Genomic DNA, 144,179 nt, shown 5'->3' on the forward strand with positions numbered 1-144,179 from the left:
ATCTGGGGCACAAGTTATATTCTCCTCTGTACTTCGAGTTGAAGGCAACATTAGAAGAAACAGATGGGCTGAATCTATTAATAAATGGCTTCATGGCTGGTGCCACTGCCAGCCTTGTGGGGTTTGTGACAATGCAATGGCCTATGAGCAGCAGGCATGCTGGCATCAGCTGGGACTCGTCCTTCTCCAGGAGGGAGGAGACTCTGCTCAGGAACCAGCAGGGCTCACTGGCAGAGCTTTACACGAGATGTGATGGGGGAGGGGGACAATATCAGGTTTTTCCCTAGAAAACTGTGGGATGAGATGCAAAGGTGAGAGGGACAGAATGCTGCCAAGGGTTCCTCTGCTGCTGACTCTCAACTGTGCTGGCACACTAGAGCACACCTAGAGTATTACGGAGATGACCCAGGGACTCATCCAGTAACAGAAGCCAGCAGGAAAACACCAAGGAAATATGTCAAAGAAATTGAGTCCTCTAGGAAGGATTGAGTCTGCCATGAGACCAGACATGGCAGATTTCTGTATCAGCACTGAACTTCGCTGAAATAAAGCTTTACGAAGATACTTGTGGCACACATCCACAAGAACTGTAAATGTCTCTAGCCAAAGTAAAAAAAAAAAAATCCAAACACTTTTAGCAGTTGCTGTTAGATACAAATTTTGAATCTTAAGACTTAATCATTGTAATAGACCATAATTTTCCCACTATTTAGAAATACTGAGATTAATATGAGACCTCTAATGTACAGCTCTTTAATCATATTAAACCAACAAAACCCAGAACATGAAATAACCAAGAAGAGGCTGAGAAAGGCTGAGACCAGAGCAAATGAATGAGTACTTTGCAAATAATCTGATCACCCTGATCAATGCAATTTTGCAGCATCAAGCCAAAATACTGAAAATCACAAAATACTACAATAAATACAGTCTAACAGTTAAGCAAATGCCAATACAAGAAATATTCATACAGAACTCTAAAAATTGCAATGCATATGTGAAAGGAAATAGGTGTATGTTAGAATAAAAATCTATGCTATCTTCATGAAAATTTTAAACCCAAAATCCTACCTTAGAATCCAAATTACATCTACTTTCAATTTTAGAGAGTACTTTGTTTGGATTCAGATCAGGACAGTCTTGAGCTGTGACAGTTGAAAAGTAACCCCACTTAAATCAGTATGTAAAATTATTTTCCACAACTGAGAAAAAAAATTCTACATGAAGATGTATTTGCAAAAAGGAAGTTTTGAAACTTAAAGGGATATCAATATTCTAAAAAGGCTACAGGAAAAAAGGATTAAAAACACAAAATTGGTACTTTTCGCATGAAAAGTTCTGAGACATTATCAACTCTAGTATTTTTTTTGGGTAACAAGTCCACTATGGAAGCAATGTGGTAGAAACCACAGAATCCATCAAAATTACTAGTCTCTTAATTATGAAAAAAAAATGACACATGAATTAATACTGCTTTTCCACAGGAATGTTCTTGCTTTAATACTACTTTATCCTGAAGGATAAGTGCAGAGTAAACCAGGAAATATGTTCCTTTTAGGTACCTTTCTACAGCAAAAGGACCTCCTGATTCTTCTCTGATCCTTGGTTCCTTCTGATAAAAAGGCAGGTTTCTTCTGAGGGCAGCGAAAGACAATGGATTGAAGCTCTAGAAGAGTTCTGTTATAAACTGAAACATTCTTCTTCCAAAGGCAGGATATGTAACAATAAAAAACAAGTGACACACTCCAGGCATGTCACTTGCACATTTCCTGATTAAACACATTGAATTACAATTTCCTACAAAATTCCTTTAATCATCTTTTTCTGGAAATACACTCGGTATTTCCATTCCATACTTAGACTGAACGCAGGCTTTCTATCAGCTCAAGCTATGCAAAATAAGGTACAAGAGCACTTAGTACAGAGTAATGAATTTCACAGCAGTTTAATGAAACACACACTTAAGTTACCACAGGGATTCCCAAAGTACTTCCTTTGACTTCTGCAGAAAAATCATATATTGCTGAAGCTCCCTACTATACATAACTTTCTTGCTATGTCTGACACAGCCAGTCATGTATGCTAGGCCTTCAGAAGCCCTTAGGTGAGCATTCATAGCACCTGTTGTAATGCTTATTCCATCTCCTGCTTCCCCAGCTGTCAGGAAAAAAATTGATTTTCAGTATGAAATCAATACATTTTCTCAACATGCAACTGGTCTTTCAAATGCTAGTGGTCATTACTTGCCTTTTGATTGGATACAAAAAACCACAGCTCCTTGCAGAAGACAATCCTGATTCAGAGTGCAGTTTCTTACAATTAACGTGTTCCACCCCACGGACCATCCCTCTACTGCCTCTTAAAATGCAGCCTTAATTGAGCCAAAGCAAGAAAAGCAGTCAGGCCTCTGAAGTTAAGGAACAGAAAGCAAAAGCCACGACTGCAGCTCTAAGTGATACACTAAAGAGTGACCTGTGCTGCAGAGCACAATGTGCCTCCAATCTCTGTGAGCTCTTCTGCAGACTGGGAAACAATACAGTCACATATGGTTCAACAGCAGTATTGCCAAAACTTGGGTTTCCATCAACTCACCACTGAACGTCAGCTTAAATAACTTCTACTATTTGTGATATTTTGTTAATTTCCTAGATCTCTCATTGATAAGGCCAGTCAAAACAAGAGTAATTTCAGCTGCTTGCAGATTAAATGCATTAATATCTGTAAGAGTGAAGGTGTCAAGAACATATTTTACCAGAGATGAAATAGAATCTAGCTTTCTGTAGCCCAGTATGCTGGTGAAGTGGGATAAATAGTACTAAGAGTCTTCTTAAAGCTTTGGATTTAAGCTGTGAGATGACAAAATTTGTATTTAATAGAGTCACAATTCCAAACTTTTTAGTATTATAACTAAACAAAGGCTGTTTTGGACAATAATTTAAATGCAAGACATTTAATACCTATATACCACTAAGCTGGAAAAAAGTACTGTGAAATCACTTTGGAACACACTAATAGTGTACAACCAGGTACAACTAGTGTACAATCTGTATACACTTCAGGGAAAAAACCCATACAATCAGCAGAAATTGCACCTTTAAAGCCCATTTTGCCAATATAAAGGAATATTACTGCAACAAAATTATGCAGTAATAAACTCTTCTCCCTCCATGCCCCCAAACACAAGCAATTAATTCGAAGACTCCTGTGAAGTTTATGTTTTCCTCGTGTACTAATTATCGTACTAATTATCAGGACAACCCTGTATTGGTCTCATTTGGTTATTAGTATATAGACATTATTAACATCTTTCCTATACAATCCCTAGGTCATTGTTAAGACTATTAAGAGAACATAGCTTTTTTGTTGTTTGTTTGGTTTTGTGTTTGGGTTTTTTTTTTTTTGTTGTTGTTTATTAGATAATAAAGCCCTTGGTTTTCATATGTTTTCCTCTAGAGAGCTGTATGATAAATGATTGATACATCAATATACATGACAAGACAAGCTGCATGAACATACAAATGTATTTAAAATACACAAGTTATTTTTTTCATCTTCCACACAGTAAGAACTGCATTGTTACTACTCATGTGGAAGTAAAGTGCTTTTGCAACACCTTACAATTTCATGAAACTACATTCTACCAGAAACTAAGACTAGAATGATTTGGGAGTCAGGAGACAAGGATTTTTTTCTTTTTTTACTGTTTTAGGAAAAAGTGATTAAGGCTAGGTCACCAATAAAGTAACATTTAGAGACAAACTGCATAGCTGAAATCAGAAGAGTAATTCTCAACTCTGCCCTAAATGTAGAGTGGAAACACAGCACACCCCATCCATAAGGGACAGAGACATGTCACACAAGAAACAATGCTGCAAATTTATTTTCTTTAGTTTTAAGTTTTTATAACCTCAACTGTGTTTATCCCACATAAGACATTTTCAGTAATATGAGATCATCTAGTTCATCACAATTGCAAGGAAAATGAGGTGCATGTGAAGTACAAAAAAATTGAAAATACTTGCTTACATTTGATTAACTTGAAACACTGCTCAAAACAAAGCAGCTTTTCAGCTTTTTACCTTGGCATTTTGGAAATCTTCTCTGCAGTTCAAAGACAGGCAATGAATGGAGAAAAATGCAACTCCAAAGCAGGTGGAATGAAGAAAGAGGCACATTATTAGAAGAAACAAAAGAAACACAAATCAAGCAAGAAGAGACACTCTTCCCATTACAAAGTCCACAGAAAAACATTTTCCAGGTGTTTCAGAAAGGCATGCTGCTGTCCATCCATCCCAGCTGAGTACATGAATCACACTCCATACTAGTTAGTAGTCTACATTTATACTTGCAAGAGAGAGCACCTCTTTTGTACTGTACATAACTCCTTGCCCCAAAGAGCTTACAATCTAAATTCATAAAAAAGAATGCATCAAGTAGCTGGATCAAGATCAAACAAATGGAGAAGACAGGGAGATAATTTTAAAAGGGATTAAAGTTCGGTTACATTACTAAGTGAGGTAACTTCTGAACATCATTGGCAGTGATGTTCTTAAGACATTAAGTAGTTTTTCAACTAGAAGGTCTTCTGATCATGGAAAACTGGTTTAAAATGCGCAGAATGATGCATTAAAAGTAATCCACAAAAATTCTTAAAAAGAGACTTAAAAAGACACAAAAATGTTGAGATTGCCCAAGTTCTTCACTTGAGACACTAAACTCTCATTCTACTAGAAAGATATGGATGTTAGGAAATTCATATGTACATGTAACATTTGAATGTAAAAAGCTTTTTACATATAAGCTTAGAATGTTAAATTCTGATTCGAGAATCCTGTTGTTATAAACATAGGCTTAATACTTAAATATTAATATGAAAATAGTGCTATTTTAAAAATGTATTTTAAACTTTTAAAATAAACTATGGACAAGATACAGCTGGTTCAAAAGATAAACATTCTTTAACTGCAGTGACTCACTTTTCCCACTTTTTAAAAAAGGGAAAAACTTCTTCCCACTCTACTCCTGCTACTTGTCAGTTATAATAGAACTGATCAGTTGATAAACTGTAAAGTTTTTTACTTTACTTTTGTGGGATGTTTGTTTGTTTTGTTGGGTTTTTCTTCACATTTCCCTATTTATATATTGTTTTTTGAAGTCAAAGCCTTCCACCATATATGTAATTTATATGTCACTTTTGTGCCCATTTAGCTATCATTTCTTAGTCCCTTTACATGCAAATAGAAACTACCATCTTTCATGCAACTATGACATTCTTTCATACCAGGGAATTTTGCTTTGGATTATATACATAAACCATCTGTAACACTTCTATGACATTTGAAAAAATGTTAGAACAGTTATAGTAGTAAAAATTCACCACAATTATCCACTCTGTACACGATAACCAAAAAGAGAAATACTTGTTTTTCACCATAACAGCATAACCAGTGGTAAATCTGACTTGACCTATCCTTTTGGAAGGGAAGCAGATGTTAAGAGAATTTCATTTATGCACAGAAGTGACAGTGAAGTTAAGGACTGCTAACAGGCAATGATTCATCTTTAATTTTTAAAGGAATTCTCAAGAAAAGCAAACCAGGTATTAAGACTTAAGAACTATAAATATATTTGACCCAAGTCAATACTAACATTTACTTTTTAGAAATTACATTTGTATTAAATTTTCTTATAGGAGGATACAAAAGGAGTATAGCCACAGATTACCAAGAGAATCACTTCTGATCAACAGCTAAAAAATGAGAGAAGAAAATGGCAAAAAGATTACGATCAACCACTCCTTGTACATGCCACAAAATCACAAAAAATTCCCTGCAAACCTGTAGTAAAACCCTCCCCATTATTTGAATGAGTTTCAGTTCCCAGGTAAAGATGAATCAACAAAATTAAAATATTGTGCTGTTTTATTGGTGTAAAAATCACACAATTGCTAATTCTGATTCTGCAGAGATACATCCATGCAGTTAAACATCTATGATCCCACAGCCAGAAGAAGCCATTAAATAGAATATCTGCTGTTAGTCAGCAATTAATGCAAATTTACATATGAGATCAAAATGTGTGTATCGTACAATATACAACAAATCCTAATACAGTACATCAACCTGAATAGCAGGATACACTCAAGGAACTCTGTTAATAGTGAAGCCTGTCTATATGCCAGAGAAGTAAGGCCTGGAAACAAGATGACAGAAGGTACCCCAGAATTCCTAAGAAGCAAAACTGTTCATTGTTTGTTTTACTTTTTTTTTTTTGCTGGGAATTAGAAGTTTATAGACGTATTGACACATTACTTGACAATACAATTTGTTATAGTGAAGACTGGTGGATGTGATCTGCTATTAAAAGGTAATGTGTGAGACATGCAATTACAGGTGGTGCTTAGATAATGTGCAATTAATGTTTGGGGTCTACACCCAACTCTCTTCACAAAAGGGAGAATTAAAAAAGACTTGTTTGATAGACTACCAATTGTGCCATAAATGTTTCTATGCATGCGGCTGAATTAGGATCATGAATGCATAAAATGTGAACACCTGGCAATCTGTGGTTACATACTCTAATGTATGCAACAGAAAACACAAAATCCAATCCAGTTGATATGGCAAACAGCCTGCAAGAACTCTCCCAACCTGAGTAAGCTGGTGAATTGCAAAGAAGCAGGCTTTCTAAAATTGTGAACAACTTTCCAATTGTGAAAGGCAGCTTGGGAAGTAACATTGGCTGATGACAGATTAGTAGTTTGTCTCTTTTCTGGCACAAAAAAAAATGCCATAGTTAATGAAGAGTTTATGTGCTTCAAGGTTAAAGTCAACTTATTAGCAACCCTCTTCTCCAAAGATGTTTCAACAGGAAAAAAAAACCACAAAAAAATTCCAGTTGGAAATTTTGGCGACAAACTCTGCAAACTCAAGTCCAACAAAGATCACAGATGCCCACAGAAAAAAGATGTGAGAGGCAGTGTCACATTCAAGGAAAAAGTTGGTGTGTTTGTTTTGTTTTTTTTTCTCTCTGTATTGAAATTAAAATACTTAAAATACAAAAGTGGACAAATTGACAAAACAGAACCACAACATTTAATGTAGAATAGAGTGCACTGAGCTAGATGCATGGATATTTAAATAGGCCTTGAAACCAATACCCCTTTCAAAATTAGTAAATTCACAGTTAACGGCAGTAGGCTTAGAGGTGAGAGAAGGGTCGAAGTTGTTCCAGTTGGACTTCCAGGGAGATTCTCTCTTCAAGAACATCCTACAAAAGAAAGAGTTTCTACTGACTGTTCACAGAGACTGAGTAATAAAATTTCCTTGTGCAATCAAAACTGCTAAGTATCTGCTTCAGTTTTGAGAACTAATTTTCTAGAGTCTTGATAACCCTTCCCATAATTTGAATAGAAGATTGGCTGGCTAGTAATTACTTATAGTTGAAAATCAATACTTTGCTCCAAGGTGATGCCATCTAGTATTTTTTCCTTTCTTTCAAATCACTCAAACTCAAATTTCTAACCAGATGCAAACCCAATCATAGTATCTTCAAATGAAGTCTAAAATGTTAAGGGAGTAAGCTCTCACCTGAGTTAAGAGTATTGGGAACTCACAATTTTTTTCCCCAGTTTTTCCTCTTATGTAAATTTTATGCACTTTGTCTCTCATAAATGGTAACAAGTGAAATTCAGACTTGAGTTTTTAAAATGGCCTAACTTCCATTCTAGATAGTATTTTATTAGTTCATGTTGACATTTATGATATTTTTTAAAATTATCTTGATAGTTAAAATTAGATATCTTAAGTAAGAAACATGGCAGGCGAAAGACATTAAGATGATGCCTACAGATAGCTCCAAAACAATGGCAGCTGACCTAGATAAACAAATGACTATTGTTTCTCTAATTAATAAACGGCATTTTTTGTATTTCAGAGTATTTGTTTAAAAATAATTATAATTTTTAATTTTATTAGGACTTTAAGGCTTGCTTTTTCCTTTAGAGGAACACAAACCACTTCAGGTGCTCTTCTTGGTACTGCTTTTAAAGTATGTGATCACCACAAGAGATAACTTAGTATTAATAATTTGAGGTAAAATTTTAGTGTAGCTAAAAGCAAACCAATACATTGAAAAATGTGCATTTATAGTAGCAAAATTGTCATTTGTAATTGCACAAATATTGTCACAAATAGGTATATTCTATGATGTACAAAAATAGCTAAATATTTCATATCAGTATCCTCTACTACATTTATCATTGTTTTGCAGAGATGCCTGTTGTTACTGTGCATCACTAACATCTTGCTTCCTGAAGCTCTTCTCTTACACAAAGACTAAGGAATTACCTTTAGTTGCTGCTGTAGTTCACTGTTCAATCTGGCCAATACAGTGTTGGTTTCCTTGTTACGTCTGATTGATGCCTGAATTGCCTTCTTGTCTTTCCCCACTGATCTGAGAATATATTAGAAGTACTGTAATAAGTAATTTTGCCACTTAGCTGAACATCTCACTTACAGTCCCCCTTCTTTAAAGTGAGTGGAATCCTCTTTTCAAAATTTTTTAACTTGTTACTCTGGTAAATTTTCCCTCTTCTGTCTGGCTTGATTAACCATGTTTGTTTGCATGGAAACATAGATATATACATTTCACATATGCACACACAGTTGGTTCCAATCAAAGAGAAGCAGCACATCTTAAAAACTCGTCATAATCAACTTTCTGAAGGCCCAACATGGAGTACCACATTCATTTACCTCAAAGTGACTACTGTAATAGACTACTTTCATGCTAGGACACACAGACTGCACATTTTGGACTGTTCATAGCAACAATTTAAAATTAAACGCTTCATCTCAATACCTCCACCACTTATTTCCAACATACTTGCAGAAGTTAAAAAGAGTACACAATCCAAAATTCAAAATCTCTTAAAAGTCTCCCACTAGTAGAGGCTTTGGGATGACCTTCTTTAAACACCAAAAACTTTTAAAATTGTTGAATTAATCTAAATTAAACACACTGAAATTGTTTGCAGCTCCTGGAACAGAAAGTGTGTATACTGTTTAAATGTAAACTTTCCAGTAACAGATGTATTTATATACTTCTTGGGTTACCTAGGAATAGATGGCTGTGAAGCAAGAACAGCAGCTATGACACCTGTTTTCTGTGTATGTTCCTCAGCTTCAGGTCTTAGCTCATCTTCTGATTTTAATCTTCTACGAATAGGCTTCGGTGGTGGAGCAAGTGGGGTTGTGCCTTTACCCTGAACAGGAAAACACAGCCTATTAAATCTCTGAAACGACATTTTATTTGGATTATAACCTGGTAACTTGTTTGTGTTTCATATTCAGTTACTGAGCAAATTGAATTTACAACCCATCAGGTATTTTCTGATGGACATCTAGCTGCATTCTCATATGGTCTGAAAAAAACCTGAAGTTCAAAATCCTACCATGTGGTGAAAGGCCAGTAAGTTGCTACACGCTGACAAAAATGCTGTGCAAGCAGAAACACCATGGTACAACTGAGTACTGTAAACACACAGGAACTCAGAACACACTTTCCCCCCAGTAATTATATGTCTGTAACTGAATAAAAACCTACTCTTAATCAAGTTCTGCACTAAACATTTTGATTTGTCTCAAAAATTTGAAAACTTTTAAGTATCTTAATTTTCTGCTGTCTCAGGAATAAACTGAATCATCATCATCTGCTGCAAAAACTCACCATACACATGCCTATTTCAAGCACATATGGACCTAAGAAAACTGGGTTCAACTGGACATATATAATGCTGCTGTTACAAATCAAAACAGACATTTAATTTCATATACATCAGACAAATGCACTCATCTTCCAAGGGTATTTTGCATACCGCGCTACTGGGGGGGGCATTAGCAGGTGCTTTGTCTTCAACTCTTCCATCTGCCTTGGCAACTCTAAGAGAACTTGCAGAATCAGAGGGCTTTTCAACCTAAAGAAATATAAACTGTATTTAGAAATCTACTTCTTAAATAATATTTCATTTGGCAACAATTGGAAGAAAAACAAGTATGCTGTGTTCTGACACATGAATACAGTTAACACCTAAAATTCCAGTTAAATTCTTACTTAGGAACACAAGTCCCATGTTGAGGCACTGTATAGCACAAAAGAGGCCATGGCCTGATCTCAAAGTGCGACAGCTGTTTCTGCTGTTACAGTACCACCATTATTTATTTGCCACTGCCAAAGGCTAATCCCTCCAATGGAACACAATGTGACTGTTCCCCATCCACCTTAATTAAAAACAATCAGCAAGCTTAACTTAAGCAGTTTTCAGTGGCAGCTTAAGCTCCCATGGCTGGTTTTGCAATGAGGTACATGGAGAGTTCTCTAATGGTTCCACATCATTGACCCTCCTGAACAAGGGAAGCAAGAACACACTGCTGACAGCTGGGAGAACTTTAAAGCACCACAGGGACTTTTTCAAGTGAGGATGCAGAAGTGTCCCAGAGAATTTACAGTCTGTACAAAAAGCTACAAATTATGAAAGGAGAACATGAAGTAATTTCTGCAATAGCAGCTAGCTATTATGACATTAATACTAAGGCTTCCAAACTTTTAAGTCCTACGTCTGTAGTAGGAAACAAGGTTTTGTAAACATCTTTAATGATAGAAAGGTTCTAGAGCTCTATTCACTTTAGCTATTTGTCCAATGACTTTGAAGAAAGACAAATTAATGGAATTTTAGGAGATGTTTACAATACTTGACAGTCATCTCCTTTATCAAGGCACGTCTTTATTAAGATATGATTTAAAAATTATGAGCAAGTCATTTGGAAGGCTGGCAAGAATAAGCAAAAGAATGGTTCTGCCTGTACTAAGTCTCAAATGCCCCAACGCAATTATGTTTGTGCACATATATGGTAATAAGCACAAATATCTTTCAAATTACAATCAAGAACTGAGATGAAAAGAATTCCTTCTGCCTAGGTGTTTGGCAATGACTAAATAAGTGCAGCAGTATGCAATGTAATTGCTTTCTAGCAGTGGATTGAGACATCATAAAATACCAAAACAGAACAAAAAACCCCAACAACACACCAGAAAACAACAGAAACAGGTTTTAACAAAATCTCATAGAACTATTGGTGGTATTAAAGCAATTGACAAGAGCTTCATTTCTACTCACCTGCAAGACTTCTGAGTGCGTTTCAATTTCATCTTCTTCCTCTTTGTTTACACCTGAAACAGCAAATGCCTCAAATTGGCTGAAGTCTGCAAAATTTGGCTGTTCTGGTATTTGTTGAGGTGAGGTACTGGTATGAGCTATTAGGCCTTCAGCATCCACTGGGCGATGCACGTGAGGACCTGTGCCCTGCAATAAAGTAATGAAAATATTTAGTGACAGAATGTTAAAGATTATTTGCTTTTTTAGTGGACAAAGATTTATGTCCTATCAGTAGGACAATGTGCATCTCATGCAAGACATACATGGCGAAATATTTAAGAGAAAAGGAAGCTCAGATATGCTGTTATCCAGGGAATAAGACCAAAGAGGGATGCAACGCAGCACTAGCTAGACTCATTGAACAGTAGATATTTCTGCTGTAACAGAACCAGTTGGTCTCTGGGGGCTTGATACAGACTTTTCGTCTAGTTCTATAGGAAAACATGCTTATGTTATCAAACAATGTGGAGTATGTCTGTCCTTGTACCCTCCCTTCCTTGCTGGTAATTACTGTATCACTGGCTGACTTCAGTTGCTGGTAACTCAGATTCTAACAAGTAGCTGCTGGTGAGAAATGACTGAAAAGCAATTTTATCTGTCTCATGTCAGATGTGCAGAGCAGTTGAAGGGTTCAGCTGGCTAAAACAAAGAAAAAGCTTTTTCAGGATGAGCTTCCTACCAAATCAGATAACTGAAATCACTCAGACTGGGACTGCGAAGATCACCAAGTTTGTGAGAAATGAGGAAGTGGAATCACTCCTTTTGGGAGCAGGCATGCTATGCAAAACTCAACCCTGTACCAGACAAATGGAAGACAAACCCTTATTTTGCAAAACTCTGAAAGATGTTGCAGTCTTTGTTATGGCCTATACACTATACAGGGAGAGCTAATGAAATGTGAAAGGGTAACTTTTCTCTCTTTCCTACAATTCAGAGCTCCAGAGCCACTTATTCCTCCTCAATATCTACTTTAATCCCTACCCATAGGTCCACCAGGAGCATTTTTTAATTCAGTAAATACTAACAATTGGCTATAATCTAGGTTTTGCAATAATTTACATGCTGGTACTTTCAAAAATATATCAAGCAATTATACTTTTTTTAGAGATAAATTAAAATTCAGTTATATAAAAATAGTGCACCAAGTTAGATTATGGTTTTTCAGAACTGACATCACCTGTGAAGGCTGTGGTCTTGGAGGCACTGCAGGGGGATAGGCAACAACTCCAGCCTGTTGCTGTCCTGTAAAAGACACATCACATTTTGCCAAGATTGTTACTTTGTACATTACAGTGCTATTAAATTTTCTTAATTTTCAACATGAAGAAATGCTGCATTTTGCCCACATATTAACCTACAATATTGAGGCCCCAAATTTTAATGTCACTATCTTTCAACTGGCAAACAGACAAAACAAGGATTAATCAGAACATGGATCTTGTCCTTTGTTCCAGGTCGAAGTACAGATGTGGTCATAGTCTTCTGGTCTTAGTATCTTAGTCTTTTTGTTTTTCATTTTACCCTCATTAAAAGCTCTTGATATTTTCTCATACATTGTGATCCTGAATTTAAAAGTACTGACAAGTCAGAAGTCCAATAAAACTCCACACGCAGAGCAGCAGAAGTGACCTTTAATAATTTCCTCTGAAGTCAAATACTAAATATCCACCTCTAATACATCTGATTCAAAAAGGACTCCCCTTGAAAATTTACTGGCAGATGCAATTCATTGGATGTGGGCATACAACCAAAAAATTATTTCCTAAGTTTGCTTCCCACATTCACCCAAAGAACTACAATGCCAGAATTTAGAACTGCCTTCTAAATAAGCTACTAAAGTTCAATATAAATTTTAATACAAACAATACAGTAGGAGTGACAACACTGTCAGCTTTTTTTTATTCAGAAGCAGTGTTTTAAAAACCAACACTCCAAATTGTTCTTCAGAGAAAAAAGCATTGTCTGCTTCAGGAATGCATGTGATGAAAAATAATATACACTAAGAACACAGCATATCTACCTGGGGTAACTGAAAAGGATCTGTTCATATCTAAAGATGACGACCGAGAATGAGAAGCATGAGGCCTTGGAGGGGGTGGTGGTGGTGCAGTGTTATCTGGAGATGTTCCTGAATGCGACCTGCAAAATACATAAGCTTCTGTAGTGATTTTAGGTGGCTACAACAGCATGAAAAATCAAAAGTTCTTCAAAGCATGCAATTAAAAAGAAAAGTTTGACAGAGGTAAAGAAAAACCTGATTGCCATTGATTTTCAAGATTGCAAAATTAGTTTTAAACTTCCAGTATTCTTTGATTTTACAATTCTTTTTCTATTTCCATTTACTTATATATCCCTTATCCAAATTATTCTTATATTAGCACATGTAATTTATCTTTGAGAAACCAACAGCTTGACACACATCCCAAACAATGATAGTTCAGGAACAGAGAATGCTAAATACGGTTGTTGCATCCAGATGGTAGTAGTCATTATAATTTTTAAGATGTAGTCAACATTCTGTTTAGGTTAAATGGGTAAACTCAATTTCATTAAAGAAGAATATTGGGTTTCTGTTGGCCCTGCCTCCATGTATATCAAGCTCAAGAGTATCTGTGTGTATGAGATAGCAATTGAATTCTCTGCCTGAAATTTTCCAAATCTATATACTTGACTGCATCTTCAGAAATTTTGACTCATTCTTAGGTAGGATCACCATCTAGTGGATACCTATTGTAAATTCATGGAGAGCACATGCAGAAAGGATAGAAAGATAAATTACTGCACAAAGTGCCATTTAAGTGGGATTTATTGTATACAGAATTTCTGTACCATTTCCTTTTAAAACCAGTTTGCAATAGCTTCTTAACTAGTCCAGTTCGAACAAGACAGATTTACTGAATCACTGACATGAATACAGGTGCTCTTTTATTCAACTTGTAAGCGATAAAAATCTTTTTTATGACTGACTTCTGCAACATTCTTCTATAACTATCATAAGATGTAAACTAGGAGTGGTCGAAGGTACCCAAGTTTCACAGGAAACCTGGAATTCCTGAATGTTTATGTCCAGACAGAAAACTGAGTTATCACAATCGACAAGTTTATTTTCTTAATATATTCTCTATGGCAATGCTTTTGTAACACTCTGTAACTCGCCAGCTGATGAAAGACACATCTAATTACACCAACTCCTTAGGTCATCCCTATAGCTAGTACAGTAAGAAAGCAACAAGTAGAACTAAAAATGGGAGAAAGTGATTTAAGGACAATCTTGAAGTATCATTATCTGACACAGCTTTGTCAGTTTTTGCTTTTTGAAAATACAAAAAAGTAGTCTGGACTAAGGGTAGGATTAAGGACAATGTCATCTCTACAAAAAATTGCAATTGGTAGAAGAGATGCTAGTGGAAGGAAGTAAAAGAGTAAGTGGAACAACAATTTCCTTTGTGGATACTGCCACAACCACCAGGTCAGGACAGAAGCTCCCTGTCTGCCATAATATGGGAACTCATCAGAAAGCTTCACTCATCTACACAAGTTCAGCAGGAGAACCCAACCCAAAGTCAAAGAGGAAAAAAACATGTTGAAACCATCATGTTGATACTGCAAAAACATACATAGAAGCATGATAGAATCACATTTTCCATTAAGTAATAACAGAGGAAAAATTTTCAGGCTGCTTGACTGACAGGCAATTGGAAATCTTTCTTTGTTATTGAAGTCACTCTAATTATTTTTGTTTTGAAACTTACCTCTGAAACTGATTATAAGATGGTTAATGGCGTAGCTGGTTTTAATCCTATTCAGGCAGATTTAATGGGAACAGTTAGCACCAGCTAGTACAGGCACATTCTCTTATGAGAAATGATGCAGTTGTTGGTTTTGTGCCTGCATAGCTTTCTCCAATCCCTTAATTTACACTGGGCCTATGACTGCCCTTTATTTTATAGAAGAGATTATTATCTCTTCTATATTATTTATATTATTATATTATTCTATATTATTTTTATTATTGATATATTATTATCAAAAGAGATTGAGTTGCTGCCATGGTATTCCTAATTTGTGTTTAATTCTTCTTCTAGGCTACAGTGTCATAAGGTCCTTCTACAATAATGCCTAATGGATACTTTTAAAAATACAAAAATTTGGTTTCAAGTAACAGCATTGTCTAATGTGCTTATATTCCCTTGTGTTTAAGGGGAAAGTCTTTACTAAGATTTACGACTGAATGTGGAGCTTTACGTGGAGCATTTGTTTGGCCCATCTCAAACAAATTTTTAGACTTTTTAAAAATTTTCACTTTAAACACTAATTAAAGCAAAATACATTGTTAATGCATTAGAAAACAGACTGTCTCCAGACTCCTGAGTGTTGAAGTTAGGAATCTACTTTGCCATCATTTTACAAGCTAGTTGTCAAACACCCAGAAGCTGAGAACAGCCTTCTTTAAACACTTTTAAATTATTTTTTTCAGTTGCTACTCTACTGACCGTTGCCGTGTTACAGCATTTCCCATTTGCTCTGCATCTGAATTGTAAGAGTCCGAACTGCTGTAACCATCTGCTGGGAAAAGAAAGTACAGTTTCACATTTGCTTTGCATCATTAGCATATCCTAACTTATAGAAGTAACAAATAATTTCAAACATCCAATTTGTATTTTTAAAAAAAAGGTCTGTGTCCTTGTATTGCTTCCCTGTAAGGTATCATCTGGTCAGGATTCAAAATCCTTGAGTTTGATTAATCAAAGGATGCAATACAAACCAACTCCTCTCACCCAATACTATCAGTTGTTGGTTACTACTGGCATGTACTGAAGAATAAATTATGACAAAAATGTTGTATTTAAAATACAAAATACAAGTTTTATAAACAATAATTTTTAAACACTTGACATTCCATCACTTCAGCAATCTAGTGAACAAGAGTAAGGGGCATCCAAAGGAAAAAAAGCAAGGGGCAGGACATGCCTGATTTCAGAAGGGCTGAAGGATTGTCAACAACCTTAGAAATCAGAGTGAGAAAAGGGTATGTACAGTTCACAGTTTAACTCAGTGGCTTTGCTACTACTGTAACTTCTGTACCTCCAAGGCTGGTGGTTGACCTTGTGTTGGACTAAACCTTTCTAAACACTTTCAGCTTTTGGTTAAGGCAACCCACAAAAATGAAAGATGCTATTGAAGCATTACATAGATTATTTAAGAATAAATAATAATTAACCTTAACCTTAATAATTAACCTTATAATTATAAATAATAATTAACCTTAACCTTAGAAGCTCTGCCAAGCTTCAGGTTTTTTTTCCCAGAAATGAGGAGCCTCACAAAAATCACACAATTTATATGGAATGAATGTAGATAGGAAAATTGACCTCTATCACAAGGGATCATTCTACAGCACCAGGTAAATCAAAATTCAAGGAGGAAAGTCACTGGAGCAAATGGAGTCAGTTGATTTGTTATCAGTGAAGAGGAAAATTCTACTCAAAAACATCAAGATTTTTCTGAAGTACCCACTCTCAAAGGATTATTTTAACCTCCTAGTACACTGAAGTTTTCAAAAGTGTTAAGACACATCAACCAGGCACCAGAAATGAGAATCCTACAGAGATGCCTTTCCTGATCAGCAAGGCACGTTCTTGCTGTTACTTTTTTTGTAATTTTTCTCCTTAACACTGCAGGTACTACAGGCTGCTTACATGTTACACTACAATGTGGTTTGTTTTAATTCACTACATTCTTCCTAGGAGGGAAGAACACTTTATCAAAGTAAGTATAAAGTATCTGAGTGTATAAGCTACACCCAGATAAGGAAAAGGGAGCACCAAAAGGTTCTCTGGACTTAGATCCTGCATACAGTAGTAGTTCCACATTTAACCACCACATTTGCTCATTCTTTTGCATCAGAAAACTACTGATAAAAACAGAACTCTGCTTGAAAAGTAAAACTTAGACATGGTCGGGACACTGGTCAGAATAAAGAGTGCCACTGAAACACAATTTATGAGGAAAGCAAAACACATTGCAAGAAGAACTTTCTAAATTCCTCCTGTATTACAAACCAATCAAAATACTTTTGATCTTAATAATGCAAAGGACTTAACATAATGAGTTCTTCAAACCTTTTTTTTACTGAAGAAAGTTCCCAGCTTGAAGAAAACAACAACAAAAAAAATCTTAGAAAGACTCCAGAGATTGATTAAGGCTACATGTAATCTTGAACCTTTCTCAATATTAGACAAGTGGACTAATCAAATCAAAATAATGCAACATACTTTGGACACAGGAGATACTGAAAATTAGAAAGGCTATTAGAAGGAAATAAGCAGTTGGAAAGATGCTAAAAATGGAATGTAGAAGTCTATTACATTTTCTTAGTAGCTAAGCCAGATGAGAATTGCCTGAAAATTTAGTGGTCAACACATTTTCACTCTCTAGAAAACATGTTGTTACATGGCTCTGAGGAAGAACAATCAAATGCTACTTAGTCAATTCCTCTTTACTTACATTAAATTTTTCTAGAATCTCGAGGTACATTAAATTAATTCTAGGATTAAACGAGAAAACAGGAAGATGGAAAAGAGCTGACAAAAATGAACTTTCTTGAGCACACAGGGTAGGAAAGCAACTCCAGTGACATCAGTAGAACTTTCTTAATTACTACTTCTAATACATACTTTAAATCAGAAATGTTCTTATTCTTAGCTAAGTTGATCTCATTTTAGTGCTGCTACTATCCAGTGAGTTTCATTCACTGAGGAATATTTCAGACCTACATTTTGTGTAATGTAAGAAATGAGACGAGAAGCACTTTGATACTTACTAACTGTATTTCCAGCTGTAAATTTTACAGATGAACTCATTTTATTTTCTTCTGGGAGATCTGATGGTTTCACAAGTAGTGGGCTAGTAGGGTTAGCATGATCTAGATGGCAAAACAAATACAAATAAATGAACTTATTCAAACTAGCTTTTATTTCTTATGCCAAAGCTTTTCATTGTTTTCTGCCCCTATCTAAGTGCTGTACTTAAGACTAAATTTGGTGTATTTTAACTCAGAAATAACACTATTACAAGGTAAAACTTCAATTTTTCAGCATTAAGAGCAGTGAATCTTCACCTATTTACAAGGCCAAAAAAATTTTAAAATAAATGTGTTGTTGATACTATTCTCTTATGCTGAAGACTCAATATGAGTTCCATGACTTTAGGAAATACTGGGACACAACTGCAAATTAAGATCCCACTATTCCTCAAGAAAATTTATTAAATCACCTTGCTTATTATGGACCACCATATTAAAAAAAGGCCTGCCAAGACTCCCAAATGCTGTCAAGTTTCAAAAAAAAAACCCCAAAAAACCCTAGTTTTTCTCACCACAGCAGAACAAGCTTTATGAATGCAGGCTGTCATCTCCATCTTAAGTTTCCTTTGGTACTTAACAAGGACACCTAGACATTCTCCTGGAGGCCCAAATCCAATCCTTATCATGATGTTCTCGAACTACTCTCCAAGAAATGATCTCATAGAGGTGGAAAAATCCTCATTGTAGCAAATGGCTGATTCAAACTCTGCACTTATCTGAACAGCACTCTAATTCTTAACTCAGAGCATCTCAGTAATTACACTCATTACAACTCCCAATATATTAATCTTTGGTGAAGAAAAAAAGTAAGTATGTTCAAGGAAGTAATGCCAACTCTAATTGTGCAAAACTTCCCAGATTAGCAAGGGAAAATATCTTACCACTTCCAGTTCTTTTAAGCTCCATTTCCTGCATGTGGATTTTGCTTGGAGTCATTCTTATGGGAACTGGGTGCACAATTGCAGTGTCCTGTGGGAGAGATCACAGTTATGTTAACCTGGTGTAAATCATTCTATTAAGATGACACGGTGTGAAATGTCAAATCTCAACAAAATTTCATAGATTCAGTTTATTTGCACAGTTCCAGGGAATTGAAAATATCCATAAAGCTTAAGTGCTCTAAGCTATAGTCTGTCATGATAACTTAGCTACTTTAAAATGGCACTAGAATATGTTTCTATAAATAACTGCAAATAGGACCTGAATTTTACCAGCTTTCTACCATTTTTGACATATCAGACATCTGGTACTTTGAGCACATTTAAAAAAAAAATAAAAATTGCAACTTAAACCCTGATGCCTCAGCTTTACTTACGATGCCTCAGAAAGTTATGGCTTCTCTAAATAGAATGAGTAATGCTCAATGAAATAGGTACTTTGTAGTAATTTCAGATATTTTCTTGAGTGTTTAAAATAGCAAAAATCTTCTGAACTTCAGTATAATAAGCCCTATGGAATATACCTCTAGATAGGCATTGACCTTACACTTATGCATTTGTCATTCAGACAAGTGCCTCCATTTAAAGTACTTTATAGACAGTCTTTTCAATTTGGTTTAGAGACTGAGCACAGACAGCTTAGAAAAAAATAACTTCAAAAATTAGAAGCAGCCTAAAAATATGGACATAGCTGTCTGAGGTTTTTTTACTGTCTTCTATATTCAGAATACATGAATGGGTGGGCCAGTGACAGCACAAGAACACGTCCACATTACATTCCCTCCTAGAAATAACAAGGAGCTTCAAAACTACACTTGTATCAGTAATTTAATCTGTTCTGACTACTCAAGTTAATCAATTTCACCAGGTGTAATACATCTACATCAGTATTTTCTGAAACTGTTTCAACAACTTTCACTACTCTTGTTGCTCTTGTACGCCAATCTTAAAACCACTTTCTAGTCACAGGTCAAACATTCTTGTTTGCAGGAGGCTTTTAGGAATAGTTACCACTTAAAAATATTTTTTTCCTCTCTGTAATGAGATTATCATGCAAAGATCACTTTTCCTGTGGCTACTCCAGACCTCTGCTGTACTCTAATGTGCAGCTGTTGCAAAAGTCATGCCTCAAATAGTTAAATGGATTTTATATAATGCATTAATTTACATAACTAATCTAATTTTACATAAAACAACGTTATGAACTTTGAGTTAATAAAGGCATATTATGCTCCCATACTAAGGGTACTGTTTTATTCTTTCCACTTTTCTTTTACTTCCAAAGCAGCTGCTTTTCCAACTGAAAAAATAACTGGTCTGTGAACTTACTCTCTGGATAGTTATTAACAACCGCTTGAGAAAGCTGATTTTCTGTCCTCTGGGGAAGCAGTTGTTCCATAAATCAGTCCTATGTATCACTACTGAGACTGCTAAAACACAAAGTCTGCCTTCAGCCACTGAAAATTTGTCATCATTTGTTCTTCTTTTAATATGGAAAACAAGGACTCTTACCCCAAAGTCTGTTACCTTAGCAAGTATCAAAGATGCTCACCATTCTTTTCTAAACTATAAGTATTTCAAGAAAGGGACTCAAGAATGTGATTACCCAGAAAAAAAATTTTGCATTTCCAGTGAATTTTTCATTATACATACACACAAACATATACTCTATGTAAGACTTTTTCATCACTGCTGTACTTTTTAGATTATCAACATATGAAAAAATTTAATCTCCAGATTTCTATCACTTGCTAATTATGTGTAAAGATAAATTACTATCATTGCAGAAACAAGACAGTGATAGCTTTTTACTGTCAAGCAATCATACACAGTAAGTAACAACTATAAACTGATTTACATCATGTTTACCTCATTAAAACATAAAAATATGGTATACTTAAGAACAATCTCAGATGAAAGAGGGCTGGTTTTTGCTTTAAGTAGGACATTTTCACACGTTTTGAATGTTTACTAAAGGTTAATTCTAAACATGGGAACAGTGCAGCTTAAATTCTAGCTTTCAGTGTCTAGAAATGCTATTTCTACATAAACATCAATGTTAACTTTGAGACTGAAGCTCTGATCTATTTAAAAATATATGTATATTTATGTATTATATATTTTCAGAAGTGACAGCTTTGTTACTAAAAGCAGTTAAATGTGTATTATGCACACCTATTATATTTTGTTACAGAATCAAATGGACACCAACACTGTAATTAATTAAATTAAAATGGACACTCAGTGGTAATTAAATCTGTAAAAAAAGCAGGATGAAAGCAGCAGTTAAATACTGCATTTCTAATGCATTTCAGAACTGCTTTAATGTCACATGCTGTAGAGCTTAAAACCAGCAGAACTTGAAACGCTGTAGTGTATTTCTGGCTCCCAAACTTGGCAAGATATTTAACTACATAATCTTTCAGAGCACTCCTCACTGAGTAAAGCCTTAGAACACCACAAGTTTAGCCGAAGAAATACTAAAAGCCTTATTAAAAAGTAACTTGGTAAAAACATTTGGAATATGAAATACCACACCCATTAAAGCCCAGTAGCTTTTTTTCACAGAAGTTGGCACTGTCTTTGTGAAAATCAGGCTCTGCAACTTGAAAAAACCAAAACAACAACGAAGACAAAATCTACAACAGAATTGGTTTATCACTGGGAGTGGCCCTTGCACTGACTTACACATCTTTTCAAAAACCATTATGTTAAACTACTTTGTTTATGACAGATTTTGACAGCAGTATTGTATTAGGTCAAAATCAACAGGAAAAAAGCATTCTTTGCAATCAGAGATTAAACATGAGCAGTACTGGAAAATCTGTATTCCGAAAATAAGCGAACAAGCTAAGAAGCCTGCTACCATTCCCCAAAAAGCAGTCCATGGATTCATGCATAACAGCTAAATACAATGAATGGAAATTCAGTGTTAATAAAATTAATTTCAAACAAGCAAGCTAAGTGATTGACTTACAGGATCAGCTGGTGCAATGTTAGAATCAAATTGGGTCAGAGTTTGTGAGCTTGAAGAGCGTTCGCTAAACGTCTCCCACTGCTGAACAGACAGAGGAGAGAAGTCAGCATGATGAAGAAGATGAGAGAAAAAGATCACTGAGGAGATTTAGCATAGTAGTTCAGGGGTTGCACTGGAAAGTACTATATTTGCACGGGACAGTACTTCACTTGGGAAGCACACTAATATATATATTAAGTATTTCTATTTCAGTCTGAGATTGCTGTGGAACCAAGTTTGTTATCTGTCAATATTACTTTTTACAATCACATTTTATAACGAAGATACAGGTACACAAGCAACTCGGAAGTACCTTCGGAGTTCATGCTTGCCAATGAAAATCATTCAAGTAAAAAAACTGGTTAAGCTATTCATATATTTGAAAGATAAAAATCAGAGACATGTTGTGTGCATTTGTAGTCATAAAATCCACAGAAAGGTTCCTCAGCTTTGTAGCTGCCAAGTTTCAAGCATATTTAGTAAATGTGGATTTTCTTACAAAATCCCAGACAAATGAACACTGAGCAGAGTACTCCAATCACACCAGTTTAGCTTGCCAGTGCAACCCCCGAGAAGTGATTCTACACTGTAAAAGAGCATTTTCACAAGTCTAAATCACTGACAAGGCAAAGAATTAAATTCAAACATACTGTTGATTGCTAAAAGCAAATAAGTCAATCTCTGAACAATTTTATAAGATATGGGCATGCTGCATCAATACATGGCTGTCAAGAGTCCTCATGCAAAGTGAGTCAAGTTACAGCCACAACTGGATCAGCAAAGCACTGAAGTAAATGAAATTAGTCTGTGATCTGGAATCCAGATTAAAAAAATCACAACAGGAATGCTAAACCTGTTATATTTCGGTTAAATAACAAGTAAATATTAATCATGTTTCAAACACTGCAAATACAAGTTTCAAAAATTACAAATACAAAATCTTTAGTGTTCAGAAATTTTGACAAAAACTATGTTACTTAGAGTTGTGGAAAGAACTTGGGAGTTGGACTCAATGACCATTGTGAGTCCTTTCCAACTCAGAATATTGTGTGATTCTGTGTGTGATATTCTTGTTCCATCTCTACAGGTAAATCAATCTAAATGATTCCAGAAGATACAGGACAAACTATATGGTGTCAGTCAACCTAATATCATGTTCTCCTCTACACCAAATTATATTCAGTGAACAGCCTGTATGTGAACCATATCTAAAGCAGTTATTTCAGAAATAAATTCTTAAGGAAATTCCTAAATAACTGTTTACAATCAGATGAAATGAAATTAGAAAAATATTAACTAAATTTGAATTGCTGTCATGTGTGGTTAAACTTCCTGTGGATAAAGAGCCTTATCTCCTCATTTCAAACTTTACATTAGAGCAAAGATAACAGAATTCTATTCATATGGGGGGTGGGTATTTTTTCTGATCTTTTTTTGTTGTTGTGGTCTTTTGTTGGTTTGAGGTTTTTGTTTGTTTGTATTGGTTTTTAACACAGAAAACTACCTTCTTCATGGATAGAATGTAATAAAACTTTTTAGGAAGGATTCCCAACTGCTCAGTTCTCCTTTTTAATACTCCCTGTATTAAACAGTTCATCTGTGTGTCACTTCACTCCTTCATGAAGAGGCAGCATTGCAAGTAGTTTGGAGCTATACAAACCTGTTGAGTGAGCCAGTTTTCACTAAGTCAGAAATTTAATGGCCAACTTCTGCCAGTCTTTCTCCTGATTTGGCCTCTTGCATTTGCACAGCTGCTCATTTCCATGAAATATAGTAATACTTATTTTAGGTCTACCACTAACCTTTTAAACTTGATTTGGCCAGCAGCTTGAAAGTTACTAGTGAGACTGGCAAACAGACTATTTGATTATAGAAATATTGTTTTTCAATTTTTCAAAAATTCCATAGGGCATACAGCACTTCTGTTATATTTAAGATAAATGGTAAAATATTATTTGTTACAGATGGATGCTCCATTTATCTTACTATACTACTCTGAAGCCAAACTGAAGGTACCTTTATTACTTGTCCTTGGGCTCCCTAGCTGGACAAAGACAAATGAACATCAACACCTTCTAACTGCTCTGGAAATATGCTGGCGTGCTCCACCCTGAAATACTACCAGAAGCCAGCTACTGCTAATTCCCTAGTTAACAGAAAGCTGAATAGATTAAGAATCTACTGGACTGCACCTTTAACTCTTCAAAAGGTAAAAGCATTGACAGGGTAAAACTCATGCTAGCTAAAACTAGAGTATTTGTCTTCTAAAATTGCAAAAATTATTTAAAATTACTCTTTAAGGGTTGATTACTAGAAACTAAAACTCACAGCAACGTGAACCATTACTAATAGCACACCAAAACATTTGAAACAAGGTGTAACAGTTGTAAACTTTAAAGCAAATCTCCATATTGGTGTTAAAACTAACATGACTGCATGTCACTACACAGTTTTCATCAAAAAATTAGTAGGTTTTTCAATTATTTTAAGCTTCCAGAATTAAGTGCTCAGCCTTGAGACTTGGCTGGAAAAGATGTCTGAAGTGATAAAGAAGTGATGAGTAAAGAGATGAGAATGTGAAGCATGTGGTATCCAAAGCTAGGCAGATTTTCATGGTGCTCTTTATTCTGAAGTTTTAAACTGATGCTTTGGTCTATACTTGGGAGCCTCCAGTAAATGAGCCTGGCAACTGCATTCTATAAATCAACTGTGAGGTAGAAAGAATGGAGTAACCAACAGTTTTGAGACTAATAGGATGAGACTGCTTGGAATGACAGATAATCTGAAGATGCAGACCTTTTACAAGCAATTCATTTGTTGATAACATTGGTAAGAGATTGAAAGAGGCAAAAATTAGACTGGTGCCTGCAGCAATACCAGAAATTTTTTCATGGAATTAAAACCTTGAGGACTTTGACCTGACTCATGCTGAAAAGAAAATGCTAAGGAGAAAGAAACATGCACAGCACCACATCTGAAAAATCAGAAATTCATTTGTGTTAGGACAAAAAAACTCTAAACATTTAGTTCAACTCTTATTTTAGTATAGTTAGTATCCAGTAGTATAGCTACTGTGAGAACTTTTCTAAACCTCTTCAGTTTTAGCAGACTTTCAGAAAGAAAATACCACCTTATCTATGTGAACGGATAGTCAGTAAGACAAGATTCTGGCTGACAGAATTATAATTCACTTTGTTCCACTAGTGGAATTACCCTATTCAATTGATGTGAGTTGCATTACACACTGAAGGAATCAGCTCAATTATGATGCAGGTTACCAAATGATTAGCTTATTAAATCCTTATTGAAAACACAAGGGAATGTATCTATGCTAATTTTAATACAGATGCAAACATTTACAGCTTTTTAGCAACAACTGAATGAATATCTGCTCCACCTCCCTCTTAAAACATAGCTTTCTACCAGCAGTCTGAGTCACTGTCTAACAGAACAACTAAGAATCACTAAAATTTCCAGTATTTTTTTATTTATTAAGGATTTGACTATGAGGCTGGCATTTGCCCTTATGAGGAGCAGCAGATTTATATAAAGTCCTTCCCTCCTGAGAAATGAAGGAAGCTTCCTCTGCTCCTGATGTTAATCCTAAAAATGTGCTTATTTTCTGCTTCATGCTGACTTTCCTTTGTTTTGTCTAAATCTTTTACTACCAATTTTCTATTCACTTGAAGTCTAATGAAGAAAGAAAAAAAGCCATGAAAAACTCTTTTAATAGAAGAAGGTAATAGCTATTGACAGAACTATCTTACATGTTGAAACAAGTTTTCAGTTATTATCAAGTCTCAGATAATAAAAAATAGTTTTCAAAAAATAATTTAATTTTTTTTTCCCCTCTTTTTCCTCCCTCATAACAGAAGTAAGCCTACAACATCTCTGTATATAGCTGCAGACAGAAACTCATTTGAGAACCTGAAGCAGCTCTTAGAATAAACCAATGTTTTATTCTAAGTCAGAGACAAAAATGTTAAAATAGAGCAACAAGAAAAACCTAGAAATTAATCCCTTACAGGCCTTTTAAGCAATGAACATTTGTGGGGAAAAATAATATAAAAAATCCTGTTTGCCAACTTCACATTCAAATTCTGACAAAATACAGCTCTACTACAGAAGACTGCTTATATAGCAAATATGTATGGTTAAGGATGATGAAGCCGAAGCACATAACAGTAAAAATTTAAGATTTAAATAAATTTAGTCAATGGCTGGCTTCAGATTCAACTCTGAGTCTCTGTTTCTGAAACAAGCCCAGGGCTATGACTTGTCTATGTTACTGGTGATACTTCAGGCTAAAATAATCTCCAGAAATAAGTCTCAATGTCCAGATCTGTCAGAAACTTATTCTGTAGTTTAGCAAAAGTGTTTGCAAAAAAGGTCTTCAGAGGTAACAAAAAACCCCAACCAAAAACATGCCCTAAATGAAAAAGATCGGAAATTAATTCAATTTTTCCAAAACACACAATGAGAAAATTTCATGATTAATATAAAGCTTAATTACCATTAATGGCATTTTAAATAGCTGCTCATCTCACAATGAGACAGAAATATCACAATGAAAACATTATTTTTTTTATAATTTAACACAGAACCTTCCTGTGTCTATTATCCTAACTTCTTTATAATTTGTGATCAACAATCCACTTATGACAAATTAGAGATGCGTACTCTATTTAGTTATTGACTGGCAATGAAGTAACTCTTAGATAAAAGTGCTAACCTCACTGCTCTGATTCAATTCTGGCCAGGTCTGGTTTAGGGATGGCATTGATGGAGACTTGCTTGGAGGTGCTTCTGCTGGAGAGCTGGAGTAACCTACCTCACCAGTCTGTTCCCCAACTTCTGAAACGACAGGAATCACTATAAACAAAAACCATAAATTGCATTCAGTTTATTTTTAGAATCGTTCCATCTCATGGAAAGTGCAAAGTACCCTTTGTTTTCCTATTTTTCGAGTAAATACTTAGCAGTAGACAAAACCCAAAAAACCCAACAACTCTCATTAAGTTAAAGACGCTGTTTATTAGGTACTAGTCTTATTTTAAGGATGTTTCTGAAAATTAGACTTTGAAGATTACTCTGTACCATGCTATCTCCCAGTACTTCAGCCTTTAAGTAGCTTTTTCAGATTTTGATTACATATAGAATTAAACAGTTTGTCTTACAGTATGAGGAAATAACTTCACACTAAAATTTACTACATTATATCCTGCACTAAGCATTTTATCTTGCAGACTAAAACATTTCCTTGTATGAAAGGTCAAAGCAAAACTAGTATCTCAATGTAAAACAAAAAAATTTGAAAACAGACTAAGAAAACCATTCCCTCAGATTAGTCCCCAAACAAGATTAGTTTCAAGCCTCCTTACTAAACCAATGGTGTTTCTATTCACATTCTGCAAATTGAGTAGGTCTAGTAGTTGTCACATTGCAACTGTCTTTTGGCACTGTTTAGTTTTCTTCCAAAGGAAATCTGAACAGCAGATTAAGAATTCTGCCTAACAAAATCCTGCTTACAATGTCTCTTATTTTGGTATCACAATGCAAGCTCAAACGAGGCATTGAGAGGCTCAAAAAACCTGAAAGTTCAGATTACAACTGTACAGTGCGTAAGTAACAGGAACAGTTGAAAGAGTCACTGACAAGTAGCTAGACATATTAACATGATGTCAGAATTAAAAGTCTGAACAAGACAAAATACTAAACAAGTTTTAATTAAATTACCATTAAAAAAAGGACTGCTTGATGGGTATGTGATGGAAGATGACAGCCACAAGAATAAGTTGTATCAAAACTTGATCAAAAGTTTTGATTTGATGGTTTTGGGTGCCTAAAGAGCTGAACTCTGCAGCCTGCTCTTCTGCTAAGACAATTCAATATTCTGCCTAATTTTCATTCAGAAGAAGCTAATAATAAATCTAACATAAAGCTGAACTGAAACCACTTGAATATTTGAATAGTCAATGGTGACCAACTATACCTCTGGAAAGTAACAACCCATTATTGTCTCCAAAGAGCTGCTGGGGACAGCAAGAGGCAGAGCCCAAAAAGCACAGCCAAAATACTGAAGTTCAAAAAAAATTAATTGTGCCTTGACCCTGAGGTCAGGGGCAACTGAGGTGCTATTAACATGAAAAAAAGTCACACACAGAAACCAGTAAGTCATCAGAATTTGAAAGGTCATGTAAACTTCCTTTAAATAGCCAGACATGAAGCTGTTTCCATAATGTTTCCAAAGTTGCCCAGCACCAAGCATCTTGTATTGCTTTCCTTTAAGGGAAAGCAATAAAAATAGGTTACATTGAGGTGTCATAATGCCACCAAGTAGTCAAGCTGACATATTGTGGTCATTGTACACAAAATAATATATTAAGTCCAAAATATGCCGGTGGCAATATTTTGGAAAAACAAATTGCATGTTAATTGTTCTGAAGTGTAATAAGAATAAAAATTTTCTATTATACTAAAAAACTCAAAATTCTCATTTCACTGTAGATAACTGACCTAACTTCCAGTGTTAAACACAAAGTCAAAAGGTAAGGCTGAAAATTGCTGTGGATAGACTACACAGTTACCAGTAATTCAAGGAATTCTGTGAACACCTACATGAACATGCTTAAGACCTTCCATGGAAACCTTTAAAGTAATTTTCTAAGACATAAGACATGGCAGATTCTTTTTCTTACAAAGAAATGGCATTGTGGCAGCGACCCAAACAAACATTCACAGAAAAGCAAAACCTGCTTTTCAACGTTTGTAAAGGTTGGTAGTTTTTACTAACAGAGATAAAATTGAGCTTGAAGGAATTACAATTCTGTAGAGATGTACTGCTGTACTAGGAAAAGTGACCAACTATACAAATGCTTAATTATACAGTAAGTCTGTGCCGTGTGAGAGAAATACATATCTCTAGTCATGAAACCAGATGTAAAGCAAGACCATATCTCAAACAGGTTTGGAACACCTGCAGCTGGTCACATATTGGATTCACAGGGGCCAATGAGAGACAGGCTGCCACAGAGGCTCATGAGACTTCTTTTCTGCCTGAACACTGCCAGAGGGTGCAGGGAGCCCTCTGTTACTCCTCCTTCTGCTGGCCACTAGTTCAAAAGTCAAAATGGAAAAAAGCAGCACTTTTCAAGTGTAGAAGATCAATGGAAAACTTTGTAACAAAAGAAGAGAATTAATTAAGGTGCTGTTAACACCTTAGAAATTAAGTTTGCCATCTTGCACATTGGTTTAAAAGACATTCAAGCAATTAACCTTATTCAACAGTTAGACTGTACATTATTCACAGTGAGACATCTCAGCAGAAGATCATTAACCATTTCTTTCTTTGAGAAAGTTTTATTCCATGCAAAAAGTACACTCAGAAAGACACTCTGGTGTCATACTTTATAGTTTGTATTTCTAAGACAACTGTGGGAAGAAGGCTTTATTGAAATACAACTTGTACGGGATCTGAAAAGTTATAACCAAAATTTAACTGGTTCATCTTTCCAGGCTGATTTACAGTCCTTAAGATGAACTCATGTAATTCAGCATGTTCATTAGCCTGCACACTGACCTACCACTAACTTTTAAATTAGTAAATATATGCTGGAGATTTGGACGGTTGTAACTAAACATAAAACTACAGCCACATCAGTAACTTGGTCTGAAGTATTTTATTCAACATAGAAGTTTTGGTGATAAATCGTGTTAGGTACTAGATAAGATTAGCTATTTCCAATGCTGCCGACCCAAATAAATAAATATATAAATAAAATAAAGCTAATTGGATAAAACCCCGCAAGTTTGCAAGAACTTTAATTTTTCATTGTAGCCCTTAATAACTGCAGAATAAAGTATCAAACAGATTTTTGTATTTTTTATGCACAACTTAGGTAGCAAGGTAACCTTTTAACATTCACTAGAACAGGATAATTTCCCTTTAATACCAGAGAGAAAAATAAAAAGCATTTTATTTTAAAAGCAGTTTTCCCTCAAATTTGAAAAGCCTACTTTGTACCTAATGCAAGTAAGTTTTATATTAATGAAGTTGCCTGTAAAATGAGAACAATAAACATACATGTAACATTACTGGTTTAGTGTCTGATGTATAAAGTTTCAAGACAATTTCACCTGAAATCTACAACCAATAAAAGCAATAGAAGATCAAGTACAAATATAGTAGTTGGGTGTGGAGTTTTTGGGGTTTTTTTGTGGGTTTTTTTAGTAAAAATGGTTTATACAAATAAATTTTATTGCATTTCCTACAAAGATTTTTGCTTGATCGCTACCTTAACACAAAAAGAGAGAGAATGGGAAGGTTTTAGACATTTGCTAGGTATTAGCCCAATTAACTGCAGATACTTCTTATGAATGTCTTCATCACAGCAAAATGCTTACTCATACTGAAAACACTTCAGTGGCAGCTCTTTGAAAAGCCAATCTACTTCCACAAAAAATGGGTTCATTATTAAAGCAGAAATAGTAAGAAACACAGTATCTAGTTTAAGAACTCATCAATAATTTTGAGATTAAAGGCTTTGACAACCTACAAACACAGTACGAGGAGACTCCCTTTGAAGTATTAAATAAGAAGAAATAAAATTCTAGCAAATCATAGTACCTGTGGACTCACAATATAACATGAGTTTCCAAGCAAAGACTCTTTGTTAAAAAGTAATCTAAAGCAGCTTTAAAATATTCAGTTTCCTTTATTTTAAAATAGGAAAAGTAAGACAGCCACAAACATCCTGTTTTAAACACCACTTTGACATGGCACAGTAGTTTGTTTTTCGGTTATGGGACTGAGTTTTTGACACATATTAACAAGCAGAACTCATACATTCAGTGTTTTTTCTGGGAGTATCCAAAGGTAAAGGACAATGCACAGAATAATTAGGTGCCAACACAATGAAGGATAAATCTGCTTTCAAGTCAGGAGTTGAATTTTAAAATAAAAAGCCTATGATTCTGATCCTGCACTTTTAAACACCTATCCTGCCCTTAGCATTGAGTCTGGGAATATTTTCTAAGTACCTTCGATACTTAGAAACTCATGCCATACTTTCACAAATGAGGGTGAACAAAAAGCATATTCATTTGAAAGCAAGTCTGAAGTATAGCTGGATTGGGAAACTGGAATACAGTAACTGGTCATGAATAAAATCCATATAGTGACAATTTTGTTTTCCTTAACCTTTAAAGGACACAGACAGTATTTCCAAATGTAATAGTGTAAGTGTGCTATTCCTAAATAACTACCCTCTATAGAAATATGTACATGCTCCAATTAGCTTTGAGCACTGATTAAGACTTCTAAAAATTGCACAATGCTTTACTTCATATTGACAAATGCTTTCTGCTCATACAAACAAGCATCTATTGATATATTGCAAAAATTAGACCATAATTTTAAAATAGTGACATTTGTGTTGAACCCATATCTTACCTGTTGAGTCTTCCAAATCAATCAGTTTGGGCATTAAACTTTCAGGTAACTTTTCTGGCAAGTCATACCCATTTTTCCTAGCAACTACCAGATGAAAAGCAGCACAGAACTCGTCCAATGTCAGCGCACCATCTTTATCAAAATCTGACAGTTCCCTAAGAAGGAAAATTTGGTATAAATAAAATTTCTAAAGGTTATTTTATCTCCAAAAGACAGGCTTCTGTTTTGCTACTTGGATGAGCAAAGTTTATTGTTCACTTCATCCTACTAAACATTTCATATTAGTGCTACATACTTTACTCTTCAAAGATGATGAGCCTTCATTAACAACAGCTTCCACATCATTCACAAATTGTATTTAAAAATACATGAATATGTATATTCAATGTACATTTACTTAGACATAAATGAATAAATAAATCTATATAAGAATTATTTATATTTGAATGCATTTTTAACAATAAAAACCTCAAATTGCTTACAACTCTGAAGAGTTGGAAATTTTCTCCAAGTGCCTTGTAAATAGTGCCAGCCTAGACCCACTAAAGCCCACTGAAGTAATACTGGCATAAATATGAGGACTGAACATACTAGTGTAGTAGTGAAATTTGACTTAATAACACTTTCTAGTAAGTAGTTATTAGATGTCTACCAGATAGCTGTCATCTTTCTGAACAGTTGTCATTAATAATTATTTTAAATAATTATCACACTTACCAAATATGAGAAAGTTCAAGAATAGGTAGTTTTGACTTAGTGAAAAATTCTTTAGCTGCAGATCCTGAAAAATGGCAACAATAATTTTTACTATTTAAGACAAGTGAAATCATTAGAACACTCACACTCACTGTAAAGGTGATGAGTTATTTAGCAACAGTTGTGGGGAAAATTGCACTAATTACTAGGGTTAAATGAAGAAAAAAGACAAATTAGTTTCTAGTCTTTCTTGAATTATGCTGAACTATACTAGAATATTATCAGCAAAATGCAGAACTTCCTTTGAAATAGTATGCAAGCCTAAGTACAAAACAGTCTTTGTAACTGATGCACCCACAATTATATTTTGTAAAGAGTAACTTACCTGGTATAAATCCATTTAGATCAGGTTGAATGGTTTTAAACTGATTAACATAATACTGCCTTTGTTCATCAGTTATTTTCCAGGGGTCATCATAACTACTTGATTGCCTACGAATTTCATTTGCTGTTGTAGCTGATGCTACAGTTCGTACTGTTGTCTGGTCCTGAAATGAAATATTTTTCCTCAGTATTATCTACCTAAAATGCTTCTACGAATTCTCAACTTCTTGCCTTCAAAATATAAAACATAGTTAAATCTCACAGTAGTTTAAAAACTGCAGGAAACCATCAGCAGATTGCATCTCCAGGATAATGACAGGGTGTTTTTGCACACTGATACACATGGAATGACTGCAGGTATGTAAGCAGAAAAAAAAAGTATGGCACATATGCATAAAAAGCTAAATACAAATGTTTTAAAGTCATAATTGTTGACACTTTAAAAATTAGTAGCTTTCATTTAATCATTCCAAATTAAGGCAACTCAATGAAACAAGTATCTGTTGCAGCAAATAGCACTGAATAGACTACAGCACAGATACACAGTAAACATCTGCAATGAAAATTATGAAGGAAAAAAAAAAACCCAAGAATTGCAACATCAATCTGAATGAAGCAAATCAAATACCAATAAAGTGTCACACCTGGACAGAAGCAGGATGCATGGCTAAAAGAGCACTGGTTGGTGGGGTATCTGCAAAACTGACCCAATTTTCTTGATGGGGTGGTGGTGAATGGCCAGACCATATGGGATCACTAGAAGTAGATGAGCCTGAAAGTAGAAGAAACATTTCCTTTTCAAAAGACAACCTTGAAAACTGAGAAAGAACTATGGATATGGAAATATCTCCTGTCAGAGAGATATACTCTAGAACTGTGAGAAAAATGAAAACCAAATTGCATCAAGGTGACAAAGTTCATCGCCTGACATGTCACTCCTGTAGCTTTTTACATTAAGTCACCTTCAAGCTGCACTAAAAAGACAGAACTGAGGAACAAGCTTATTGCAACACATGTAAAATATAAATTGGATTTTACCCATTTAATGGGTTTTGAATCAGTTAATAAACACTCCACCTTTTCATTTATTGAAATAAGCAACACTTGTATGAACAAATACTATTTAAGAGTGGCATATGATATTAGCATTCAACTTCATTATCATTATTAAACTTTTTTCTTCCTTACGTTGTAGTTTGCCATTTAAAGAACAAAGTCTTGGATATTCCTTTTAAGAACTGGGGGTTTTGGCACAGATAATCCTTTTCCTTTACATCGTTTCTACACTATCTTAACTCAGTTGCTTAAAAACAGACCAAGAATAAGAAAAGGCATCCATACAGAATGCTGATATCTGCTATGTATTAACTACCTGGAACACAACAATTGAGATTCACCCAGTGCCTTGCTATAGTCTACTTCTGAAGTACTGCCAATGTTCAATGTCTTAATATTAAAATAACAGTGAAGCAACTACAGAAAGATATGGCCATCTACTGCTCTATGTACAAAAACATTAATATTCTTTTAAACTGCAGTTGCAAATTAAAAATTTAAGGAACTCAGATCAGAGAGAAAAAAAACCACTTAGAACAAGTCTAGAAGAAGCTCAGAACTCCATTCTACTCCTTGATTCCTAAAAGAAATGCTAAACTCCTTAAATCTAAACAACAGTTATGAAACAGATGAATCTACTCTTCTTGCACAATCAAATGCTTTCTCTTGAAATATGTCAAATAAAATCATACTTAGATAAGAATTTCTGCTTTGTGTGTAGAAACAGACTTCCTTTTAAAAGACAGGTCAGCTTCTTGTGAGTTTTTTTAAGCCCTCCACACAACAAGAAATAGGACACGGATGTCATAAATTTAATCCTGCTAGTAAGATTTAATTTCAAGCAATAAACACCAAGAATTTCTTGTCATGATGCTGACTAAAAAAAAACCTGCTATGACAAGTCCATTTATATAGAGGTAATCAGTTTATGAAGCTGACAAACATCAACAATTTCAGGTTCTTGAAGGCTTTATGACAACTACACTGCAGTAAACAGAACTAAGGAAATCTGAGAATCTGTGAGGCACACTGAGGACTAACATCTTAAGTGACAGTAAAACGGTTAGTATACAATACTGTTATTTAATACCTAGCAATATGCAATTGCTCTTTCACTCCATAAATGAAAAGTAGTAAGAAAAATGCTAAGAATTGGTTTATCTTTGCTCTTTTCCTACATACAAAAATCATAATTATGCAGAACACACTATAATCTTGCATTATACTGAGTAAAAAGTAGTATTTGCAGGAGAATTTAATAAAATTATTTTTTGTGGTTTTTTTTTTTTTTTAAAGTTAGCTTTAATATGATAAAAAGGTACTATTAAGTACTCCTTTTGTCCCAAATTCATCCTCCACTTTTGAAAGCCCCTGATGTGGCCTTGAGCTTCTACTGACTTTATCCAAAAGTGCTGAGAATAAAAGTAATGTGTCTGACAGTCCTTTATTTGCTTTGAGGCTCTTCTTCAGTAGCTCACCTAATCCTCAAACACTAGAAAGAAACTTAAGAGGAAAGCTGAGTCTCTTTCCACCTTGTCTCTTTCAGGACTAACAGTCATATGCAGACAACCTTCCCATCTGTCCTATCGATATGCAACACTCAGATCTTATTTTTGATACACTGACTTTCCCCTTCTCTGCCTCTCAAACACTGACATTATTACCACTAATCTTATATATGTTTACGCCTCCTTTACTGCTCCCAACAACTGGTCTTGTTACAGTTCAATTCATACACTGCTTAACACAGTATCTGTTCCAAAGCAGTACTTGGACAGCAATGGAGATGCCAGTAGCACTGAACTGTGATACCTTCTGAGTACCAGTATTACAAGAACTGTTTCCTTTCTCCTCTGTTCATATAATACCAGCAAGAACATTCTTACTTTACTGTTCCTGTTATTCACTCTCCAATACAGTGTGTTTGGACACAGGATGGGATGGCTGGAGAACACTGGAAAAAGATTACTAGTATCCATGAACACCTGGACCTACACACATGCTCATGGACTGTCACCAGCCAGTAACTCCATTTGACAAAACCAAACTGGAAACAGAGAAGTGGAAGAGAAATGGAAGAAAACTTGGTCACAGAGAAGACTCAAAACCATCAGTCTCTTTTTATTTTACAATTTGAAACCCAATGAAGAAACAACCTTCAATGGTCTCTGTGCATCTTCATCAGTGAAAACACCATTAACACCACTTTCAATGGAGAATAGGCCTAAGACCAATTATGAGATTTGAACAAGTTCATGAATTCTAATTCTCTATGTTTAGTACGAAGACCTAACAACTTCCTGTAGTTGCTCTGTATCTTTCTCTAGCTTGCATATCTTACCAACACATTGCTAACTTGTGGAAAATTACCTCATTTCCCGTGGAATAAAAGTTACCCCCTTTAAGATATAAATAGACGTGTAAGGAATATTCTATCTAGTTAACATGTACTTTTCAGTAACTAGACAAATACTGGTTTACTAGAACTAAATTTTCAATAAACTCTATAAACTAACAAGAGCTCTCCTTATCATCAATCTGTGGTGAAACAAAACCGGAAGCTGAATACAATTCTGACAATAAGATAAAATGCTGTAAAGCTCTCCTGCCCAGGTAAGATTAATCCGTACCTTTTAAGAAGGTCAATTATCAGTTATTGAAGCATTAACTAGAAGACAAAGGACTATTCAGTCCCCTACAAGCCCAGTATCTACGGGCCATAAAGATGCAAGGGAACTGTCAGCACAGTAGACATGTTCCACTTTTGTCCCTGAAGTGTTAATGAACTGGTACAAAATCCCTCCCCAAAGAGAAAAGAAAGAAGTGTGGCTTAGGGCTGCAACTTCTCATACATATTCACACATCAACACAGAACTCTGATGTCATGCCAAAGAAAGCTAACAAATGTCCTAGGACAGAACAGAAGACCTCAGATTTATTTACTTGTTTTAGATCATTAGTTGGATACTACCAACATAAAAGTTCTGCTTTGCTTCCAGTCCCAAAAGACTACAAGGTAATAAAAAATAATTTCTAGCCCCTATGCCACTCAACTATCATCTGAAGTAGAGAGAGTCCCTTTCTTCCAAGTATGTCAACATCAGCAACATTCTAGCAGCTGGAGCTGTAGCGCAAAATGAGATGAAAAGGTAGAAGTATGGACTATTTTAGTTTTTGCTCTCTTGTAACTGTAGGATCAGGAAGCTCACATCTCATATACAGTTTTGCTTCCTACAAGATGTTCAGTCATCCACTGGATTATTCTGTGAAGACTTTTCCAGACTGGAGATGCAAGCCAGAGCAGGGACACAAAGCTGTTTAAAAATCATGTTATCTTAAATTGTTAAAGGTGCCTGAAAGACTTAAGAGACTCAGGTTTTGAGAGAATTGGCTCTGACATTTCAGGATGAGACCTGAGCTAACTATAAATATTCTATAAAGGTGATCAATGCATGTCACTGAACTTTTAATTCCCAACATTAAAGTAAAATAGATGCACCCGTTGGGGCTCTTTTTACAAAAATTGTTGAATAAAGATGGTAACAAGCCTTGGCTTTTGATTTCATATAAGCACACTGAGCTAGTTGTGACAGTGCCTCAGAAACCAGTAACATAAAAAGCATCCTAACAATTACTGGACAACACAGTGACAAAAAATTGTAATATCTGAATTCTTTTGCTCTGCTGAGATGAGAACAGGCTTTCTTCTTGAGAGATTGATAACTAGAGCTGTAAGTTATGCTTTAGATTTCTAATGCAAGACAAGTTGTAAGATTTTTAAAAAACCAACAATTGAGTTGTTATCTAATAACTAATTATAACTAATAATTATTCTACAGCCCAATTCAGTAGAGAAAGCACTGTTTAACTTCGTTCATAGTGGGAGTATGAGGATGCAAGGGAACCTTTATAATGCATAAGTCAGAATCTTCCTGTTTAAATACATCTTTCTCCAACAAAAAAAATTAGATTTGATTTTTGCCCTTCTGGTTTAAGGCAACATGCTGTTTATTATCTGACCCACTAGAAACATTTTCACACTTGAAGTTCCATGATTACACTTGACAACCTCATTATATGAAATAATGTTTGAAAATAAAGTGAAATACAAGCAGAGAGACCTGGATTCTCATTTTTCTTGGATCACAAGTGAAATGGCACAGTCCTACTGAAACTATAACACTTCACCTGGCTTCTCAAAAACATCTTGCACTGGAATCAAGATGAGCTTGTGGCACTGATTTTAAGGAAACTAACCAACAGTCTATCCGGTTCTATCTAAATGTCGCGAGAACATAATTTTTCTATAAACACTGTCCTTAAAAAGTAGGAACAAGAGAGGGGGGAAAAACTAGGAGCTGCCTACAACAGCTGAAATTCAAATCAATAGTTAATCATCTGAAGTGCAAAAGGATCATCCACAGTAAATTACGTTGACAATTTTTCTTAAACTAATGCATGAAAAACAACTCTATTTTTAGCATTGCCAGAACAGACAATCCTTTGATAATAGCATCTTTGAATTACTTTAAATAAACTATGAATGTGTTCCAGTTTGGAATATAAAAATCAGGGAATACTGAGCTAGTTCAAAAATATGCTCAGACTACTTCTGAAATATTTACCCATTAAACATCACAGGGAAAGCATTACCAAACTGAAATATTAATATGCTACTACAACTTTATTTTTAAGGTAACAATATTGAACTCTTCAACACTAGGAAGAGTTTGCATACTCTCCTGGAGTCCTTGACTTTTTACGTTAGAAAAACTTCACAAGTTAGAAATCAGCCATCAGACATACTTGTATTTCAGCTTCAGGGAAACACAGATCAACTATGGGAGAAAAAATGTTGAGAAACTGAGTGCTGATAGTGCTTGGACTGAACTCTTAGAAGGCTTTATATATGCAATGAGCAGACTAATAATCTTATATTTTTTAATTATAAATTGACTGGCACTTACTAGCAAACAACATTCAGGACACTGGCATGAACCTCTGCATACAACCCACTTCACTTCTGAAGTTTTCTTTTCTTAGCTAACCAATTCTAATAGAATCCCTGTTCCTCCACAGATGCTTAGAACTAGAGAGTGACAATAATTGAAAGGTAACAGACCGATTTTGGAATATCATAACTGAAATAAACCAAGCAATCACAGTTCAGTCTCAAACTACAGCCTACAAAATGCAACATTTTATTTAGCAGTATCATCAAAAATCCAAATCTCAATCACAGCTGCTCCCACATTTATTAAGACTACCAGGATATCAGAAAAGAAAACAGAATTTTTAAAAATATGAGATATTAAGGGAGAAAGCTTTAAAATCTGAATACAGTGATACAACAACACGGAGGGTCTTCATATTAAATGAAGAACATTAAAGGATGAAAGGCTTCACTGAAACAAGTGGTTCTACCTTGACAGATTGGAAATGCAGAAGCTTCAGTTATGTTTACATAAACTTTAAAGAAATCAAATTAAATGTTTTGGCAATTCACCTAATCTACCAGAAATATAATTCAAACAAACAATATATTATCTCCTGCTTTCCCTTGAGGTCCCCACATTTTCAGGTATACTGACAGCTCCTGCACAATTTCAACAGGATTATCAGATTTGTTTTTAAAAACTTTCCACTGGAAAACTTACACACTCTCTTTCCCTCCTTCCAAACCCTTAGCATTTCCCACATGACACTAACAGATCTGCTGTGTGCAAGACCACAGATCTACAGTGCTGCTGTCAACACAGACACTTGAATCTGTGAGAAAATTTCCAGGGCTGGAAAACACAAAGATAAACTGCCCTAAGCTCATATACTTATTTGAGAATTCCACAACTTCGGGTTACAGCTGAAGCATAACAAGACATTTATACCTGGTTGCACTTCACTAAATGGAGCCCAAAAAGGCCCAGGTCCAGCAAGAGGTCGCTCATTATTCCCTCCGCTGGGATGGCGGTTGTGCTTCCTCCATGTATGTGGAGAGGTTGGTGGGGATTGCTGTGGTGAAACAACTGGAGATGTGGACTCCTAATAAAACAAAGGAATCTTTTAAGTTTTTTACTACATAACTAAATACATAAAAGCCTATCTAAAACCAATATTGCTAGAAACAACCATCACTGCAGTTAAACTCTCATTTTAGAGAGTGAAAATTTTAGTACTTTTTAAAATGAGGGAACAGGAGAAGTCAGGTACAGTATGACTAGGACTGGACACATTGACATCAAACAACATCATCTAATATGTTTTTAACTTAGCATTAAGACAACAGCAATGCCAAGTTAAATGACTTAGCTACAAAGGAAACTAGATTATAAAACTTACTTTCACTTGTGATAAAAGTTACATTTGAAACCAGGTCTCAAATAAAAATACTTACTGTACAATTTATAATCATACCAAATGTTCATCAAATGAGTCACAATCAATTACTCTTATTTAAAACAAACCAGAATTAAGGATTGAGGGGAAAAATTCACTAGATAGGACACTTGTTTTTTTAATATGCAAAAACATAGATGCAATTTTTTAAAAAGAATGATGCTATTTAGGATATACTTCTGTGCTGTGCAAGGTAATATTGCCCAGATACTAAGGCTTACGCTTCTATTTAATCCCATATTGTACTATATTCTTCCTGCACAGGTGGGAAGAAAGAGAACCGCATGTGCAATTTCTACATGGAATCAGTTCTCATGAGACATTCAGATTATCAGTTTATTTCATTTCAAATAAAATACAAATGAAAAATAATTTCTATTGTAGAAAGTATTTATGTAAAAGAAAGTAATTTCTTCCCTATATCTTTATCTTTTGAAATTCTTGTTTGCCAGTTCTCCTGATTTGAACTAAATTGTATTGGTGAAAACAAGGACAAGAAAGCAAATATTGAGCTCCAAACATCCTGAAAAATAATAACAAAGCAAAAAATCTCAAAATCTGTTTCAGCAGTACACAGAAATTTTGGTACTCTACGTTAACAGTTGTTAATGTACTATCAAGTACCAACAGACAGACTGACTGACAACTGACAGGCTTCCCCAAAATTACCCAAACTGATTTACTTTGCCTAATATTCAAAAACCATTAAGCTTTTTACACAATATTACACCTAAGTCTAAAAGTTTATTAAAAAGTAAGAAAGTGCCATAAAAATGCTTTTCTCAAAGCAAGATATATATCAAATGTGCATGCATCCTAACAAAAAAGCTTTAGAGCCACAATGACTGGTTAATTTCCAGTGTGTTGATGTAACCTTTTGTCTTTTTTTGGTCCTCTGATTTTCCTATTTCCTGTGAAGCAAAGCCACCTTGGTTGATTCTGCAATTGAAATATTTTCTGGAAGTTCTGACCATCAAGTCAGATTTCCTCAACTAAATTTCTAGGCCATGAGATTTCAAACTTTTCATCCCAAGTATTTAAATGATGCTTATACATACTGGCAAGGAGTTTTACCTCTTTGCCAGTGGCTGAGAGTAATACTAGTTCACTTCAGCTTCTAGCAGAGGGATCAGCTGACTGCACAGTCTGAGTTACTGTTCTTCCACAGTACCTCCCATGAATTCAAGATATTTTTTTTTTGCTGCAGCTGTATGCCTTTCTGAAATTTGCCTGAAGATTTCTCCTTGTTGCGTTTACTTGACAAATTTATTTTCAATGGCAGAATGTTCTTATCCTTACAGGTACAGGGGGGCAAGAGAGGAAGGAGTCAGGATATCCAGAGTGCTACTTGCAGGTTGGAAGATGGAACTGTGGTTGAATGGCTACTGTGCTCTAGCATTGTGCAACAGGTGACAGGAAAACCATGACACTGCATCACTCAAATCAATGAAAAGCTTCCTCTTCCATTGGCTCTTGTATAAGCCATCTTTTATCAAACAAGATTTGAAGGATGTTTGAATTTTTTAGACAAAACATCATGGAGTAAACCTAGAGAAAGCTATGCTTGGACACAGATGCCATTCATTTAGTCAAGTACTCTTACAAATCAGATGGTCCAGAAAGACACAAGAAAACCTGAGGCAGATAAATGTACGATAGTCTACCTAAAGAAAACTACTCACTATTTCTAGTAACTGCATGTGAACATTAAAACTTGACACACAGTCCTCATGAAGCAGCCCTGCCCTACGCTGAGAACTGTGACTCTTCAGTAAGCCTCTGGCTAACAGCTGGTCTTATGCTGCTGGCATAGGAAGAAATTTTAAATACAATCCTCAACTTCAGTTCCTCTAAATCTTTACTTCACATGTGGTTCATGTGATTCTGTAAAGCATGTAATAACAGTAATCAGATCATTGTAAGTACAAACATAGGAAGTAATTAACTTTGTTCTCACTGTGCAAGACATTGTACCAGAATTCCAAACATTTACAGATTTCCCACAATTGATTTGGAGCTTACATATTCCAAAATTATTAAACAGCCAAAACATGTCACCAGCTCTGATGTCAAAAAACTTCTGGAAGGGGGACAAGCCACATCTTCAGCTTTACTGTCATTACAAGACACACATTCCCAAACCAATTTACATGGCATTACTGTGACACCATCTTTTCCTTTTGAAATCCTAGTCACTCACAAATACCACTCATGACATTCACTCAGCCAGCTCACTAGAACCCTAAAAGACCTAAAACTTTAGTTGTTTTTTTTTTAGTATATGTACATTTATATATACACACACAAATATGTGCATACACATAAAATGTCTTGGCCAAAACACTGATGGCTTGATGCAAATGTAAAGAAGGAAGATGAAATCCAAAAAAGACTGGGGAAGAGGCAGGACAGTAGAAACACTGACTCACATTCAAAAGCAGTCATGGTAAAACACAGTGAGTAGAGATCTACTGAAACTGCACTTACATACAGGTTCATTCACTCCTTGTATATAGGTTGTTAACTATGTATCTGCCTTTGCAGCGGATAAAAAGTTGTCATTTTCACACACTCATTCCTAGAAAACATGGTTTGTTGCAGTTTCTGCTTCAGTCTTGTCTGGAGTTTCACACCTCAGTAAACAGAGGCAGTAGTTTCATCAGAACCAACTCCGATCCTCACCTGCAACACACATTCTCAGAGTGTTTTGAGAGTTTGAGCATGTATGTTGCAACTGAGCAACTAGGGTTGTTTGCTTTCACCTGTCTGATCTATTAATAAAAGAAATTAATTTTCAAAGCCTGATATGTCCAGAATCAGATATTTAAAAGATAAATAAGATACAAAACCTAACTTATCTGCTCTTCCAAATCATAGCATGGAAAAACAGTTTGCATTACTTACTGGTAGCTCATTTATTTGAAGATATGCACCTAATTTCTTTGGGAACTTTGAAAATTTTTCTCAGTGTCTGCACACTGTGGTAGATGCTTATTAGATCACCTACTATTAAAACTTCATTTTTATAACTTTTTTAGTATTTTCAATGCAATTATATTTAGATCCCTACCTTTTCTCTCCAGACAAATCTCAAAAAATATCAAAGCAATTACAACATTCTGTATTTTACTGTGTTAAGTCATTTATTTTATCTCTTTAAATGATTCCAGAAAATATCTAAATAAACACATGTTGACACAAATGGTTAACATTTTCATGTTAAATCAAACTAATGAAAACATCTTTGTCAATAACTAATCAAAAAATAAGGTTATAGCTACCAGGTAAAAATTAAGTAGTACATCTTAATTAAGAAAAAAAAAATCATATTTAAAAACATTATAAGAAAGAATTATTTTTGTCAGACTGGAATTACAAAACCAAGACACTATGAAGTACTCATAACTAGGATACCTTTGAACTGACAAGAAGTTACTAAAAATAGCATGTTAATTAATAACTCTAAACGAAGAGCCTTAGTGAAGACAAGTCAAACAAACTGTTAAGTTAACACAATAATGTTCTAAAGGAAAAATACTGTCCAGAGGGATCTCAGCCTCACAAGGGTATTAAAAGTACACAAGACAAATGAGATTATAAACCTTTTCCTGGGTCTCACACCTCAGGCCAGAAGAAAATCTCCTAAGGAGAATTCCAGAGATGATGAAGCCAGATATGATATCCAGCAAGTAGGTTTAAGGTGTTGTCATCCAGGCCCTGAAACTACCCAGCCTGCTTATGATTTAGTCAACAGATCCATAATGAAAAAAGATTTATGCTAGAGATGGTAATTGCATTGCAGAACCCAGGTTTTTGTAATCAATTAGCTTTCATACCGAAGAACAAAACAGCCCAAGGTTCAATGAGAACTTCTTTACTTGCAGCACTACACATTTTTGAAGAGGGGATGTGTGGTTCAGCCAATTACAAACTGACTGATCTGACCTCAGCAGTTTGAAAGGTTTTAAAGGATTAGATTTTTGAGGAAAATAATAATTAAACCAGAGACAAATGAAAAAGGGACCAATCACAGCATGAGAAATGATACTCAAATTGGCTGGTATTTTTGTGATTTCCTCAACAAAGGAACTGCATTACATTTAACCTGAAGCTGAGCACACCTCAGCAGGGTGTCATACAAGATAGTTCCAACAACATGGAGATTAATACAAGGATCTAAAGTGTAAAAGAACTGGTTGTAGAAGGGGCAAAGCTGGATTGTATTAGAATGGGAATTATGAGATTGAAGGGAAGTGTCTAATAATGCTCCTCAATGACTGATTTGGGCATTAACCTAATTTGATACTTTAGGTAACTGATTATGCACACTACATAGCATGCTTACAAATTGTGACAACAAATGTGAGGCAGCAGATGGATGGATCCCTTTCAGGACATAGGCAATATTCAGCTATCAATTTTTAAAATGTACAATACAGTTTTTCTTGCATAATGAAAGTTAATACTGAAAGTCATAATGAGCAGACTGGATGCATGGGTCATCTATCAGACCCCTACAATATGTCAAGTATGACAGATTTCCTTTATTCACAGCAGCCGAAGTATACGAGGTGAGATATACCAAGCAGAAGCAGGGAAGAACCATACAAAACAGTACTAATACTGGTGAAATATAATTTTGAACAAGAAATACAAATGTAGCAAAAGATTTTCAATAAGTGTGAATTCAAATTGGATCACAAGCAGAGAAGGATTAAGGATTACTGATAACTACTTTATGAGATGAAACTGAGACTACGGATTGTTTTGTCAAGCAAAATGGAGCTAAAGTGGAATGCAATAGTTTTCCAGTAAATACTAGTAGTGCCCTGCAGCAAATACTAATGACAAAGTTGTTAAAAGAACAGGTTGAACTAAATGGGAATTCCCACCATATTCCCATGAATCTTCCACAATATTCTTACAAAGGCTCTGGAATGGTTTTCCCCAACATAGCCAGTGTGGAACAAAAGCCTTTGCGGTTTCGAGAGAGAATCCCAACCTTTTTAAAAACTTGTTATCCAATACATTTTCTCATAATAATAAAGAGTTAGATGCAAATGAGATACGAGACCTTTACCAGTTCTGTGCTTGTAAACAATTTATTTAATACCAGGTATATTGTATCTGGAACTACCTGTTCAATCTACAAAACAGAAGTACATAGATATGAACTACTGGCAAAACCCTAAAATAAAGTCACACTACTTTTCATATAGTTGAAAGAACTGAAATGATCAAATTCTGTCTGCTACAGGTACCAAATTTGAGCTGCCTCTTCCTAAGGCTGCACTGACATAGCAATAAATCAATATGACCTGGAGTGACAGTAATATGCTTAATGCACCCAGAGGCAGAGAAGTACCTTCACCTTTACCTCTTATTTTCATCTGGATATAGCAAGGTTCAGCCTGTGAGTGTTTGTCAGATACATGTTTTCAGATGTTAAGAGTCCAAATATCTATTGAAGCTAGAGATCCTCCTTTACTGGAAAAGAGGTAAAAGTATCCTAAAGCAGTACCTGATCAAAATCAGGTTTGTACTTAACAAAACTGGAAAAAGAATTTGCATTTTGGCTTTAAAAGCAAAACACAAAACATCCCCAACATTGAGAACATTTAGTCACTTGTGAGCTACTTTCAGAAGACACAAAATTCTTCCTAATCTCAACACTGCAGCTTCTTCTAAGAAAGTTTACAGTACACTAACATTTTTAGTAGCATAGCTACTACTATCAAGGTATAGAGATACATATACACACACTGTGGTAGCATACCTATGTCACCAAAGTGCTTATACAGATATCACATTGCCAGCAGAAGTGCTCAAATCTACTTAGCCTCTGTTTTTTGCAGAAAGAGAAATTCTGTCAGAAGAAAAAAAATATTTTCACCCAGTGTTTCATCTCCACTAAGATGTGCAATTAACATGCTATCCAGTGAGTGAAGGCATCTTTCATTATTCAGCTTGACTCCTAAAATCAGTTCTCCAGCTTCTGTGACAGTTGGGCATGACTTCAGTCACCTTCTAACAACATTAAAAAGATATAAACTTCTGTCCAGGGCTATATTTACAAACTAAAAAAACTACAACAAAATCATTTATAGCTACTCTTTGGAAACACAGCTTGACTGCGATTTCCTGATGCCCTGCCTGCAATTAAAGTTCATTGAGGGAGCTGCCAAAATAATGCATTGATAAAGAAACAGCTTCATCTAAGACATTTCAGCAGACAATATACTAAGTGAAGTTCTTCTCCATATATTATTTGTGATTCTGAGCTATTATACTGTGCATGACAAATCTCACTAATATGAAAAGCTGCACATAAATGAACCCAGTTTTTAAAGATGACAATTAAGACACCTTATGATTACATATAAATAATATTTCAGCCATAATGTTTTAAGAAATCAATGTATTTTCAAGTGGTGGGCATATTCTCAAAGCCACAAACAGTTTAAGAAAAAACAAACCCCAAATTTGCTAATGGACTATCTAGCAACTACATGATAAGCTCCATGAGTGAAATATCCAAGTTTAACTGACATATTCCTCCAGAAAAAAGTGTGATCCCTAAGAAGATGACACATTGTGATTTACTTCTCAGACATTGTCTCTTCTCATACTTATCACTCAAAAAGGTGGCATGAGAATTCAGAATCTGAAACTTTCTAGATTTCATAAATTTGAAAGGTATCTCCAGGTGAAGACCACTAAGTCAGTAATTTCCATGAAAACAGGAATAAAAGCTGTACACATATTTTGGAAAATAATCCAATTAGAGTATTTATGTGGTTACGTGAGAAACCTGGGCTTTCTCAGCTTATTTCTAACCTGATATCTCAATCAGTAAGTATTAGATTGGGACAAGAAGGCAGCTTGAATGGGTTCATTGTACAGTCAGAAATATAGCATCAGCCACAGAATGTTCAGTTTTACAACAGGGTGCAAACTGAGACACTACTTCTCTGATGTTTTAGATCGTGAATACAACTTGAAACTCCCGGACTCAATGCTGTGCTGTTACACTTGTTTTAAGCCTGTTTTCTGGGCCAGATCTCTCAAAGGACTTAGATACAGAGTTTCTTTTTTCTGATGATCCTGCGCAGAGTTGCCTGAAAGAGAGATACTAAGTTGCTTCTATCAGCCAAGACAGAGAAATGAAATTTAGCTGCACGTACACCTTTGGAAATATGTGGCTTCTTTATCCTGAACTTGAAGATCTCAAACACCAGATTTATTTTTCTTTTTGTAATTTTAACATTATGCCACTACAGATTTCAGTATTAAATTACAGCTGCCCACTAAATAAACACAACATCATGATGGAAGCATATAAATTACAGTTTCAACCCAAGTAAAACCCCACCATCAGATCTAGCAAATCTGTGATGTGCAAAGTGCTTGGCAGCTCTCTGAAACACACCTACCCAAAACTAGACAGCTAAAAGGTATCCTGAGACCTACTGCTAGCTCTCTTTTCATGACATTCTCCATTTTCTCTTTGAAAGAAAGGAAGTGCCAGCCAAATGCTGATTACAGATTTCCTCTATTAATTTATTTTTTCTTTATATTGGATCAGTCTGGGCTATTTCCATAGAGACTAATTAATGTTTGTGAGTGATTCCTTGATTCCCAGAGTGACTATGGGACATTCACAAGTTCCTCAATTCTTTATAAAATAAGCTCAGAAAAAAAGTATACCATGGGGAAGAAAACAAATCATTCAATACACACACCCAGAAAATTTTAGCATTTGCACTCAGCTCTTGCTTGTAGAAAAGACAATCAGAAAGGATTTCCCCATGGAAAAAGAGCATAAAGACTGTAAACCCAAGGAATTATGTATGAGAAGGCACCAAGTTGTAAGCCTTTACAGTTTTCATTTATTCAGACATCTTGTCACCGAAGATGAAAGAACCAGTGAACAAAAAGAAATCAGATTTCTCATTATTAAAACACAAGAAAAAGCTATGCAAAAACTTCTGGTTTTCTGGTTCTCATTGTCTCTCCTTAACAGTTAAACAGCTGAACAATAAAATGTGAGGTAGCGAAAAGCAACTGTGAAAATACACAGAATTTTTTCTAAATATAGTATTTCAGATTTGCATGTACTGGAGCATGTTGAAGGACTAGAAATTCAGTCTTCCATGGCACTCAGTACCGCTGTTCCAATGACCAGGAAACTGATGGGAACTATTTAATAAATGAGCTATCAATATCATAATGACTACAACTTTATATTTGCCATCCTAGCTTACATATTGAATTTCTTTTCTGTCTCAATTCTTTGTCCATTACTGGCAATATTTTAAACAGAGATTTTATGACTTCATAAAAATGTCTCCTACATGCAAGTATTTCAGAGGCACATATGGTCTTTGTGTATAGTATGTATCAGTACAATGTTTTTAAAAGAAACTATATTGAAAGTAACAAAGCTTAGAAGCCCTATCAAATTGACATGTACACAGCAAAGTAGTGGTTAAGAGTGTGTCCCATTTAATCTTTTAAATTAATTTACCTGTTGGTCAGTTGATGTACGTTGCTGAACTGCATCATGGCTCACAGAGCCTTTTTTGACTTGTATCCTGCCAGGTGGAGGAGGAGGAATCACACCTGAATATGAAGCTGAGTTATCAGCATCTGAAGAATACAAGGCTGTGTGTTTTGACTCCTGTTCATTCTTTGACACAACAAATCTGGGAAGAGGGAGATCCTTTACTGTAAAAAAAAAAATAAAGCAGGACATTTACATAAACATGACAATTAAGAAAAAAATACAGTTCTATTTTGAAGTTAAAATTTCACATGCGAATCAATTTCTTACACACTGAGATGGCTGCTACAGTCAAGACAACACCTGGCAGCTGGGAAAAACAAATACATATTCTGCATTAGACTTCACAATTCTGCTACCCAAGTTCTGACTTTGGTACACAAAGATGACTTCACATTACTCCATTACAGCTTTGCACTACAACTGTGCAATACATGCAGCAACAATCAGATAACCTGGATTTACCTCATTTTTTGTTAGTTTTGTCAACATTTCATTACTGAAGTGTGGTTTTCAATATTTATCTACCATTTCTAGCACATATATAGAATTAAAGTCTTCATATAGAATGGTTCATCAGCAAAACAAATGCTGAAATACTGCAGTGTATTCAGCATCACCTTCTGGCGAACTAATGTCACATTCGTATTTACAACAGATAATATAACCTAGTTGTATCACAAATACTGTGACTATTGCTTAAAGACATATGCGCATACTTTTCTACAACAAAAGCTAATTTAGCTAATTGGGATACAACTGGAAACATTCCAATGTCACCTCATTGATATGAACAACTAAAATGCAAAGTTTCTACAAAATGCTAGGAAGGTATTAGCTTTATGTACCATGGCTCAGAGTAGCCCAAGAAAAATGAGGCTACGTAAACATTCAATTTCCCACAGCAAGATTTCTACCCTTTTTCTCCCAACTGCAACACTTGGAAAAAAAAAATTGTGAATTTGCTGCACAGCTTACTTGGAAATTACGTTTCCAACACAAAACAAAATTACAAGCATGGCAGAAATTTAATTTCTCTTGCTGAGTGCTTATGTAAATTATTTTTGGTACTGAGAATGAGTCAGTGGTACTACAACTATATTAAAATATGAGATGAAATTGCATACTGTTTATTACATGAGCATTGTACTCCCTGTTGCAGCAGGAAAGTAACATAACTAAACAGTGAACCAGAGCCAGCCAAAAAGTGAAAAAGTCATTGCATGCAAGTGAAAATGTGTATGTTTGCAAAACCAGGAAAACACAGACACCAGATGATCCAACTGACACAGGGGAAGTCTATACAATTGGCTGTGCCAGCACGAGACTTTGGTATGAGTTCTCTGGCATGATTTCACAAGATAACAGAGGACTCAAGAGAAACACAAAATACTCTATTGTCTCCTTTAAAAGAAAGAGTAGATAAATATAGGCTTGTTTAGCTGTACTAAGTTCCTACATGACTAACCTGCTATTTTTACCTCTCTCCTGACTTTTCCCCATAACAGCAGGAAAATCTCATTTCAACATTACAATATTTGTTACCATTCGGAAATCCCTCAATAATAAATGTGATAGCTGTCATGAATGGAACTAATCCTTGATATTGAATATATTAAAGGATTCTCTGTACTTTTTATCCCCACGTCCCTCCTAACATTTTCTTCCACCAAAACCTGCATTCCATACTTAGGAAATAAATATTACTTTGAAACAGACACTGTTCATTCATGTCTCAATTTTTAGCTTCCTGGAAATAAAATTTTCTGGGACAAAGTACCAACGAGTTTAGAGACTTGTAGTATAATAACTAATGCCAGCATTCTTACTCTACTGCACATCTGAATAATCAAAAACGTACTCACTTAAGAATCAATTGGACCACACTTATGTTAGACTTACTATTCAAAATTCGACTGAGATTCCACTCAGCAACTCGGATAAAGCAAGTTTCCTGTCTACTGACAAGACACACACCAAAGAGCAAAAGAAACAAGTAGGAAGGTGAAAAAAAATCCCAAGATAAAAGAATGAAGAAAATTAAGAAAAATCAATGAACCATGCATAAAATGGAGAGCTGAAAAGCAGATGTCCAAAAATATAAGCTTTAAATAACTTAAAATATTTGAAGTGAGAAAGAGTATATAGCTTAGTTTGGGATGGCTCTAACAGTTCCTCTTCAAGACATCTTGGAGGTGGACTGTGGGCAGAACCCAGTTTGCAAAGGAAGGCAACCCAAGCCCAGAATCATTTTATGAATCTTCAGCCTGCTGTATTTTAGCTGTTGAGTTAGCTGTTACAACAACACTTGAATCATTCTAGAAGCAGGAAATTCATAGATAGGACTGGAACCACTGCAACCAAGGCAACAGACCATAGCTAAAAACAGTCAGGGTAAAAATAAATGTTCTCTCCATTGAACTTCATGTATTTCGTAGGCTTGGAACCTGTTACAGAAAATTATTCCTAGAAGTCCAGAAATCATTACAAGTATTTCTAATATTGTCATGAATCAAGGAAATTATCAATGTGAAATTATGAAAGTTCCAATTGCTGTTAACTTTATAGCTACATATTTTATATTTTGGAATTAACTCTGCACCTTCATTCAATTATTTCCTTCCAATTTCTTCTGACTTCTCTCTCTCTCTCTCTTTTTTTTTTTTTTTTTAATAGATAAGTTCCTTTTGGTTAAGGTATCTCACATTAAAATAAAACCAAGCTTATAGAATCCCTGGAAAAAACCTACATACAGATTTGTCTTTCCCTTCTTCAATAGGCATTTGATGAAAAATTCCACAATTGTTTGGACAGGGTCCAGTTTTATCAGTATTAAGAGTCAAAGGTTCTTTATCCAACTCTCCGATTTTAGGGCATTCTGCTACAACTTGCTAAAGCTTTAGATTCAGGAACACTCATCAGGAAAACTAGGGAAATGGTTTATAAACACAGAGTGGCTTATAAGCAGAAAGGAACTTGAATACTAGCAAAATGTTGACTAAAACAATGCACTTTTCCAAAAAGCTACAAAACCCCATGAAAGCAGTATAAACAGTTTGTACGAGCCTAGAATAAACATAAACTGTGAGAGTATACACAGTGATTCTTTTCCTTTTTAGAGCTTTGTCAAATACTTCAGTCATATCAAATTGTTTTTAACAGTCTCCTTAACTGCCATTTGATCTATATAATTTAGACACGAAAACTTCTCAAGACTTCTTTTATTAAACAGCATATAAAAATCATAACATTATTCTACAGACATAAAATCTACTAGAAAAGTCACTATAAGGCAAAACTGTGCTCAAAAGATGTTTTTAACTTGTGGGTTGTGTACTACAATGCAAGGGCTACAGTGACTTAAAACTCATTACATCTTCCTAAGTCTCTTTTCATCTTACAGAGCAAGGACATGGATCCACTTATCTCATTCAAAAGGCTACAAGAGAGCTTCACTTCAAAGCTCTTCCTGCTGCTCTAAATCATCTTCCTAGAGTAAGTCTTTCTCCTGCTCCTGTTTCACCACCCACACCACAGTGACCTTTGAAAAGTAGAGTAATGGGATTTGGCTGATAACTGACTTCTAAGATCTTTTACAGGCCAGGTTTTTCACAAGGAAAAAAACCTTCAACTAATCTTCATATCTGCACTAAGATGTGAAAAAACTGTCAAAGTGCAAAGAAATGTAACATTAGAAAAGATAACCTTCTGTTTGTCACAATCAAGGCTTTGGAAAACCCAGCAACTACAAAAGCCTGCGATGCTGCATTCTTCTTTTCCTTCCAGTTTACATTACTCCTCTTAGTACTTTATTCAGAGGATACAGCACTTTCTCACACCAGTAATCCACAGAATTAACTTGCTCCTACATAGTAGGTACAAGTTGTTCATTCATCCTATGGTGAACACAACACTTATTCAATGAGTAAGGTATTTAAACTCATTTACTGCGTGGTAAGAAAACACTCTCAGTCTCTCCACATTTTTAAATTTGTAGCATGTATAAAAAGACATATCACACCAATTGACAAGGTTACTCTATTAGAATCCGTGAGCCAACTACCAATAATCAGCATCTCAATCCCCACGCCTCTGGTCCTGTGATTTACCTGTATTTAAGCTTTCCACTCTTAGAGGGAGACCAGACTGGGCCACAGCAACAAGTTTCAAAGCAATGTAAAACTGACTTCTTCCAAAATAGCCAAGTCTTGTTGCACCACAGAGCTCCATAATCTGAAATGAAACACAGTTACTTAGAAAAAGAAATTTTAAACGCAACTGCTACACAGATTTCATACATTTCAGAGTAGCATTCCATGTTTTCAAACATATTGACCTCATCCTCCTTCACAATGATGACTTGCAATCTTTTTGAAGGGCATTTCTGCTTGTGCTGGGTCACTGATAAAATACTAAGCATGACACATCCCAAACTGGACCCTCTGATCTAAATGATCCAGACTGCCTTTTTATCTAACTAGCAGTCTCATCTAGACTGCAATGTTCCAAATGAGACATCAGGATTCTCTTGAACACCACAGTGAAACACTTGTTGAAGCCAATGTAGATGGCACCACTGCTTCTCTCTCCTCAACCTCGGTTCCAGACAATCTGGTGGAAAAGCACTCTTGGTAGTCTTAATTACTGCTTTCACCTTTATATGCCTAGAAAGGGCTTCTAAGCAGACAGGCTCCACAATTCCTCAGGGACCAAACTGCAGCTGACCAGCATGCAGTTCCACAAATTAATCTTCCTTTACATTCCTGAAAACGATGGCAATATCTTTCTTCAGTCATTGAGACCCAACCCTGATCTCCACAACTATTAGAAGAGAAAAGTGACTTGCAACAACATTAGCTAGCTCTCTCAACACACTCAGAAAGATCCCATCTAATCCCATGGGCCCGATATTTCTCTAGAGACCCATCACCTTTTTGCAATACTTCTAGTTTCTCTCCTTCAATCTTATTTCAGGCACAAAAGTCCATGAGACTTTGCCTGTGAACATCAATGCAGAGAATCCCAGACTAATTTACATCCATGGGCATTCATTTCTGTCCTCACGCTTCCCACCTGACCTCAGTCATGCTCTCTTGTTGGCAAATCTGGTCTCATCACATCTACTCATTTTCCTAACTACTGGGATGTACTATTACTGGACTTAGAGAAAGAGATCCTGAAAGGTTTCCCATCTTCTAGAAGACCCAGTTCTGAGGGCAGAGGAGCCCTGCTGGCAGGCAAGTTCCTGCTGAAGAAATGAGCTCCATTTTCACACAGCAATAACTGAGCCACCTGATGCCCAAGCTGTTAGCCTGTGTACTTCAGCACCACTGGAATTGAAAACAGACTTCAGTAACTCCATACAATGAATCAGATGAGTTTACCAACTAAACTGAGCTACATACAGCTTAACAAGAATTTTGGGTATCTCCTTGCCATACACCAGCATTCTGGAACATCATGCAAATAAGCTGCTGTAAAACCTGTCACAGGAAGGTGTGGGAACTTGACAAACACTTAGCTCCAAAGAAGTCCCAAAAGGATGAGCAGGTCTAGGACTGTATATGTAGCTCAAATCCTGCTGGAGAAAAACTTCTGCATTAAATCACTTGGCTGTGTCTGCATCACACTTAACATACTGTCCCACAGCTCTTGTGTTATTTTTATTTCCCCATTGTAGTATTTCTGCTGCATGATGTCTGGCGAGAAGTCAGGGGATAACGGGGCATTTTCCAAAATTCATTAAATAAAAGAAAATAATTCAATACAGTTCAATAGAAGACACTAGTTTCAACAGGTTGGCTGGACTACAAAAAGTGCTACCAGGAAAGAAGTGACAATGTAAATTGACAGATGACAATTCAAATAAAAACGGAGCCACCAACATCTAAACCTTTACTTAACCCAATGCCAAAAATAATTATACTGAGTTTAAATAACTAGCAGAGCTAAAGGAGTGGAGATTCAAGAGACAGCTAGCAATCAAAACCAGTGTGATAGCAAGAGCAATTACTTTTTTTAAAACACTGCATGCTGGAAGACCGAAGGAACATCCACATACTTGAGTACACCCAAAATAGAAAAAGCTTGTGGATCCAATGGCCTAGCACCAACAGATGAGTTAATCAGACTCTCATAAGTCTTACAAAAAGAAGTAATGATACAGGTATTTTGAGCTTATGGAATCATTAGGTAGCAATGGCTTTGTAAAATTGCAAAGCCAATGCTGAACTACAAATTACCTTCTTTTGGAGCTTGTCAGTATGGCCAGATAGAAAAAAACCTTCAGTCAAAACCTGAATTAATAATTAAGCAACTGTGACAGGCAAGCATGACAAAGGAAAGGCAAGCATGGATTTGAGGTAAATATACACACAAATACACCAGATATAAGTATCAAGAAAAGGAAAAAGCTAAGGATACAAAACAATCCTAACCCTCCACCCTCCCCCCACAAAATACTCTTCTGCTGCTGAACAAGTAGGCATCAAATCCACTCACAGCTAGCTAAAGGAATGCTCTGTTTCAAATACAGAATATAACCTAATTAGAAACATGACTGAAGGTTGAGTAAAATCATTAGCTGCAAACACCTAGTGGAGACTCCTCTGCTGAATGACAGCATGCTTAAACATACTCAAAACAGTGTACCTGGAATCTCCTTGAAGCAGGATTTAAACATGCAACAGGTAATAAGCTATAGTGAACGGGGGGTGGGGAATAATAAGAATAAAAAACTATCAAAGGATTGCTTCTCTGAGATTTAGGTTTAGGGCTTTCATCTGCTTAAGAAGAGAGAGGATAAGGAATTTCCCTAAACTCTTCAAGGAATGTAGAGCCATTTTCAAGACAAAATGCTTCAAAATGGTTTTAATCTCCTTAGATATGAAGATCCTGAGGTCACACTACTGCAATTAACCAGAGTAAGGCCAACAACTCTGTGAGGCTCCAGAATTGGAAGCCATTGATACAAAAACCACCAAAAACCCTCCAAACAAACAGACAAAACCCCCACAAAAACATATATATGTAGAAGGTATAAATTATAAAACTGCACGCTTGGTCATCCTACTGCAAAGATCTAACAACAGCATCAGCAATACGAGGAGTTGGCACAAACCAGACATTGTTACAATGAGTATGTTATTAAAGGGCACTGTTTCAAGTAGATACCTTCTGGAACCCTTACAGGTTTCAAATAAGAGGCCCTCGAACTTTGAGAGGTTTGTGAACCTTTACAAATTCCACGTGAAGTGGAAAAAATCATACATCTATCAAATGTACTGAAACACACTTTCCAAAACACAGAAAATCTCTCTGGGAGAGTCTTCCAGAATACCACAGTCTCCCTGCCCCCAGGTTCTTCTACAAGGCAAATCAAACCCATTATCTGTAAACATTATTCATGCAAAAGTACAACAATACTTAAACAGGGATGACTTCAATGCTAAAACAATAAATGAAGTAACATGCATGCCACCTACACAGTAAAGATAAAAATATTTCATCTGCTTGGAGAGAACTACTAAAGTACCTACTGTTCCATAGCAGAGGGTGGCAAGAGGCAAGACCTGAACAGCTTTTGCAGGCTGGAAGTTAAAACACACATGATGTGCGCTACTGGGAGGCAGAGTGAACAAACTGAGAGGAGGACCTTTTGCATCACCTCATCCAAATTAGGACATGGTTTATTAAAAGAAGATTCTTACACCAAGAATACAAACATGAAAATTGTTAAACACAAAGAAACCCCACATAGAATCACACAATAGTTGAACTTGGAAAGGTCCTCTCGAGATTATTTGCTCCCCTCCCCCTGCTCAAAGCAGGCTCAGCTACAGTAGTTGCTTTGGACTGTGTTCAATTGGGATTTTGAGTATATCCCAGTAGGGAGACTCTACAACCTCTCTAGACAACCTCTTTAAGTGTGTGATCACCTTTACAGTAAGAAAGTTTTCTCTTATGTTTAAACAATCACCATGAGCAATACCATGTAAACCATGCACCAGAAATACAAAACAAGTTTTCACATTCATGATACAGTGTTTGATACAAACTTGAGTTAAACCAAACCATATGATATACTTGTGCTTCAATATTCAGGAAATGATTGAGTTTTACAGTGTATATTAACAATAACCTCCAAATTAAAAACAAGCAATACATTAAAAAAGTTTGCTTCAGATAAAAAAAAAATATAATTAACTATCTTGCTTCAGTTTTGTTAGTTAATAAAAATGTAACTGACTATGGATTGATTTTAATTCACAGTTTAAAATGAAAAAAATCATCACATCAACAATGTTATTTTTGTATCTCATATGCAGCAGTTCATTTGTGAGAATTCTAAAGCTCTCTGCAGACTTAAAACATATGACAGAATGTTTTCCAATTTAAAAATTTATTGAAATACAACTTCAAATTGGGTACTAGAAAACACTGTCCTACAACAGTGCTCTCCTGAAGTCACATAATCCACTCACCTCAGCTACAACAAAAATTAACCACATCTCTAGAGTGGAATGTAATTCAGGGATGTATAACGTTAGTTGAAAAAATGTTTCCTAGCCATTGCTATTGTAGTAGAAAAAAACCCTGACCTACCGAAGAACTACGAAAATCTCCTTCACTCGTTGTTTTCCTAGCTTGAACACATTTCTTTCCTCACAAATCGTTATCTTCTAATCATGTTATTCTGCAACTGCTGTTAGATCAATTCCTGTCAGTTCATTTATCTCAATCGACCTCACTAATTGCTGACCACAGCCTGGCAGTTTTCCAACTACAGTCTCTCATCTATTGTCAACTGGACAAAGCAATACTGATTAGCCTGCTAATATTAGTTAGAATTTTTAACTTCTCTTCAAAAATCTCACTTGACCAGTAGCTTCTCAGATGCAACAGTTGTTGACAGCACTGTGCAACAGGAACAGGACAGAGAACTGACAAAGATCCTTCTTTTGATGAGTTATTTTTAACCAAGTCAAGTCTCTGACCCAGTTCTCCGCATGGCTCCACAAAGCTTTGCACAACGTGGGACACAAATAAAAAAAACAATTGTAGACAGGACAAAAAAAGAACGCCGCTAAAAGAAACAGTCCAAGTACCGCTCTGAATTCTGTTTCAGCACATTGCAAACATTTAAATAGTCTTACACCTATCCAAAATGCATCTACGAAGGATAACAAATACTGCTTTATTTAATATTCAGTCAATGTAAAGCAGAAAATGTTCATGTGCTGAACAGCAAGTGGAGAATTATCTCTAATATATACATTTATCTTATTAGGCACTTAGGAATTGTAGTAAATATAGTTAATCAGTTGATACTAAGAATTCCAAGACACAGAGTATATTTAGGATGTTACTGTACTTTGTTGCATAACAAATAGCAAGGTTTTACTGATTGTTCCATGAAGATGCATCTCAGTCAATGCCACAAACCTGGCTTCAGAACACAGGCTTTGAAAGAAGTAAAACCAATAGTTCTGGAGGATTTCCAAGGAAACACAGACTCTCTGACAATGAGCTATTTAGAGTCTCCTACTGTCTGAGCTTCTCCTAATACTTCTCCACCCTTGATTTTCACACTGCACACATCCACAGTAGAAGCAGACTGCTAAAATGCCATCAGGAAGAAAAGATACTCATCAGCTTGGACAATTAATTCTCTATAGATATTAGAACTAAAATTTCCCATTCCACAGGTCATTTCAGTGTCAAACATACATCTGTTTCAGTTAAATGAAATTTCAGAATTAATCACATCAGAAACAATTAGCTGCTCAAAAATGACCCAGTATTTTAAGGCTCAGAGGAATTATTCTGCCCCTGTACTTTGGGATCTGTTTTACAAGCATGTTCACTCCCTTAGTAAGGGTTGGCAGATTTGGAGTCATGCTTTCATTTTGTTAATAGAAAAGCACTAAAATTCACTGGAAATTTAAAACTCTGATTTATGACAGATAGTAAATTCTTAACAAGTGAATATGCTGACCACCACACACAAAAACCGCACAGAACTTTTACTATTGGTGGTGCTTTTTGAACCAGTTATACCTCAGGTAATTCCTGACCCTGACCCATTCCAGAAGTGGTCTGCAACATCTCTTCTTGTCCCTGGTAGCACACAGATTCAGGGTGGATTAGCATAATTTATTAAAGACACTTCCTAATGCAGTAGCAGCTTTTTTGATTTTTCCATTTGCAATCAAAGTTTGTGGTCTTACTAACAGCTCCTGCCAAAGCTGTTACAAGCCCTACACATGAATCTTAACCTGCAGAGTGTCTCATGCAGAGCTCCATGGCTCTCCAGAGGTCAGCAATTCCCTTCTGATTTGGTAGTAGATGGCAACACCATCCATCAATCCACAAGGATGAATCAGATGCACCCTGCCTACAACTCTAAGATCCTGACTTAAGAGGGGCTACTTTTCCAAATATCTAGACTAATAGCCTGTCCTACTTAACTACAACTCAAAGAAAACACTGTCAAACACCCTCAAAAAGAGAGCAGGATAAAGATTTGTAGACCCTTCTGATATGTTCAATAGCACCAACATTGGAAAATACAGCCAAACGAACACTCACTTAGAAAGCAACTACCACCCTCCCAGGCAAAAAGTCACACCGGGAAGTCCTCAAGGCAGAGTTGATCTTCACTTGTATTAAGACTTTCTCTACTGCTGTTTTTCTGGCAGAGTAGTGTTCATGAGAAAGACACTTTACAAACAGAAATTGTAATAAAGCAGCCAGAAGAACTGGAAATTAAAAACAAAAAAAACAAAAAAAAACCAAAAAAACCAAAAACCATCTGAAGCAGCAAAAGACAGCCTGGGGAACTACAAGAACCATTTCTAATTTTTCATGCATAACAAGAGGCTCTTTTACAGTGAGATACTCCACATACCTGTGTTCTCTTACTATGTAATTTTACATTACTGCTTAACCTAAATAGCTCCTCCCTCCTCTGCTCTCAGCAGCAGTTGCCCATTCCTAAGCACTAACTGCTGCTCATTTATCTGGTCACATAATACGATTACTCCACTCAGGAAGCCAAGAAGTTACTGTGTTAGTTATTTTCTCTTTTATTAAACTGAATCTGTCTACTGTACAACCAACAAACACCTCAGCAGAGCTTCAGAAGTTATTTACTCACAGGCTTTATTCACAAAAGTACAAATTTTTAGGAATAAACTGCAATGGATCTTATAGCATACATCTCTCACTGGCCAACATCAGGTATCTAGTACTTGTTTTTAAGTCTGCGGTTTATGTTTTTGACAAGCAAACCCTGAAGCAGAAATGGCAAACAAGTCCCAGCTGGCACACAAGGAATGACATTCTTTGTCTGTAATCTTTTGAGGCACTTGGTCTTATTCTTGCAATAATTAAAAGACCAGCTGAATACTTATGAAGACTAACCAAGTTTGTCCTCACTTTGTGTTGTTTGCTTTATCTTATGGTTGAAGTTTACATGAGTAAATAACTTCTGAAGCTCTGCTGATCTTCAAAGTGTAATTTATCTCTCATAGCATAAACAAATGAATGGAACTACTTGCATATAATTACCAAGAAAGCATCTACCTTCAGCAGGCACTGGAGAGATATTTCACAGATATTCTAATTGTGGATACTCCTGCCATACAGCATTAAGCTGATTATTTTTCCTGTCATACTAAATGCTGAAGAGAGGCACCTCTGTATTTTCTTTCTTTTCAGACCTTCTTTATAATTTAAGTATTCCAGTGATTGATATTCCTTGCTAATAATTATTTTCTTTTTCAGTTTTTAACATTTTCCCCACACATCACCTTCCATTACTATGCTAGAACAATTCCAACAGAGAAAAACCCCGAAGAACGAACACAAGCTTCTGGTTTTTTTGTTAATATGAAATGAAGATCAAGGCATTCTCTGATCCCAGAATTAGTGGTCATGCTGTGCCTTGACAAATACGACTGTTCTGGTCTGTTTCTGTTATTCCTGAGCACCTCCATGTAAGTTTACCTGACGCTACTGTGTCCATTACTTTACACTCCTTTCCCATTTCTATCTTTTATCGTCTGAGCATCAACCTGAGCAGCGTTAATTAGTTACTTAGCTTTGCACTGCTCTCCTCCTCCCACTGAGGCCTACAAGCCCTAAGGACGTGTCTATCAAAGTGTAAACAAACCTTGGTTAAAGTTCTAAAAACTTTACATTTACAGAGCTACACTTGAGACTCCATTGTTAACACTAGGTCTTAAATTATTTAAGATGCTTCAAATCAGAAAAAACAAGTAATTCACACTATTGTAATACTAATAGACTTTTCTAAAAAATTCTCAACTACTAATCTGCAGCAGGAATCAGTCAGCATCTAATGCTAAAATTTTACACAGCTCAGGCCCGGTCACTCTTTTCTGAGACTACTGAAATTGAAAGATATATTCAAAACTGAGCCTACTCATTGCTCTGTTACCATTCTTCAAAAGCAGTTTAGACATCAGAAGTCAATCATTCCAGAAATTCAGGTCAGACTGTCATCTTTTCCAAGTCTTTTAACCTATCAAAACACAGTTCCTATACACAGTCAGACATGCCTAAGTTATGTTGTACTTTTTGTATAACAAGTGTAGGGATAATTTAACTCTTCAGACACTAACCCCACGTGAAGAAACAAGCAAGTCATGAATATGATCACCAACTTGGTACATTAATTTAGAAACAATTACACTGCTGGCTTAAGAATACCCTTATGGTCAACAGAAATGCTAAAGGAAAGAGAGTAAGAGGGAAATATATTCTTACATTAATCATTACTGGAACTTCAGTGAGAAAACTTTGATAGTCAACATATTTCTCCCACATTCACTTCAGTCTTCAAACTCTTGTTTTAAAAGAAGAGCTGAACTCCAATTTGACATCTAGGAATTCTACAAGGAGGACTAATCTTAACAGCAAGTATTTATGACCTAATAGGTAGGAAACTTGTCTGCAAGGACTAATATTTTGAAAGTTAGTAAATATAGCTGAAAAGTCATAGAGACTGCCAGCAAAGTCCTATAATTTCACAGTATCTGCAGTAACATTTACTGAAGATTAGACTAAGATGAAAGTATGTTTGCCGTTTTTCACAGTCAGTGAAGTACTTAAAACTCCTATTACAAAAGAATCATTTTTACCAGTAAAAGATCAAATTGACAATCCATAATTCTGTACAGACAACTTGATTCTAAGACAGTTGCATTTGCCAATGGCCCTGATATTTCTGATTCTAGAATTCTATCCAGTCATGTCAGAAAGGATATTAATCACCCCTGCTGTAATCTGACAACATGTTTAAAAAGAAAAGAATAAACTGTTTTCAAACAAAGCTGAGCTGTGATACTTGAAATTATCTGAGTGCTGTGTTGGCATACAGAATTATGAAGGAATTATTTATTAAGTGACTGTACAGTATGAATACTAGTCAATTTCAAAGGCTCAAAACCAATTACACCAAGAAGTCCACTAAAAACAAATATAAGTCTGACTTAATCTACAGTCCTAAAGTTTTGCCATTAACTTCGTGTCTTTTGTTTCAAAAACAATGACTGTTCTCTTCCTAAATGCTGCTGAGATATAGACCACTCCATCTAATTAACTGTAAAAAGAAATTAATTTTCAGCCCACTATAGTCTCTGTAAAAGTAACATCACTAAAACATTTTTACCAGAATTCTGCAGAAACTCAAAGTACAATTCACAGGATAAACAGCAAACTAAAAGTAATTCCCAGCACTAACAGAAAGTACACTGCTTAAGTATCTCATCAATACAGAGAATCAAAGCTAACCTACTGCTAAACTGAAAGGAGAATACTCTATTATAGAGACATTTGAAGGGAAAAATAGGTACTTCACAAATCAGATATTTTTAACTGCAGATCCAGGCACTGTTTCTATTTACAACAGGTTTTTAACAACTCTTGTTTACTAAATGAGAATGGGGATACAGTGTACCAAAAATATGTACAAACATATTTTATAAGAAAATATATAAATATATAAAAATTATATGTAAATTATGTAAGATTATAATCAAAAGTCCACAGATTCATCACTTTTATGGTGCTCAGCCTAAAAAAATACTACAGATTAGTAAGAAAATTGCTATAGTTAGAGGTATCTACACTGGAAGAATACCTTGATAATGACCAGTTGTGAATATTGCCTCAGAAGAAATCTAAACTAACATTAAATCCTTCCTATGAGACATTTTAATATAAGATTTAAAATAATAATAATAAAAAACCCCAAACAAAATGCATGAGCTGGATTAAATAAAGTGACTTGTTTTAATTTGGGCTTGTTGCAGTCTAGTTATAGGTCAGTATTAGGAGAAAAAAGCTTTTTACACATTGTACATTTTTTAAAGATCTAAAAGTGCTATTATTTTTAAATATACTCCAAATTTCTATAACTGAAAGGAAGGCATGAAATTTGCCATTTGTAAGGAATTCTAATTTCTAACCCCATTAATTCTGAAAGAATAATAAATTCAGCAAATTAACCAGAATGAATTTGAGTCTTCTGCATGTCTCTACCACACAGGCAACCCTAAGCATGCCCTGGCTCAGCTTCCATTCAAAGCTGGTATTTAGCAGACTGCACTGATTTGACAAACAGGTAGTCTTTCTGTAGGAAAATTCACCCAAACAGTAACTGCAACAATGACAATTGTGAACAAGCTGTTATTTTCTTAGATCCCTTTCTCTCTACATTCATTTTCCAACACAGAAGCCATATTTTTAAATCAAGAACCTGCAATTTCATTTTTCCATGTTCTGCATATGGATTGTAATCCCATTTATAATTGTGCTGCCTGTCAGATGAGCTCTGGCATTTGCCAAAAGCTACCACCTCAAGAACAACAGAAGCCAGCACATGCATGCACCTTTGTTGTTTTCCTGCACAGTGCAGAAACTATAGCTGATGAATGAGGCTCTAAGCTCAGTCTGGGCTTCTCAATGAAGCAGCTGCATCATGGGTGGGTACACACTTTCTTACAGCTTTTGATGTGAAGGAAGCAAACTCTGACAGAGAATTGAGGTAGACAACCAAAAAGTGGTTTTTTTCAATCAATGAAAGAAGAACAAGGAAAACTGATCTGTCTGTAAAGACTCTTTAAAAACAAACAAAAAGCTTGAAAGTGGCTAACAAGAGCCAAAAATAGCTTTACACTAAGTTTTTACTGGACTAATGGAAGCCTACTGTAGTTTACATAACTGGACATAATTGTTCGATTGAAAGTCATTTCAAAGACTTTCTAACACTACATCAGAAGTCAGGTAACAGTGTTGCACAATGCCAGCACTGAAGATGACAGTTCATTCAATTTAGAGAAAATACATGCCAATACTCATATATTTGTAGTTTTATAATAATGTTGTATTTTAAAGCAAGATGCTTTGACTCTAATTTCAGATGAGTATCATCTGCACCATTGACTTGCTTCTTGTCTGGTGAAATTTCTGTGATTCATAACCAGGAGTACAAATTCAGAAAAAGTGAAAATTAACTTTGATAAAACCTCCTAACTTTTGACCCAACAAGCTCCTTGGACCAGCTCACTGTCTGTTCAAAGGAAAGCCAGAGCAAGCTCCATCTACCAGTGGTTTATCACAAACTCCATGCCAGGTCACAACTAAAACACCCAATTGCTCTAGAACAAAGAAAATTCTCTACTTCCCCTCTGTCAAAGAGTTTTCCTGTCTCTTTTCTTGTGCTAGCACTGACATTCATTCAACCTCACTTGATACAGAGTTATAAACAAAAATGTGTGAATAATTTTCTGCCTACACAGCCCCTGATGCCAGTGTACAACAGGACCGGACAGGCACTAGAGTCTTTGCAACGAGAAGGATCACATGGCTGAGGGAAGACAGAACCACCTCCTTCAGTGGCAACTCACCATTACATTTTTGTCAGCTGCAATGTGAAACCACACCCTGAGAGCGATCTGAAGACTCGTGTAACTGTTGTAAAGTAGCTGGACTTCTTACCGCAACACAAGTACTTTTATTCACTCTTTTACACAAGTCTTCTACCTTAATGCTCATTTCAGGGATGTGCATAAAAAGAAATGTGAGCTAACAGAGAGTGGTGTTCTTGTGTGAACGTCTTTGGTGTGGTATTTTTTATTCTGATAATAAAACTATCCTTTTGTGGATGTGTACAAAATGAACACCTAGCTTTTCTTCTCCAGGACGCTGTAGCTTTGTATACAACACCCATAACTGTTTCAGTCTTCTATATGTTCATTTATCCCCACCTAACAGGCGGCTGACAATGTCCCTCAGAGGGAGAAATGAAATTGATTAGGAACAATGAGACACACTATTGACCTTTGCTCCTGTGAGACAGATCTCTCACAAAGACGCAACTCTTTGCAAAAAAGGCTGCACATATAGCCAGCCTTTAGACAACAGATTTGCAAGCAAAACAAGCCATGAGTCTAAAAACGCAACTGTCATTCATTTCTAATGGAATCAGTTCTGAACTATTCAAAGGTACCTACCAACCTGCAGTACTGAAGAGGAAAAACTCTGAGGTAGCTCCTCAGGACTACTTGGTCCCCTTCAGCTTGAAGAGCAACAATTTTATGCTATGTTTTGCACACCTACAAACGTACTTAGCATTCATGTGACCAGTACTACAGCTGCATTCCAAGATTATGTAACGATTGGGTAACTGAACCGAGTTCATTTCCCCACAAGCATCAGGTGCTTCGAATGAACAGGTAAAAACACAGCACCATGTGGTCAAAAGAAATTCTGTCTCCTTCACAGGGTTTCCTATTTTCTCAAGCTATGTCATCTTGAGGTTTAAGTTACATAGTTTCAGCTTCCAAAGCACCAAATGTGATTTCCCTTTGAAGAACCCCAATCCAATATATTCATGCCTGTGTTAACCTAAGGTAGAGCCATACTTCCAGAAGAACAGAAAATAACTAGACAACTAAATTCTTTTTGAAGTACAAGGTACTTTACAGGTGACCAACTGTGATTGCACAAGATACTTATAATGGGTCAAACCGCTAAGGGCATTTCAACTTTCTTTGTACTATTTACAGTCTCATTCCTCAGGCAATCTAATATCTTGTTTGCCATTTTAACTGCAAGGTTCTCCTTGAGATCCCTACAGTGATAAGCCAGGTCTGCTTCTTGAGTTAATTTATTTAGGACCCATGGAATGACGCCCGAGTAGTCTCTCTTCTTCAGACGCAGTCTACTTTGCAGGAAAATATCTGACCTCCTCTGCAAAAGATAAGGATATAATCTGTGGACACTTGTATTCAAAATTCCAAGTCTTTCCAAGTTCTTGCACTAAATTCCTGTATAAAACAAAATCTCTAGCACTAGCTTACTATGCTGATCCAGACAAGTTCCATGTAAAAGAAATTTTTAAATACAGCAAATACGTAAACATTCACTTTCCCTGGGATGATTCTTCTGAAATTGGTGGGCCATACACAAAAAGCAGCAGTGGGTAGCCCCTGAGAAACCTTACTCATAATACTGAGCATGCAGACTCTCTTACCATTCAGTCCAGTCTAGCAAGTCATCAAATAAGAGATTACTGGTTTGCCAGGAAGAACCACTTCTTATTCAGCCCTCTTCCACTTCTCTGTGTCTTAAATTCATTTTAACTAACCAAGCTGGGAGGCCCAAAACACACCAACAGTAACCCTAGTCAGTAAGTGTTCTCCTGGCACTGAATTTCAGTATCCTGCAATTTGTGTACTTCCTTTCTAGCAACAGCAAGTTTAATACTTTGTTAAAAGGGCTGCTTATCTCACTAGGCTGAGGATGAAACTTAATAAAAGGCAACACAGCTTTCCAAATACAGCTTTACCCACAGCAGCTCAAAAGGCTACGTAAACTTTAAAGCACTGAACAATGACAGAGGGAACTGCAGAAACAGCAAATTATTACAAATAGCTGTTAATAAGAATGGTTCACTGGGAATATGTTCCTCAAATAATGACACAAGCACATAAAGTAGACTTTCCCTTTCCTATGCAGGCAGCTCTGCAATACTGCTACACCTTTTAGATGTAACCTGGCCAAGGAAGTGCTAAAATTGTGCACACAAATATTGCAAGTATGGACGCACCTCAGTCTTAACACCACATTTTTCATTGTTAGAACTGGATGACTACAGGTAAGTTACTTCCTGCTGGCAAGCGACGTCCAAAAAAGACTACATGGCTTAGGTGAAGTGGACCAGTGTCAGCAGCTCCCAAAGACACAAACCCAGATTTCCTTCTGTGCTGCTCTTCATCAGTAGATTGTGAGGCAAATCTCACCCGCCCTCCCAAAACACTCAGGGGTTCTCATGTTTTGGATGGCCTCTATCGGCATGGAATTGTTATCAGCTGCTGGATGCTGCCAACAGAGACAGCAGCAGCCCCTTCCCAGCCCTGCAGTCGGAGGTACGTAAGGGGAGGGGAGGCTTGGCACAGGGTGCTCAGCACAGAACTCGCTGTGGCCCCTGCCTTTCCCTTGCCGCCGGAGGGGCTCAGGTGGCCGGCCAGACAATAGCTCCCTGCTCGGTGCGGGGAGCTCGACCGTGTCCAGTTCTGGGCTCCTCAGTAAAAGAAAGACAAGGAGCTAAGAGAGAGGGTCCAGCGGAGAGATACAAAGGTGATGAGGGTCTGGAGATCTCTGATCAGAACAGACTGACGGAGCTGGACCTGTTTAGTCTACAGAAGACTGAGTGAAGATCTCATTAATGATTATAAATAGCTCAAAGACGGGTGTTGAGGGGATGGTGCCAGACTCTTTCAGCGCTGCCCAGCGACAGGATGAGGAGCAATGGCCATAGACTAAAACACAAGGAGCTTCACCTCAACACGAGGGAAAGCTTCCTTACACTGAGGGTGGCAGAGCACTGGAAGAAGGGGCCCAGGGAGGTCGCAGAGTTTCCCTATCTGAAGACATTCAAACCCCACCTGGATGAGCTCCTGTGTCACCTGCCCTAGGTGACCCTGCCTCGGCAGGGGGCTGCATGAGATGATCTCCAGAAGTCCCTTCCAACTGCAACGATTCCGTGACCGAGTCCCCGCCGGCGGGACGACCCCCGCCCAAGGCCGCCCGAGGGCTGCGGGGCGGGCAGGGGGCGAGGGCCGGGCGGAGGGGCAGGGCCAGGACGGGGCCATCCCGGCACGGCGGGGCGGTGCCCGGGCCCGGCGACCCCCGGGGGCCCCGCGGCGGCGGCCGTACCTGCATGACCACGTCGTTGGGCAGCTGCGCGGCGCGGAAGAGCTCCAGGACGCGCCCGTTGGACGCCACCTTCTTGGTGCTCTCGGTGTCGCAGTAGGAGAAGAGATCGCAGTAGTAGCGCTGCTCCGCCTCGCTCAGCGTCACCCCCTCCATGTTTCAGCGGCGCGGATCAGCCGCATCCGGCGGCGGGGCGGGGGCAGGCGGCGGTGCGGCGGTGCTGGGGGCGCACACGGGACACACGCGCCGCCGGCGGCCGCGCGCGGGCGGCTGCTCGCACCTTCCCCCCGCCGCCCGCCCGCGCGCCTGCGCGCCTCCCCCGCGCCTGCGCGCGCCGCCGCCCGGAAAGGGAGGCGTGGGGAGCGCCCAGCGCCGCGGGCAGCCCGCCCCCTCCGTGCCGGCGGCGGCGGCGGAAGCGCCGGGCCCAGGGGCGGGGCTAGCGGCGAGAAGGGCCTACGGCGCTCCGCCCCGCCCCCGCCCCGCCCCCGCCCCGCCCCGCGGTGCCGCGCCAGCGCCATCTGCGGCGCCCTGGGTGCAGGGGGCGGCAGTGGCGGTAGTGGCCCGCGCGCCCCGGCCCCGCCCCTGGGCCCGGCCGTGCGCGGCAGCGCCCCCTGGGGGTGTGGCGGCGCGGGCAGGCGGCGCCCCTCCGGCCGGTGCTGCCCGGGGCGCGCGCGTTCCGCTCTCCGGCTCGGCCGGGACTGCGTGGGGAAGCTGCCCAGTAAGTCAGGGGATGCTCAGTTGCCCTGCCGCCACGGCCGTCACGGCTTAGCGGGTCGTGTGAGAGGCAGAGGCAATGCCGAGCAGCTTCCTGAGCCTGCCTTCACAGAATCACAGAATGAATTAGGTTGGGAAAAACCTCTGAGATCATCGAGTTCAACCTATGACTGAACACCACCATGTCAACCAGACCATGGCACTCAGGACCACATCCCGTCTCTCCTTACACACCTCGAGGGTCGGTGATGCTACCACATCCCCAGACAGCCATTCCAATATCTAATCATCCTTTCCGTGAAGAAATTGGTCCTAATGTGCATCCTGAACCTTCACTGGTGCAGCTTGAGACAATATCCTCTTGTTCAATGATTGTAACCCCTGCTCCGTGGCTAAATTGCGTATTGAAATTCTATTAGTTACACAGAGCCATTTGTAGAATAGGTTTTTAAATCCTTATCAGTAGGTGATTTGGTTCTAAGTACCTTTGCTTCTTACAGAGATTGTGTTCTAGTTCAGGCAATGGAGTTTGAAACAATATATGTATAAATGTGTAGCTGTAAGCTAGTATAAAAACGCCAAAATACTTTTATTGTCAAAATAGTTTTGAAGTTTATGTTTAAGAGTAATCTGGACATCTAATTATTTTAATTGAGTAATCTGGACATCTTATTATTTTGAGTTGCTATTTTATTATTTGGATCTTTGCAGCAAGAACTTTCTTTTTACATGAATGGAGGTCACTTGGCTGCAAAAGTTTCTACAAGACCCAAAGAATAATACAAGGAGGAAGTTCCCTAGCATGGACTATTCCCACCTATCCCAATGCCAAACAATTCTGAAGTATGTTCAGTAACTGTACATTTCACTAAAACCATGATATGTCATGTGAAACTGTCACTCCATCGCTTACTGGAGAGTTGAATGCTTTTCCCTGTGGTATAACATCTCTCTGAAGCTGTTGAGGTAGATAGTTTGGGAATCAGACTGTTGGGTCTCATTTCCAACTCCTGTACAGTAAATTTATCTGCTTGCTTTGAGCCAGTTCAAAGACTGAGCAGAAATAATAAAAATGACACTACATGTAGCAAATTAATTTCTACTTCCTAACATCTACACATGGACAAAGCATCTTTGCCTCAGAGAGTCCCAGGACAAAGTTTCTGTGTTTGACTATGGGATCTCCCTCCCCTGCCCGGATCAGCCCCTTGCAAGCTTCCAGCCTGAGGAGGAATCTTCTGTTCAGAACTTTAATGATGCCCATCATGTCAGACTTAGCATCTACTGACATAAAAAGTTAGATCTTTTTGGTGGGTTCTCAATGACAACTGATTTTGTTTGGAGAACATGTGTTTGCTCCAGGATGAACTAAGGAAAGTAGTATTCCTGCATGATAGTAAGAAGTTAGTAAACTCTCTGTACATGCACTTACTAGTGCAACTGACCCAAACTGTTTTGACTTTTAGGTCTTCTGGCTTGGAAAGATTTGTATCACAGCATTTCCCAGAGTTCGTATTACATACACAGAGAAAGTTTCTGGCAAAATACCCACCAAAATGTATCCTTAGTGATACACTTTTGATACAGTAGATTCAGCCTTCAGTACATTAAACACTTGATTCAACTGCCTTGATTTATGTTTTAAACAGAGCAAGAAGAGGACCTTTTTTCCCTGGATTTTCAGGTATTGTACCTTTTATTCTCTCTTTTTAATGTACCTTCTTAGAATTCAGAGTTCTGAATACCTAAGAGTTAAACTATTATCCATGTGGTGCCTAATTTCACTGTTTTATTTTCTGTGAAGAAACTGTTAGATTACATAAATTGAAAACAAAGCATTCATCCTTTTAAGAGATCAGAGTTAGAGAAAATAATCATTGTCATAGGAAGGCCAAGTGTAATGATCCACAGGGATTGAAGTGCAAGGTTATTTTGCTGCCCATAACTTTTAGAATCAGACCCAAATTATACATCAATAAAACATTATTCTTAGAAAAGGAATACTTTTATAATTTAATGTGTGACCAGAGATATGTATATTCATTGCTACTGAAAAAAAAATATTAATTTAAGGGAAATACCAGTTAAAACTGGTTTCAGTGTCTTTTATCAGCTGTGAACTTACTATTGGTTTCTGAAAATTAGCTGCTACACATGTTGAGACTCATTTCTAAAAATAAACATATCTCATAAACAGTGCAAGGTCTGGTGTTCATCAGGTGTTGGAGGTGTGCCATGTCTATGGTCTACCTGCTTTTGATGTTCTTATTACAGTTAGTGGGTCTCACGTACTACCTTATTGGCACTAAAGTAAGATATATGCTCAGATTATTTTTTTTGTTTTATTAAAACACCTTCAAATAACTTTCAGCCTTAAAAGTATGTATTCAGGTCCAGTTTCCATTTTGCATCTGGTTCTCCAAGATTTGAAAAATGGCCCTGAGGTTATTTGTCATCGCCTTTCTAAATTCTTCCGCATACATAATGCTGTGGAGCAGGTTTTACAATCTCTGTCAGTATACTCCTTTACTTGCAGCCCATCAGGAGTTCTGGGAACTTGTTCTATCCTGATTCTTTAGTGTAAAGACAAGTAGACTAAGGCTAGAAATGAATGGCAGATGTTTAAAAATACCTGCTGTCTGAGACTTTAGAACTGGTTTATTATAACTGCCTGATTTTTTTTTTCAAAAAAGATCACTTTGGAGATAAGATACTTTATTCCAGACAGAAGATTTTGAGAATAGCATTAACACTTACAAATGAAAGAAATTCCTGTTCTGCTTTTCTAAAATCATACAGACTTTCTTTGTATGGAAGCAACATTTTAGTGCACATATAGCCACTTTACAGACATTGTACCCATACTTTTGTAAATTTCTGCAGGTATGTTCTGTGTTACAGTTTACAACCTCTTTCCAATTGGAACCTCTTTCCAATTTTACAATTTTGAAAAACATCAGTTTCAACATGTGCTGATTTTACCTTCTATGAAATGGCATCCATATTTCAAAGAACGTACCCGTTCTACCAGTCCTGTTGGGATTATGTCTCCATCACAAGGGCATCCTACATTTAAGGCTATGAGCTTTTCCATGGTGGATGAAAAGATCCTTTCCACATAAAGCCAGGTAGCAGATAGTAATAATGATGGGGGTTTTTTCTGTACAAGGAGAGCACCTTTGCAAGGAGCATTCATTGAGCAACCAGTGGATCTAAAGCAGTGTGGTTAGTCACCAAAAATGTGGTTATTCACATCTGTGCCAGCACATCCTAAAAGGGAAAATAATAACTTCTTTCTCAGCAGCCTCCCTAGAATGTTGCATCACCACTGAAATATGTATGGGATCCTGGTTGAAGACATCTACTGTCTCTAGACTTCCTCAGTGCAGAATGAATAGTATCCTTCCATATCATTCAGTACTGCACCAGTTTTCCCCAGTCTGTCCTTTAAACATCTAATTTATATGTATTTATCATGGTCCTTGTAAAAGTTGCCCATATTAAAAAAATTGACTTCTTTCATCTTTGCCCAAATACTTCAACTGATTGAAAAAAGCAAGCAGTCAAATGAAAGTCTTTAAAGTAAAGGGGTTTTGGTTAAAGGAATCAAATGGAAGATGCTGGAAAAGAGCAACCTTTACTCCTTTATGATTTTGGCAGATACCTACAGATTTCATCTCTGCATCTGAAAAGGTGGGGGGCCCCCTACCCTCACCCCAGCAGAGCTACATGTATTTGGCAGTTTTCAGAGAGGCATTCCTTTACACAAGGCAGAGTGACTTTTTATATTTACCTGCGAAAGCAGCTGATCAAACACCACCTCTCTTTAGATTTTAAAACTATCCTTGTTTCTTCTGAAAGAAAAGAATGTCTCTTGCTTGCATGATACTATCAAATAAGTCTCTTATAGAAATTAAAACTCATTTTAGATCTGTACTATATTTCGCTATAAATCCATCTGGTCTTGCTATCATGTTTATTTGCAGCTTATTCATGACAATGGCTACATCTTCTTTTATAGATATATTCTCTATAATTTTGTACAGTCAAGAGGGGTAAGATTAACTTTTCTTTGTATTTTTTGACACTAATGTATATTTATTATTAAAATTATTTGTATGTTGATAACAACTGCCTTGAAGTATTATAACGCTCATTTAAAATTACTTTTTTCTTAATTATTTGGGTTACCTTTGTAGTCCTTCAACATCTTTCTTTCTTTTGAAGCCCTAAAATTCTCATTACTGAAGTCCCAGTCTTAAAAAAACCAATCTTAACCTCCATCACTACCTTTATTTACTCAGCTTCCATCACCCTGGATTCTTGAGCCGTTCTCATTGTTCTCCTACCTTTTTTACTCTTTCCTCTTGCCCTCTGAATGTGGAAGTGCAGTGTAACTTGATGATGAATAGGATGTTATGCTTTCCTGGTGGGATTATTCCTTATTATTCCTTCCTGATTATCCCTCATTATTCCACTGAATAATGATCTCCATCTGGGAGGGTGGTTAATAGCTGCTTCAGAAAACTTCTGGCACATTACTGAATTTGTCAGAAATTGGTTTCGAGGTGGGAAGAAGTGCTGAAAGCAAAATTTCACATCTCACCCATTTTACACACATACGCAACCCTCCTTTCTTTTTATATTCTATGCTTTTAGCTGTATCTGTCCTTTCCCACTTCACTTACATTTTAGTTTCCATCTTACTATTTTTAATTAAAGAGTTTTCAGTTATAATCACTTATGCAAGATTTTTTATTTCCCCTTTTAACTTTTCTCTCAGCATATGTATTCCTCACAGACAGCAATATAATCCTCCACAATATTGATAGCCATGGGGTTTGTATTCAAACTTGCATTTTCCTTCTGCTTTTGTACCTTCTCTATTCTGGATTCATGGATTTCTTGTTTCATAGAGGGATTCTCCCTCTTGGTCAGAATTTGACTCAGCCTGTTCTTTCAGCTATTTTCCATTAATATCAGTTTCCCAAGGATTTTAATTAATTCCTTTTTTGTCCCCAGTATGTTAAGATAAATAAAATATAAAACTCCCCCTGTGTTTTATTGTTTTTTAAGATAGCACTAATCCAGTTTATTTATTTTTCTTAAATTCCTCTAGAGCAAAAACACCCCCATGTGCTTTCAGATATGCTTCATTTGTTAAAAACAACACTGTTGTGACATTTCTCTGATGTTTCAGTCAGGTATAGGAGGGATATTAAGATGCTGTGTGCTCCATCTGTGGTGGGTCTAGGAAGGAGTCTGATAATCAAAGGTCTTCCTCTCTATATATAGTTTTGCTTGAATATGTTTCCCAGACTTTTATATCTTCACACTTTCTAATTTTTATGTTATTTTTTCCTGTCTCCTGTCTTATATTTTTCTCTTTCTTTTCTTTGAACATCTTGACTCATCCACATTTATTGGAGGGATTAGCAAGGGAAGCCAGGATTCGGGCATGATGACAAGACAGACAGTGGTCATCTTTGCTGGCAAAAGCCCCATCCTGCCTCCCCCAGGCAGGGAAATGGGCAAGGCTGGGTGGTCTGGACCAGCAGCCCACAGCCAGGCACATGCAGGGCAGCAATGCAGTGGGGTTGCAGCTCTGGCAAGGCCCTGCAGCAGAACCTGGGATGAAGGCAGCTCCCGTGGGACAAGGGAAGTCCTGGCTGTGGCTGCCCCTCCAGCAGCTGCTTTGCAGCTGACCCTGACCCCTACAGCCAAATCCCCATTTACTTTATATCATTGACCTCACCTCCATGTCCCCAGCTCACATGTATTCTTATAAAAGCTAGGATAATTCCATCACCCTGAGGAGCATAATGTGTGTGAGGAGCACATCAGTATACTTGGGAGTAGAGCTTGATTTCAAAATACAGTAGCATTTTCATCATGCCACGATGTCTATTCACAGAAACCATTCACAGACATAATTTTTTGATGTTTTTGAGTTTGGCAGTAAGATATATAAAACACACATAGAACTGAAACTTCTGTTTGCATTGAGAGTCTCAAGATGTCAGAGAAGAAGGATGCAATTTTCCTGTCAGTGTATAAATAATTCCTGAAGAAAAGCTATTACCATCAGAACTTGACTCAGTTAGCAACTGCTAATGAGAGTCCTGTAATGTAAAATCAATAAAAGTTATTTGAACTAAACCCATGATTTGAGCAGAATGGAAATACATTTAATTAACACACATTCAAGTGTTCTAAATAAATGCAATTTCTTTATTTTTGAAACATCATGTTCTGTTCCACTCATTTTAGCGAGACTATATTTGGTAGAACTTGGGCTAAGCATACATAGTGCTACAACTTTCTGAATTCAAATGGGATCATTGCCAAGTACTTTATTTCTCCCTGTTCCTTTAGGAAAAAAAAAATTCAGACCTTACAGTTCTTTAAATTAATCATAAAATGAATGTGTTATAGACTGGCAGGATGGAATGGATGTATGCATAGATACAGATAGATGATTGCATCTTTTGCTATCCATGCATTTTTTCATGGAACTGTTAACTTGTGTGCGCTTTCCACCAAAGTAATTTGCCAGGATTTGTGTCTTTGACAGAGGAGAGAGAATACTCTTGAGTACATGAAGCACATATCTCTCTTAGACTGGAATATGAAATAAAAGGTGAAGAAAACCAGCACTTTGCATCATTACTCTTCCCATGTGCCTTTTCTTTCAGGCTAAGAGCAGTGTGGCTCTCTTATAGAAAATAATTTAATTAGGAAGCTATTAGAATGTACAGTCATCCATCTGACTGAAGGGTTGTGTCCTGAATTCTTATCTCTTCTGTACTCCCCAGTAGATCAAAACTCAGTTGTGATAAAAGTCAATGCTGATTCTTTGCAGCAGTCTAAGCACTGCTGCTACCTGGCAAAGGTAGCAGCCTAAGTCTCTTACCCTGAACAGGAACAAAAAGGTAGTAGGCTATCTCAGCCTCCTTGTTCTCTCCTGACCCATGGAGTGATGCACTAGGAGATTTCTTAATGGGAAATGTCTGGGTAGTGCTTCTTTTTATAGGTGTCTCACAAATGGCAGAGAGACAGTCAGGGCAAGCCTCAGGCATGATCCCTGCAATTCCTTTGTAAAGGATCTATGCAATATAGATGGAAGGAATAGCACTGGAGAGCAAAGCAGGACTTGCCAGGAGCACACAGTGGGCTCATGCTTGCTTCCCCACATCTCCATCTACAGCTTATTGATGAATGAGAACAGAAATTTCTTGTCCAACTTCCCAGTCCATTCCAATCAGAATTGTTGTAGTCATGGCAAAAACCCTGGGACTAGAGTGGCCAAGAGTGCACCAAAAGTATTTTGTAATGATGGACTTGATGATCTTAGAGGTCTTTCCCAACTTAAATGATCCTATGATTCTATAACTCAAACTTTTCACTTGTTTATATTTGATCATTGTACTCTAGCCACTCAATTGACTGAAGACTTAGTAAATACAGCAGAGAAAAAGAAAAACAATTTAATGAGATTTTTGGACAGATTATTTATTTGTGTAGTTTGACCTCATGGGCTTGAAAGAAAGAGAACACTTTTAATTAGGAGCTACAATATTTTATAGGAAAAAACCCCAAAACCAGCAGCTATATTTGACATAAAACCTTTTTATCAATAAAGACTTTTCTGATATTGTCTGTTTACTGCAAAAGCAAGATATATATTATTAGGTATCCAAATACACTAAATAGTGATGATGCACTCAAAGTGGCCAACCCTTGCTTTTTTTGAATGAGGCATAGTGGAAAAGGAGGCAGGAAACTGTAAGAACAATAGGTCTGGTCCCATTTTCCTCTTCTCTTTATATAGAGATTATGAAGGAAGTGAAATGGTTCTGTTTCCTCACATCTGACCTGTGAGAAAAATAGCCTGTGCAGTCAGTTTTAGCTTGGGAACATATACAAGCTCTATTTCCCAGTAATGAAATAAAGGATATGTATTCCTCAGAAAGTGAGTAAACAAAACAACGCCTTCATTTCTTCTGGTGTGAGATACTAGTCTCAAACCTTCTGCTTGCCTCTGTGATGGAAATATTTTTGATCTGTAGTAACCAATTAACCAATGTACCAAGTCTTTACTGATGTCTATTTGCTATATGAGAAGCTGTTAATACTGAGACTTTGTATTAATTAACACTAATTAACTAGTTAACTAATTATTAGTTAACATGGACTCAATTTGCTTGGTCGGTGATACAATTGGTTGTCTCAAGAAAAAAATAAAACTACCCCTCTAATTTGTGTCTCCTCTTAGTACTGTAATTACAGTTATTTCTGGATTTTAGAGCAGAAATAGATACACAAATTCTGGAATCATCAGCCCCCTCCTCACCCCCATAATTTCTGCCAAATTTGCAGATCAGCAGAAGCCTACTTTCATGTAATCTAATATCATTTTATAAGATTCCACTAGAATCAAAATGGAGATTAACTGTTTACAATGGCATAATATGCTGGGTTCTAATACATTAAATCTAATACATTAAATCTAATACATTAAATAGTGATGATGCACTCAAAGTGGCAAACCCTTACTTTTTTTTGAATGACACATAGTGAAAAAAGGAAGCAGGAAACTGTAAGAACAAGTTGGTTTAAACTTACTTAAGGAAGACTTGGATTCAGAGGAAGTGCATTGGAAGTTTCTGTAACTGTTCACAGAGGAAACACTTGCCTGTGTGCAAGACAGCTTTTGTGCTTCCTTCAGTAAACATATAGGAAATGGGACTCATCTGTGCTATTTGTGTGACAGAGAACAAATAGTATCTTCTTCAGAGTATGACATCACAATGCCTTCAGAGGCAAATATTGTTTATATACATGTAACACAAACACATAGGATAACTATAAACCAAACAAGAAGCTGGTTATGTATTTTTCTTAGCTATATTTTAAATATAAGATTCTCCAACATGTCAGAGATCCTTGGACATAATTTCCTCGAGGAAAAATAAGAAAGGGTAAGACTTATCCCAGAAGCTTGGCATCCACAATTGCAATTAACTTTCCAGATGAAAAATTCATAAAACTTAGGTGTTAGATGAAGGAGAAAACTGGCCCATTTATAGTCAAACCATGCTGAATATTTAAAAGTGCAAATTATTTTGATATTTTCGTAGTACTTCCCTTGTAGACATTTGTCAGCTCTCTGAAATGAACACAGTTTAACCTTCTACACCATGACAGAAATTCCTACTAGTCTGTTAGGCCAATATGTGCTCCATAGAAAGCTACTGCTACCAGTGCTCCATGGGAATCTGCACTGGGAGTCTGATCGTTGTTCTCTTTGCAGTTTCAAACAGCATGAAATCAAATTATTTAGGATCAAATGACTTGTGGCTGCAGTGCCAGTGAAACGAATAAAATTTGACGACGTGAATTTGAACCTCATTTGGATTTCAGTGCTGGCATTACATCTGGAAGCCAGAAAAGAATTCCTAAAAGGCAGTTTGTATACAAATCACCCTAAAAAAACCACTTCTCCATATGCAGGAAACAATAAGGTGTTTCTGTATGTGACTTAACAATATAGTATAAATTCAGTGCAATTGCAAATATTATCAAATTCAGATGGTCAAATATGCACTGTAAGCACTGTTTTCAGCTAAGCACCTGAGACCTAAGAATGCAGACAAGCAACATTACAGATAAAATTTATCCCTAAAAATGCTTATGAACAGGAATCTTGAATTAAATTATCATAAACTCTCATTAATACAGTGATAAAGAAAGTTTTCTCACCTTTTTTTAGCCAGCTGTAAACTTCTGTGCACCATGCTTGCATGGTCAGCAGCTCTTGATATTTCACCAATTAAAAAAATAATTACTGTGGTGACTTGTGCCATGACACAATTTCATATGCTAAGTAAATGCATTCTGACAAATGCAAACCCACAGTTCCATTTCAATATAATTTCCTTCTGGAAAAGATTTGATGTACTTCTGTCATGACTCATTATAAATGCCTGAGCTTTAGGAAGGAAATTTATATGAAACCAATAAATAAAGATGTTACACCTACAGCTGTATTTGATAAGGATGTGAACAGTAATTCCATATTAATGTAACTGTCATCTCTGCTGCCATTATTTGACATCTTTTATGCAAAGCGTCTATTTTCCGTTTTCTGAAAAAGTCCCCAAAATATCAGTATGTGTAAATATATGTGTAGAGGGAAAGGGAGAAGGGGAGGTGATTTTTTTTCATTATGCTTACCAAAGAAGAGGACAGAGGGACTGGATGATTCAGCTGTTCCCATGCTGTCTGGAGATCAGGAGATGTACTGCTGTTTCCTCTCCACACAAGATTTTTTGTCAGCAGGAATATGAGAAAGTAATTAGTCTTCATGTTCCTCTCTCTCAAATATTCAGCTCTTATAACAGAGAACAATATAAAACACATTACATACAATCAGCTTTCTATATTTTTTTTTCTTTGTAAACTGTCTCCAAACACTTTTTGATGCTCTGCTCTCTCAAGACATTTGTGCACATCCTCTTTACTTCACATCTCTTTGTGCATAAAAGCATCACCCTCCTACTAATTCTGTACATACTGAGAGAGGCTTTGGGTTTCGTCTTACAGTTTTCAAGTAACTGCTGTCAGACATATAGTTAGTGTCATCCCATAATTTTTCTTACAGTGTGTGCTGTATAACTAACGTTATGGGCTCTGTCTTTTAGCTTGTATTGATGCAGCATCTTTTTGTCATTTCATGCAGAGGTTTACTCTTGGCTTAGGGGTGGAGCAAGTAATTTCAGTGATTTACTTCAAGATTTTAAATACTTCTCTTTTGTATTCCACTGTAGTAAAGATTTACATGCTAAATTTAGGAAGCAGCAGCATTACACAGTTTGAGGCACCTAGTGACTAACAAGAAGGCTGTGATGCACTGAGGCCATTCCTGAAATAAGTCCTCTCTCCTGGACAGACACCAGTGAGTAACAGCATAAGTGAATCATTCCATCTACCTCAATTGAAGTGCTCATTCAAGAGCCAAGACTGTCAGCAGTCACTGTGTTTGTATTTGTAGTCTGTCTTGTTCTGAGGCTGGTCTGGCATGTTTGCTTTCACATTAACAAAAATGCTTATGTTTTGCTAAGTTACACTTTTTCAAGTCACCGAGAGATTAAAAAAGAGAAAGTATTGGGGTTTTTTTCTATTTTTCTCGTTTGGTTTGGGCTTTTTTGGTCATTATAGGAAAAGTGAAGCTATGAGCCTGTACAATCAGTATTTTAAAATGTGACTCTACATGCAAATTTGTGGGAAGTTTTCCAGAGCATCACTACTATGCTTTTCATTTTGGTTAAAATATTTTCTCCCTTGAAACAAATGCTGACTTAAGACAGAGAGAGAGGCCAAGGAAGACAATGATCAGACCAAAAACTATGAAGATGCTTTGGATATGGAGTTTGTAAAAAGGTGCTGTTTTCCTCACTGATTAGCTTGTCTCAAAATATACAGGTATTCTTCTGACTGTCCCTAATATCCATACTCTCTGAATATTACTTATTCCCCTCAGGTTTCTATAACAGCACTGACTTGAATTTTAGATTCTCATTCCACCCAAGGACCCCGTCATGTTCTAGAAAAAGATATTTTACTTTTTCTGTGGTGTTACAAAGTCCACAGGAATAAGGAACATAGTAGATCCTCTACCACTTGAAATCTTGAAATCATATGAAGACGTGCTTTTAAAGACCTGTTTTGGCCTGGGCTGAAGTGGCTTTACGAGTTCATGTTGAGTAATATTGAGTCACAACCCTACAGCACACCCCTGCAATGTGTGCAATGCACCCATGGTGAGAAGTGACTCAGGGCAGGTCGATGGCTGCTACCTGACAGGGCTGGGCTAAGACCAGACACATCCACACACTCCTGTTTGAATCACAGCACTACAGTTTCCATCCAGCTTTGGGGACAGTGAGAAGAATCTGGCACTTTGCACAGGTACAAGTTAATGGTGTTAAAGTAAGGGGATGGGACACAGGCACATGCAGCAGGAATTCACATCTCTACTAAATCAACATGACAAACAAAAATGTGTCAAAAGACAAAAGTATGACCAAAATTATGTAAGAAGGCTGGTAAAATAATCTCATCTAACAATGAAATCTGTAAATCATGATGTCAGTTCTAATGTTTTTTAGCAGGGGAGGATCTTAACAAAAAACTCTGTGTATGCACATGTGATGCATATGTCTGCCTATGCATAAGCACATATAATACAACAAAAATTAAAAAGAACAGTATTTTACAAAACAAGAAAAGCATGGGTTCTAAACATGTACTAGTAATGTCTAGTTAATGTATGCTGGAAAACAATAAAAATGTCCATTACCTAGCAAATGACCTTGCAACTTTCTCCCTACATTTTTCAGGCTTGGCCCCAGTGCTGTTACACACCTGTCTCTGGAGAGACCTGTAACAACAAACATGTTTATCACCTGTTTACTGTAAACAATCACTTTTATAAAACTAATTTCTCATGGGGTAAGAAGATATTCAGATTCCATTCAGAATCAATAAACAGTGAAAGGTAGGAAGAGACAAAGACATAAAGCTGGTCAACTGATGGTCAACTGATGGTCAACTGATGGTCATGAGGGGGAGGGGTTACTAATTACTAGTGCACTCTTAGTACCATTTCTGTTTGGACCTCCTGTGCTGTTCAAAGCTGTCATTGAAGACACAGGAAAAGAGGTGACAAAGTGTGTGTGATCTATTTGAAATTACACAGTAAAACACCTGATGATACTGAAAAATGCAAAGTAGTGTACGGGGGGAGAGTTATCCTAATTATCTCTAACAGAAAAATTAATTACTACCACTTTGGAAATAGTTTTTGAAACTACTGTGCATAGTGCATATTGCATAGTGCATAGTGCTAAGAACTTTTCAAAAAGTCAATTAAAATGATGGGAATTATTATTATTAGGAGTGAGAACAAAACAGAAAACATACTATATACACTATACCCCCATGCTGAGTAATAGTGACAGTTCTGCTAATTCAGTCCCAGAAAATAACACAGAATTGTTTGCAAAAATATAAAGAGAAATAGGAAATATCAGCAACATGGAGACACATTCATCTTATATGAAATTAAATAATTAACTTAGGGAATGTGATTGAGAAAGGAGAAGATGGAATAATTACTTGCTCCAATAAGTGCCAGGAGCCAGGAAAGAAACCAATAGTTTTCATTGATCACACTGTTTTCCAAATGCCTGCCCTTGGTCCCTGCTGGAGGCAAAATGTCCAGTTAAATTGATGGTTTGATCAGATTCAGTATGTTTACTGCAGTGTTATCAAGCTATGCTTTTTACATTGTGTGTAATTCCTCTTTTTGGCTGCCTTCATGTGCGTCAGGGGGGACAGTAACAATAAAGTGAGATGCCAAGGAAGGTCAAATCAGAATGGTCTGTTTTAAGGAAGAATCTCATGAGTTTTAAGGAACACTCTTATGCAGCTAAAATGCATAATGAATTATGAGTCTGATGATGACCTTCACCAGTTACATGAAATATGTATGAGCTATATTTCCATTTCTGTCCTGTGAGCTTATAAAGGACAGTTTTGCACTTCTTTCATTTTTAAAACAGTATCAATTTGTGGAAACAGAATGATGGAAAATCACCTTCTCCATGATTATCATATTTCCTGCTCACTGCTGCTGTCCCTGTAAGGACATAATCAGTCACTCAGTTCTGATGCTGCCCAGCTGATTTTTGTACTTTGGCAGTATCTCTTACCTTAATTGTCATGGTAACAAATGGTTTTGATTTCTTATTAACCAAAATTATTGTAAGCTTACATGACTAGGAAGGGCCATAAAAGAAAGAGTAACAAAAGTATACCGTGTTTCAATAATCTCACCTGATGCTTGGAGACAAATACTTGGGTATAACACTTTCTTTCCAAAAGACAGAATTAAAAATATATATTTCACTTACTAAAAAAATGTGTTAAAAGGAAATAAGGTAAGAAATTACAGATTTTTGTTCATCTTTTTGAGATGTATAGTTGATGCTTCATATGAATTAGGGTCTATGATTCAAAACTGAAAAGAATTTTTAACATAGCATAATAATACCTTTAGTCTGAAAAATCACAAACTATTGCTTGATCAAATATAAATGATCCATTATAACAATCACATTTTGCAAAGGCCTTTATTTGTGCAAATGTAATGATGTTTTTTGATGATTAAGAACTCTAGAGTATGTGCAACTGAAAGCATGTTGTTAACAATAAAACCAGAAGATAAGCATTTTTATTCTATACTACTAAATAACTGGAATCTTTGACATATTTGCAAACATACTAACTAGATTCACTTTTAAAAGCTTTATCTCAGATCTACCTTTAAAAACTACATTTTTTTACTGTAGTTAGCATTTGTCAGCCAATATGACAAAGATCTTAGGAAATGCAGTAGTCACATATGGCATCATATGCACAGAGCATCAGTGCTCTTCAGATACTATATTTTCCTGGGAATTTTCACTGTCTTTGGATTCAATTCAGATAGATTTAAATTTCATTAAATGAAATTTAATCCTAACTTGTTTTCCTAACTATCGTTTGTTTGTTGCAAAGAGCACCCCTTACTGATGTGAAATGCATCTAATCTGTTCCAGAAAACATTTTGATATGCTATCATTTGCTGAATATATAGCTCCTTGACCAGAAAGCAGGGGTTTTTTTGTTTGTCTTGTCTGTTTGTTCGTTTATTTTCTAACCAAAGATTCTGAAACTGATAGATTAATAGTGATGATTCTGTGGAAAAGTGAATATTTTCATGAAAACACAATCCAAAAAATCCCTTGGAAAAGCAATGGGCTTGGACTATAATTCCTAGAGTGATAAAAATGAGATCTTCTTGGCATCATTTCCACTATGCAAATCAATTTATCTAGCTGCAGGTTTGAGCCCTAGCAGAGCTTGCTGCAGTGGTTTGAGGTGCCATCACCTATTTATTCCTCCTGACACCTGGATGGGAAAATGTAATAAGAGGCCAGTCGCAGCTGGCACAGCTCAGAGTCTGAGAAAGAATCTCAGCCTCACCTCCGGAAACTAGTGCATGAAAATGTGAATTGCAATGGCTAGAAATAGTTTCTTATATCAACTCTGCTCTAGGGCACTCATGCCTGATGAGGAGATGGGAGAGACAGTCGGGAACGGCGATGCCTTGAGCTGTGCCAGTGAGAATATTTCCGAGAGCCTTGTGTGAGCCTTGACTCTGACTGGGGGTTGGCGGCAGCTACATTGCTTTGTAGGAGTTAATGCAGCTCTCAGCTGAAATGCTTGAGTCCTTGAGAGAGAACGCCAACGTTTCTGTGAGGGGAAGAGGAAGCAGGAGAGACGAGAGTAGTAGTGAAGACCGAAAAAATTAAATTGCATTCTTTCTGCAGCGTAGAGCGCAAGGACACGGGTACTGAACGGAAACACAGAAACATTGCAAAACTTTATCGACGGAAAATGGTGTTAACCTAGCTCGTTCATTTTCTTTGTAAACAGAACTGGTTTTCTAGGAGAAAATAAATGTGGGGATGTGGTATGATGTCCCCCGGGGAAGCCAGCAGAGGTGGGGAGTATGGAGCATGGTACGGCGCGGAAAGTGACTGAAGCAACACGGTGAATTATTGAAAGCTGACCCACTGGCAGAGGGGGAGCTGCTGAAAAGGCAGCCTTGGAAGGCGTTTTACCCAACAAACTCACTAAGGCCCTTGCCGCGGGAAGAATCTAACCCTGGCACGGCACGGGGACAGGTGTCCCGGCAGGACAGGGCGGAGCAGAGCACCACCAGGCAGCCCCTCCGGCATCCCTCACCGGCAGAGCGCAAGATGGCCGGGAGCGCCGCCCCGGGGCGGTGGGAGCGCAGCGCGGGAGGCGGTGCGGTGCGGTGCGGCCCCGCGGGGCAGAGCTATCGCCGCCCGCCCCTCGCCTGCCCCGGCCCAGAGCTATCTCCGCCCGCCCCTCGCCTGCCCCGGCCCCGCCCGGCGCCCCGGCTGCCTCTCGGCTCCGAGCGGCCACAGCGGCGGCGGCGGCAGCAGCGGGTGAGTGGCGACGAGCGGGAGCGGCTCGGGGGCAGCCGGCCGTCCTTCCTTCCCTCCCTCCGCCCCGGGGAGCCTTCCTTCCTTTCTTCCTTCCTTTCCCTGCGCGCCGCGGGCAGAGGCGCTGTCCGGGCAGCTGGTGCGGCTGCCGCTGGCCGGGCGGGGCCGCTTCCCGGTGCTCCCTGCGCAGGCGGCGGCACTCGGAGCCCGCCGGGCTGTGCGAAAGGACCGCGCTCTGCCTCCCGGCGCGGTGCTGCCGCGGAGCCATCAGTGCTGCACGGGGACAGATCGGCGCGGTGGGTGACAGATGTGCGTGTGTGTGTGTGTGCTCGCAGCGGCTCGGCGCGTTTCCACCAAATAAGGAGAAGTTTAGTTTCCGTACCACGTACTGCCTTGCAGCAGTGTAGTGGTATCAGAAATATTAAGAGTCTAATAGTTGGCGTGCGCTTTTGATAGTTGGTGTTTTGTGTAGATGACAGTATAAAGCAAATATTTAAGCTTTGAAATACCGAGCGTCCCTACTGCTTGCTCAGCCTCGGTTCTCTGATCTCAAGAGTCTTAATAACGTAGAATGTAACTTTTTTCATTCTAAATAGTGCTGTTTGTATTGATGGTGTACATGTATGAAAATAACTAGAAATTAACGTGAATTTAAAGAGCTGAAAGTTAAAAAAGAGCCTTTAAAGTGAGAAGAACATCTTTAAAGAGTAGTTGATGCTGTTGTGATGACCAATATCAAAACTGGCAGTCTGACAAATAATGAGAGTGCAAGCTTTCTAATAGATGGGTCATATTTTTCTTGCTAACTTGATCTATTTAGTGCCGAGTCAAACAAAATCCAGAAGTTTGTAGAATTCACCTAAGGCAATTGCAGCTGTGCAGCCTTGCTGCCCTGCCCTTTGCAGCAGTGGTCCCATGGCCGTGCATCCAGTTGCAATGTCACCTGTCGGTCTGCTGATATCCACTGCAGAGTTGCTGTCACCATGTGGTTTGGTTGGGGCTTTGCCCAAAACTCATGCTGATAATTAAGCTTGTTCAGTTTTGCATGCTAAAAGGTTTTTTAGCATGCGTGTGAGTTTTGGATCTGAAAATCAGACGCTGTTGCAAAGGGTTTTTTTGCCTCGGATAAATCGTAAGGGGTCAGGAGGTGGAACTATGTCACTCTTGCCTATTTCAACTCAATAAAAAAAGGAAGGAGGGGAAGCTTTTCTCTTAGGAAGCATTTGCGATGCATTCAGATGTCAATTTTTTACCTCCACTTATATACTAGTGCAGAAATCCTGGATTCTTGAACAACAGAGTGGGTCTTAGTGCTCACTGAGCCCCTTTTAGCCGGCTGTCAGCTCCAGAAGCTCTCAATGGCTTTTGTTCCAGGCTGCATTGTTGGCACCTGTGGACACTGCATTTGATGCTTAGCTTTGTCTGTGATGCTGTTTCTTGGCTTACCTTAATGCCAGTTTTTACTTAAGGAGTTCAACATCTAAAGGTTTCATTGTGTTGATGCTGCTTTGCAGAGCATACATCATCAAACACTTTTGAGGTGTCTGCAGTTACTAACCTTGGATGCTTTGTAGCCAGATATTGTGTGACTGTAGTGTTGCCATATGCTGAGCTGCATATGGCTAAACTGTTGCAAGGCATTGGTGTACATTGGTGAAAATTGCTGTTTTTCACGGCAAAGAGGTGCCCAGGATATGTTGGCATTGTAGTAGATTCTCAGGATCACTGTGAGTGGCAAAAATGTCAACTGCCTAAGGTCACTTGCATAGCTGGGATCAGTTCTGCTCTCAGTAGCAGGTGTGCAGGAGCTGCTGTCCTTTCAGACACCATGTGTGTCTGTAACCAGCAGGATGTCTGCAATATCTTCCCAGCATATGTGGAAAGCTGTGGTGTGGTTTAAAAAACCAAATTTACCACGTATCCCAGAGAGAAATTTAAAGGCAGATGCTCCATTTTAATTGAGGCCATCAGTAGAAAGTTGGAAAGCCCCTGAAGACCTGTGATGTTAACAAGTTGCTCTGATTCTGTGGTAGCTTAAGCTCATGCTTTAAATCAAACAACCCTCCTCTTCCTTGACCTTCCCACATTCATATTTTGAGATTGGCTCCTTATATTTGTGTACAGAATGTAACAAGATTGTAATTTCTGTTCTGTTCCCATCAAATGTGGGGGTGCAGAGGCTCAAGACTAAAATCCTAGATTATCCTGTAGTCATGCATCTCCAGGCTACTGGGATTTGTGAAGTGTTGTGACATTCCTAAAGAACTGAGAACATGCCAGAATGGTGCAAAGGATTTACAGGATTCCTAATAACTTTGTAAAAATTTATTTTACTTTTAGACCACAATGAATGTGGAACATGAAATTGGCCTCTTAGTTGAGGAGATTCGGCGGCTGGGAACCAAAAGTAAGTGTTGTAATATCTCTGTACAGGTGTAGTCATGTTATAGATGCATGTATGTACATACATGTCATCATGCATGCATATCATACAGATGTAGTCATGTCATGTCAACCTATGAACTTGGCAAATTTAAATAAGCAGACCCAGGTGACTGAAAAACTGCATATAAACTTAATGTTGGACTGTATGGTACTGTCTGTGTTCCATCCTTTTAAGTAGTTCCGATATAAACATTTAAGTTTCTGCAGCAGAGAGGATGTAGGCCTGGAATTCTGCTCCCTGAATCAACTGCAAGATTCACCTTTTCTTTAGACTTTCAATACTCACTACAGTCACCACAGAAGAAAGTTTCACCTTCTCCTTCCACCTCCTTCCTTGGTAACTTCTGTAATTCAAAAGTTATAATTTTCAATTCTGTCCATGATCTTATTATTTGGAAGAAATTGGTCTGTATGCCTAAAACTGATCCAGGAGGTATACGTGTAGTTCCAATCTTCCTTAAACTTGCTTAGAAGGTACTGTTTTCTCTTAAGACTGTTTTTCATTGCTAAAACTCTTCTTTCTTTACAAATACTTATGCAGTTTTTAGATGTGCTATCTGCTCCTATGTGTCAGTTCTGATGCCATTTGTTCAGTTCCACTTGTTTTTCAAAACCTAAACGGATATGTACATTTTGCATTTTGTGTGACTGCATCTGCTTTTTAGAAATAACCTACATTTACCATATATTTTAAAATTCTTGCTTTGTGTGAAAATTCACATTGCAGCCTTTTCAATGTGAACCTCAAATACTAATGAATGAAAAAAAAAGTGAAAAAAATAATTTAATCTATGGTTTAGATTTAGGTAGCAGGAGCACGGAGTTGGACTTGATCCTTATGGGTCTCCTCCAATTTGAGATGTTCTAGGATTCTAGGATTTTAATTATTTAAAACTAATATTCTCCAAAGACTGTGAAGAGATTCAATAGCCTGTGCTTGTAATAGGTTTCAGAAAGTCATCAGTAAAAGTAAATACAGCAATATGTGATCCTTGATATGAGTCTCTGGAAGGAAAGGCAAAGTTATACCAGGCAGGAGTTCTGCTTACTGTTTATCACCAGCATTCATAATATGATCCCAAAAAAATTGGGAAACACAGTGGGGTTTACCTTCAGTGTTCTGTGTGTCACTTTATTTCCCCAGTAATCTCCTAACTTGAAGAAAATCAACATTATGTCATTTATTTAGATGCTGATGGACAAGTGAGCGTGAAATTTGGTGTGCTGTTTGCTGATGAAAAGTGTGCCAATCTCTTTGAAGCCTTGGTGGGAACTCTTAAGGCAGCAAAACGACGGAAGATTGTCACTTACCAAGGAGAGCTACTTCTACAAGGTGTTCATGACAATGTGGACATCATGCTGCTGCAGAACTGATGCAGTGTTTCAGCTATGCATTAATGGAATTGTTTGAAACAGTGATTTGCCACATCCTCTTAATAAGGCTGATCATTCTAAGGTTTTGATGTATTTTGTATATCTTTATAGTCAAAAGAAAATGGTCCTATTTTGGAAAACATTCCCTTTTGTAAGTCTTCCTAAAATGGTACTGTATGTGAGTAATGTAAAAGATGCCAGGTTTTTTTTTTCTTTCTCTCTCTCTCTCTCTTTTTTTTTTTTTTTTTTAATCTCAGGTAATTCTCTCAAATGTCTGGTGGTTATTTTCAACATGAAGAAGGGGACCGGTAATTTAATGTTTACAAATGAAGATGTGCCATGAAAGTATAAAATAAAAGCACATACTTAAATTTGTGTTATTCTTACTGCTTTGGTTTCTTTTTTTATTTGCAATCTTCAATGAAAGCAAGCTGAATTCCTGCAAGGAGTATATTTAGGCAACCGTTCAGGAAGCATGACAGGGAGAAATAATTTTGCAGTGTGATTTAATAGAAGAATGACTGCCCTTCAGATTGACCGGATTGTGCACAAAAAGACATGAATGTTAAATGTACCTCATTCATCTGTGGCACTATCATATGCTTTCATTTTCTTGTCCTCTTGACTTTTGAAGGAAGTGGGTGAGGAGCTCCCTGAATGCTGTCATGCAGTGTTAACCGGAAGTTAGTATAGCAGCTTCAGATTGTGATTATTTTCCTTTATTTTTAGAGAAGTCCTACTTTCTCTAAATCTCTCCAGGCAGAAAGTGGGAGGGGAGGGGAAGAAAATAGCCCTTCTGTTTGTTTTCTAGCTTACTGCCAGTTCTTTTTATCAGGTAGAAATGTACCCTTCAGTAGAGAGAAAGTGTTGCTGCCTGAGGAAAGCAGCCATGGGTAAGCAAACTGCTTACTGCTCTGTGCTTACACTCCACAGCTGCAGCTCTTAAAGTTGCAGGGTGGGTGAATTTCCCTTAGCAGCCTTTTACAAGTGCAAAGTGCTTGAAAAGCATCTCCTCATTTCCAGATCCAGCAAATGCGTCCGTGGTTATAGAATCTCTACAAAGCTGTGTAGTTCCAGCTGCTACCCCTTTCAGCTTGTTTTGCTCTGCTTTGTGCAACAGGAAAACAACTTAGATCCTGTGTGCAAACAGATCTGGGCTGCCTCTGCCTGAGCTGGCCCCAGAATCTGGAGAGCAGGGAAGTGATACGCAGAGAAACTTGAGCTGTCTGGGTCGAAGCCAGCTGGAGTGGAGGAGCAGAGCAGGAGCTCAGCGCAGCTTCCTGGCTCCAGTGCTCTGTCACTGTGGTGCAGCACTTCTGCTGCCAGAGCTGAGCTGGCAAGTGCCTGCACCCCTGTGCTCCACAGGCAGAAAGAAGGGGGACAGACCCAGGCCTTCTGCCAGAGGGGTGAGACCAGACAGCTCTGTGTTACCAGATAACCACAGCTGTTTTTTTCTTCTGCTTCTATTTTGCTGCAAGCCTGAGTCTGGATTGTCTGGGGTCACAGAATAGCCTGAGTATGCTGACAGATACCAAGTGCTTTGTGTTTGTCTGAGATGCCAGTTTTGGTACAGAGAGCACCAACCTACTCTAGCCTGGAAGTAGCTCTTTGTACATGCTCATGACAGGTTTTTAAGCACTGAGGGGCTCAGCCTTGAAAATTTAGTGAAACCAGAACAACCAAACAAGTAAATGTAAGGCTCAGTGCTGAGTTGGATCTGAGACAGGACTATAAAGAAACCTTTCTGTCTCTCTTATTTTAGATTTATCTAAACAATACTGATAAAAGTGCTCAGGGCTTCTGGGAGCACCATGTAGAAAGAGACAGAGAAATCTGGAATTAAAATAAATCTGTAAGAATCAGAGAAGAATGTGATGTGTACTGCCTGGGGCAGTTGAGTTTCATTTTCTGTCTGCTTCTGAAGGCCAGAGAGGAACAACTGGAACAAGGATGTATATCCAAGAATTTGCCCCCAGTGCAAAGTTTAATCCAGTACCTACTGGCCTCAGAATTGTGTAGAATTTTCACTTCAGGTTGTATACAAGCACTGTTGACTTTCTGAATTTTTTTTTTCAGAGAAAATCAAATACTAGTATCTCTTCCAATGCATGAGATCACACATCTGTTGAGGAAATAATTGCCACAGCAAATGGCCTGGACATGAGATGTAGTTCCTGGAGCACTTCACATAATCATAGAAAGCTGGAGGGAGGCATTACCTGTTTCTATAAACAGTAGTACAACAGCACTCCTCTGCAATGGGTATATGATCTTGCCAGCTATGGGTCAGAAGGAAGTTTGCAGGTCAGTCAGAAGCACCAGTGATTCTAAAACAGCAAGTAATTCTGACTCTGGGGAAGTAGGAAGAATCAGAGATTTTTGACCACAGTGCAAGAGCTATCGGTAGGGCTGTTACCTGCCTGTGATAACGGTGGGAGATTAGCTTGGCTAATTCAGTCTCCATCTTCATAGATCTGAGAGCATGGTGGAACCTTGAAGAGAGGTTAGATGAGCTCCAGGAAATCTAACAGGTACAATTTAAGATGTCACCAGTGCATGTCTTCAGCTGGAATTATCAGAGTAGCTGATGGAATGGAGTGTGTGCACTTGCACTCATTCATCTCAGCTGTTTCTGTATAAAGCTCAGTGACTGGAGATAAATACGCTTTTCAAAGGAGATTTAACTAAGCTGTGAAGGTGCTGAGGTGCAGGTCTGCATAACCTCTTGTGAGAAGTGGTGACATCTTAAACTTTGCAGCTATTTCTCTTGTAAGCATAGTTTGTGGGTTTTTTTTCTTTTGCTGGGAGCATGAGCAAAGCAAGGGTTGAAATACATGCAATGCTATCTTCTGTGTGCCTTTCATGTTGGAGTGAATTTTAAAAATGGATGTTGTGTTTTGCTTGTTTCTCATGTCCCCTCCAAAGCTTTGCTGGAGGTATTCTTTCTGCTTCAAGGGTTTTCTCTTGGTGACAGCAATGTCACTTTTGCCATTCATATCTGTGTAATAGCTTTGCCACAAAAAAACACTTGAAGGAAGGAACAAGAGGAAGAGGAGCCGGAAGTTCTTACATACTGAAAACTTATTATATTGCACTGATACTTAGTGGTTTTATTTTAAATTAGTTGCATGTTTTAGAAATAGGCTGAGATTCTCCTCTACTCCAGAAGGGTGGAATATTAAGTATGTTTAAACAGTTGCAGAGCCTTTGCTAAGATGACACAACATGAATCAATGATTGTCACAGGACTGGCCTTATGGCTCCATATCAAAACACTAACCTTTAATCACGTCGTTGTGTCATCTCCACCTAGTATAAAAAACAGTCCTAAAGGTTTGTTCCACAGTCTGCAGCATAATTTATGTTCATCATTACTTGAAAATCCTTTTTCTGATAATTGTATTATGGGAATCATGCTTTAGAGAGGTTAAAAAAAGCCCTGCGTGTTTCTTTTGGAAACTGACAAAGTCACTAATTTTGCAAAATTCATGTAATCTGCCTTTTTTCTCAGCACCAAAACCCATACCAGTTTACAATCTCCTAAGGATTTGATTTCCAAGGCAAGATATTTTCAGCATTTTGATCTGAAACGGCATTCTTAAAGAAAATCAAGAGCAGGTTGAAGAGCTGCTCCAGTGCAATGATTTCCAGGAATCTGTATGGTCAAGATTTCCAGTTACCTCTGGTTTAAAAATAAGTCGAATGGGTTATTTGAGGATAAGTGCTTGACAGTGTTTCTAGAAAGCAGTGTTTTTAACATCTAGTTACATAAACTGCTTAATGTGAAACTATTCCAATAAAGTTTTCCTGAGGGTGGCAGTTCAGTTTAGTTCTGCCACTCTGAGTACAGCTTTAGCCCCAAATGCACTGCAGTGCATATTTAAGCAGCCAAAGCCGGTCTGCTGGCATGTATTTTGAATAAAGCAGCAGAAGCAGCATTATCTTGTGGTGTAGCCTAGATGTCAGTGCAGATTATTCTTATCTCTGCCAGAGCACCTGAGTGCCTCAAATACCAGCCTGCTAACCTAGAGAGGGAGTAGTTCGACCTACAAACGCTCTCCTGACTCTTGTCAGATCAGATCAAGATCAAAACTCCTTTCAGAGAAATGCTTAGAGACAGACCTGAGCATTTTCCAGTACAGCATTTTCACAAATATAGCAGCATTATGTCCATGACTTTGCTCCTTTTTGGAGCTTCTTCCTGTATAACCACTGTAAGCTGCGTGACACTAAGGGTTTTGCTGCCACCTTGCCATGCTTATAGCTGTTCTCCAGAGAGGACAATGGTAATGTAATTGTAAATGTAATTGTATATGCATGTTATGCATACTTATTGGTACAACAGGTACTCACAACCTGACTATTTTTTCTCAGTGGGGAAACAATGTAAAATGTTTTTGGTTGAAATGTAAAATGATAATTTTGGTTGAATGCGAATATAATGATGTGCATTTTCTGGTCTTTGCTAAGTCTGTTAAATGCCACAGAGGATCATGTTAGTAAAACTGATAGTCTGTACCTTGCAGAATTAGGTAATTTGTGAAGTTTTGGTAATAGAGGACATATTACTGCCTGGTCTTTATTAGTCAAGAGGCCTTGCTCTGTCTCTGCAGCTAATGTTCTAAAAGGCTTCCTTTATAAACTTGCATTTTGAAACACAGTATGATTTTCTTGGAAGTCTGCTTTCAGTTTTCTTAGGGAAAAAAAGCAGAAAATGAATAGCAGTTGAAGATAAACCATCATTCATTAGGACTTCAGCACTATGTAGCAGTTCACACAGATGTCAAGATACAAACATGGAAATAATTGTGTTGCAGGTAACTTCAGTGGCATTGGAATATTTAAATTCAAGTATGTGACATTTGCAAGGTACCCTGGTAGCTCCAAGTCCACAGGCACCTAAGGTTTGACTGGAAAACTTTGCTGGAAACCTAAAATCATGCAAACCTCCCTATACCCAGAGGCATTGACACCTTGTCTCCACTGAATACCAAAGTGCCTGTCTGAGACGCATGACCACAGGGAATCAGGACATGCCTAAAGCCCCCCAGGATGTGTGCTGGGAAGCAGGAACACTGAGTAGTGCTTAGCTTTATACAAAAATGTCTGTAATTTGCTCCTTAAATATCCTCTAAGCCACCTTTTCTGGTCCTGATGAATGGTTCTGACCTGAAGGGGGTGGGAGCATCAGCACTGGGTGGGCGCAGGTTGTTGCCAGGCCCCTGCATGGCATGTGATGTGCCAAAAACATGTAATCAGGCAAAGAGAAATTGCTGTCTGAAAAACTGTGCCTCAAGCTCTTTGGGAAGTTAGTCTGTGCTTCTGTGTCAAGCAACACCGAGAATGGTTTGCTTAGAGACAAGAGTGGGATTCCCTAACCTGTGTCTTTGTGTTGTGGAAAACAATGCTCCTGTGTGCTTACATTTGCATTGTGTTCCACTCGAGCACACCCAGCCAGCTGGCCTGATAGCAGAGAACTGCTGTTGTGTGACTTCTCAGAATTGTTTTCTTCTCTATGAACACTTTTGGCAGTTTGTAAAGTCATTGAATATTTCAAGTTGGAAGGTACCCCTAAGTTTGTAGCACACATCAGCTTGATTCCCTCTCAAACACAACATCTTACATAGTGAGAAAAAAGAGCTCCCAATCATGCTGGGGACCCCATTCATAGCTGTGCCCCCTACTAGAGGTCTTGACAGCTTTGTTGACATTACTGAACACATCTTGTCTTAAAAGTATAACAAAATGTGGCCCAGAAAATGAAAGGTTAAAACATGTCAATACCACAGTCCCACTGCCTTTACTAAGTTTAGACCTGCACACAACGTGCTTCCCCTACATTTTTACAGTGGCCAAAGACAGCAGGGTTTGCATTTGGATGTAAAAGTCAAACCTTCCTCTCTGCGGTCTGCAGCCTGCGCACCAGCAGGATGTTGTGGTGGTGACAGCCAGGGGTGAAACACTTCTGCAGAAAAGAAAACAAACCCAGTTCGTGTCAGCAGAAGCAAGAGGGAGTAAACGGTATAAACAGTGCAAACTAAGTGATACTGCGAATTTTTGCTGTACAGCAATCCAGACTGCTTGTGATTATGCAAGCACATATTTTAAATTGCTGTGTTTTGAACAAAAAAAGAAACATCACAAAAACTGTCTAGAAAACTCCTGACTTGAGCTGTTCCTTGCAAGTTGCCTGTGTTGCTGTCAAGTCGCATGACACTCTCCTTTAAATTTAAGAAACAAAACTAATCATCTTTGCATTGTTAGTTACAGACGATGGCAATAATCTTGGCCAGTTAATGATGTCTTGAGGGTAAAATGCAGACAGTTGGCATTTTATCTATTTATAATAATTTTTTTAAACGGCAGCGCCATCCCTTCACTCCCACTCTGCCTCGCCCACACACACTCAGCATTTTATGAGTCAGGCTGCAAGAATATCAAGAGGCTGATGCAAAAATTAGATTTTGTAAAGTTCTTTTTTAAAGAATGCTTGAGGTGCTTTTCCTTTGCCTTCCTTACTTTTTTGGTCATATTTTCAAGCTGCTGTCTGCAGTACAAGGGTAATGTTTTCATTAAATCTAAAATCTTGAGGGTATTGTATGGCTAAGGTGAGGCCATGAAAGAAATACATTTTTTACATCAAATTTCTCAGAATGTTTCTGTATTTAATAGAACCTTTATTTTTGCAAACATCTAGAAGTCATTGGGGCAGTTCCTATAAAATCAAGCCATGTATTAGGCTGTGGCTGTAGAAGCAAAGAAGCCATCAGTGTGAAAATCATGAGTGTTATTACTGCACTATTTATGCACATTCCCATCCTCAGCACAGGTACTGTGTGAGCAATTCAGGCATAACATCATGGTCCTGTGGCTTCACAACCACAGTAGCTGGGGCTACCACACCATTAAACCAAATGGTACCAAGGCCACAGCTTAGACATGAAATCATACTCTAAACACATTTGTCTCACGAGAAAGGTTTATATTACCATCTTAACCCATTACCATTACTGTTTAAAAAAATATACCTGGCATGAGATGTGTTTCAGGTTTAAAGGTTCACTGGGGAGGTACAGGTGTTGCTGGGTGTTCTGGTCACCTGGTTGCCAGAAGGAAGCAATCCTGGGGGATAAAGCCAGGATGAAACTTCTGAGAAAACCTGAAGTTCCAGTGGGTGCTCTGCCCCAGTCTTGCCCATGGTTATGAGAAGAGGCTCTGCTCCAGAGACTCTGTTGTCTCTACCATGGATGTGGCCATGTAGCTCCTCCTCACCTGGAGGTCCATTGTCTGAGGGATGGGCATGATGGCCTCCACCTCCCACCCCTCAGATGTGCCTTTTGGGGTGACTATCCAACAGGGTGACTGCCTCTGCCCTTGTTGGAGAAGGTAAAGTGTGAATTTGTGCCTCTATAACACCAGCAGTCCATATTACAGGTATCTCTTTGGTTTTTGGTTTAGTTTGTATCTCTAGCGTATGCCCAAGCAACATAAGCCTACCTATTATACTGCAAAATATCTCCATCTTTGCATAATGGGTAGACAAGATGACCTTTTGAATTCTTAGCCCATAAATCCCAGAAAAAATTCTCATTAAGGCATCTGATCACAGATCCTGTCCCTGTGGCTTTCCAGGTAGCACCAGGGCTTTTTCGTGGAAAATCTCCACAGCAAGTATTGTTCCTTTGAATTTGTCCAGTTACACACCACTAACCCAGTCCTGACTGGAACATCTGTTTTACTGAGGTAATGGTGCAAATGACAGTATCATCTAGAGTCTTGTTTAGTTGCTTTCCAAATATTTTTCTTGTCAGACTTTGTTTGCCACTATTACAGCAAAAAGTTTTTTAAAATCCATGTAAGACATTGTTTTGCACTGAGTTGCAGTGATGAGAGAGAGATGGAGACAAAGACAGTGCAGGGCTCTTTCTGGATATTAGAAAGAATGGCCAACAAGTAGATTAATAAAATAGCCATTTCAATAAGAGACTAAAGAGAAACACAGTAAGTGATTCTTATGTCCCTTCAGATTGCACAGCATCAGACACGCCCCATATGTATTTTGTTAGGGCAGATCCTTCTAAGGAAATGTTCTTCCTTTATGTTCCTTTGAGTTAGTAAATAATTTCCTTAAAAGAAACAACTCTTTTCCTGAAGGATGTTTGCACAAGAGCTTCTCGCTGCACTTTCAGATGAGGGCAAGGCCAGATGGGATGGTGTAATTGATGGTATCAAGTGGGAGCTGCCCACAGGCTCCTCTCTTAATAATCAGGTGGCCAAATTTGTCCCATGGTCAAGGGGTCAATCTGTGCAGTACAGCCGAGGCTGAAGGCTGTGCTGGATGTGCAACATGGCACAGCACAGGCCTGGGGCTGCTCAGGTTTGCTGTGGAATGGATGATTGATTCCTTGATGCACAGCAGCCTCCTGGGCAGTATCATTACTCAGATGAATTTTAGTTGATTCCTTCTAACACTCCTTCTTATCTCACTTCTGAAATGAAGTCATTTAATGTATCAGGGAAAGTGGGAACAAAAATTGGGGAAGTACTTTCTGATGTTGTTTTCAAGGAGAGTAACTGGTCTTCATGAGAATTTGAGTGTTTCATGTGTTGGAATGGACTTTAAAAATTGTCCCAAGGGGAATTTTGCCAAATACACATTTTCTATAATGCAATAACTATATCTTATCATGTAGAGTTAGGATATTAAGATGTACCTAATCCTACTTGGTGTCCCATGATGTTTCTGGACCTTCCTCTTCTTGAAAAATTTTGGTCTTTTCTGATTTCCAGAGCTGCTAGGTACTCTAATGTTGGCCCATGTTATACTGACCCAGACATTTCTTTTTCACCCTGGCATGTCTAAACTGTCAATTCACCATTCATGGAAAAGACTGAGGGAGCTGTGGTTATGGTCAGGGAGGATGTGTGCAGCAGTGACAGGGTTTCATTTTGTAGTATTCACTTGATTTATTCCAAAAGATATGCTCTCTCCTTTAGAAAGTCTTCTGCCTTTTATTTTTTGCAGAAGTTTCATTTCCTGCATGGTAGAGCAAATGAAGCAAGGAGCCTCATTAATTCCCAGTCTTGATTCTTTTTCTCATCACTGTTCTTCCTGTATGACAAGATCCCTGTGAAAAAAAGAAAGGGTAACATTTAATTAAGGGTTATTTTCCATTGTACATACACTAGGATCCAAATAAAAGCTCCATGGAAGATCCATTTATAATTCCAGAGTGTTTAACCTCATTCTAAAGCATATAATGTAAGTGCTGTATGATGAACATATATACTTATTGATAAGCATTGTCTCCATGTTGATAAGCATTTCTACATACAAGGTCTTCATGAGAAAGACAGATAAGCAGGGTCTCACTCTAAATCCATGTATGAGTTGTTCTTAGCCCTTCACAAAGGGCTTGTGCTCCATTATTTTGGCAGGGTATTGGTGGGCAAATGCAGATGGCAGAAGGACTGTAGCAACCTGAAAAACGCTGTTTATCATCCAAGCTTGGATGGAGCTGCATGGGAGGCAGGCAGTGCCCGTGCCACCACTCCCCACTCCAGACTTGCAAAGGCTTGCTACGAGGCAAAGGCAGAGACTGAGCTCCTCCAGAAAAGGTCAGATGTCTTTTGCAATAGCAAAAACTAATCAAGCTAAATATGTAACTCCTCACAACCTGCACATACAAGTTCAGTTTGCTCTCTCATATCGTGCTTACTGCTGAACTAAGTCACGACAAAAGGCAGGGAAACTTCTTCAGAAGAATGATTTTTGTGTGCTTAAAAATTTGGTAAACTTAGAAATGTGTTTTATTCTTTTTTTTCTGTGGATACACAATGGCTTTTAGAAGCAAGTGTAATCTTTAAACACATCCCGTCTGATCCCGTGTCACTAATGACATCTTACTGAGCATCACCAATTGACAGCTGTTTGTTCCTAAATCCCTTTCTAGAGATTTCCTTTCTTAACATTTCCTATTAGCACGGTACTAGATCTCAGACAGTGCAAGTCTTGCATAAATAACATGCAAACTGGATGCAAGCTGTGTTTTCCCTGCAGTCCTCAAGACTGCCTACAATCAAGGTTAGAGGACAAGATGGTAAAGATGATGGTGTTTTCCTAGTCTCTGGCTGATGTTGCTCATAGGAATGAAGCCACTGTGCTCCCCCTCTTTTTCCACTTCCATTTTATGTAAGTTACACAATTGTGTGTGTGTTCTTCATCTTTCAACATTTTTTTCCCTGCTTATTGCAGCAGTCTTGTGGAAGCAAGAATTTTGTCTCTCCAACTTCTTTCCCCTTGCAGAACAAAGCATTCTTCCACTGTGGCTTTGCATTTCACAAAGATGGCAAAATTATGTACAATATTACTAGATCAGAAAAGGTGTTTGAGCTCAGTTTGCACAACAGCAGGTGATTACATCAAGTGCAAACCACTGTATGATTAAAGTCTGTATTTCCAAACATATGCAGAGCTAGAAAGGGTAAGTTTTATTGGAAGTTTTCCAGAAGAAAGTACTTAATTTTGCAGCTTGTACTTTGATGTTTGTTGAAAATGTCTCAATCAGAGCCGTAGGATGGGGCTCAACATATTCAAAGTGGTTTGAATCTTTCAAGATCATGTCTTTTTTCCATTTCCAATGGCTTCAAATCATCACATTCCACCACAGCTGAAGTGATGTATATGTCTTAGCAGTGCTGCAAACTGCAGCTTTCTAACCTGGAACTCTCTCCACAATGTATTAATGTTCCCCAATGACTTCAAATCACTTCACACACTGTAAAAACGGCTAAGTGATTAACACTTCTAAAAACTCCTTATGCTTGGCAGAGATTTACATTTAAATCCTAGGCATGTAGAAAACCAGGCTGATACTAACCAAAAGATGTATTATTTTGTACCTTTGAATGTGAAAGGTATTTCCTAAGTTTTTTTGCTCTGCTAGTCAGCTAAATGCGTCAGTCTGTAAAATTACACTTTGCCTCTCAAATTCAGCAAGGTTTCATAAAAGAAAGGCAAGAAACTGGTGGGATTTTTTTTGGCATAAAATGCAAACTCTGCCATTATTATATTTCCCTAAACTAAAGACTGTTTCTCACTATCCTTTCTCTCCTTTTTCTTCTCCACGGGCTGTATGGAATCTCCTGTTCAGCATGGGATATTGTTTATATAGACAAGGGGGTGGCTCTGAGACCATACAAAGCAGATCCAAAGCTACATTCAAGGATTAGAGTAGAACCATTGGATTTCTCCCTCCCCCTTCCTTTCTATGATCTGGTGAAATGAGGGGACACAGAGTAAGAGCATGTGAGGTGGGATCAGTGGGTGTTCATGTGTTGGCTGGAAACAGATGGGCCTTCCAGATTTGTTGCCAATGGATACAAAAGTATTTGCACAGGTGGAGTAAGAACAGTCCAGTGTGGCAATTCTCCTGGGTTTTTGTTGTTTGTTGGGTTTTGGGGTTTTTTTTTTGGTTTTGTTTTGTTGGGTTTTTTTGGTTTTTTTTTTTTTGTTTTGTTTTGTTTTTTTTTTTTTTTAATGCAGAACGAGTTATCCTTTCACTTTCTGGAAAGAAAAGGGCAGAGCTTATTGCCTTCCCTAACCAGCTTGGAGCACACACAAAACCTGTCCCCTCTGTCCTTGTGCACATAAATACCACCTTCACTCATGCTGGTTCTGTGTGTAGATGGACTCCTCCAGTTGGTTAAAATTCTTTTCCTCATATTCCTTTCGCTCTACCACACTTTTGTTTATTCATACAACTGGAGTCCCTGCTGGTATTTCAGATCACCAGGGTTTTGCTTGTGAGCTAGTAAGGTCCACAGAGAGCTAGCTCTTGCTATTAGCTCACCTGAATGGAAGTGCCAAAATCTGTGTGTTTGTCCTATCTCATCAGACTGGAGCTAAATTCTGCTGTCAGCTCATTGCTGCCACATCACTACAGTCAGTCCCATTCAAGGCTACAATAAGGGGCTGTAGCAGCCACATACAATACTTGTGGTGCAAAGTGCAAAACTTCTTGATAAAAGGATTCCTTCCTAAGTATGCAGCTAGGGGATTTCAGCAACAACCCTGAGAACAAACAAGCCAAACCACATAGTTCTTTTATAGTCACAGAGAATTACTGATGTGTTAGAAGGGAAAACCAAATGTCAGCTCCCCCAGAGCACTAGGTTTGTCCAAGTATCTTATATTCTCTGCTAAATTTGAAGGTTTTAAAATTTATTTATTTATTTATTTATTATGTTTTCTTTCTTTGTCCTGTAGTGAGAGGAAAAGTCTGCAAACTGAACCGTACTGCATGCTTATATCAAGACAGGCAATGTCATGGTCCCATAAGCAGAGAATCTGTAGGATGAACTGTGCTATAACAACAGGAGCAAGAAGTCTGTGTTGGCCTGCCTTTGAAAAAAATAGTCAGCTATCGGATCTGTGATGATCTCACTGTGATGCCTCTGAGATTAAGGAAAGCCTAGGCTGTTGCTTTTATTTTTTAATGAGAATATTTTAATCTTCATCTTAGTTTTGGATGCACACATAGGAAATTTTGAAAATTAGATGGAAGTGAAACATTAGCTGGTCTTTCAGAGCTTGTCACTGTTATTTTTTGTGCCTGCTATTTTGCTATTATAGAAGCAATCAGAACCCCCTAGAACAACTGCATGGCGTTTCTCGTTTCCTCTCCGCAAAGAATAAGCTACAAGTACCCAAAAGTTAGGAAGTGCGATGTGCTCCTCACAGAGAAGGTCTGAGGGATTCCATGGCAGGTGGGCTGCCATGTTCCCCTGTTCCAGAGGAGTTAGCTTGAGTCTAACTCCAGCAGAGATCAGTTGTGCTGCCTGAGGGGAGCAGGATGAAAGCTAGCACACTGGAGAGCTTGGATTGCTATTTCCTGGTCCTGGCACCAGCCCCAGCTCTCTCTGTCACAGCTTGATGACTCATTTTTCCTGTATGCAAGATGAATGTTTTAGTATTTACTTACTTGGCAAGGTGAAATGATGATTAATTTGTCTTGGTTTTTGCAGTGTGATGTACAGAGTGTGATTAGTTGCAATGTGAGCGCACACCACCCCCAGCAGCATGAGCATGAACCCCAGCAGGAGCAGCTGCTTCCAACTCCTCCTGAACCATGGAGGGAGGTGCCTGGATTTTCCCTTCCTCGGTTCCACACAAAGGTGGTTGCTTGTCTTTTATCTGAAGGCTTAGTGCAGGTATGGGTGTTTTGAAATCCTGTTGTCAGTCATTCCCCAGATTCTGAGCTGGCCCTGTGCATGGTGGTGAAGATCCAGTGGATGTGAGCTGAAAGTCACACGTGGCCAATGGCATTACAGATTGCCCAGGAACATCATATTTGTCCTTGTCTGGGCAAAACCTCCCATGAAGACAAATTTCAGTCTAATTGTAACAATATTCTTTGAGTATAATGAGAAATAATACAAAAAGTGTGTGATGACAACAATATAAATCAGCACAGCAGTCAGTGGGAACACCCCACAGGCCATTTTTCCATCTGCTTCCATTAACTGGTCTTCACTCTGTGACTTCATTTTTTTCCCCTCTATCACTGCAAAGGATTTACAGGTCTGGACATTAAATCTATCTGACTTCTGTAACAGAGTAGTAAACAACACTGCAATCTAAATTTAAACTCAGTACCTGAGGGACCTACTCTCAGATTGGAGATAAGGGAATTTAGGGGGAAAAAAAAAGCTCAGCTCTTCCAAGACTCTTCATCTCTTCTCAGTATTTCCAAAGACTAAATATCACCTTCACACTTTCCGCCCTTTTCATCATGTACCTGGAGCTATACTCCACAAATTTCATATGAATTCACTAGAATTGCTAGACCTTGTGGTTCCAGTACCAGCTTCCCTTTTCTGCAATGCAGAGGCCTATACTAGAGAAAACAGAGAAGGCACCTAAATGAACTGCCCCAGAGCCCCCAGTTTTCCTCAGAGATATCAAAGAATGATGGCAAATTAGAGAATGAAAAAGACTTCTCAATTTTTTTTCTAGTTTCTCCTTTGTGGCTGGTAGCAGATTGGTTTTTTTCTGCTGGAAATTACATATATGCTACAATTTCATTATTATCATTTACAGTGAGCTCATGCATGTCTCCTGGTGTGAAACTCTGTGATATCCAACCCACTTTCGCTTTGGAGGTTGAAAAAGACTTCTTACAGCAAGGGAGATCTTTCAGCTTGTGACAGGAAAGGCGAAGGCTGTGCCAAATGGAGATGCTGATGGCATTTGTGTACCACTTTTGTGTTATTTATCACCTTTACCCATCCTCATCTTGCCCAAGTCACCCCAAATATTTCTTGTGGAAGAAGTGTACCGAATTGTTACCTAATGGAGTCTGCTCCTGAAAATTACAAACCTCAGATGTTCAAAGCAGCAGCCAGGCCCAGTGTAACAAATACCCTCATAATAAAAGTATTTTTCTGTGGAGAAGCAAGTACACTGGGCCTTCTCTCACCTTATCTTCTCTGAGTTTTCAGATTGCCCTGTAACCTTTTTTTCAACTTTTCACTGAAATTATCTGAGGTGGCCTCTGTTAGTTTGATGCTCTGCCCAGCAGCAGGGACTTTGAGAGAAGCCTCCCCCTGCAGCATCCACTGCCTGGATTGTGTCTCCATGCAAGCAGCCCAGGGGGACCCAAGAGGGAGGAGGTCAAGCCAAGCATAAGCTAAGGTGTGAATAAGCACAGGGAAGATGGTGCTGGGAAAATCTCCTGGGATCTTGCTGTTCCGAGTGCTGGCGCTCGGCCATGCCGGACCCCCTTCGGGGAAGCTGTCTCCAGCTTGCTGGCTTTGCCTTGCTCAAGGAAGTAAAGTTTTGTATATTGTTTGTAAACAAGTGGAGTTGTGTCAAAAACACATGCCTCTCTTATCATTACTCTTCCTAACAGAAAATTACTACAGAACCTTGAATTTTGGCTAAGCATTGAGGTTAAAACACAAAGAGAAAAGAAACACTAATTTAAATACACAAGGTTCTCTTGGTTCTCTTCAGGCATCCTGCAAGAATAATTTTATTTTCCTCCTTACCCCCCGCCTGAGGCATCCATTGTCTATAATTCAGGATTCACTTGGGAATATAATTTCTCTTGGAAGCCATCCTTCCTTGGTTTTTCGGATTATTTTTTTCCCTTGGAACTTGCCATTTGCGGGAAATATTAATGATTTCTATGTTTGATATGATCTGGGCCAAAGCTGAAAATGAAAAAGAGAAAAAAAATTGCCCTTGAACCGGAAATATGGCCTTTTCAAACAGCTTCATCTAACTAGAACACTCCTGAATTACTGTATACATTTTTGTGTAATTTCAGGAGGGCATTCTGAGAAGTTGCTCTGTAAATGCATAATGCCATTGATTTTTTCAGTGTAAGGCTTGATTTTAGCTGTGGATTTCAAGAAATTTTACAAAGAACTGCCATGTCATGGTCCTTATTCTAATTAATGTGAGATTTTAAACTAGAGAGAATGATTTGCTCAACATCATCCATAAATGTGTGGAATTGCTGGGAAGAGAAGGCAGAGCTCCTGTAAGGAAAGTCAATATTCACAAAAAATATCCAGCAGTCCCCATCCCTGTGTCTCAGCATGAAATGATGGGTTAATTGGCTATGTACACAATCTTGAGTCACTAATACAGAATCTGTTGGAATTGAAGCTATTTCTGAGTGACCTCTCTCAAAGCTTGCTGCTTCATTTATTCATGGGTTTCAGTACTGTGTTTACAGCATCCCATTTGTCTTGTTCTGTTGCCCTGTAAAAGAACAAAATGTACTATTCTTCAGACCTGAGTCTATACAAAGAATGAGGCACTATTGGCAGATAAAACTGGGAAAATATGAAATAACTAAGCTGCTTTGGCATCTACTGATCCAAGTTAGATTAGTAGAAAGAGAAAGGTCAAAGTACAGGCAAATTCCCTTTTCTCATCTGGAGGGAAGTGAGCAGAGATCTTCAGAGGCAGAAAGTACATTCTTGAATGTGGAATTTTGACTGATACTGTAACAGACTTAGCTGAGAATGAGGGGGAGGAAAATTTAACAGACATAGCTATGAGTAGGTTTTTCTCTATTTAATAATAATGAAAAAGATTTGGAAGTAAAGCAATTAGTTGAAAATTATTAATTTAAAGACAATTAGTTGGAAGACATCTGTGACTGATATAATCAAGGCTAAGCAAATATTTTCTGAGTTTAATTTCTCTTTTTTTTAGCTTGTTTTCATACAGCTGCAAATTATATATCTTCATTTATTACAACACATCTTGTTCAAAGTCATTTTAAAAAACCTCATATTTAATGTTTTGGTGAACAGCAGAACTTGAAACCATAGCCAGAATTTCCCTGAAACCCAGAGTCTTGTTTGCTTTTTTTAAAAAAAAATGGGAAATGATTGCTTTCATGCTTCTGAAAGCAAATGACTGGGGACCTGGATCCTTAGTCCAGATTTCAGAGGCCTCATGACATATTTTCTCTTCTTTCCTATGCCATCAGTTCATTATGAACTCCTCTCCTCTCCTCTCCTCTCCTCTCCTCTCCTCTCCTCTCCTCTCCTCTCCTCTCCTCTCCTCTCCTCTCCTCTCCTCTCCTCTCCTCTCCTCTCCTCTCCTCTCCTCTCCTCTCCTCTCCTCTCCTCTCCTCCCCTCTTCTCCTTCTCTCTCCTCTCCTTCCTCCCTCCTCTCCTCCCTCCTCCTCCTCCCTCTCCTCCTCCTCCCTCCTCTCCTCCCTCTCCCTCTCCCTCTCCTCTCCTCTCCTCTCATGTAGTAAAAAGCCAGAAGCAGCATAAGACCTCTCAGGTGCCTGGGTGCAGACCAAGTCCTGTGGTCACCAGCAGACCCAACAGAATGGGCTCCCTGTTGGCTTCAGGATCTTTGTAGGGCTGATATATACTGTAGGCTCTTTTTTGGCATCCACACATTTCTTTATCAGGCACTGGTCTCATGACTGCTATCATTGGTGCCTTAAGTCACGATTTGATCCATTTGCTGTAACACAGAATTTGGTGGATGCTGATAACAGGTGAGTGATTTACCACCTGGCATTTTCTGACTGTACAAGTCAACATCTCCCATGAGTCTGGGGGAAAAAATCCTAAAAGTTCAGAACTATGAGTTATTCTATGACAGATTTAAAGCCTGGAACATGTCTTTCCATAAAATACACTTATCCCTCACTATACTCAGGCATGTTCTCAGAACAATCATTTGGGATTACCTCTTGAAATAAAATCAAAGTTGCAGCAGCAGCAGCCATAACAGGGTTGTTACCAGCAGGACCCAGACTGGGTGCCTGCTGAGGGTAACAGCTGGTGCAGAGAAATGAATAGCCAGCCATTGTCCTTGCACCTGGCAGATACCAGCTCCCACAGCCAGAGATGATAAACAGGGCAACCACGGAGACCAGTGGTGTATTTTTCTGGAGAGGAATGAATTGAATGATAATTGTGGCAGAAGTGTATGGTGTGTAGGAATTATGTATAAATGAGATGTGATGAACATGATCTTCTACTTTCCCCCATCTACAAAAGCCTTTTAGCTCTCTTGTCTTAGGGACAGAAAGACACTGGGGAGAGGGTCCTTTCACAAAATGGAAAACAGGGGAATCCCTGGACCAGGAATGCAAATGAGCCTTCCAGCACACTGGACGAGACTCTAATCCACATTATTCTTTGCAGGAGATTTTGATTGTTGCTTTTGTTAGCTAAATGCAACTGAGACATGACTTGTACGGGAGGCCCATCTGTTTGTAAGAATGAGGGTGGTGGACAAGAGCAAGTGCTGAGCTTAGCCTGCCCTGCTGCTTCCAGTGGCAGGCACACACATCTGCTACAAACCTCAGCGATGTTTTCAGACATGGAATGTGGAATAGCTGACTGTTATCACCACGAAGGGCTTTACCTGGTGGCTGGGAAGGGACAGGTAAGCCTGCTGCACTGGCTGTGCTTAGGAAGCTGGAGAAAGAAACCTTGTCCCTGTGCTGCAGCTGCTCTGGTCCCATCACCGGGAAATGAGATCTGGTCTGGATTTCATCAGGGAGAACATCATGCTCGTGCTTTGCTTTGGAGTCAGGGCCTTCACCTTTGATCATGAGTCTGATCATGAGTTTGATCACCTTTGATCAAACTCCCGTGAGCTCAAGGGACTGCACACAGCATCACTCCTTAATTTCATGTCCAGCTCTGCAGTGCTTTGCAGCTTCCCTACTACAGATGTCTGAACCAATCTTCCCATTCCATTGAGTAGTAGCAATTAGCAATAGCAGAACCCATCTCCTGAGATCTCATTATAAATCCCCAAAACCAAGCGTTTACACATAATTAGTGATAGCAGGAGAGACTAATCCCCTGCCTGTTGCTCATCCCAGGGATGGCAAATGTTTCCCCCTTGGATTTTTGGAAACTCAATAGAGTTTTTCAAAAGTAAACACCACAAAAGTGAAATAAAGACTTCCCCATCCCTTCTCCTTCAACAAATGTTGCTATACCACCTTCCTACAGTCACAGAGAAAACTCGCTCATGCATGGCTTTACAGAAAATAGCATCATTATTCAAAGAATGAGTAACAGCTGACACGTTATATGCTGTGTTTCCTTTTATTTTTGTTAAGAAATGGCAGGAAGAAATGCTAACAACTTCTTTGTAGTAAACACTCATGGAGAACTGGAAAAATTTCCAGGTTATGGATAATTTTGTGTTAAGCAGCTTCCCAAAAATCAGGTGTTTTCCACAGACACATGATATTCCTATGGAAAATCTGTGCCCTGCCTGTAATTTCAGCAATAACTATATGAAATTGATATATTTTTCTTCAACTTCATCACCTACCAACTTCTGAACAGCAGCAGTGAAGGTGGGAAATGCCACCAATTTTCCGTCAGCAGTTGCAAAAACGATGAATGTGCTGCTCTGAAAGCAGAGCTCTCAAGACTAGAAAAATACTTGGGGCTTCACAAGAGTCTGCTTTCAGGCAGTTGTTGCAAATCATTTCTGAGCTGAGAAGCTCACATTTTCCCTGACAAACTTCACTGGCCATCTGCGACGAGCACAGCCTGTCTGCCACTATTCCACACTAGGGACAGAGAAGGATGCTTCAGGAAACCCAGCTTTTAGTGTCTTAAAAGTTAGAAGGATTCACATAACACTGCTTAGGAAAATGGTAAGTGACTTCTAGATCAAAACTACTTACAGAGAGTGGGGTGAAGAACCAGAGTCTCTTAATCTCTTGCTTTCAGTGTTTCAGCCAAAGCCACTGAGGAGAGGCGAGCTGCAGCACAGATATTTCCAGGCACTCAGCAAGGGGCTTTACTAATGGGATGGGAGGTGAAAGACTGCTGTGGTACCAGTGGAAATCACAGATGGGGGCCACAGAATGAGAGGATGAGGGACTCATTTCTATTTGGAGTGCGTATTTGTGAAAGACAACTAACTGGAGCCCAGATGTGAGTTTTTAGTCATCTTAAGCAGCTGGGTGAGCAGTAACCTGTTAGCTGGAGAGGTGACAGTAAAAGCTAGCAATAAAATAGACCAAAGTACTCCATTTTGTCTCCCACAAAGGATATTTTACTTTTATTTCTTTGTTATGGGTAGTTCTATTTGATCAGCTTGAACCTGGACTTGAAAGATCATTTGTTGAGGAGAACTGCAGAGGTCTGAGTTTGAGTTTTCACTATTTTAATCTAACTCTTTCTTTTTAACCTTATGCTTACATAAAAGCATTGACATAGAATGTTTAGAATACAGCTTAATTGTATTAAATATTTCTGACCAGAAGATTCCACAATGATTCCAAACATCTTCCCATTAGCTCCCTCTCTCACTTTTTGACAGTCCTCAAAAAGTGGAATATGCCTCTCTCTGCTAGCAATTTAAGTAAAATGACACTATTTTATCTTCTCTCATTTCTTGTCAATTGACTCGGATTTCAAGTGTCTAGTCTGTAGCTATTGAGAAAGTCTTGTTTGTTCCTATACCATCAGGCTGATTAGGTGCAATAATTTGTTATTGATGTTTTCAATCTCATTTTTTAACCTCAAAGGAGATTACGCCAAGAATGAAATATTTACAGGCCAATACCTGTAAACCTAAAATATATTGCCTAGAGGAGTTTTTCTTCTCTGTAGAAAACAGACTTAGTACATTTTCTCAGTCTCTTGATTAGTTCTATGTGCAGCTCTTTTGAAGTATACAAATGTGGTGCTCTTTACACTACTGCAGCTGCCTTTTATGTTCTAAATGAAAATTCAGTGAGATTTAACAGTTTGTGAATGGCTACAAATTGAGTATGCTAAGGTCAGCTTTCTGGGACTGTTGCTAGGTCTTTGTATAGGGAAACAAATAAAATATAAAAAATTACAAACAAATAATAAAATGCAGTGAAAGGTGGCATGTTTGCTAACACCTTGTTTACTTATTAAAGGAGAGCATATCTCTTCTGACAAAAGAACTTCTGAGGAACTATGATAAATGGAAAAGATCTAAGTGTGAACAGAAATCTGGTTACATATTCCAAAATTTGCATGAATGACATAACAAATAACTTGATTTTTGAAATAGCTCATTTCAGAGTGAAACGGCTACAACTACCAGAAAGCTTAAATTTTGCAAAACTGATGTTTGAGATATTACACTCCTGTACCCAGCCACGGAAATTACTCCTCCAGCTCTTCTGTTTCACAGTAGGGAGCTGCTGTCTTGGCTTAAACCAAACCATTTAGTCTGACACTCCACACCTACTCTGGACATGTGAATCAGGCCCCTATTTCACATCCATGGAGTTTTCACTGTTTTATAGGAACTTGAAGACTTGAAATGTTTTCCTTGGAGGTCTGGCCCCCTGTTACAGCAGGCAAGCACCTTTATGTGCCTGTGAAATAGTGCAAAGTATCCTTTTTTTTTTTTTTCCCCCTGTGTAAACCTACAGAACTATGGGTAAAATCTGCTCTTGCCAAAACAGATTGAAGCCCTGCAACTGAAGTGGCTGGAATCAGGATTTGTCTAAACTTGTGGCTTAGAAATTGGCCACACTTTCTCCATTCCTCTGGTTTCTAAATAGAAATGCAATTTAGAGGCTTCAAAACTGTGAACTAAGGTAGGCAGAACATTTAGCTATGGGAGATGCAAGATACTGAAAAGCACATAATTTCAGAACATTTCCACCAACACAAGGAACTGTTTTAAAATATCTCTAAAATGCTGATGTCTGCAGGCAAAGAAACTAGGCTGTGTGACTTGAAACTTCTTGTGACAGCTGCTTCAAAAGCATTTGAAAATACAGCAGCTAATTTTCTTGGGAAACTAAGGCCCTGCCTACAGGTACAAGATGATCCAGAATGTATGTCCAATTTTGAAAAGGAAAATATCTGGGATATCTGTTCCAGTCAAATGGTTTGTCCAGTTACTGCAGACAAAACTGTGACTTACAAAATGCAGCACTTTCCTGTGAGAGAGACCTCACTTATTTTGGCCTGTTCATTTTGACTTGATCTCTAGAGCCCAAACAGCTCAGGCATGGTCTGGTCCTCCCAGCCGCAGACCAGTAACCACAACTGCCTTTGTGCATCGTCCATAAGGAAGTCATGGAAACCTAATCTGCAGGATCCCGATGTGAAGGAAAAAGAAGTTAATTTATGTGCAAGGAAAAGCTTGCCAAGCCCAGAATAACGGCACATGCTGGGAGTTGGTGTAATGTTCTGATGATAGGCTGCTGGTTTTTATTCCCAAATTGGATAAGCTGGTAGGTACCAATGTGAACATACGGGCAGGTGACACCTGTGAGCACTGAGCTGCTGCTCGTCAGCCAGGAAGAGGCATGTCACGAGTGCTGCTGTTCTGCAGCTGACGGCAGCATCTCGTGTCCCTGCGTGCAGGAATCCCGTTTTTGTTAGTTACCGATCTCCCGCAGCGCCTCCCGCCTCCGGGAGCCCGGACTGCCGCAGGTGAGGCTGCTGCCCCTCCACAACGCCTTTGCTGCTCCCGGCTCTGCTCCAGGCGAGCGCAGCAGTTCGAGTGTTCCTGTAACTCACATCCTAAAGGTTCACCCCGCTGTCCATCACCCACGGAGATACCCCTACCAGGAACCACACGAGATGAGAAATCCAATGCTGCTGTAAGGCTTCGTGCTCCTTAACCATCCCCTCTTCCCCACACGAGACCGCATTGTTTTGGTTTCCTTCCAGCCCCTTTTGATTCCTGCACGTTCAGGTGACATTTGTTAGCTGTTCCCCGCTGTCTGCACATTCACAGCGCCCGGGACAGCGCGGCCGAGGCCGGGGCTGCGCTGAGAAGCGCGCACGGACAGCCCCGGCCCCGCTCGCCCATCACCCCGCCCGGCCGAGGGGCAGCGCTCCGATCCCCGCTCCCGGCGGCAGAGCGCGATCTGCCCCTCCGGCCCAGCGCCGCTGCCACCCGCCCGTGCCGGCGGAGCGGGGCTTTCCCTCTCCCGATAAGCCCCTCCCGCCGCCCGCGCCTGGCTCAGCCCCAGCCCCCCCGCCCAGCGCACGCCGCTTCCCGCTGCCGCCCGCGCCTGCTCCGGGAGGAAGAGGGGCGGCGGTGGCGGGTGGCCGAGAGGGACACGCCTTTCCCCCTCCCCGGCCCGGCCCCCCGGGCCCCACCGCCCACCGCGGGCGCGGCGCGGCGCAGCGCGGCCGCCGCCGCCCCGCCATGAGCCGGAGGTAGCGGCGGCGGCGCCTTCCGCAGCCGCCGCCGCCCGCCCGCCCCGCCGCGGCGGCGGCCGGGCCCGCGATGCCGAACCAGAAGGGCGGCAAGGGCAAGAAGAACAAGCGCGCCAACAGCAGCGGCGACGAGCAGGAGAACGGGGCGGCGGCGGGCGGCGGAGCCGCGGCGGCGGCCGGTGGCGGCGCCTCGGGTGGCGGCGGAGCCGGAGCGGCGGCCGCGGGCGGCGGCGGCGGAGCGGGCGGCGGAGCGGGCGGTGCGGCGGCCGCGGGCGGCGCGGCGCCCGGAGACGTCAAGAGCGGTGAGCGGCGGGCAGGGCCCCGCGGCCTCCCGCGGTGGCGCAGGCGGCGGCAGGGACCGGGGGGAGGGCGCGGGGAGAGGGGCCGTGCGGGCGGGTGCCCGGGGCGGCGAGCCGTGTCGCGTGGGCCCCGAGCGGCTGCCGCCGGCGGGATCTCCGCGGAACGCGCGGCGGGGCGGGGGCTGCGCGCCCGGGTGTCCCCGCACGGTGACCCGCCGGAGGGCGGGGGCCGCCCGGCGGCGGTGCCGGGAGCGGCGGGAGCCTGGCTGCCCCGCAGAGCCCGAGTGCCGCGGCTGCCCGGGAGCGCGGTCCGCGGGCACAGCGCATCCCCGGCGGGCGGCAGGCGCAGCGCTCGCCGGCAGCGGCCGCGCCGAGGCTGACTCGGAGCCCAGTTGAAAAATCCCCACTTTATTCCGTCACGGTTAAAAATGGAGTCCTGCTTTTCGGTCAGTTTTGTTTGCCGTTGTACAGCAGTTGGGTTTGTCAGGGTAACGTGCTCACTTCGCATCAACCATTTTATGCTGCCTTTGGTCGGTGGGTTGGATTTCGGTTCGGAACGGTTTTGGTAAGGTGGTGTCTTGCAGAAACTTGCATTGCTATTCAGGTTTGTTTTGCTGCAAAAGGATGTGTCAGGCTAAAACTAAAGGCAAGCGAAGATTTTGTTGCAGTTTTGCTAAGCCAAGAAACCCCACCTCTTAATTCTGCAGCTAGGTTTACAAACTGCGGTGTGGAGTCTGTACTCCTCACTTTTTTCCTCTCCCAAGTTGGATCTCAGGTTTTTATTCTCCATGCTTTTCAAAGAGTGGGAGGATGGCTACAACTGGTATTATGTTTTGTGGCAGTAGTTTTGCCTGCTGTTGTTAGAAAGGCAGTTCCAAGTGTCTTAGTTTGGTTTTCAAGACGTCTGATTCCGTGTATTATTTGATGGAAACTTTTCCTTGTAAATACTGTCAATTAATTACGGATCCCTTTAACTCACAAGGTCTTTGCCAGACTGCTTTTGTAAGAGTATTACTTACACCAGAGAATGATGGAGAATGATTAGAATTTCCTTTTTGGGTTTGTTTCTGTTTTTTCTTTACTGTTTGCTTTAAGTGAGTGAACAAGGGGAAGAAAAGAAAGAGAGGTTAACAGGAGTTAGAGAATTTCTCGCATATTTTTATCATGGTAATATCTTCAATATGGTAATGTAGTATGTCCAACATCTGCATTGCAAGTGGTGTCTTACACATGCAGGTGGTGTCTTACGTGTTGGCTTTTCTTCGGATGGGGAGAAGCAGTGTTTTGAGTTCCGTTTTGCTCAAGCACAAGTGGCAGCAGTGGTACATTTCTGGTGTGGCTGTTTTGCCTGTGAATAGTGAGGTGGTGTTCCATCTGCAGGTGCCACAGGAGGTGATGCCAGTGAACACTGGTAGTGGTACACATCGCTAGCTGGACAGGTTGTTAGTCTTCAGCTGTATGACTGTGTGTCCTATGTGCTTGACATATCCTTCTCCTGTGCTGGCCAGCTTCCTCAGAAGTTGAGGCTGCCTTTCTGAGATCTAACCTGAGGTGCACCTGTATTCTCTCTCTCCCTGCTTCCATATGACTTCAGTGGTCAGAAACATCACTTGATTCTTTCATCAAATCCCTCACATCCCCTTTTTGTTACACCGTCATGACAGAGGTACAGCCTTGGCTTCGACATTTGCTGTGCCTGGTCAGCACACCTGATCTTTGCCTTGACAGGATCATTACATCTCATCATACCTTTCTTTTCAGATAGGCTGGAGGAGTAGATGTGGTTGCTAGCTTTATTTTACATTGGCTACTGCCCATCCGATAATCCTGACCTGTAAGTTCCGTAAATTGCATTTTCGCTGGTAAGTGCAAAGCTTTCAAAGGTTTTGGTTCAGGTCATGCTGCAGAATTGGGAATCTTGCTCTTGTGCAAAGAAAAGGTTAGACAATGATAATGGATTCCCCCAAGTCTTCAAAACCGATGAATCTGAAATGAAGCTCTGTAGTGTAGCCACAGCCCTGGAGGCAACTAGCCCATTACTAGACTCCAGACGTTTGTAAGAGGCTGTGCACTTTAGGGTTGGCTTGATCATTAAGCAGTTTATGGAGGATGTAGCCTGCTTCAGTGAGTGGTGGGGTTAATAGAGTTCTGCTGTACACAGTCAAGTACCTTCTATTCGCGGGAGACTATCTGGGTTGTGGATTAAGTCTGCTGGGTAAGGGGAAGCTCTTAGCTGGGCTGCTTTTGCAGCTGCATTCTGTGACTCGAGTTGCCCAGGCTCACTGGTCCTGTGAGGTCCTGGGCTCGCTCTTCTCTTCTGCATTGTCACCTATCATTGCTCTCGTACTCTTCCTGTACCCTGGGAAAGTGGTGGATGATCATAATGGCATAACCTGTTTTCTTTCATTAATGTGACAAGACAGAAGTATGCAGAGGTGAAAGCAGCAGATTTAACAGTTGAAAATGTCTGTGCAGACCTTGGCTTTGCATCATGATGTCAGAATCATGGTCTAATTACGCAGTCACATCAGGACCCTGCTTCACTCACAAAGAGGTAGTGATTTAGATATGGGGCTTTTTTTAGTCTTCACAGTTCATTATATGGTCCATGCATTGTTTCTGTCCCTCATCCATGCAGCATAATTAAATAGAATTTTTGATTTTCTCTGTGCAGCCCTGACTAGCTGTGACATGTAGTAGGCAGCTGCCATTGCAGCATCCCTTTATGGTGGAAAGTTCTTGTTTACTGTTACATTTTGATAAATTTTGCATCAATCCCCACACAATTTTCCCTCAAACTATATCAGTTTTTGGCATGATGACTGAGAAATGCCAGCAGACTTTTCCCCTGCCCCAAGAGGGCATTTATTTATGGTGGTTTTGGTGGTGGTTTAATTTTTGCATGTTCAGAGCTCAAACTGTTCTTGAAGGGTTCTAGACCCCCATGGGGGGATCGGGAAGGCAGAGAGCATAACCACTGACCAGATGTGATGGCTTTTCTCATCTTGCACTCTAATTTGTGAGCAGGTATTGGGATGATGTTTATAAGGGGGATTCACATTCTATAGCTATGTCCTCTGTTCCTATCTCTTCCATCAGACCACGTGATAGATCAAAATCTTTCTTGACCAAAGTGCATCCATTTTCTTCCTTGAGTAGATGCATAAGTTTTGGAGAGGGGAGTATGGGGTATAGGTGGACTAGTTTAACAGTATCACAGTGCACAGGGAAACAGATGTGATGTCACAGAAAGCCTCATTCCTTAGATTACCTGTCTTCAGAGTGATTGACTGATGTTCCTAAAAAAATTTTAATTTTCTAATTTTCTAGCTTGTTTTCTGTCTTACCTTTCATAAAATCTGAGCTGTCATCATGCAAAATTATACCAGCAGCTGCATGGGATTGTGCACTTTGCCCATTGATGGCAATATTCCTGATGGCAGTAGTTGGTTACCTTCATCTGCCAACCTAAACGAGTGTAACATTTTCTGGATACTTTGCCCTCATCATCAGAAGAGGAAAATCCCCAGGGCTCACTTTCAGGTCTGAGGCTCTGAGAAGCAAATCCCTATTCTGTCCCTGCCTTGCTGAGGCTGGACACTTTCAGGCTGTCTGCTCCAGCTGTTTTATCCCTTTATCCTCTAAACTTGCTCTAGTCTCCACATACAGTTGTTTCCATTCTTTGTCTCATTGTCCAGTAGAGCCAAGTCCTCTTCTTTGGCTTGGTCATCTCTATCTTAACATCTTGCTGCTTCATCCCCTTGTCCTTGTCACTCTGGTCTCTCCAGCATTGGTGCTGTGAGAAGATTAGAGAAAAGAAAAAGCTGTGTCTCCTCACCTGTGCTTTTCCCTTTTAACATGGAATTCATTAAAACCAGCCAAATTAAGCTAAAAACAAAAATACAGCATACCTGTCTCTAAGTCACTGTCCTACAGTGTACTGGCCACTTGTTTTAAGATTTCTTTTTTTCTCCTGCCATAGGTGAGCCCTTAAACTGCACAAATGACAGAGCTGGCGAGTTGGTGGGTTGGTAAATCTGACTGCTGCTGGCAGTCAGATTTGTGTGCCTTTGAACACTTCACCTAGGTTTCACAAATTTGTAAGACTGATTTACTTTCAAATAAAAATGCTAATGTAGGACAAGTGTATGGAGAGGGAGATCAGTAAGCACAACAGTGTTGAAAGCTGTGACTGGCTAACAATTATGATTTACTGAAAAAAATTATATCCTGGACGTGGGATAGTTAAGGAGGGACAGAAAATTTATCAATGCAATGTTTAATTTAAAAATGTATTTTTAGAGAATGAATTATTATAGTATTTAAGCCTAGATTAATTTTTTGCTGTCAAATGTTCCCTGCTGCATATAACATCCAGTTCCAGTTTGGCACTCTAGTGATGTTCAGTGTTGGTACCCTTCTGATTATTTAGCTTGAGAGAGTCCCACTGGTATCAGTGAGACCACCTGGAAAATTAGGTTCCTATTCTGTTGCAGTGACTACAGAATTTAATACCTATGAATTTACTAAGGGGAGATAATTTTACCTCATAATACCATTGTGTTCTTCTAACTGCAGGAATCAATTGAATGCAAATTTCACTGTCTCTGTCAATGCAAATCAGGTTCAAAAGGACTTTCATGTTAGTTTTAGGATTTTTAAAACTATGTGATTACATGCTTTGGTAGCAAATGTAGTTCATGTTCTGCAAATCTTTGCAAATGGAATCACATTCATGGTGTAACTGAGTAAAATAAATATTACCCGTTCATGCAAGCAAGTACACGCCCATTTAAGTCTGGGTTTTTTAAGTTGTTTGCTATCAAAATGGTTATCTGTTCCCTGACAGCATTGTGTGTTCATGTGATTAGTTATTGCTCAAGTGTAGTGCTTTCAGGAGTATGGGTTAGGCTTGATGTTTGCTCTCTTTCATACAAGGAAATACAGTTTTTGAACTGATTGCTTTGCTTTGTCTGTACTCATCCCATATCCTACTCCCAGTGATCTAACAAGTGGTGACAAAATGATTTCTAGTCCTTGGAGACATTTGTAAGTTTTCTTCAGCCTCGCTTACAGCCTTGCATATTGAGACATCCTTTGATACTGAAGGACTGTCATGGCTGGCAGACGTCCATCCTTCTCCGCTTTTCTTCCTGCAGCATGTGTGATGGAAAAAAACAGAGGAAAACCTTGCATTCTGCTCAGAGTAAAATATTACAGCTAATCTTCAAGGTGTCTAAATTATAACAGGGTTAGTAGGGCATGGGCTTTCTTTAAACAGTTTTGATAGAAATTCAAATAATTTCAGAGAGGCCCCTTGAAACAGTAATCTAGTCACTGGAGTGGGTAATTCCATTTTGAAAGCTTGTGGGATTCTGAGTGGAGCACTGGCATTTCCTGGTAGACTTTAGTGACATTTATCTTGAGAGCGTTCACTTCACTTTATGTCTTTTCTCAGAGTCTATCAGTCCTCATTCCTGGGCTTGAGAGGGATATTGCTGTTGTTCCTGTCTTGGATGCCTGCTGGGAGAGGAGGTAGCTTCTGTTGGAATCTGGCTACTGAGTATGCCCGGCACTCCCCATCTGCATTTCTGTGCTGCCGATACCCATTATGGGAGCAGTGTACAATTGAGGTCTCTGTGTGCCACACAGATGCCAAAGATGGTACATGACAGGGCTGGGAGCCAGCATGGCATCCTGAGGGAGATGTCTGTGGGAACCAACAGCTCCACACTCAGGAGCTGCTGTCTGGCAGAGATGCTGGGTACTGCATCTCCTGTTTCCCACTGAGTTTCTACCAGCTTCTTTAGCCTTTAGCATGGAAAATAAAATACAGTCTATCACACTGAAACTTGGGAAGGATAGACCAATGACAAAAATATCCCTAGACTTGAAGCTGTAAGAGGTGCTGATACCACTTGATTTAGCCTGTTTTCCTTTGTCTCTTGTCTTCTTGTGCTTTTGGACTCGGTCTGGTGGTTAGCTGGCTCTCAGTCTGAGCAAGTCTAGCCTGCAGTGTTTACATCTGTGCTTGGCATTAGGGCACCTACTGCATGCCACAGTTATCTCTATTTCCAGCATGAGTTGGAGTTTGCCACTGGAAACTTGCTAGGCGAGGTGCAGTAGAGTCTGCTTTAGTTACTATTAGAATGATTGTTTCCTGAAGCACCAGGGTTAGTTCTGTGCAGCATTTCAAGTTATTAAAAGCTCTTGGGAGGCTAAAGTGAGAGGATTTAATGGTGGAAGTGCTTTTCTGTGGGGACAGTTGATGTGCAGACTAAGCAACAGCCAGCGTTCAAAACACATTAAGACCCACCAGTCTTGAGATGGTCTCTGCATTCACCATGATAGAGGTCATCAGAAAAATCCACCCCGTGTTGAGGAGTGGGAGGAATTTTCCTGGCTGGGGCATGATTGTGTGTGGCATGGAGAACCAACTGTCTTCTGACCTGGTTAAACCAATTCAGAGTTCTCATGGGAGTATCAGGGGTGCATAGTTGTCCTGCTACTGATACAGGTAGAGGCTTGGGCCTCTTCTCTGGGGATATTTTCAGTTGGATTCAAGTATTACAGCACAAGCCAGGGCAAGATTTCCTCTATACAGAAAGGGTCTGTACATCCTAAGTGAAAGCCAAAGCTGGGGACTGAGTTGTTTTCTGTATTTGGACAACAAATATTAAATGGAAAGAAACTGGCTAAATTGGCTAGATGATAATTGTACAGATTATGGTGACTTCTGCAAGACCATGTGAATTCTCATACTGGGTTTCAGCAGCGTAGGCAGTAGGTTCAGCTTGGAGCACAGATGGCTGTGTAGAAAAGCCACAAAATTATTGTGCACATGAAGTGCCTATCTTCCTTAGTTTGTGCAGTTTCAATCTTGATTTTCTGCGTTACTTTGGTGAGGTGATGGTTGAGCTGGGAGTGGGTGGTTGAATGAGAGCTGCAGATAACTGTATCACATGCTAGTTGTTGATTTCATAAACAGGCATTAGCTCAGACTGTGCTTATAGTTAGGAGGTGTTAATGTGGCAGGTATGAGTTAAGCCTTCGTGATTTCCATGAATATGGATACAAATTTCCTGAAATCTTTTCTAGGGGAAGGTGATTACTTCATGTTACTAGTCAGTTACTAGAATTAGTGACATCTTGCATGTAGAGTGAAGCATGTGAGGGAACTGGGCTGCTTATGGCTTTGTTCTCCTTAAGTCCCTTCTGGGAGTAGGTATTGCCTGCAGCTGCCTGGTCCTTGGGGGTAGGACTGAGCTCTGGACTGGCACCTATTGGTACATGTTGTCAATATCTAGGTGTGAAATAGATGTAAAGCTGTCAGCCAGACTGACTCCAGACAGCTCCTTGTTGCAATGGCTGTGGCTCTGTCTGTTGCTCACTGAGAATGGACTGCTAGCTGTGGCTTCTCTTTCCAAGAGCCTGAGGGAATCTTATGGCACAGAAGAAAGTCTGTGTTCAGGGTGGATTACCAGATACTACTATCTTGGTTTTTTTCCTTCCCTCCTGGAGAATCCTCCTGGAAGCTTTCATCTTGATCATTCAGCAAAGGTTGCTTAAGAAGTTTTGAAGAGATATCAGTCATCATCAGTGAATGTTACCAGCATAAGCCCTGAGCCAGGCTGTTTTGAAAGACTTCTCTTACTGTTTGTCAGCTGTTATTTGTTGTTGCTGCACTGGAAATCCAAGCCTGCCTTTTGGATCAGCTTGTGAAACATTTTTTCTCATTGCATTCTTCTGCTGCACTTAGGCTCTTAGGAAGGTGGCTGATCATTTCTGTGTAGCCATATTATTTGTACTGTTTAACCAGTTATGAGTATGACAATACCATTTTGTCATGTCTTGGTAATCTTTGGAATGTTAGATTATATTACAAGGTTCAACAAAGCAAATACATTGGACAATTAATTTAAGTTTTTTCTTTCTGTCTGTTTTCTTGTGGTGGTTTATTTTCTACAGCTGCATTACAGTATTAGTGCAGTAATATTGTATGACTTCAATTAAAATAAAGCTGTGCTGATGGCAGAGGAAATTCAGAAGATTCATGCAGATGATTGATAAGGAGTAGCCTTCCACAGGAATGACTCAGCTCTGGTTCAGGCTGGCAGAGTGAACAATTCATAGCTGTGTAAGGTTGTGAAGAGAGCAGTGTTCATGGCAAAGCGGGATGGAGGTTAAAGTGCTTGATTTGCAAGGTATGTGTCCCACAGGAATCTTTCTGGCCTAGGTAATGTGCTGGCAGCTAGCGTGTCCTTGGCATAGATGAAGAGATTCTAGAGTAACAGTCGACCAAGAGCAAGCCACTGTGACTGTCTTGCAACCAATCCAGTGCCAAGACCTTATCCCTTTTTTTGGGGATAATTTCTTTTTCCAGATCCATAACAACCTGCTGCTGCCTGACAGTAGTTTTTAGATGACAGTAGGGCTGTCTCTTCCTGCCGCCACCGCACTTCCCTCTCCTCTGCCCCCAGCCTCACATGTTTAACACCTCCCTTGAGTTTTACCAGAGATGGCAAATCTGTGCAGCGAGCTGAAACCTATGCTGACGAGTACGGGAAATAATTATCTGTTTCTGTCCACTGACTGAAAAACTCTGGTGCTTAACACAATGGATAATGTGGGAGCGTAGCAGGGGAAGAGCGAATTTTGCTTTAGGCATCTGCATTGAGGACTTGGAACAAATGAGAGCAGTCACGAAACTGAAGCCATGGAATCATTGCATTTGGCTTGCTGGGTGCATCTTTATGATGGGTGTGTAAACAGAAGTAAACAACATTCTCCTCAATATACTTCACCAGAGGGAAGTTCCTCAGGCAGCTGTTGTTCTGCTGCTTTAATTTGGGTCATAAAATGGGAAGGATGGTCTTCATATACTCCCTTACATTTTTATGAAAAGGTAGAACCAGTTCATGTGGGAGGATTTTTTTTGTTTAAAGTTATTTCTCAGATGTTCTATTTCTATTCCTATTTCTGGCTTTTATGGATGTTAATAAACCTGAACAGAAAAACTGAGAAAAAGCCAAACAACTCAATCCAGCTTCCTTGCAATCTTCTATCATATTCTCATTTTTGAAAGAAAAGTTAATTTTATGGTGGCTCTGTCAAACATAAAAACCAAACTTGTTTAAACAGTGAGCTATCTTTGCACAAATGTATATGTGTTTGGAATATTGTATGTTATTTCTGTTTTAGAAGACATTTATGTATTGCTCCTTCCAACTATTTTCAGAATCACTGTTCCAAATCACTACAGAGGAATATGAGAAAACATTTATTTTTTTATGTGGAAACATAACATCTTGAAAGAAGCAGCATGCGCTTGTAGCTGCAACTAGACAGCCTACGATGAAGCTGTTCTGCTACACAAAACTGCACACTGTCTTGTTTTGTTCTCCTAGAGCTGTGAAACCCATCCTGAAACTGTGAGTTAAATAGAAGTTCTTATGTCGTTATTTCGGCATTCTTTTGAAAGAGGCTGCTGGAAGAATGGATGTTGTTCTGATGCCATGTAATCTTCCATTTTCCCCGAAGTTCAGTTTCATAGCTTTGGAAACCAGAAACCTGTTGAGCTGTTAGCTACTTGGAAGGAAATTATGTTTAGGTGACAAACCAGCTTGGGGCTGCAGGTGTGGAGGGGCCATGTAATTTCTGTTTACTTCCTATCAAAATCTCTCTTGACAGTAATTGTTAACACTGTCATCATAAAACATTAGGACAATGATTCTAGCTCTGACTTTTTGAAGAATAACTCAAAATGCATTTCTAATTACAGGAAGTACAAGGGCTTGATAATGAGAATTTTAAAGTTTTGTAATACTGAAATAAGTGCTCTATCTCATTTATAAAATGGTGATTAAATAACCCAGACCACTTTCAAGGGTGTGAATTGATGGGAAGAGCTCTTCACATTAGCTAAAAGGTGGCTCCCATTCTTATCTGAATGATGTCTCTTTTGCTCCTAAGTCCTATTTTTTACCATGAACAGGGAAAATTGCACAAAAATTGCTGTTTTCTGTTTCCCGTTTATTCTTTAGGCAGGAACATGTGGCATGGTTATGTTTGGCAGAAGACATGGGTACAGAGAAGTCTGCAAGGGATGTTCTGTCCTGCACAGTCTGTTTTGTACAGATACACCTTCTGGAATTTGAAACGTTAGGCAAAACCAAATGTTGTCTTGAGGCTTTTGTACGCTTTTCAGGTAGTGGAGTCTTCTACTTTCTTAAATACAGGAGAACTACAGAAGCGGTAGAGCTTTCCACCAAGACAGCTTCAATTAGCCATGCTGGGCTTCTCGATTTCTGTTGTGGAAATACTGCAGCAGTTCAGTCAAGGCCTTCTCCAAACCGGCAGACTTGATAACTGCAAATCTGTATCAGGAGCAGCAGGTGCTTTGACTAGCGTGGTGTAACCTGTGCTGCGGAGCATGGCAATATGGCAGAGAGACCTGTTACTGCTCTGGAGTATTTCCTGTGCAGCTACAGTGACACTAGTGAAATGTCAGATGAGTCCCCTGAAGAAGGGAGTAGAGACCAGCTTCTCCTCTTAGCAGTGGTGTTTTCCAAAGCAATCGTAGTGCCACCATTCAACAGTTCATTGGAGTGTTTTGCTTGAGGAAAGGCTTTTCTTAATTCTGTCTTCCAGCTGCTCTGGATCTGCTTTTGCTGTGGTGATTTTAAGCCAGTTCACACTGGGTAGATAGAAGATCAGATGAGGCAATGCATGAAACCTTAGTAATTATCTAGTTAAATGTTGAAGAAGACATCGCTGTCCAGAACTTGCAGCTTCGGCTTTTCTTGCTCTTAGTTAGGCTGTGTGGGAAGTTCCTCAGGTAATCTGGTGTCTCTAAGTTCTTAAGGAGAAACTGGAGAAGATCTCATTCCACAGTACTTCCATTGACCAACCAGGAAAAAGGGAAAAAAAGTCTGTTTAAAGTTGCCTTTATTTTAGCCTAGGTAAACACCTAGTAGTGTTTACCTAGGCCACCTAAACACACTAGGTAGACACCTAGTGCATGATCATAATTAAGTAATTGCAGACATATTCTGTGGAATGCATGGGCTGTGATGATTGTTTTTGTATTTCAGTCACTTATTTTATTAATTTCATTTTTTGTCCGCACAGTGAGGAATCAGTAAACCTCTCAGGCGGCTGGAGATCATCTGTTTTTGCATACAAATTCAAAAACATTTCAAGGGCTAATCAAGGAAACACTTTCCTTTTTTTAGTCAGTTAACTATGCCAGTATGGATGAACAAGAATAGTGTCTATTCAATTCTAGACTTGTCTGTGTAGTACTTTCTCGGCTGTCAGCTATAATTATACCTGTAACTGTTAGAACATTTACTCTCTGAAACGCAGTGAGAGCATAAGTGGATTTTTGGCACGTTCTTTTTTTTGCTGCCTTCTTGCAATGGTGGAAAGGAATATGTACCAAAATAGAAGAATACAGGAAATGCATAAGTGAGAATTGTTCACATTGGTGCCTCTGGTACCTTGCGTCACATATGACTTCTGACGATTTGCCTTTCCTGGGTTCAGTTTAACTGCTTTCTCTGAGGTAAATTGCTTAAGGATGCTGTAATTGTTAACTATACTCTCAGACCTTAAATATGGTGAAAGAAAGACAGACAATGAAGAAAAACTTGGCAAAGATGCTTGTTCTGTGGTAGCGTGACTTGCATGGAAGTCTGGGAGAATGGGTGGGCAAATCCTCTGAACTGGTAAACCCACAGATTTTGTTTCAGAGCAGGCAAGTTATTGCTCACTTCTGCTCTTGGCCAGCAGCATTATACTCAATAATACACAGTAAAAGAGTGGAGAAAAATTAGTCATTGGTAGCCAATAAAGTTGGTGCTTCTCAAAGACATCTCAAAACTTGCACATTCTTAGTGGGTTTTTCAGAGACATGAGACAACCAATAATGATATTTTTGTTACGTGTATGGAAAGAGCTTCCAAAGAGTCTCCAGGGAAAGCCTCTCTTATCTGTGTTCTCTCCAATTTGGTAATTTGTTTTTAATGACTGAAAAGTCTGTATTTTGAAATGAAAAATCCTTCTTTAGAGAAAATCTTTTGGGAATGTGTTTTGCTTGCAATTTATAGGCCACTCCCTGAAGGAAAGGTATTGCGGAAGAATTCTTCTTGCAGCTGTGCCACTTCTGGCATTAGAAAAAGAGACAGAGAAATTAAGGATGTGGCATCTTCCAGGGAATGGCTCAGGAAAGCTTTTCTGTGCTATTTGTGCTTGTTTCTTCTGTGTAAGTAAGTTTTAAGAACTACAGTAATCTTGAATTTACTGAAGGTAGCCTTGAAGATTTTGTTTGTTTATAGCCTTTTCCAAAAACTTGCTGGGAAGGGGCAAAACCACTAGCATGGTAAAGATCTGCTGTTGCAGAGTACCTGGTTTGTGTATTGCTGTTGTAGGACAGGTGATGATGGATAGTGTGTGTCATACTGAGAGTTGGAGTCAAAGTACATATAGCAGCATAAAACCTTTAATTCTACTGAAAATTATGTTGTGTTATTTGTGCTAGCAGTGACAAGAATGGGATTAAAAACAATGCAGCTGAGTGATGGTTTTTTTACCTGTTCATCAGATAGAAATTTAATGTCTGAAGGGAAAAAACCCTCAATCAGGGCAGTCTCTCTCCTCAAGGCTCTGTGCACCTCTGTCATAAGTCCTGGGACTGGGGAACTTCAGGAAGCTGATTGCTGTGTTTTACATGGGGTGAGGCAGCACTGACCACAGAAGGCCCTGAAGAAGTCTAATATTTGAAAGCAGCCATATAGAGGTTAAAAAGCAGCCTGCCATCCCTGTTGGAGCAGTACTTTCTGGTGAAGTGTAAGAATTAGGAAGGTGGAAATACAGAGAAGAAATATTTGTAATACTTGAGTAAGCGTCTAAAATGTTCTTACAAAAACTCCAGTAGAAAATTTCCAGTCACTTTTGAGCCTGCCAGCTGCAACAGAGCAGCCAACAATGGGAGTCATATGTAGTCTGTGGTACTTTGGTGAAGAACCAGAAAGCATCATTGGTTCATAAATGCAGAATATTCTATTGTAGAGCATTTTTTATATAGAAGCTGATATTGTTGCTGGGAGATAAATGAAGTAAACTATTCTGTGCTAAAGGGTATAGCAAAGCTGCTACTTTGCTGATAAAATATCATGTTGCATTTGGATTCTTTTTAACCTGTCTGTACTGCAGAACTGTTTGGTTTGTGAAATTTAGCTATCCAGAAAGTCAGTGGTGGTGATATAGTCTGTATTTGCCTAGGCAATGTAAAGAAGGCTCTCCTTTCTGTACTAGGAACGTAAGCTGTTTGTCTTGCTTTTCAAAGTCCTCTGCTTCCTCCTTCTCTCGCTAGCTGTTGTCTCTTGTTAAGTCCCAAAGAAAAGATCAATTCCTGCCTCTCCCTGTGATTGTGAAGCTGGGCTGTATTGCTTACTTGTTTTTCAAACAAACATCTCTGTGTGTTCTCCCCATGTTGCCTCTCAGGCTTCAAAGCAACCCTCCAGAAATATTCACTTTGCTTTCTCCGTGCTTCTTAAGGCCTTGCAATGGTATCCACAAATGAGGAGGGCTAATGCTTCTTAGGTGCTTTGGTTTTGAATATTAAATAGACTCTAATGTAATTTTGTTTCTTTATTCCCACATTTTCTTATCTCCTTTCACATGCTTACCTCTTTTTAGCAAATACTGCTTTTTTGACCTGACCCAGCGCTAGTGCTTGTGGCCCTTTAGTAATGCAGGTTGTTAGTAAGAGCTTGTGTGTGCGTTCGTCATGGTGTTTAAAGAAAGCACTGCAATAAATGAGCCGTTAAGTTATTAATGTATTTGTTTTACCTTCCACAGAAGCCCCCTGTGCTACTCCACTGATCTGTAGCTTTGGAAGGCCGGTGGACCTGGAGAAGGATGACTACCAGAAGGTTATATGCAACAACGAGCATTGTCCATACAGCACTTGGATGCACCTTCAGTGCTTCTACGAGTGGGAAAGCAGCATCCTCGTCCAGTTCAATTGCATTGGCAGAGCCAGGAGCTGGAACGAAAAGCAGTGTCGCCAAAACATGTGGACCAAGAAGGGATACGACCTGGCTTTTCGGTTTTGCTCCTGTCGGTGTGGGCAGGGTCATTTAAAGAAGGACACAGACTGGTACCAGGTGAAGCGAATGCAGGATGATAAGAAGAAGAAATCAGTGTTGGAGAAGAGTACGGGAAGGTCCATGACAGAGTCCGCAGAAGAGGCCAAAAAAGGCAGACCGGCCAACAAGCCGCAGAAAGGCTTGAGTAATGACCTGCAGCGAAGGCACTCCATGGACAGGCAGAACTCCCAAGAGAAGGGTGTCATGGGTGGCAGCTACGCTGTGCGCTCACCTTGTGTCTCTCCTGGCCAGTCCCCACCCACCGGCTACTCCATCCTTGCCCCCACACATTTCAGTGGCCCTCGTTCCTCGCGATACTTGGGAGAGTTCTTGAAGAACGCCATTCACCTGGAGCCCCATAAGAAGAGCATGGCTGGTGGGGGCATGTTCAGGAATGCACATTTTGATTACGGGGCAGCTGGCTTGCAAGCACATAGATCAGGACACTTTGATACCCCTGTGCAGTTTCTGAGAAGGCTTGATCTATCTGAGCTGCTCACTCACATCCCCAGGCATAAATTGAATACCTTCCATGTGCGGATGGAAGACGATGCCCAGGTGGGCCAAGGGGAGGACCTTCGGAAGTTCATCCTTGCTGCTCTCAGTGCCAGCCACAGGAACGTTGTAAACTGTGCTCTGTGCCACAGGGCGCTGCCAGTGTTTGAACAGTTTCCGCTGGTGGACGGGACCCTGTTCCTTAGCCCATCGAGACATGATGAGATTGAATATGATGTTCCCTGTCACCTTCAAGGTACAGGTTGTCTGTCAGTCATGCTAGGTTTCATTAAATGATGGAACTGCCTTCTGTGCTGTGTCCCTTCCATTATAGATTTTCATCCTGATTCTGCATTTTTAAGCAGTTCTGTAAAGCTTGAACTAATGTACAAAATACTTACGTGGATCAGAATGAAACATTTAGAAGGAATTACAAAAATATGCTGTATAGAAAGATCCATGCCTTGTCTTTGGGCTTACAACTAAACAAGTTTTCATCCGATTTCTAGGTAGACCATGGGAAGGTTTTCCAGCTGATCTGTTCTGGAGCATGTGCATGCTCATTTATTTGTTGTGAGCTTTACTCCGAGAAACACATCAACCTTTTAAACAACCTTTTCAAATTAAGTGTGCTGTGCTGCAGCGTGGGTGAAAGCTGTATTTGTATCACTGATGAGGGTGAGGTGCTTCTCATCTATTTTCAGACTAGAGAGTATCAGTTTTGTTTTATAGCATACTATTATTTTTTAAATGTGGAAAAGACTGTAGTGTGGCCTACGTTAACACGGGCCTGGAGAGGTTGGTTGTAGTAAGAGTAAGCTTTTAATATGGTGTATTAAAGCAGCAGTGTAGCAGTGAATGTTTTAGACTTATTTCCAAACTTGCAGGTGTTTGTGTCTTGATCATGTCCTAGCTCTCAGATGAGTTGAGACCAAGGCATGTGTTTCTTTTTTTCCTCCTAGAGAAACAAATGAATGTGGGCCAGCATGAGCTTTAGCTTTTCCTGGAAGCTGTGGCCCAAACTTAAGTGATATGGGGGGTACACAGCTAGATGTGCCTGTCCTGCAGCCTGCTGGCAGCCAGCATGGCTAAAATAAATCAGAGAAGGTATTCATAGTTTGCTGGTCAAAAGTGTAGAATTATAGGCTGAAAAGTATGTTGGTAAGCGATTAGGGAGAGGTATTTTAACATTAAATTTTCTCACCTTTCAGTAAAATACATTGTATCCCATGCATGGTCATAATATGTGTTATGTAACATACCTTTGCTCAGTAAACTTTGTATTTGATTTTTTTTCTTTTCTTAAATCACTGTGCACTAAGTCACTGAACTGTATTCATGCTAACATTATTGTTTCTGTCTTGCCTAGTGTACTTTAAGGGGAAAAAATGATAGGCAAATATGCAAGTCAGAAAAATTCCAGGATAAACAGAATATGTATGTGTGAGATAACTATGCTTATTTGCTTTGGTGGGGAGTCAAACAATGTGCTTGTGATTTTATCAGTACAAATAGCTGGTTTAGTAATAGTGAAACTCATCATTTGTTAACATTTGCCACTAAGAATGAAACTGTGAATTTTTTTTTTTAACTTAATTGCTTCTCAACTGTTGGATGATAGATGAAAAACTTGTTCAGACAAGTTGCTATGAATTGTTAAAATTCTTGCTTCTTTGTCCTGGGTAAAATGGTTTATTACCAGAAGTACTCTTTGAAATGAAAGTAAGCTATAAGGTTCTGTTCCAGGCTGTTATTTTCTTTTCAGTACAGAAAATTGCTTCTTTTACTTCAGGCATGTTTAAGATACCTCATTAAAGGTGCCTCATTTACTACACAAAAAGTATCCTGAAAATTAAGCAGTGGGGCAATGTAGTATTTTAATGTGCAGAAACAGCGCAGAACTTCAGATGGGAAAAGTTAAGTGTCTTCCTGCACAATACAACTTCTGTGCATGGAGTTATTTGAACATCACCACTCTCAAGTGTTCACTTTAGGATCAGAGTCTATTATATTTGCACTTTGGTTTCATCCCATCATATTTTCTAGAGCCAAACATGCCAATGTAGAATAACTCAATTGTTACCAGCTCATACTAGCAAGTTTATTTCGTATGTATATTTAGGAAGAGTCTTAATTTTTCTTGTTTTTCTAAAATAGTTGATTTAAAAACCAAGACAAGTTAAACCACAAAAAATTAATTCGGAAGTGTCTGGTATAGACTAATCATAAATTATTAATATTTTGTTCCCATTTATCTAGAAGAGTTACAAGATGCATGTCTTGTTGAATTACATTTTGTGACGTGTTCAGTGCTTTGATGCTAAAGAGCACAAATAGCAATGCAAGGTGAACACATGTTATACACAGACAGTCCTTCTTTGCTGCTGATCTGTAACTGCGCTACTGCTTAGCTCTGTCTTACATAGCAGTGCAAAATCTGGTGTGTTACAGGATTAGTACTTGGTGTCAGGCCACTTCTAATAGCCAACTATTAAACTGCAAATCAGTTTCGTCACTACAAGTCAGGTATAGTCTAGGTGCCAGATCTTCATAGTTTGTGTAGGGCTTTTCGGTTTTTTGGGAAATTTGATGTCAGATTTTTGCACTGGTGAGCTTAATCACATGTATGTAGTTAAAGTGTTTGATTTCCATATCTGAGCCACTTGATTTTTATGGAAATAAATATAACTCAGCTTTTGAAAGTCACTGTGCATACAGAGCCTAAGGTCATGCTAGAGCTCAATATATGCATAGTTCTGAATGGCATGTTAAAGTCCGTGCATGTGCAATCTACAATGTTTTTTAATATACTTGCTGTTTATGAACTGTCAGAAGAAAGCACATGAAAAAAAATTCTCTTCTGGCTGTTGCTTTTTTTCTGTGGGTGATATTAGGTCCTTAGTACCCCCTTTGCTGGAAAGTACTGGCAAGCTGTTAAATGAGTCTGTACCATGTTTGCTAATAAGCTTCAGCACTTCTCCCCTTCTTATGTCAGGTGGGGATGAAGTTAGGGCAAAATTCTGGTTTTGGAAACACAGTGGCTGATCTAACAGCTTAACCTGGCATCTGTTCCTGGAGGTTTAGCAACTCTTTTTATAAAATATTTTGCTAAGGTCTACCAGCAAATGATGGAAGGGAGAGTGGGCAGGGTGATGACTAATTCCTGAGTTCAGCACAGCTTCAGTGAAGCCCTATGTATTTCCTTATGTATTTCCCTAGAGAAACATTTTTTACTTTATCATTCACTCTTTATAAAGAAAAAAAACAAAGAGGTGTGATTTGTATCACTAAAGGTTAGATAGCACATTGCAGAAAATGTCTGTTTTAGTCTTCTCTTCTAGTCTCCTTAAGATGTGTCTTTTCTGTCCACAGGAAGGCTTATGCACCTCTATGCTGTTTGTGTAGACTGCTTAGAAGGGGTTCACAAAATTATCTGCATTAAGTGCAAGTCCCGATGGGATGGAAGCTGGCATCAGCTGGGAACTATGTATACCTACGATATTCTGGCAGCATCTCCCTGTTGTCAGGTTAGTACCATACATGAGTAAGACTCACGAGGTGAAATTCCAACTGATTAGGTAAAGTCAAGGTTGTGAATCTCTTCTCCCTTTCCAACTTCCATCCTTTTTTTCTAGCCTGTACCTAGGAGTGCAATGCAAGAAGGATGATGGGTCTCTGTCCCTTTGTCTTAAGAGGTACAATGGCCTTTAGCTAGACAAAAGTCATTGCAGTGGTCAGTGATTAATATGTTTATGTTTTTAAATAAAGCCCCTTTAAATACATTGGTAATTAAATCTGATGCTTGATCACTGGCATCACTAGTGTCAGATATAGTTCCACATTTTGAGCAGATGTTTCATGTTTTCAGGTTTTTTTCGTTCATAAATTGTGTTTTATCATAACTGTAGCAAAAAGGTGCCAAGAGAACAGAAGGGTCCAAAGTGTCTTTGTGCTTGGAGATAACTCAGCTCTCCTTAATTTTGCTGTGGCTGACCCTGGTGATAGTACTCACCCACCGCAGCCTGAAGCAACTTCGTGTTCATTAAACACTCACCTAATCTATCACTTGAGAGGGGAAAATCCAAGGCCTGGGGCTACTCCAGAATAAACTGTGTGCCTGAGACAGCAGGATGGTTGGCATTCAAGAGAATTGTCCATGTGATGGACAGAGCACTTCTGCTGCCAGTAGAGTTAGACAGCTGTGAAAAAAACATTTGTCTGGGAATGACTCAGTGCTCTGCTCCAGATGCTTGGACACACAACTGTTGTTAGTAGGTCAGGACAGGAGCCTTGCAGAGATGCATCCATTCACTGTGGGATCACTTCGTGGTAATGTGCATACTTTAAAGCAATCTAAAATACAATTTTGCCAATATGCAAAATGCCAGTTTAAGTTTAATGTATTTGCCAAAATGTGTTGCTCAAGAGACAAGTGGTATTGCTGCTGCTGGTTAAGGTGACATTGATAGCAATTATAACTACAGACAGATATATTATGTCCAAATTTAGTGTCTCTTGAGGTTGTAACTTTTTTTTAAAAATAGGAACTTTTAAAGATAAAACACTGATACTGACTTGCTACATTTGTAAAAGTCAGTAACTTTAAATCTGAATTGCTTCTGTTGAATGTACTAGACAAGATTTAAGAGCTCATTATACAAGGGCCTTAATTACACGATTAATGGACAGTGTCACAGTACATGGTATAAGAACTGACTACAAAATCATTAGCTGCAGTGACTGTGATTGCCAGATAATAAGCATTATTGTTTCACCATGATTGTTATAGATGATTCTGAGCATACAGAGGAATGACATTTAAATATGATACATAATAGAACTCCAAATTGCCTTTCTGATTTTATTTTGAATAATTTCATGCTTTGTTTTGAAATATTTAATTCTGTGTCACAAATTTGCATGTAGAATAATGAACTGCAGCCATTGTTAGATTGCCCACACTTAGCTGATGTGCTGGACAGTAGCAAAGGAGAAAACACTTTGGTTAAGAATTCCATAAAAATTCATAACATAGTAGATTGTATTTCTTAAAATATCTGCTTTTCAAGCAGAGCAGATGGCTGTGAAACTGTTGGTTTGTTTCTTTTTGAGTCTGGTCTCAACAGAGATAGTACTTTAATAATTTCCTCCTCTCCTCATCCAGGAAAATCCCTTAAATCAAGATAGTCTAGACAATAGTTTTTGTTCTTTCCAGTGAAGAGCTGAAGCTTTCATTAGTGTTCTGGGCTATGAGGTTAAACTATGGTGCAGCTCAGGCCCTCGCTGCTCATTTGCAACCTTTACTCTTTAAGTCCTTTACAGTCTCAAATCCCTTCTGCTTCTCTTTGTTCTGAAGGGCTTGCTGAGCTTTCATGCTGCCTGTTGCTTTCTTTGTATCAGATGGGCTGTGTTTCTCAGCTAGATTTCTTCTGAAGACTCACTTTTTTGTAACAGCTGAATATTAATAGCTCTGTCTGTCCTCACCTATGACCTTGAATTATTTCTCATATCCACCCAGTTAATGTTGCTTCTTTCTTTCTCAGTTGGATTTTGTAGAATGGTTTGTGTGATAAAGTGATGTTTAGCTTATATAACCTGATATGTATTATAAATGTTTAAATAGATACTTAAAGTGATACAATACCATCTTGTGCTGATAAAGCAGATCGAGTTATAAATTTGTTGAACCAAAAGCTTAAATGCTGACATATTTTATAGAGGGATGATGTTCAGATGTGAACCTGAACGGTTGAATTGCATGGCACAAATGTAAAATTTTTCAATTCGGTTCAGGGCTTCATTTTTGAGACAGCACTTCCTGTGCTGGGGATTGAGGACTTGATTCAGAGATTAAACAGCACAAAACAATCATTTGCATTAATAAACCTTGATATTTGATACCTTCCATCAGTCAGAGTGGGAGGTGACCCACTCCCCAGAATTTGGTGGTGGTCTTTAGTGTGAAAGGCATGGTGTGTGCCTGCAAGTTCTCAGTCCAGGTGAAAAATATCCTTACCAACGCATCCCATTATTGCCAGTGTCCTGACTGACCTCTTCTCCTGCCGGGGAGGACAGGGGACTGCCTCTGGCACCTTCTTTTCCAAAGGTGAGGAGCTGAGGGGAGTGTGGTTATTTCAAAAAGGTTTTTTTGTTTGTTTCTTTGTTTTTTACAGGCTCGACTGAACTGTAAGCACTGTGGGAAGCCAGTAATAGATGTACGGATTGGCATGCAGTATTTCTCTGAATACAGCAACGTCCAGCAGTGTCCTCACTGTGGAAATCTAGACTACCACTTCGTGAAGCCATTTTCTTCATTTAAAGTTTTGGAGGCTTATTGACGAAAGCTTTGTTTTAGTAATAGCTATTTTATGGGTATTTCAACTTTATTACATATCTTTTTATAGGATTCATTCTGTGATGAAATCTAATTTCTTTTCTAACTGAAAGAGCAGCTTCTTTGTCAGTGTACATATTAATATGTATATATACATGTTGTTAAAACCGGAATCCTCCTGACAAGATCTCTGTGAAGGTTGGAGGCAAGCCAATTTAATGGCCTTTCAATATATCCCATGTGTGGGGTAAAGTTCAGCTAAAAATGATTTGGGTTTATTTTTTGTATAATTGTAAAACAGTTTATACTAAGGGTGTGGGGAGACATACAGGACAGAGAAATATGTCCAGTTGGAAAATGGGTAATTGTGTAGGGTTGTTCCTCCAGCTTGGTGGAAATGGGAAATCCTTGGAAAGAAATGATTCCATTGCTGATGAATTCATCCAGCCTTTTGCATTGGTTCCCAGGGGGGCAGGAGCTGGCCCTGTGTTCCCAGTCCCCTCAGCAGGCTTTCCTTCAGATTTCCCACGACTGGGGTAAACTAAGGTATCATGACAAGTGAATGTAAATGTGTGCCAGAAAATGCAATTCTTGAATGAGTTCTTTTGGCATTGCCTCTTCCTGCCATGTGTGTTTGATGTGCATTGCCCTCACAGAGCTATAGTGCAGTCAGTAGTGCTGCTTCTAAAGGGGCTGTCATGTGCCCAGCTGGGTCATCTGCTCATACCAAAACAAGCTGGAGGTCTTAAAATGCTTAACTTAAAGGTGTTTCTTCACAGACGTTTTAGGGAAGGAACTGGCTGAGCTGAGCAGGGATGTGTTTGTGTGTGCCTGCTGGGGCTGAGGTTTTCCTGCCTGCTGCAGGCTGGTGTGACTGGTGTGGAAGGAGAACCATGAAGTGGGATCTGGGCCCGCAGACTTGTAAGAGCTGAGAGGTACTGAGTAAAACACGTGTCATCACTTTTTAAAACAGTTAATTGCTGCACCTTCATCTTTCAAAATTGTGTTCAGTCTAGAATCTAAAAACACAGAAATGTTTTAAGAAAGCAAACATAACGTATTTACTTTCTACATGCCTCTGTGCTGTACATAATAGACTGCATTAAGCAGTGAAATTGTATCAGAGAGCTTGGCCCTGTAGACTCTGCAGTTGTTTCTCGATTCCCATTTCTCCCTTCTCTAAATAAAATTTTTAAAATAGGTCATTAATCTTTTGCTTGGTTTCTCGAATCAGTTGAGATTTATGGGACATTTGTTTTTTGGCTTTTCTCGATAGTGTATTTATAAAGTGTTTGTCCACTTGAGAAGTGTGGGTTTTGTTTCTATTTACACGGTGGGATTATTTTTTGTTTCTTCTGAATTACTTTGTTTTTCAAATTAGAATCTTTTTAGACTGTATCTCTTGAAATCATGCTCTTGAAAATGGCCCTGATAGTCTGCCACCCTGGGAAAGAAAACAAAAAAGTCAGAAGTCAAAATAGTGTTTTTTCCTATGTTGGACCGAGAATTACACTTTCTCCTAAATTAAGAAATTATTGTGCACATAAAACTCAAACTGAATATCCGTGTTTCTTTGTGTGTAAAAATGTTGACTTCAGAGTTTTATTTCCTGGCTGTCGTCACTGCAGAATTAGCTCATTTTAGCATTAGCTACCCTTCAAGTGACACTCAGGCTGCACAGAGCGATTGTGTTGTCACTGGTGACCTACTACTAATTGGAGTGGCAATGTCCTTAGATGCCACGCAGCTCATGTGGTCCAGCGCTGGTCTGAACAGCTGTGTCAGCAGGCTCTGGTAGCTTTCACCACTGGTGCTCTTCTCCTCCTGTCCATGTTTCTGGGCTTGGTTTTGGGCCTGGAGCACATTCTTGGGGTTTTGTGCAGTTGTCCTGTTTGCAACAGTTTTGGGAAAACGTGTTCTGCCGGGAGAGTTACGAGAAGGACTTTTAAAAGCCTTCTAACACTGTCCTGTGGTTGCTACCACAAGGTTATGCCAAGCCCAGCTGCAGTGGGACCAGCACTGTAACCATTGTCCATAGGAGCAGGACCTGGCCTGGCCATAGCTGGGCAGGAACAAGCTTTCTAGCAGATTAAACCTAATTAGCTGTGCAGTGTAGACTTCCCTTAAGGAGAGCAACCAAATTGCAATTTGGATTAACTCTTCCAGAAGGATGAGCCCTTCAGCTTTGATGGTGTGTTGAGCAGCCTGCTGGAGTTAGGGTGGCTAACAAGGTTGGAGTTGTGTTTCCTGGCAGTATCATGAGGACCAGACAGACAGCAGCGGCTGTCCCAGCGGCCTGAACTCACACAGCAAAGACAAAGCTCCTGTAATGAGAGCAATGAAAGCACACATCTCTTACTGTAGGTTCGGTCTTGAGTGCCAGTCACACGCCACGAGTCTGGGCTATCAGTTCCCACATAGGATACATGGCATTGTGTGCCCACTTTTTTTGCAGTGGTGAGGGGAGGTGTCACTGGACAATGGACATGGTAGGGGAGAACTGGGATCTGGAGTTGTCCTAGATACTTGTTTGCTTGCTTCCCTTATAGTAGCCTAATTTATAATTCTGCCCTTTAAGTTCTTCGATGCCTCTCTAGACCTGTATATGTGACAATCAAAAAAGAGTAGGTATGGAGTAAAGGGAATATGGCCAGCTTTAAAAACAAGTGTATGAGAGATTGTACAATACATCCAAGTCAAAACCAGGAATGGAGCAGACTGAGAAAATGTGAAGGGGAAAGTATATTTAAAGAAGTCTTAACAGTGACAAGGAATTGCATACAAATCTATCCAAGAAAACCATTTAGTTTTTTGCCAGCTTTTCCTTTTAATGTTGCTGTTAAGTGAGTCTTATCTACTTCTTGAGGAAATGCCTGTTTTCTTGTAAAACACATCTCTCAACTAGGGGCTAGCAGCACACATAGCAATGTAAAAATGGTCCTCAGTGGAAACAGCTGAGCTACAGAAAGATTCCTCTGAACTTTGACTCCAAAGTAAGTTATCCGTAATTTGTAGCGGCTTTCCCTGCTTCTTGTTGGTGCTGAAAGCTGCTCTTGGGTTACTGCAAAATGCAGTATTTTCTGTAACATGCAGATTCCAGTCAAGCAGTCAGGCCTCACCTTTGGCCATGAGAGTTTCCTGGGCTTTGCAGAAGTAGAAGCCCAAATGTAACTTCTTTGGGACCTAATGGCGGCTTTGGAGGTTAAACTAGACCACAGTTGCTCTGCTTTCTGTCCTGACAAGCACTGGAAGTAGTCATGAGCTTATAAATGCATCAAAAGGGAAATTACTTCCCTAGCTAGGGAGCTGCTTGCTTTACTTATTTGGCTAGTTTATTCTTCATTACCTTTCATTTTTCTGGTGCTGTGTGTTCTTTTCAAGCTGGCCCATGGTCAGATTAAATTTGCCTGAAATACTTTTTGTAAATGAGAATGCAGTCTTCTGGACTTGGAGGTTCATTCTACTCTTCTTAAGTGCACGATACTCCTGTGATAGTAATAGGAGTTGCATGTGCAAATGCTTTTCTTTCCAGTAGTTAACTCTCCTTTCCATAGGAGGGTTTTGCATTTAGGTAGACTTCATATTTTGGATGTGTAAAAATTATTTAATCAGTATTAAATTATTACATCAGTAAGATGTCTACAAATAAATTTTGATAACTGTAACTAACAAGATAGACATCTTTTACATGCTGATGTGTAATTTGACATCTACCAATGTGAACAGCCTGAAATTATTGTTCTGTCTAATGCTGCAGAGTCATTAAAAGTACAGTGTTTTGTAGCCAGACCATAGACTATCCTATAGTCTATTTACATTAACATCTCCAATAAAGAGCAGTATATTCATAATGAGTTTAATTGGAAAAATAAGGAATATTCCTACAAGGGAGGCATCTAGTCCAATTTCTTTCTTTTTTCCTTTCCCCCTTCCCCTCCCATGTATTCTTCATTTTGCTGTACCAAGTAAACAAGGACAAACATGTTGTAAGGCCACTGGTGAGAAAACCCCTCAAAAATATACTTGTCCATAAAGGTTTCTTGTTGAGACATTCTTGGATTGCACTTTTGCAGATGGAAGAATATGTACATAGCAAATGAATGTTGATGAAATTAAAATAATTGGTTATGATATCATTTATGTGTGTTGTTAGAGAATATTTTGTTGTGAGTTCTCTGTATTAAAAAGTAATAAATACCAGACAGCTAATGGTGTGGGTTCTTCTTTCCCTGTTCTCTGGAGTAGTTTCTTACACCTCCTCTTTGTAGAATTACTCCAGTTGCCTTAAAGGGCACAGTAAAACCAGGTTTTTGGTGTCAGTTAAAATGAAGCCTTCTTGTTGTAATTTTGAAGCCTGTTGAACTGCAGGGGTGGCAGTGGGCTGTGAGATGTGTCGCCTTGCTAAACTGCAGTCCTGTTCACTTTGTGGATGTCAACAGTGCTCCTTCTGCAGCACAGCATGTTCTGCAGGAGCAGTTTCAGGAGCTCCTGTCTGCTGTGCCAGCTGCTGCTTGTGGGGCTGAATGGAGGGCAGAGTGCTGAATCCGTCACTTCTGGTTGAGTCTGTCAATGGAAATGTGCCCTCTGGTGCCTGTGAAATACCAGAGGAGCTTCTGGAGGGGAGGACACAGTAGGGCAGCACGAGGGAAAAAGGGTTTCCCACATTATGACAGAACACACACTTTATCTCTGAAACCTGTTTGCAAATCCTTGCTTCCTGTCTAAGGGTTTTCAGCAGTCCGAATAATCATCAAATCATGCATTTTAGCCAACCTTGCTCCATATGCTTACAGCATGATTTTTCAGCTTTTATATATTTCCACAGAGAAGTTCAGGAAGGATGCGAGTGATCAAGGCCATCCAGACATAAATAAGGTAAAGCAAATACTGCTGGGACAGAAGGAGTGCCACAGCTCAGGTGACATGAGGTGGGATTTGGAGATTTGGAAACACTGAAGAGCCTACTGTAGCTGTGCAGGTTTAATTTTGGAAGCAGATACTGCAGCTGGTTTGAATAACCTTGAAACTGACAACCTGTATGTTAGTTGTGAAAAGCCTTCTGGATAACTGCTGCTTAAAATATGAGTATCTGTTCATGAGATGGGAATGTAAATAAGCTGCCATCAGCTAATTGCAAGTGACTGCAGTTGATTCCATATTGATAATTTGCTGAAGGGATCTTAGGTCATGGTTTAAGCCTTAAGCCAATGTGGGAAAACTAAATGAGAACTAGTATTTTGGGGAGACTGTTCCCCTGCTTAATTACTGAGTCTTTGGTGCTGAGTGCTAAACTGCAGAATTTCAGGTTTGATCTACTGTGTTACTGTGTTGCTAAAAGGAACTGAATAGCATTGTGAGAATGCAGAGGAAGGAAAAATTTATGGAAAAAAAAAGCTTTGCAAGCCATTACGCGATACAGTATGTAGTTAAAATAGGGGTGGCACAGGCAGATCGGGTTAGGAGCATGCCTGGGCTCATACTCCTCTTGAAGGCATCCCTGATTGTGTCAGAGGAGGGGAATGAACTATTCAGGCTGCATATGTGTGGGTGTGTGCACCTAAAAATACATGTCCAGGTTTCACACAGATCAGGTTGTATTTGATTTCTATTCTGACAGTATTCTGTGAAACAATTTCTGTTCCTTCTGAACGTGGCCATATAAAACAAAACCTTTCCAAAACAGCAGCTGCTGCAGTATTTTGTTATTGAGTTGGTACGTGAAGATTTTTTGGCCTTAAGTACATCTTTTAGTCACTGAGCTTCCTGCAAGTTTGCTTTTCATTCAGTGATGTCCAACCAATATCAATGGGATGTGGAGAGAAGCTAAAGCAGCTGGACTAGCTCCTTAATCCACAGACCACCTGATCTGAAGCTCACGTGGGCTACTTTGCAGAGCCAAACCAACTGTGGTGGCATCCAGGAGGGACTCTCAAGACATGTTTCAAGAAGTAATTTCTTCCCATGAAGAAAATAATTTCCTTTTTGTATCTTTCCCAGTGTACCTTCCTGAAGTGCTGTATATTCAAGAGTTTGCATTCAGCTCCATTCTATAATGTAACCCTGGAGCTACTCCCTTTTGTTAAACATGCACTGTACTTGTTTTCTTGTGAGAAAAACACGTGTGCAGATCACATCCATCTTAATGGTTTCTGTGTCCCATTTTCCTGGCTACATACTCATTTAATAGGCAGCTGAAAAAAATAAAAAGCTCTGGCTGGATCTTTTCATAATAAAATTCTCCCTGGTTATCCAGATAGAGTTACAGAATAACAAATCAATGCTGCCTTTGTGCGATGCCTGCAGGACTCTTACTAATACAAGAGTCATAACTATGGAATGGAGTCCGTGGAGATAGAAGGTGATCTGGCCATAATATCAAGGGAAGTTAAATAATAATGTTTTTTCAAATACTTTGGCTTTTTTTCCCCTCATTTTCTTTTCCCCCCCCCCCCAGATTTTAAATTAGTTTGGCTCCAACTGAAGTAATACCTTGTGTTTGAAATATGATTAATGTAGGCCCAGTTTAATTGCCTGGGACTTGTTCTGAGAAACATCCCTGCTAGCTGATTACTTGTATAATGTTTGCAAACCTCCAAATCCCCTCATGACAACCTGATCCTTTCGTATTTGTATATTTAGGAAGCATCAGTCTATTGGCACAAGACACAAGTACTAGTTGGGGATACTTGGTGACTTCGAGCTGAGCTCTTCCTTTTCCATGTATTTTATAAGACCTGGAGGCAGACAGCACGTTTGAGATCAGAAATAAGAGGAAGACTGAGAAACTGAATCAGAATCTAGAATCAATATTTTAATTACAAGGGAATATTTTCTTTAAAGCTTTGTTTAAGTGATTGCTATGGTTACAAGCTCTGTAACAAGGATATTCCAGTTACACAAATAATAATTGAATTTAGCCTGGTTTTGAGTCTGTTTTCTGCCAAACAATATCTTGAACTGTGTGGAAGTCTTTCCTTGCCACTGCACAGCCTTTCCATTTGGTGCAGTCAACATTAGATTGGCTGCCAGGTTGATGGCAAAGGGCGAGCAGACTGCAGACCTCAGCATACAGCTAGGTGGAGCATGGAAAGCAAATGATTGGCAGCCAAATAACACATAAAGTGTATTTCACTGCTTCAGGCAGTGCAGCGCAGCAGCCAGGGTGACTGGAGTAAAAGTCAAGTGCAGAGTAAGGGCTGTTTCCAGTCAAAAGTTTTATGGTAGGTCTTCCTGATGATTTTGTATGCAGTGCTCACTTAAAAATTGGCAATGCTTGTGCCTTGTTGAATATAACTTCCTCTGGCTCTGGCTGGAAGAGTCCTTGTTCCACTTTACCTCTGCTGTCCTGCTCATGCTAGAGCTGAAGGGATGCTCACAGCTGGGGAGATCATAGACCTCGCTCCTTCCAGACTCACTGACCTGGCTCTGTGCACCTTAGTGCTTGCAGGTACAAGGTGCAGTGTGGAGAGTCCGAAGTTGGAGGGGGTAGCAGCTCTGCAGCAGGTGGAGCAGGATTGTCCACCCATCTTTCTGCTCTGTGGGAAGATCCTAATAGAAGTAGGTCTTCACAGCTGCCTGTTTGTGGCTGGAAAAAATGAGAAATGAGTAGCTTGCAGCAGATCCAGGAAGCCAAGGCAGGATTTTGGCAATGTAGTTGACCTCTGTCTCCTGAAGTCTGTGGAAATGGGATTATGCCTGTTTATGCCAGAAGATTTGTACTAGTGCTTTTGATAACTGATGGACATCAGAACTGCAGAGTACAGGTATTGCTGAGAACAAGCACTGTACAAATTAGTCTAGTCATGTGTTTGGCAGATCTCTCATTAGCAAGGAATTCTTAATAAGAATTATAATATTAGTGAGGGTTTATCCGCTAAATCCCTTTCACAGGAAGAGAAGAATCAGAAATCTGACTCATGCGGTAAGGTGAGGCCATTTGGCTGAAGGCATGAAAGAGGTGGTGGGAGAATTAACATTGCAGTTCCTCTCTGGAGAGTACTGCAGAGAGGGCTGGAGGGAGAAACGTTCTGACTCAACAGACTGGGGGAGAGGTGGAATTAGCACTTTGGTGAAGACTAAGAGAACTTCAGTCAAGCTGTTTGATGACTCATTTAGTTTATTTGCAATATAAAATTTAGCTGGTGAGAAATTGTCAAATAGAAAGGGCTTCCTCTGGTCTCTGTGTTGTCATTAAGGTCACTAGAGCTGGTGGGAGTTACCACCCACAGCAGCAGTCACAGCCCAGTGCAAGGACACTGAGAGTGGAGTTTGTGGGTTGCAGTTGGCTTTTGCTGAGGATGGTGTCTGTATGCTGGCACTGTCGTCTGCAGGGATGGCAGTGTTATCATGGCCTTACTGGAGTTTTGTTGTTTGTGTAGATTTTGATGGGCTTCACATCTGGCCTCTGATGAAAATGTGCTGGCAGGAGAGGAGTGCAGCAGGGCCCAGCTGTGCTCTGCTCCTGGGCTGAGAGCAAGGTTGCCCTGTTGTCACTTCACCACTCAGCTGCCACCTCTGCACAAACACACGCCTACACCTGAAGCAGATGGACTTTCCAGGTCAGATTACTACTGAATCCTCTCTTCCCTCAGTGCTCAGCTGCTGAGTAGTGGGAATGTAGTTCTGTGAGGTGAGCCAGAGAGAGTAGGCCAGGTTTTAAGCTCAGTGTGTATAATCTTCAGAAAAAATCTTGCATAACTGTGAACTCTCGTTTTCTTCTGATTGTTTTGATGGAGGCCAAAGCATGATAATTGTGCATGTGGGAACTTGCACCGGTTTAACCATGTCCGTTTGAAAATGTACAGGACCCAGAAATTGCACTTTTGAAAACCTGTAGTGTGGCACTGAGGACCCCAAAATAAGTCTGACTTTCCTCTGCAGTGCTGTTGCTCCCTCTTACTGCTGTAGGTGCACACTGCAGTGACACAGGAAGATATTTCAGATGGGATTTTGAGTCTTGGAGTCAGCAGGGCTAGAGCACAGGCCATGTGAGAGCATTATATTGTCTTAACCTTGCCCCTGTCTTTTGGGACCAAGCTGATGCTTCGCAAGTTTTGGCAGTTAAGTAGTTCATCAGCTGTGACTGACTCTTAGCTAAGTTGTTTCAGCAGAAGTTTTAAAAATAAAAATATATATCCAACAGGTTTCAAAAGGATTGTCACACGTTTATTGTTCACGCTTTGGTGGTTGGAGAACCTCTGAGAGATGCCCTGTAGGGTATGTTTCTTTTTAATGTACATGAAATGATCTGGATGCAGGAGTTGAATGCCCTGTTGGCAAGTTTGCTCATAGTACCCAACTGGGAGGTGCTGATGACTCTCCAGAGGGCAGGGAGGCCTTACAGAGGGATCGAGATAGATTGGAGTACTGGGCAATGATTCATGGAATAAAATTCAACAAGTCCGAATGCCAGATTCTGCACCTGGGATGGAGTAACATCAGGTACAGTATCAACTGGGACAGGAGAGTCTGGAGAGCAGCCATGCCGCAATGGATCTGGGGGTGTTGGCTGGCAGCAGCTCAATGTGAGGCAGCAGTGTGCCCAGACAGCCAGGAGGGAAAACTGCATCCTGGGGTGCATCAGACACAGCATTGCCAGCTGGTCAAAAGAAGTGATTATCCGGCTGTATTCAATGTTGGTGCAGCCTCATCTTGAGCACTGTGAGCAGGTCTGGGGCCCATGATTTAAGGAGGATGTGAAGGTCCTTGAATGCATCCAGAAGAGGCAAACAAAGCTGGTGGCAGGGCTGGAAGGCGTGTCTGTGTGGAGTGGAGGTGAAATTTGGGCTTGTCTAGTTTGAAGAAAAATAGGCTGAATTGTGACCTTGTTGCTCTCTGAAGCTTCCTGAGGAGGGGACATGGAGAGGGAGGTTCTGATCTCTTCTCACTGGGATCCAGTGATAGGATGCATGGGAATAGTTCAAAGAGGCACCAGAGGAAGTGCAGACTGGGCTTTAGAAAGGATTTTTTTAGCAAGAGGGTGGTCAAACACTGGACCAGGCTTCCTAGAGAGATGGTTGATGGCCCAAGACTGTCAGTGTCTAAGAGGCATTTGGACAGGGCCGTTAATAACATGCTTCAATTTTTGGTCATCCCTGAAGTGGCCAGGCAGTTGGACTAGAGGATCACTGTAGTTCCCCCCCACTGAACTGTTCTATGCTATGCTATTCTACTCTATTCTAGAGTGGCTTTGCAGTAATAGGCTGGTATGACAAAAGAAAATGTCTTTACAAGACTACTTAAGCTTCTTAACCTTTAAGGATTAGGAAAGACTTTTGCTTGTTTTGTTTTCTCTGGTTGAACGTAGCACACATGGGTGTGCTTTAACCAAGTTCTTGTGCTGCTGCATTTTTCTTCTTAATCCTTGTAATGTTTTGCTTGGCAAGCAGGAACAGTACATGTGGAAAGTTCATACACCTGTGTAAATGTTGTTGTTAACAATTACGGCTCTGCTGAGGACTCAGAAAGTTTTGACAAAGCCTCAGGAGAAAAACTCTATCAAGCACAGGAACCTGAGCCTATAGGAGTTAGTGCTCAAATAACTGTTGTTGTGTCACACACCCTGTGGCAGCTGCAGCTGCAGAGGGATGAGGATTTTGCATTCCTAGTAGACCTGGATGAACCTACCTGTTGGTCAACAGTTTTTGTCTGCTCATCTGGCACAGCTGCCTACAAAAGTCATCCCGTGAGCAAAACCAGGTCAAAATGATTTGGTTTGCTTGAGCATTTTCATGACTAAATCTAAAGCTGCCTGAGGCATTTTCACCAGGTTGGGCTAGAAAATGATCACATGAGCTGCTACGCTGGAAAAATTGGTGTTTCTGCTGTGATGGAGTTCATGGTGAGGTACTGGGAAGACTGGTGGATGAATGGGGAGTGGTGGCTGCTTTGCTTGGATAGCAGCAGCGTGAACAGGCAGGGAATGCACTGCTGCAGTTAAACAAGTACGTGGAGTCTCTTGTTATGAAATAAGAACGTCCCATGTCATCCCAACAGACGAGCTAGTTTTGTTCAGCCTGGAGAAGGCTCAGAGGGAATCTTAAACTAGTGATGGGAGGCAATAGAGAATACAGTGATGCTTAATGGCAAGGAGAGAGGCCAAGGACATGAGCTGCACCAAGCTTAGATAGAAGGAAAAAAAATCACTGTGAAGAAAAATCAAATATGGGAACAAGTATCCAGACACATGCAGTCTCTATCCTTGGAAATACTCAAAACTGAGAGGACCTGAGCAACCTGATGTAGCTTCAAAATGGGTCCTGCTTCCCTTAGGAAGGGGAAGTGATCTCTAGAGTTCCCTACCAATATAAGATATTACATGATTATCATTTTTAATGGCATCTTAAATTAGATGAAAGCAATTAGTCTTACTAAGCAGTAGATGTGTCTTGCACACAAAATAATTCACCACCCACATTTTACAAGCAGCAATATGAGGCAGAAAGATCATTCATTTGTCTGAGACTCAAGATCCCAAGAGCAGAGATCATAATGCAAAATTTGCAGGAGTTCCAGGTGCACCACCTTTTGTCTGCATTCTATATCTGCCCCTGCTATACACCGGAGCCTGTGGGATTCTCCAGGGTGCCGCAGGGAACTCAGGTCCTCCCTGGGGGAGAAGGGCACCAAGCAGAGAGCAGTGTCCCTGCAGCTGTGGTGTTACAAAGCTTACATCACTCAGATGTCTTACTACAGCCCTGCAGGTCTGTAACAGAACATGATGCATCATATGGTATGTTACATTAATATATAATTAAGATGTTAGGATGGTGTATGTCA

At 39.2% G+C, this 144,179-nt stretch overlaps 3 protein-coding genes across 7 annotated transcripts; 2 read left to right on the forward strand and 1 right to left on the reverse strand.

Moving 5' to 3' along the window:
• Positions 1 to 3,855: 3,855 nt before the first annotated feature.
• Positions 3,856 to 68,134, reverse strand: REPS1 (RALBP1 associated Eps domain containing 1). Of its 4 annotated transcripts, none has more exons than XM_085055692.1 (20): positions 67,826 to 68,134; positions 52,687 to 52,810; positions 48,542 to 48,741; positions 39,507 to 39,660; positions 33,210 to 33,337; positions 32,567 to 32,729; positions 32,203 to 32,266; positions 31,486 to 31,640; positions 26,767 to 26,906; positions 21,996 to 22,076; positions 18,962 to 19,049; positions 18,039 to 18,140; positions 15,709 to 15,781; positions 13,236 to 13,354; positions 12,393 to 12,457; positions 11,177 to 11,362; positions 9,878 to 9,976; positions 9,160 to 9,265; positions 8,349 to 8,454; positions 3,856 to 7,269 (listed from the first exon to the last, which is right to left on the reverse strand). In XM_085055692.1, the coding sequence occupies exons 1-19, from the start codon at positions 67,976 to 67,978 to the stop codon at positions 8,375 to 8,377; spliced, it is 2,280 nt and encodes a 759-aa protein (XP_084911818.1). In that variant the 5' UTR covers positions 67,979 to 68,134; the 3' UTR covers positions 3,856 to 7,269; positions 8,349 to 8,374. The 4 variants fall into 4 exon arrangements, with proteins under 4 accessions (XP_084911818.1, XP_084911820.1, XP_084911819.1 ...); XM_085055694.1 differs by having other exon boundaries at positions 9,117 to 9,265; positions 15,709 to 15,778; positions 26,767 to 26,888; positions 67,826 to 68,133; XM_085055693.1 differs by having other exon boundaries at positions 9,117 to 9,265; positions 26,767 to 26,888; positions 67,826 to 68,133.
• A 16,331-nt stretch (positions 68,135 to 84,465) lies between these two features.
• On the forward strand, positions 84,466 to 88,805 carry ABRACL (ABRA C-terminal like). Of its 2 annotated transcripts, none has more exons than XM_085055702.1 (3): positions 84,466 to 84,618; positions 86,956 to 87,022; positions 88,250 to 88,805. In XM_085055702.1, the coding sequence occupies exons 2-3, from the start codon at positions 86,962 to 86,964 to the stop codon at positions 88,432 to 88,434; spliced, it is 246 nt and encodes an 81-aa protein (XP_084911828.1). In that variant the 5' UTR covers positions 84,466 to 84,618; positions 86,956 to 86,961; the 3' UTR covers positions 88,435 to 88,805. The 2 variants fall into 2 exon arrangements, with proteins under 2 accessions (XP_084911828.1, XP_084911829.1); XM_085055703.1 differs by lacking the exon at positions 84,466 to 84,618 and adding an exon at positions 84,783 to 84,911.
• Positions 88,806 to 110,997: 22,192 nt separating this feature from the next.
• HECA (HECA ribonucleoprotein granule regulator) lies at positions 110,998 to 136,610 on the forward strand. Its single transcript, XM_085055704.1, has 4 exons — positions 110,998 to 111,422; positions 125,283 to 126,323; positions 129,440 to 129,594; positions 132,241 to 136,610. Exons 1-4 carry the CDS (start codon positions 111,191 to 111,193, stop codon positions 132,403 to 132,405), a joined length of 1,593 nt encoding a protein of 530 aa, XP_084911830.1. The 5' UTR covers positions 110,998 to 111,190; the 3' UTR covers positions 132,406 to 136,610.
• The last annotated feature ends 7,569 nt before the right edge of the window (positions 136,611 to 144,179 follow it).

This window comes from Lichenostomus cassidix, chromosome 3 (assembly GCF_008360975.1).
Source record: "Lichenostomus cassidix isolate B80296 chromosome 3, HeHo_3.0, whole genome shotgun sequence".
Lineage (NCBI taxonomy): Eukaryota > Metazoa > Chordata > Aves > Passeriformes > Meliphagidae > Lichenostomus > Lichenostomus cassidix.

Excerpts from the sequence above, each read along its gene's own strand:
- REPS1 (XM_085055691.1), bottom strand. The coding sequence starts at position 67,978 with ATGGAGGGGGTGACGCTGAGCGAGGCGGAGCAGCGCTACTACTGCGAT. Across the intron at positions 32,730-33,209 it reads TGCATCCTGCTTCTGTCCAG|GACCAGACAACAGTACGAAC; the intron begins GTGTGACACTTT and ends ATTTCATTTCAG. Across the intron at positions 32,267-32,566 it reads TCTAAATGGATTTATACCAG|GATCTGCAGCTAAAGAATTT; the intron begins GTAAGTTACTCT and ends GCCATTTTTCAG.
- ABRACL (XM_085055702.1), top strand. The coding sequence starts at position 86,962 with ATGAATGTGGAACATGAAATTGGCCTCTTAGTTGAGGAGATTCGGCGG. Across the intron at positions 87,023-88,249 it reads TCGGCGGCTGGGAACCAAAA|ATGCTGATGGACAAGTGAGC; the intron begins GTAAGTGTTGTA and ends TCATTTATTTAG.
- HECA (XM_085055704.1), top strand. The coding sequence starts at position 111,191 with ATGCCGAACCAGAAGGGCGGCAAGGGCAAGAAGAACAAGCGCGCCAAC. Across the intron at positions 111,423-125,282 it reads GCCCGGAGACGTCAAGAGCG|AAGCCCCCTGTGCTACTCCA; the intron begins GTGAGCGGCGGG and ends TACCTTCCACAG. Across the intron at positions 129,595-132,240 it reads CAGCATCTCCCTGTTGTCAG|GCTCGACTGAACTGTAAGCA; the intron begins GTTAGTACCATA and ends TGTTTTTTACAG.